This window comes from Stegodyphus dumicola, chromosome 10 (genome assembly GCF_044657685.1).
Source record: "Stegodyphus dumicola isolate Sdum_Otavi_A_Nest chromosome 10, ASM4465768v1".
Lineage (NCBI taxonomy): Eukaryota > Metazoa > Arthropoda > Arachnida > Araneae > Eresidae > Stegodyphus > Stegodyphus dumicola.
The window spans coordinates 102,955,427-103,095,331 of record NC_140777.1 but is presented as its reverse complement, the minus strand read 5'-3'; the positions used below and the strand labels follow the sequence as shown (position 1 = coordinate 103,095,331).

Sequence of the window (139,905 nt, the reverse complement as noted above, 5' to 3'; positions counted from 1 at the left end):
ATACCACTGACTTGCAACAAGGGGAAGAATTATATTATATAATAGTACTGGAAGAACAACAAAAGCTTATAGAAAAAGTTTTATATTTTCATAAAGTTATTAAGCGCCTATAGTTGTCTCCTAATTTGGTTTCATACAACGGAAACACGCCTCTCCTGTGCGCCTCATATAATGAAAATGAAGCGAGAAAAGTGTCACTATGTACTATCGCCCAGCTGCCATGTAAAGCGGTTGACTGCTCTTTATCAACAGTTTACCTGCTAAGGTTGGAAATTGACATATGACGTTTGAAATACATTTAGCTAATATTGCAATCTAAATTTTCTATGAAGTAAAACACTTTCAATCAGCTATTATCAGCCATTAATCTAAATATGCGTAAAAGAGGGGCTATAATAAGTATCTTATAATTCTAAAAGAAGACAATTGGGTGTGTGCAGGGCCTGATTGAGTAATTCTAGTGCTGTAGACGCAGCTTTTTTTTTTTTTTTTTTTTTTTTTTAATGGATTCGATGTTCTAACTTTATGAAGCAAAAACTTTCTCATTTTTATGAAGTAAAAATAGGAAAAAAAAATAGGGATCCAGTTCTTCCTAACACTTTCAAAATTCTATTAACCTAATTTTTCAATTTTCTTTAATATTTTCTGCCCACAAATGGCGCTACCTTGTTGTTCGCTTTACTCTTTTTGAGTATAAATACAACCGTAGCTTTCCCTTCGTCCCAGATTGCTTTACCCTCAATGAAGAGGGACATGTACACTGCTCAAAAAAAAAAAAAAAAAAAAAAAAAAAAAAAAAAAAAAGGGACAGTCCTATATCTCCCGATCTACTGGGCCGATTGACAAAATTCAAATTGCGTTCTTCATGTCTCGAAAGCGCGACTTAGGATATATATTAGATTTATATATAGCACTATTCTAACATAGGTATTTTGACACAAAATCGGACTTTTTCTGAAATAACATACCAATTTTTTTACATATTTTGATTCTACGACTCAAATTACGCCTAAATATGAAATTTTGTAAAATTTGGAGCGAAATTTACGGATAAATTCACAAATTTATGTTGGCACTTTTTTGTCAGTTTGCGCCAAGAATACTTTACTTGGCGAACTTCTTAATATATGGCAACCTAGTTTCCTTAGGAAAAAAAGTCACCATCGTTCCTTTTTTCCAAATAATATTCTTTATATTATATTTTTAATTATAACTTATTATTTTAAGTAATTTTTCTTTTCGAATTTCATTTTAATTGTTTAAGTTGCACGTTTTTTTTTTTTTTTTTTTTTTTTTTCCGAATAACTGTTTTAAAAATTTCTATTTACCTATTCGAACTGCGTAAATAAAGGTGCAGCGTTTATTTTTTTTATTTATTTTTTTTTCAAATAGTTTTCTTTATATATATTTTTCGTCATAGCTATTATTTTAGGTCATTTTTAAATTTTTATACTTTTATTTTAATTGTTTGTGTTGCATTGTCTCTTCAGATAATTGTTTTAAAATTTTCTATTTATTCCTTCGAACTGAGCATTTTAAATATATTTATTAATATCAATTTTCCAGAATTTGATTTTATTTATTTGAACTGCGTTTTTTTCGGAAGAATACTTTGTAACCCAGACTACGATGCGTTTGAAAACTGCATACTATATTAAAAGAGAAAATACAGTAAAGCACAGTTTTACACGCCTTTCAATGTTCCGTTCAGAAAAAAAATATATAAATAAGAGAGATGTATAACCGATATTTTAACTTAGGATGACTTGCATACACTGCTTTAAACAGTTTTATCATTGTGCCCATTGCTTTACACAATTTTATCATTTGGTTTCTTAAAATGTTATTCATATTTTAGTCAAATATTTTATTTTTGAAATCGCAAGAATCAAATATCATAAGATTGAAAAGTTTTAAATTTAAAAAAATACGAATACTAAATTTTACGAAAAAATTAATTTTTCTTCTCTGTTTCTTTAAGCATTCTGAAAGTATATTGAAAAGTATCCAACTTTTCGAAACATTTTGGTATTTCTGACAATCATTTTAAATAAAGTTATCGCCTTCCATTTCATAAAGGCCCACAAACGGCCGAGCGGTAAAGTTGCTGAACACTGGTAGTTCACTCCGGGGTTCGAACCCCGGTAAACGGGCTGGTTGCATGGGCGTTTTCGTGGATTTTCTCATGTGTACCGCGTATGACAGCTGGTTTCCCTTAGAAAGTTCTTCACGAAGTATTTCGTCAGAGCCTTTATCAGTCTTTAGAGGCTAAACATTTTGAAGCTATGAGATGAAAGGAAAGACTGGTTTCATCAAAAGGTTTTGGTTTATTTTATTATGACAAAGCACACTACGGCTATCTGCGTAAGGGGAGGGATGCCTTCCTGGAGGACTTTCTAAGGGAAACTGGCTCGCATACACGTTACACATGGGGAAAACCACGAAAACGCCCATGCAGCCAGCCCGTTCGCGGGATTCGAACCTCGGACCGAACTACCAGTGTTCAGCGACTTTACCGCTCGGCCGCTAGTTCATCAGGAAGGGAAAAAAACATCTTTAAGTGACATCCACATACATCACTGGATAAACTCCTGAATCTTCAAATAATTCGACTGAGGAAATCATGGGATTCACCATTTATGATACGATATGATGTTCTATAACGTAATTTACACAACCATATAGTTTAAAACCAGTCGCTCTTCACTTTAATCTGCAATGATATCGTTTTGTCTTTTCTGTTAACACAAGCTCAATTGATGGTATTTGCTGGTGTACTCGTCCAAGTGTTTTCTCTTTGAACACCTAAATTCTTTGAAGTATCTTGAAAGTATATTCGAAAGCGTCCAACTTTTTGGAACATCTTGGTACGTCTGACAGCCAAATTTCCCTGCAAATTTTTGCTTACTTTTCTCCCTAATTTTCTTCTTTCCTTCTACAGTTATTTTCAGTGCTCACACAAGAAAATTAAGATTTTTCGACTGCTAGACTTCCATACATTTTGCATTCTTGTCAATTTTTTAAAATATCAATTATATGAATTGCGTTTCAGCTAAAGACAGCTTTTCATTTTCTAGTCATTTTAGCTATAAATAAAGTTTAAAGCGAAGTCCAAAGGATAAATAATTTAATTAAAAGATGTTTGCTAAATGACAAAGAAATAAAACAGTCCAGCAGGATTTATTCTGTACCACAGAGTAACCCGATTCTTATATCGGCTGAAACAATCTAAATCTTATTAAAGATCATGTTTTTTATACAATCTATATATAACGCGAGAGAAAAAATTAGCTTCTTAAAACATGCTTTCTAAGAGAATTAATATAAAAATTTATATTTATATATATATTTTTTAAAGTTGGGACTTGAACCAAACTGTCAGACTTTTAAAGCTTATTTTACATGGTGATTATTATTGAAGTTCGACTTTGAAATGGTCATAAAAGGAAAACTACCGGACCAAATGTTATCAAACTTGGGAATCGTGTAAAGAAGGTTATGAGAATTTATTTTCGGCGGAAAAAAAAAAGAGTTCAAAAACTCACCATATCAGGAAAAAATGGCGCTGTATACAATATTGTTAAATGAAATAAGACACGAAAACATCTGTTTAAAATGTGTTTAATATTTTCCGAAACGTGTTACAAAGCATGTTCAATGTAGCGTCCAGCATTTTCCGAAAGCAAGTTAAATCATGTTACTGCATTCTCAACAGCAGCTCTTAGCATATCAGGTTTGGTTTTGGTTTGGTTTATTAGATTACGGCAAAGCACTCGAGGGCTATCTGCCTTAAGGGAGGGATGACTTCGTGGAGGACTTTTTAAGGGAAACTGGCTCGTATACACGTTACACATAGCATATCAGGAGGAATGTTATCAGTGTATCACATTTTTCATTTCTGCCAAATTGTTTAGATTATCACCATAAACAGTGCTTTTGAGATAACCTCATAGACAAAAGTCACAGAGGTTGAGGTCTGGTGGGAAGAGGGGAAGTGTTGGCCTATAAGACGTTCATTTGTGAAATGTTGCCTAAGTAACTATGCGACACTCTTGAGGTGGTGCCCAGCCCTGCAAAAAAATCGTAGTATCTAAAATGCCACGTTACTGCAGTTCATGTATCACGAAACATTTTAATATTGGCTCTAAGGAACTGCAATCGCAGTGGTCCAGCTGTCGACTGCTCTTCAGAAAAAAATGGTTCAGTTATAAAACTAGCTGTCATTCAACAGTAAACGGTGTGAAATGACTGTTATGCAATCGAATGCAGTAGGAGAATGCAATGGAACTAGATAGATAACATGAGAGATTTCTTTGGCCCAAATCGATTAAAAGCGTTTTGAATCAGTATCTTCATGTTTTAGTGCCGAATTCAGGCTTAAAAAATTACAAATTAGCGATCTGTAAGAAAACGATTTCCAGATTGTACGCACTTGTGAGAGTGATTTGCGATCTCACATTTTCTAATTGCTAATTCGTGGTTTTCACGGACGAAATTCTCACTTACAGGGATGGCGCACTCGACATTTATCGAATTTAACGTCTTTAAATAATAATTTGCCTACTTCAAAGTTTCTTAAGGGTATACAACATATTAAACCCGTTTAACAAAAGGTTAAGTTAGATTCCGACCCATATTTCGTTTAACAATATTGCATACAGCGCCATTTCCCTCCCTGGTGGTGAGGTTTCGAACTTCCTTTTTTTCGCGGAAAATAAATTCCCATGACCTCCTTTACACGATTTCCAAGTTTGATAACATTTGATCCAGTAGTTTTCCTTTTATGACCGTTTCAATGTGGAACTTTAATTATAACCACTCTGTATATTATTAAATTTTAATTTGAAGCTATGCGTTATATGTATACCATGCGTAAAATTTTCGCTTTTATGGAAAAATAAAAAATCGAAGCAAATATACTTAGTATAATGGACCAAAACTGAAAACGTTTCCCCTCACTCCGAAAATAAAATATTGAAATTTCGAACTTGAATTTACTGGGTTATCGAAATATTTAATTTGACTTATCTTCTAAGTCCTAGTTCCGACAACAATTCCGTCAAAAATTCCGAATTACTTAAGCTAAAGTTAAAGATTTAGTATATATTCACGGTATGTTAATAAAGTAATCAGAGTGTAATAAAAATAGATTATAGAATTTACGCTGATGTAACTTTTTGTCTAACTGCACAACATGTATTGGAAGAGAAGGTTTGTAGAGATCTGTTTTTCACATGCCTCTAAAAGTAGATGTCATATTAATTTTGTCTCTTCAATGTCAAAAAACTTTCCTTTGAGAGGCAACTTTAGTTTTTGAGAAAGAAAAAAAATCACAAGAAGACAAATTTGAAGAACATGCAGGACGATTGAATATACATACTTATTTTCCGAACACAAGCGGTTCTCCGACTGGTTATTGAATAATGAAAAGATGCATTGTCATGCAATACAAAACATTTGGATTACGTTTTCTGGCTGAATAACGTAAGATTAAAAGTCATCTGCTTAATTCACATTCATTTACAAGTCAACTACTCGGGCAGTTGCAGAATCGTTTTGATCCTGAGCTTGTAAGACAAACCTAATATCACTGGATTTAAACACTTCTTTAATCTTCCGAGAACGTTCCTCGTTTAGCTCATATTCCAAGAATATTAAGTGAATACAATTATTGCCAAAGAAATTGAATATTCATTTGCACTACGGCTTGGTAGTTTACTAACGAGTTAACAAAACTTAAATTCTGCTTTTTGTGTCAAAGAATACAACAATATTTTAAATATTTACAAATAAAATATTAAATTGGAGATTTAATTGGAGCCTCATCAGTTGCCTAGCATTTGAAAAAGAAAATATTGTTAAATACTAATTGTTTGCTGCTCAGTCTAACCCAGGCTACATGGTTGGTGTTCGTAGTTTTTTAGGTTCTCTTTACAAAGATTCTCCATGAAAGCATCTTAATCAAATAGCTCCCATGTTCTTTCTATGTTCAAATAACCAACTAACCTAGTTTAAGCGCGATTTCCAAGTGAAGTTACTAGTAAAATCCGAATACTCATTAAAAATCCTGTAGCTAGCCAATCGGGAGTAACATGAAAGATACGGAACCAATAATTGAAATGTTGTTACGGTACGCTGTTTCTTAACTTAGATGGTCATTCCTTAATTAAATAGCCCACCAACAGCCGAGCGGTAAAGACGCTGAACACTGGTAGTTCGGTTCGAGTTTCGAATCCCGCGAACGGGCTGGCCGCATGGGCGGTTTCGTGGTTTTCTCCATGTGTAACGTGTATACGAGCCAGTTTCCCTTAGAACGTCCTCCACGAAGGCATCCCTCCCTTTAGGCAGATAGCCCTCGTGTGCTTTGCCATAATTAAATAATCCAATTCAATCCTTAATTAAATATAATTACTAATTCAGAAGTCAAACAACAAAAATCAGCGTTATACCTACAAAATTTTCACAGGACTAGTTTCGATGGTTTTACCGAACCATCATCTTCAGCTGCAAAACCGCAAATGAACAAGATAGGAAATAATGATTAGATAAGATAAGAAAGCCTGGACAAGAATAAGCAAGTGGCGCCATCTGTTGGCGAAACCAGAACTAAAACATAATTTCTCTAAAAGCCGACGGCAAATTTGGTTTGGAATTAGGATCGTTAACTACAACAGAAAGATTTTTATGAATGTGAAATGCCTCTAGAAAATCCAGTTCTCCAATGGAAGATGTTTTTTGAATAATTTTGGCAGCAGAAAAATTGAAAGTGTGATTTTCGGACCAACAATGTTGAGCAACAGAAGACCTCTGTGTTTCCTTTTTTCTAACATATGCCTCATGTTCTTTGACGCGAAATTTTAAGGCTCTCCTAGTTTGGCCAATGTAAATTAAACCACACTGGCAAGGAATCCTATAAATACCCCAGGAATTCATATCCGGAATGGGGTCCTTGAGTATAGAAGTTGGAATTTTATTGATGGGAGAAAAAACAACCCGAAAGTTAAATTTCTGCAAAATATGTGCAACTTTATAGCTAATTGATGGAAAGAAGGGAATGACAACAGAATTTTTATAATCTCCTAAAATAAGAATGTGGCTTTTAGTGTGTTGAGATGAGAATTTTTTAACTGCTTGATTAATAATGTTGGGTGAAAAGCCCCTGTCAATAGCTATTGCTTTTAAATAATTTAGTTCTTCATCAAGGGCTAGTTTGGAGGAGCAAACTTGAAGAGCACGGAAAACATAGGAATAAAATGAAGCTAACTTTTGTTTAGTCGGATGACATGATTTAAAGTGTGGTGGAAGGCAAACCGATGAAGGTTTACGGTAAACTGTAGTACTGAAGTTGGATGTGTTACGTGTGACCAGAATGTCGAGAAACGGAAGAGAATTGCAAGTCTCAAGTTCAAAAGTGAACTGAATAGCAGGATCAATAGAATTCATTGTTAAAAGAACTTTATTTAAATCATCTTTATTACCTTCAAACAGGGTAAAAGTATCGTCTACGTAGCGGAACCATGCCGGGAAGTTTAAAGTTTCAAACAATTTTGATTCATAATAATGCATGTAGATATCAGCCAGGATGGGACTGAGGGGACTTCCCATGGCTAATCCCTCAGTTTGCTTGTAATATTTATTTTGGAAAACAAAATGTGTTTGTTTCAAACAGAGTTGAGTGAGAGAAATTAGCTCATCAATTTCGATGCAAGAGAAATGAAATTCGCGAAGTCTGGTTTCTAGACATCTTAATGCACCCTCCACTGGGACATTGGTGAATAATGATTTTACATCAAAAGAAACCATGAGTAAATTACTAGGAGAAATGTTTTTAATCTTTTGTACAAACTCTATTGAATTTTTTATGGTGTAAATGTTATTGTCTAATAGAGTGGAAAATCTAGAAACTAAACTTTAGTTTTAGTTAAATTTTAGGAAAAAAATGAGTTGATTTTTTATGTTTTAAAACTTTTTAATTCATTTAGTAAACATCGTATCCTCGTTGTTTATTGAATCCAGAATGTTGGTGTCGTTTATATAATTTTTCTTACTTGTCCACAGAATCTGCTGACTTATCCAGCCATTAAGTAGCTGCAGATCATTTCTACATAACCATTGAACTTCCATTAATTCAGTCTCTAGAGGGTTGTATGTTTATATCATAATTTGACTTTTATAAAAAATGATTATTCTAAATATTATGTTTCTATAAAAATATATTGTGCTTATATGGATAATAGTATCAGCCGCTCTTTCAGCCACTTCAAAAGCAACAGTTTGTTTAGAAATAAATTATGCAGTTAATGTCATAAAATTCAAATAAATATCAAACGAAAATTCTCAGTTTTAGACAATTCGATTTAAACGAAGTAAAGTAGCAGACGATAAAACGCCGAAGGTAAAAATTTACTCTTACAAAAACTTACTCTTAAATTTTTTAAAAAAGAAAAGATACGAGAGAAATTAAAAAAAAAATAGTTAAAAATTTGAATAATATCATCTATAATTTAAAAAAATAGCCTTTCATATAGTATTAATAAATATTTATTACGCATCATTGAGGGGAAAATGTCATATAATTAATTCTCCGTAAAATTTTACTTGAAGTTTAAGGTTAAAAATAGCTGTGGCAATTCAGTGTAACAAAAATCCATAGACCACATTTGGCGTTATTATCGCTCAAAAAAAAGGTGCCAAATTTCAAAACGCGAAATTATGTAAATTCGTGTATATCTTAGAAAATTTTGAGTAAAAAAGTCTAATTTTTTGCAGATATGCTTAAAAATACACCTACTTTAAGATGATGGTAAAAATTTTATAGGTTATAATTCAAAATTTTTTTCGAAAAATCTATAGAAATTATTTAAAAATAAAAATTTAAAAAATAAAACGCAAAAAATGGGTAAATTTTATTTGGAATGAACCAAAATTTCGAAATGTGAGAGAAAAAATCAAAAAAGTTTAATAAAAAAAGAGATATTAATAAATATTTGCCAAATTCAATTAACATTGAGGAGCTAAAATTTTGAGAGCTAATATTTTAAAAACTAATCATACGATTTTTACAAAACTTGGTATTCTGGCATAATTTGAGTCGTAGAATCGAAATATGTAAAAAAATTGGTATGTTATTTCAGAAAAAGTCCGATTTTGTGTCAAAATACCTATGTTAGAATAGTACTATATATAAATCTAATATATATCCTAAGTCGCGCTTTCGAGACATGAAAAACGTAGTTTGAATTTTGTCAATCGCCCCAGTAGAACGGGAGATATAGCACTGTCCCATTTTTTTTTTTTTTTTTTTTTTTTTTTTTAGCAGTGTACCTGTTTGCTTTCGAAATCGATAACGTCTGGACTAAAATCTAAGCCAAACACAAGATTTTAGCTTTGCTTAATTTTATGTTTTACTTTGATGCGTTTCTTTTCTATCTTGCAATAATATTATATTATTGACAAATGGTGCTGTAAATGAAATTATAATCCAATATGTGTACACCAAGCAAACAGTTACAAAGCAAAATAAAGGTTTCATTATTTCTAAGCAAAATAAATTTTAAAAGAATTATATGCATATGAAAGTTGATTTCACGAATTAAATTTGCAACTACAATCAATCACTTAAACATATTGTTACGGTTTTTGTATTTAGTTTGCTGTTTTTAGTAGAAGTGTCATTAAATTGTTTTATATTCCCGTGCAATGCAGCACGAGACTTATTTGAAGAGAAAGCTACGCCAGAAAAGTTAAAATACAGGAGCACGCGCATTTAACATTTAATAAATAGATATCTCGTAATTGTAGTTTTTTGCTTTCCAGAAACCTCGAGAAAAATAAAATTACCAGAATGTTCTCGTTCATAATTAGAAAGCTTTAAAAAGCCGAAGGAAAACGTCTCAATTCAGTTGTTTACTTAGTGATGTTATTGATTGTAGCGAATTCGCGGTGAGATCGGATAAGCTTTCTCTGTATTTTGAATTGAGTTCTATTTAACGTTTTAGTAGTTTAAGATATAACTACTGTGAGATATTGCGATATTGTACGAATATCTCTGAGGAAATTACAGCATTTCATTTTATTTCTTCGGATAAGAATAAATTTTATTAGCTTTTTATCGACTTGTGTATTCAATCCACTACGAAGCGTACGCACGCAACAATATATTAGTCAATGTATTATATTAAATGCTTTATACAAAAATACATGCATACATACATACATAATAAAAGTGGGCCGGAGAACAGAGTTATAGGTTACAAAGAAACACAGGAAAGAAGAAAAAAGTAGCCTGGACAGGTGGATACGATTGGACGTGAATGTATGCATATAACCACACCACATGATACGTACTCTACATTATCCAAATCGGTTTAGAGCTTAGTGTGGGCTGTGTCACTGTGAGTTGAGCCCTACAGAGGTGAAGATGGTACTTACAGTGCAGCAGAGGGTGTTCGTTATGGAGAATGACGTTACAAGAAAGTCGTGGGATCAATGTGGTCAGTTGTTTACTCATAAGTTTAATGGTGTTAAAGTACCGTGCAACGATTAGTCAGAAAATAGCTTCAGACAGGATCTGTTTTGAACAAGTCAAAACGCATTCCCAAACATGTCCGAACACCACAGAAATGTGGCTGCAGTTCAGCAGAAAAGGCTTCAGAGTCCTTCCAAATCAACCCGACAGTTGTCGCAAGAGACCGACATATCACGTCGATCATGCGAACGAATACTTCACCTGGACCCGAAAATGCAACCCACAGAGAGTCCATTAAAACCAGCAGATGCCTCCAGTTTTATGAGTGGCTGTCGACTGAGATAACAATGAATTGCTTACACTTGGATCTTTTCTTTATTTCTAATAAAGCCTGGTTTCACCTGAGTGGTTATGTCAACTTACAGAATCACAGATTCTGTGCAGCGGAGAATCCGCATACCTTCGAAACACTATTACATGATCCAGAAGGTTGGAATTTGGTGAGCAGTGTCTGCATGCCGCATTATTGGTCTCATCTTCTTTCATCAGACGCTGAATTTGGAGCATTACATTTCCACCATTTTTAATCCGTTTGTGGTAGCATTAACTGAGGAGGTTTGGTTTGGTTTATTAGATTAGGGCAAAGTACTCGAGGGCTATCTGCCTTAAAGGAGGGATGCCTTCGTGAAGGACTTTTTAAAGGAAACTGGCTCGTATACACATTACACATGGGAAAAACTACGAAAACATCCATGCAGCCAGCCCGTTCGCAAGATTCGAACCTCGGACCGAACTACCAGTGTTCAGCGACGTTACCGCTTGGCCGCTGGTGCGGCACTAACTGAGGAGGAAAAGACCTACAGTTACTTCCAATAGGATGGATGTCCTCACACAATCTTCACGCCTGACAGAGTTGTTAGGAGAGGTCAGTCTGATATCGGTACTAGCTAGCCACCGAGGTCACCTAATTTCTCAGTGTGCGATTACTTTTTCAGGGAAACCCTCAAGTTTAACCCTTTCAGGGGCGCAATGTTATGATTTTTTAAAAGTTATGAAAAAGTAAGCATAATGACATGCAATGGTCCTATAGACAACATAAATGAGTTTTAAAAATTGTTTTCGTCTCCCTTTATGGAAAGGGGACTGGTTTCGCCTTGAAACCAGCGCCCCTCTAGAGCATTTAAGACTAAACATTTGCTTATTAATCTTTACTTTGCTGAAAAGTATCTGAATGTAACCCAAATTGCAAATTATACTAGTAAATTACTGAACAACTAATGAAGTAAGTAATATTTGCATAAACACGCATTTTTAATTATAAATAAAAAATTTAAAACAGGAAACAAAAAAGTATTAGACAAAAAGTAACTAATAATGCACTAAATTACTTACATAAAACTATGAAATATTTTTAAAAATTATGTTAAAAACTAAGAAAATTATATGTAAAAATAAAATAAATTAAGATGCATACAATTATTTTACTATGAACTAGAAGCATGAGAAAAGCGACCGCTAAGAGAAGCAGAATAAAAACGCAACTGTGAGTGTTTTTCAGTGTGCTCTGTGTCTCTGTAAAAAATAAGAAATGTTTTCCCTCTCTCAAAAGCTCCATAAATCCTCATCTTTGAAGTCACTCAAATGAAGATATGATGCAACTGTTTACAGCAGTCATCCGAAAGCAATAAACACAACTGCAAAAAAATCTCCCGAGTGAGTTATCTGATCCTTTCTTCGATGTCTCAGAAGGGCGGTGGTTTCATACTGAAACCGCAATGAAAACATTCAAAATTAAAAGGGTTCCATTACTTTTTTTTTGTGAACTAAGGACATTTCATTACTCATTGATGTCTGCTTATAAAATATATTGTGGAAAAATTAAAAAATTTTGGGTTTTTTGTTTTTAAAATGGGTCAAAAAGAGTGGAAAAGCAGCTATTTTTGAATGATTCGTATCAATTAATGGATGCCCAGAAAGATTTGGTGCTGCCATCTGTTATCAGCTTTAAGTAGTAATTTAATTTTAGCAGCGGTTTTGAGGGGGGGGAATTCTGAATTTAAAAAAAAATGTTGAAAATGCGGTTTCGAGGCGAAACCACCGCCCCTGAAAGGGTTAAGGTGTATCGCAACAACCCTCATAGTCTTCAAGACTATAGTCTACCATAGTCACTAACCATTTTCCTGTCTGGGCGGCGAGAAAGTAGAAAATGAACCGAGTAAAATATAAATTAGCATCAACTCCTAACATAAACTAGCATCCAACTCCTAACAAACTTGGAGCGAATTATCACTTAGTTTGAAGTAGCAAAAGGTTATTTTTTAAAGCAATCTTTTTATTAAATCAGAACTCGAACATTGCACGTCTTGTGCTTACAAATCAACTATACAAATTGTGTCGATGAAACTTAAAGTAACAGTTAAATTCAAATTTAAATCTAAGTCTAGTAGTCAAAGATTACACAATTAATTCTACACATTTTAAATTTTATGTCCGCTCAGAACCTCTCGCCGACATAACAATTAAATATCGACAGCAATAACGCAAAGCTGAAGAATTACAATGCTATTAGAGCTGGTGAAAACTAGTAACGTGAGCTTGGGAGGCAGAAACACACACTGTCTTACAATCCAAAATCATCAAGTTTAATACTGTCAAACGGATTTGCATTCTGATGAGGAAATGGAAAGAAAACTTGATAGTAAAGGCTGAAATTATATAACTGGTTAATTAGAATAATAATAATAATCCTGCAGGCTTCTATGTTCAAGCGATACGAGAAGTTTTCTGAAAAAGTAAATAAATTTGCCGGAGAGGTAAAGAAGATGATCACCAGATAAGAGAAGATTAGGAAGATTAAGCTCCTGTCTGGAACTATTAAATTGGGAAAATTAGAATGTTGCAATCTAATTAACAAAGACTGCAGAAGTAATAGAATCACAACAACTTAACACCTCCATGACATATTCTTCCTTCGTTTTTGCCGTAATCCGCTGTGCTTAAATGTTTTTAAAATACGAATGGCCGGCTTTCCACAGGTGACAAGGTGGTCAAAACATTATTTCGTCGTATACCATATTTTCTGAAGAAAGATCCAAGATCCTTTAATCTAACATGAATTGCATAATCATTCTTTCTAATCCTCGCTTCACCCACTTAGTATAGAAAGTGCCATCACTTTCTTTCTATCCCTACTATAATGTCGCAATTATGCGAAGCTATACTGGAAATTATTCAACATCGAGTGTATCCATCTTGGCGATTGGATTACTTCACTGTCAATCTGCGAATTATGCTTAAAATAGATGATATGTGAAAGACACGACTGTTTGTAGTAGTCTTCAGCGTTCTAATGGGATCATATAAATCAAAAGTATATCAAAAATAAATACCATCATCATCAAATGATCATCAAAAATAAAGACTATAGTCCTTATTTTTGTCACTTATTAAGTTTTATCACAATAAGTTGGACAAGTATGTCCTGGAAAAACTAATAGTGGATTTCGACTGCGTCTCCATTGATAAATTTCACCATCTTTTTTGCATTACTTATATTCTATTATCACATATATACATATAATGTTGGTTGGAAAGCATAATAATGAATTTTTATTATTATATCTGAAAAGAAAAATTGTTTAGCAGAACTGAAATGCTAAATATAAACTAGGAGAAACTCACAAATGGAAAAGTTTTTTATGAAATAAATATTTTTACTACATTATCCTCAGAACGCAATAGAGAAGGAAATTATGTGTCACACCAATATGTATATTTGCCAGGGCTTAATTTTGTACTTTCAAGCTTCAATAGTCTAAAACCGTCTTAACGTATTTAGTTCAAATATCTTACAAGGTGTCATAATAAAGCTAACATGATTTTGGTTCCTGTCGCTGAAACACGTTGACTTTACAGTGTTTTCAAGGTTTTCTCCGTGAGTGAAATATTGTGCTGGTGAAACGTTGTCGTTTTTTACTTCCTTGTACGAAGTAAAAAGGAAGTATTGTAATTGGGAAAAATTTCGGGTACCATATTTTAAGGAAAATATCGATTTTTACCGCTATCCAATGCAATTTAATGATGTTTTTGCCAGATATCTGTACGTAAGGACAGAATAAAAGAATTCCCCCCCCCCAAAAAAAACTATAAAACTGCTTTAAAATGGATTCTGAGAATTTTTCTTGGTGTCCGTACGTACGTATCTCACATAACTCAAAAACGAGTAGTCTGAGAAGCTTGAAATTTTGTATATAGGACTATTGTGTGTTAATATAGGACTGCTATAACATGTAGATGTGCATCTCGTATTTTGGTTGCAATCGGCCGCACCAAACGTTTACAAATATATTTACATATATATCCATTCTATTACCCGGCGTAGTGATCTGTTTCTTTACCCTTATATGTTTGTAAATTGTGCATTTTTTGCTTTAAAAAGGATTGAATTATGCTGTTCTTATCTTCCGGTTAAGGTTTTTATGCCTTTAGGAAATCTGCAAGCAATATTTATAGAATTATCAACAATTTAAAACCTGTTTAAGTGCGGTTAAGCCTAATTTTTAAATAACATGGCGGACATATTTGTTTACATTTGAAACAGATTAGTAGCGGATTTGTTGCCAATCTAGAGAAACTTATCTTCGCAACAACAAAGATAACGCCTTCATTTGTTATTTAAATCATGCTTAATCCTTTCTGGAATTTTTTCGAGGAAATAAGCGTTTAAAATTTAATTCGTAATTTTTAATATAGATATTTTTAGTTTTTATGTATTTTTGCCTTGTCGCGAAGTGAGAGCTGAATTAATTGAATGAGGAATACTGAATCGTCTGTGAAAAACTGTTTCTTTTTTGTTTTGTTTGCTTAATTTGTTTTATCCTACGTTCTAGATTTTTTTTTTTTTTTTTTTTTTTTTTTTTTTGGGAATAGAACATGTGACAACGATTAGAGAATTCTTTAAATGATATAAATTTCTATGCATTCTGAGTTATAATATGGACGAAATATAACGCTGTTAAGTGAAGCTAGCGCCAGAGTGTCGCTATAGTAAACAAATATAGTGAATTTTAAAGAGTGCATTTATTCTATTGTGGTTCATGCGTTATCGACGAAGTAGATTTAATTCAATCCAATAAATTTAAATGAAATGAAAAAAAAATGCGTATAATTTAATATTCCGTGCAAAGAAGTCATGTGGTGTACACATCAGATTAAATAAAAATATTTTACGTGAATGACAATAAAAAAATATATACATTTAATTTGCAAGCTCTGCAGCGTCTGAGCTCTGTATTCATGAAGAAGTTTTTCAATTAATTACTAATAAATTTTTCAGCTTCTAGAATATAGTTTGTTACTAATATAAATTAATATCAGCTTTTCCATTTCTAAATCTTTTCAATCATTTCTCACAAATACTGACGCACACAACGATTTCTTCATAGATTTAAGGGGAACACAGGTGATCTGTTACGTTACCACAACTATCTTTTTAGATTAAAACAAAAAAGTGTACATTCACATAAAAGCATTTAATCGGTTTTTTATGTCGTTAATAAAACTAAAGTTACACTGTTAATTAAAGAGCCGAAGCTTTAAAAGCGCGATTAAGTCCTAAAATTTATAGAATTCTGCTAAAATAAATAAATAAATAATTTTTAGTAATGTCCACTTGTCTGCAAGCCGACGAACTTTTGTAAACAGCGAATAATTAAGACGGGACAATTTACCTTAGAGAAGCGTCAATTAGAATCCATTTCGAGAGCTTTAGAAAATCCATTAGAAGACTTTCGACCAAAATCCGTTAAGCGCTTTATCGTAATACATCGACATTGATTGTTGTCCTCTAGTAATTCCTGCTAGTCACTATTTGTTAGTGGATTGGTCAGTTTGAACACGGCAGAGCTCACGAAGGTTCTCGGCCCAGGGAAAGAAAGCCTTTTTGGAGGACACTTTAAGGCAAAAATGTCAAACTCACAGCCTTTGACTCAACTCACTGTAGCCCTCTGTCCGTCCTAGCAAATAACTATTAATAAAAATAAGAATTCCGCTCCATACCGAGGAATATACACCGTATTCAAAGTACGTATTTTGTACAAGTCCTTAACTCAGAGGCTATTTCCACAACCGTTGGTCGTGGACGTTTACTTCCCATACAAAAAGTGTTTTAAATACCTCAGAGATTCATATTTTGGTAATTTTAAATTTTAAAAAAGGAGTTATTAAGATAACGAAGTCTCAGATTTTAAACGTTCCTCCAGTCCTTATATTTATATTTATGAAAATTTTGTAATTTTACAAAAAATAAAACGCTTAAACGTTCGGCTCCCGTACGATAAAAATAGGCCTAGATATTTCATTTCAAAATTTGCAACATTTGACGCCATTTTCAATTTTCTTGAGTGGTCGGTTAATAAATAAATTTTAATAACTCCAGATGGAATTTTTTCGGCTTAAATACCATTCGGTGATATTATTTTATGATTTAATAGTGTCTTTATTTATAATTTTGTTACATTTGATGAGGAAACAATTTTCGTACAAGTAATTTATAAGTTCTCATAGTCTAAAAAATGTATTCTTAATAGTCTCATGAAGTTGTATTACCTTAAAATCATATTTTGGTAATCCAACAAAAAATTCACTAAAGTACAAACAATTTTCATTTTTAATTAATGCAAATAATATTACGAATTGTTTACATGCCAATACTGAAGCCTGTCAGTGTTTTCAACATTACGAATACTGTAAGGTTCTGTGAATAAAATCTAAATTTTAGAAAAAAAAATATTGTTACGAATTTTGTACATTGATAAATTTAGTGAAATTATGTGCGAAATTGTTGTATTTCTTATGTATAATGCAATATGAAAATCTAAAGAAGCGAAGCTTAGCGGAAAAGTAAGAATACAGGGGAATGTTATAAGTCTCAAGTGTTCAAGTGTATTGAGTATATGGCTATCTCGCTAATCTGACAATATATCACCAAGCTGGCAAGGGTTTGGGGACTCATATTTGTTTAAAAATCGCCAAAAATCACTAATCTTAACGATCATTTGGCGACTTTTTGGCCCGTTCCCCGTATCACTGTAATAGGCATAGTAGTTGAATAACTATAACTAATGTTTTGTCTAGCTGTAACCGTAATTCGGCCCTCATATGCCTTCCAATAATTTTGAGAAGCAGAAAGTACTAGAAATATCTCGAAGGCCGAGCGAAAAGCTATATAAGACCGGAGAGAGAACAATTAACGCAAATTATGAAAGTGAAATTTCAACATTAAATGAATTTGTTTAAAGGATTCAAGTACCTGTAGTTAAATTTCTGCAAATTTTGCCTTGAAGATGAATTTAATCTTAATTTCAGAAAAAACATTCCCATTAGCTTGTTCACATCTCGTGACTAAGAAATCGCACGTTTCAGCATTGTGTATATCTAAAAGTCCGTGTAAATAGTGTATATTTAAATTAGAGATTGAATTCAAAGACTTTAAGACCGCAGTGCTCAGTTCACTCGCTGACAAATAGTTTCTGAATTTACGAACTTAGCTTTGAACTTTTGACTTTGCCAAAGTAACAGCGTCGTCTCCGGATGTAAGCTGGGATTGCAACATAATTGAAAAAAAAATTACCATGATTTGCCTTAAAGCAATAAACTAAATCGACTAGTAAAAAGTCGTAGTAGTTAAAGCCAGTAGCAAAGTGATGCTCCGTATTTATGATCTGCCCTCACAAGTAAATCTTCTCTCCTTTGATACCGGTTTTCCGGAAACCCATATTTTTTCTGAAAGCTTATGTCACAAGTATAAAAACAGTGAAATCTTGGGGGCAGAGGGACAAGCATTTAGGACCTATAGGACCTACAATGTATCAATAAAGTGTTGGAAACATGACACACAAAGTCGCTAAAATGCTCGTTTCGAGTATTTACAAGAACTAATAATATGGTAAGAAGGTAAAGATCTTAATATAAAGGAAGAACCAACTCGTTGAAAAGAAACAATATACATTGAGATGATGAAAATGTGACTTATTGACTTCAAACAAAATCTATAACAAGAGACAATCAATGTGCAATTAATCAAATAAATAGTGAGACGGGCAGAAAGACAGTTCCCAATGGGCACATTTTACAAAAACGATATCCTCACACTTTGCACACTCATCATTTGTTAGTGAATCGAAGCAGTAATCCATTGGCGCAATCCACATTCCAATATTCGTCGTCCAAGTATCCCGCCCTTATCAAAAGCATACTTAATCAAGTTCTTAAAATGAGGAGAACTGAATTGACACAGGGAAAAGGACTGCAGGGCCAGGAAAGTATCACGATGCCAAACGTGCTCCTGCGTCTCGATAATAATTGTGTCCCTTATGTAACGAACAAAAGATTCATAGTGTCTGAAAAAAAATGAATATCCAGAGGCTGGATCTTTCCTGTACATCCTTCAGGTACCAGTTCCTTTTGTAGGACTTTACCATTAGGTACTTCGGAAGCAGGCAATGCAAGATCTTTGTTAAAACACAATGAATCCACTAAAAGCAGAATTTTCTTTCTGTCATGAGAAATACTTGAACCGCCACAATAGAATCGTTTGACGTCTGCTTTCGCCTGTTCGCTGTTTTTCCAGCATACGATCTTATACTCGGAGGATCTGCCGGCTTTGACTACGGGAATTTTTCAGATGGCTCGGATAGAAGCACATACGTTGGCCGCAGTATTTCGCCTTCCATTGAAAGCACAGGCATAATCATTAGACTGTGCTGTATTGCAGAGACTGATCCAACAACAGTACAACTGTTGTCCCTCTGTTTCGCAGGATTCGATGGACATATAACTCTTTGTCAAATCTGCTCTGGTCAGCATTGAAGACAGAAAGCTTTCTGTAACTATGTGCTTGCTAATCTTCGCAACAAAATCATTACATGCCTGTGGCAAATATGCCTCCTTATCCTGCCAATTCTTGCCGACTGTATGGGTTATTGCCCTGTCAACAATGTTTTTCCGCTTCTTGAAGCGATATATCGAGGAATGACATGTTGTAAGGATTATGTTAATTTTATTAACAGTTAAATTTTGAGTTAAACTTCCTTTCCTATCGCTTCTTAATTTCAACTTATCACTTCCGGCCAGAACGTAGTTTTAGAATCACATTTGAATGCAAATGAGAAAGAGAGGTATATAACCGCGAAGTTTTACTGTCTCAGTTAGAGAGATACCACATATTCTGGCTAGTACGCGTCCGCCGTTTTAGGCTACTCTCTCATAAGCTCTTAATACTCTCGGCCGTAGTTTAGGCCCTTGATAGCTTCGCTGTCAATTAGCGTTAAGGGGTCAACTCATTTAGAATCTTGATATCTTCGGCTATATCTCTTTAGTTAAGATTAGTTTTATTTAATTCTTAATCTCTTAAGTTCAAGCCCGAGTGTCGGCTTTATTGTACAACTACAAAACGGAGTTCTGTTAAATCGTATTTGAATAATAAAGGATCTTTTAACCCTTTCCAAGTTTATTTACTGTTTCACGAATTCAAGCGATTATTCGCTTACTAATTCTTAAGATTTTTCACATTCAACTGTAACTTAGAATTACACAGTGGGAATCCTACAATATTCTTAATGTTCTTGAACTGATTCATTACTGATGCATGTGACAGACGTTTTGTCCGAGATTCGCCTGTCGAAGTATCTGTGATCCAATACAATAAAACGCACTGCTTGTAAGCAGTTTAGTCCTCTTCTGTCATATCTACTGGACCATCATGCTTTCGCCTTTTAGGCGAAGGCACATACTTGAATGCCGATGAACTCGAAGTACAGGAAGGAGACTGTTACGATAAGCACTACTGTTTCTTATCGACATCATCATCTCTCAAGTCCATTTCCTTGTCCCATTCTTCTCAAACGCATCCAGCGAATCCTAATGTCTGGATCTCTTCCACAATCTCCATATAATTTTCCAGGAGAGTAGTTGTGTGTTTCATAGCTCTCCGATTGTATATTCGGAGACCAATTACGTGTTCTGAATCGGAAGACCAAGGCAGCCACAACGACTTGCAATGTAAGAAAAAGACATAAAATACGTTATACGTTAGTACTTGACAGCAACATACGGAAACATACAAGAAATAGAGACGTCATTACGGGAATATGTCCCTCTCTACATGCCGCTTTGCCCCTAAGACTTCTCAGTTTTTCTATTTGTGGCATAAGCTTTTAGAAAATATGTGGATTTCCGGCAAACTGGTATCAAAGGAGAGGAGATTTTAGAGTCATTAGGTTATTTCGAAGCAGGAGAGATGAAAAATGAGCAATGCTCTCGCCGGGACTGGAACCACGGATCTCTGGAATACGCGTCGAGCGTGCTGACTACTACACCACGAAAAAATGCTAAGAAGGTGGGAGAAATACCTTATAAGGTATACTTGTCAGTAGTTGTTTTTGCGAGTTATTAGTTCAGTATGAGATCGGAGTAGTGAGATAGCTTCAGGTTAACTTCCTCCTTAGACGCGCTTTGCATTGTGTTGTGTTTAACATCCTAAGTAGTTTGAAGTGTAACTATTGATTGTACTCTGCGATACTGTGAATAGCTGCACAGTTATTTCTATGGGAAGTTCTAGAACTCTGAAGTGTTTCTTTTGCTAAAATAAATTTTATCAATCTATCATCGGACTTGTGTGCATTCAATTTATTACGAATCCGTACGCACGCAACAATATATTGATCCAAATTTTTCACAAAAATATGCATAGAAATTCTCGTCATGTTATCTGTTAACATCAGAAACATTTTCCTGAATGATATTTTATTTTTATTTAAGTACAAATGCAAATACTTCGCTCTTCACTTTGTGTACAGTCCCTGAATATGTTTCTCTAATTTTAATGTCAAATATCTCAGTCAGGTTTTGATGTACGAAAATAAAACTTTTTCTGTTTCATTTTTTTTTGTAACCAGTTCAAAAGTTTTTAAAATTTGCCATATAAGCCTCATTACGAAGTCGATAACAAGGCACATAAATTAACATGGGAATGAACATGGGCATGAACAACTTAAGGGCAGGAACAATTTTAAACAAGCATATTGGGTGTTACATGTGACAAAAATATCATCAATTATGACAGAATTTTGTCTATAACCCTGAGATTGCGTCAAAGTAACTCATTCTGCAATTGATGTGCACTTCGTAATTCCAATGGGAATTACTTCGTATTAGTGCATTAACAGTTGTCGAATCATAATTATTAGATGATGCTGTACAACTTTGAGTAGGCCATTTTCTTCTTCTCGCTTTGTTGTAAAGTTACATTTGATAATTTTTCCAATTTCCAAGCAGAAAATCACTGAACCGTTTCAATTTAATTACCGACTTTTACAGTCTGATACTATTCATTCCGAAATAAAACAAACAATAAACAGACTCTAATAAGAAGTAAAGTAAAATGCTGCTCAGGTAACATAACTTGAAATTCAAATATGCAAATATCGGAATTTTCAAAATCAGCTTTAAATACAGGTTTTGTCAGTTTTATGCCGCAATGGGGCATTCTTTAAAATTATTTTACTTGAAGGCAATCCTGCTTGAATCTTTGGAAGTTCCTTCTGAAAGATTTAAAAAATTGTTCAGCTTTTACCAGCCAGTCAAATGGATTAAAATGTTGTTATTATAGCTTCCTCTTTCAAACAAAATAATGTTTTAAGTATGCTTTAACTCAAAAGAATTTTTAGAGAATAACTTACCCACACAATGACACTGTAAATTGCCAGACATCCTTTAAAACATACTGTTGGTATTACATTGTTTTCTGAATTCATAATTCAAAATAAATTACATTTTCTGAAAACCTACATATATACAATACTGCTGCCAACAATAAAGTTGTAATTTATCTTTTCTTTTCCTCTTTTATATTTTCTTATCGCAGTTGGCAGCTGAAGAGATGCATTTTTGAAACGTATGAATAAAATTCTGAATTTCTTTAAAGCTAAATTCAAAACATTTGCTTCAAACAACTTTGATCCTAGAGTTACACTCTATTCGTATATATAATAACTAGCAGCTTCGCTGCCAGCCTTCGTCTGGCTTTTAAATGTACCCGAAAAATGGCTGAAGGGAGTAAGTACCAAACGTTAAATTTAAAAACTGCGTAGAATTTTACTCTGCAGAACAAATTCATAAAAAAAAGTTATTACTTATAACACAATTACAGTGAAAATTTACTCAAGAACTCAAATGGTATAAAGGAGGTTTAGAACTTTGTTTCCTAAAAAAATCACTCAAAACTTTTCAATATCTTAAAAAAGTGAAATGAGCAATAAATAACATAAAAGAATACAAAAAACAAAAAATTCTGAAAAGCAAATTAATGATATTTTATCTTATATTTTCAAGAGAAAAAAATACAATGAAATAAGCTATATCCCTTAATACAAATATTAATTATCCTAATAAAAAATTAACCAACTTTCCGTTGAAGAAAAAAAAAATCATGCAAAACTTTTCAATATCTTACAAACAGTGAAATAAGCAAAAAATAACATGAAAGCAACTCAAAAAACAAAACATTCCGCGCAGAATTTTACTCTGCAGAACAACTTTATCAAAAAAAATCAATAAAAATGTATTATATATATATATAAATGACAATGAAATATGCCAATCTCTTAAAAACAGTGACATAAGACATTGTTGCCAAAACCATATTTCTAAAAGAATGAAACTATTCAAAACGATGCGATTTCATCATAAATCTATCAACAACAATAAGACAGGAAAATTGTTGCCAAAATCACATTTTTAAAGATGTGAGATGTGAGAAATGTACTCGGAAGCTTCATTTAATTTAAAAAAAAAAAAATACAAAATATTATCATTTTTCCAAATTTCGTTTTGAAAAAACAGTCGCAAGGATGAAAGTTTAACGTGTCCAAAAATCAAAGAAAAATAAACTGTACATTTTTAAAAATAAACCTTTTTAGAAAAAATCCCGTTGAAAAGGTGTTAAACTCCCTTTGTTAAATAAATTCGTATTTAATCGATTTATTGAAACACGAAATTTATTTTAGGTTCGTAAAATAGCTAAGTGCCTACGTTTCATGACGATGTGAAAATGGAGTGTGTAGAGTAAAATCTCGCATTCCTATAGCCCATTATGTCTCAAAATGACGCGATTTCGTCAAAAAAAATAAAATAAAAAAAAAATTCTAATTCTAATTTCGAAAAAATCGCTTCGAGGTGCACTGGCTCTTGTCTAGATGCACCTATGTGCCAAATTTCGTAGCCGTGGGTCTATTAGCTTACGCGCAACGCGAATGAAAGACACACACACACAGACAGACTCTTTCTTTTATTATATGTAGAGATAAATATTATAAATATATGCTGCTTTTGAAAGATATGGAACAATGGCTTAAAATAAAAAAATCTTATTATTCAATACTAAGAACATATTTATGTTTTCGTTCATTTTACGCAATTTACGGGATTATCTTTGCATAATCTGACACTTTTCCTTTTGCTTTGGATTTTAATGTAGAAGCATATGAATTAATTATTGTTCTGTATAAAGAAGCTTTTATTATTCTTCAGCATCTAAATAAAAGTTTGAAACTTTTTTTATCGTGCGAATTTTTCGCCCCGGTAAAGTAGAAATCATTGTTACATTACTTGCAAGAAATATTTATTGCAAGCCTCGGGAGTAAGCAATCCGGTGAAAATGTGCTCATCTACATCTTGAATAATCAATCTTTTCTAGTTAAATAAATGCAAAATTTTGCGCCACGTTAAGTTTTGTTAGAATAGTATCATAGAACATTTTTCAAATGCTGGTTTGCATTTCTGTTTTGAGCAAAACATTTTAAGCACTTCATTTTAGGTTCTGCGTCTTGAAATCATTGAACCCGTCGGCTTGTTGCAACTGTTTAATTTAAAACTGATTTAAATGTAAAATTTGAATACGGACATGAAAATCGATTGCATTTATTTTTAACTTTCATGAGTTTTAAATCAAACAAATAATATAAGAAAATTTTTTCAAGTCAATCCCTACTTAGGTCAACAAAGAAAAATCTTTTCTCAGTTACTTTTTATTAACATTATTAAAAATTTTTCGTTTCTAGTTTATGAAGCAGATGGTGGTCTATAATTTCTCATTCTATCCATCTCTTATAATGCTTCATTATTGCAAGGAACCTTTCCAGTGAGTTTCGAGCAGTTCAGTTCTTTAATTAATATTCCATGTAATGATTTCACACGACTCGAGGCAACATATGCTTGACCTGCTGGGAAGAAGTTTCGTCCTAGATATATTACTGCATAATCTACAGTGCTACCTTGCATCTTATGTATTGTTGTTGCCCATGATAGTATTAATGGTAGCATTCTTCGTTCAGCAGTACCGTAGCTGCGTTTGGCGGGGATTTGCACCGATATTGGCTCGATACTGTGAACACCATTATTGCCAAATTTCATAGTGACTGATGGAATGTCTTGTTCATGTATTTTCGCGCAGCGGAAATTAGGCCAATGAATTTCGGTGATGAAGCCAATCGCACCATTAACCAAACACTTCTTCACATCAATATTTGATCTTAACATCACTTTAGCTCTGACGAATATCTCTAATTCTGCAGGAAGACTACCAGTTTTATTGATGTCAGTTGGTATTATTTTACTCATATCTCATGCTTCGATATTACATGTGAGTGTGGCATCTAACAACTGGTCTTGCGCTTTGATTCTCGATATTGGAATTCCCTTTCTTCTGAAGTGCTGTAATACTGCATCATTATGGTCTGTTACTTGGTCGTTGGTCGGGTAGATTCGTAGTGCCTTTTCAATTCAGAACTCGCCATTTATATCATCATTGTTGCACACTTTATTCAATAGCACTCGCATATGTATTTGTTCCATCTCTCCGACTCTTAATGCATTTAATACTTCAACAAATGTATTATCGCCATGCTGTCGCATATTGTCTCGAAGCTCTACTAATGTCAACAGTTGCCATAGATGTATTGTTGGAGCCATGTACTGTGGTTGATTGAAGACTACAGATCCTCTGATTGGTGGTAGTTGCATCAAATCACCAAATACTATGAAATTGATACCACCGAATAACACGTTGTCTGTCTTCAAGTGCTGCAATCGATTTTCTATCATGCATAGCATCTCATATGAAAACATTGATATTTCATCAATGAAGAGGAATTCCATATCTTTCCATTGTTCACGCATAACTTTCAGATAATTTCCAATCAGCTTCTGCATTGGCACTATTCTTCCATCTTTCTGAACTGGTAATCTTAATGTGATGTGTAATGTTTGTCCTTCTACCAGGCGAGCTGCGACACCCGTTTAAACCCGTTTAAGCACACACCTTTGCAATATGTATTTTTTGAAAGCACACCTTTGCAATATTTATTTTTGAAAGCCCATCTTTGCTTGCCTTTAGCTTATAACTGATCTATTTGTTTCCTTAGAAGCTTAAAATAGGAATGTTTTGCCAGTTCCTGCGTTGCCTGACATGAAGAGGCTCAAGCGATCTTGATTACCATTTAGTTGTTCTTGCACATAGTGTGTTATATTAACAAATATCTCTTGTTGTATTACATTCATTGCTTGCTTTGCTCTTTCAAATTGTTCTTCATTCATTCGTTCTTCTTCAGAAATCTTCACAATATCATCATGATCTAACGGTTCAGGCTCTTGGTTCAGAAGTTCAAATGCATGTGCTCTATTAAGCGCCATTTCCAATAGTCGATCTTGTTCTCTATATATTTCCAACATTTTCCACTACTCTCTTAACAGGTCTTCTCATGCCTGAAAGGCTTCCTGTGCACTATTGAAGCCATTTAACAATTCATCTTCGGAACGGTAAGGCATCTATTGCAGGAGAAGGTTGTTGTAGTAACTCTCTGGATCATTGGCAGCTATGATATATAGAACAGTCACACATTCTAGTCTACTTCTGACTGCCATTTTCGTATTATTTTGAAGTACAATCAATTTTCTTTGCACTCTTGTTGGCTTTTCTTCGTAAGCGTCTTGATCAATATTGTTTTCTCTGTTTTCACTTTTTCTTGGATAGTATGGTTCAAGAAGCATTGCAAATGTCACCTAGTTCATTGCATTCAAATTGTATCTATGCGCTTCACCCAATGAACGAATTTCACAGAATTTCATTCTCAAATATATTCGCAGCGAATCCTTCTGCTTGGCCAACTTCATTGAACTTGATCATTCCATATCGCATTTCTGGCTTTCTTGTATTCAGGAATACATCCTTAAGTTGAGTAACTTTCACTTAAGACTTCCGATTGGTGTCCCAATCGGAAGACGCATTCACATGCTGAGACTTGCCGTTCCTTCAATATGCACATGCAAATTCGGAAGAGTTGTTGAGATATGTTTGACTCTTCGCGTCTAATTTCTCTAATGGCTTGTGCTGTGCTATTGGGGATACCTTCTGGTTCTGATTTTGATATGTACTTTGCAATGTGGTGAGCCAATTGTATCATTTGAGCCACATGGTTGAACATAACACTGTTCGCTGGTGCGCTTTAGATTCCATATTCTTCGGCCATTTGTGATGAAATCTCTTGAATCAAGATCAACCATATGTGTTTATGCACATGGATTTCGTGGATATCCAAATCGCTATCTTGAATTCGGACCTTTCTTTCTGCAAACGTATGAATGGCGATGTATTTGCACTTTTCTTACTAGATCATGTAATTCAGCATCTTGTACTGTCAATTTACATGAACTGACATTATCGATACATTGTAGTCCTTCAGGTGTATCTAATAACGGGTGATCTTTAATCCACACTCCCATATGCAAAGGAGGACTTCCGCGATCCTGGAATTCTATTCGCCACCAATAGTCCTCTACACTTCATCGTTATTCAACATAAATGTCATCAGCTCATTGACTCTAATCATGAAATGTCGGCTCACTACTACTGGATGCATTTCCACAAACGTTGTGTCGCATATATATACGATTCGTTAGGATCTTCATTCGGTGGTTCATCTGCTATCAATAGTGCTTTGCGCATGTCTCATCAATTGAGATCATTACAACTGAATGTTAGATAGTAATGAGGTGGTCCCAGGCATCTTATTTGTCCAATCAGTTCATTATGCGCTGTCTTCCAGTAGGCGGCTGACCCTCTTAAGTTCTTCAGGTAGAAATGTATATCGTCTACCATTCCATGTTCGCCTACAAGTTTTCGTCCACACGCTGTTATAGTTGATTTCACACGTAGGTACTCAAACATGGAGAGAGCATAGAAGACGTAGTCCTTTCTTTGAAATCGTGCGTCACTTCCCAGAATTCTGTATTGGAAGCAATCCAGTGGTGTTACTGGGATATCACTTTGTTCTCTTAATCCATTTTTGCCATATGGGAATAGGAAATACCATACATATTCTTCTGCCTTCAATTTGTGTGCCTCATTTACTATATTGTTCTTTGTTTTGCGTCTTATCTCATTATCATTATCATATATTTCAATATCATCTTCAACATTTGGCTCTGCGCAATCGATTGGAGCCATCACTGATGTTTGAATTAGTGGTACTGCTTCCCTTTGTGATGGTTCCAATCTTACAATCTCTTGAGTCGCTGCTTCTTGATCTATTCCTTAATTACGAACGATGTTATCTTTCACATGGATATCTATACAGTTCACCGTGTGTTGGACGTTTTTTTATCCTTTTGCTCTTTTGCATACTCGCAGAAGTTCATCAAAAATAATCACATTTTATTACGCGTGCTCTGCAGTTTGGTCCTTTTGCTTTACACCTACAGCCCCATATGAATGAGAGTCGATGTAGTAGTATTTATCAGCATTACGTATAACTCCATATGAATATCCTTCTGTTATTAATACACCAGCTTTATGATGATCAATGTTCAACATTGAGTACTTTCTAGTTTGTGTGCGAGTTTTCCATAATTTACAGAATCACTAAGACTGCCAACATATGGCGTATTATCCCTATATTCTATTTAGAAGGCATTGTTGAAATCATCCCGAAGTTACTGGCTAGGATCTGTACCTAGGCAGTCTTAGCCACGGGGTATAAAATTTAACAACTTGGTGATTCTGAAGGGAAAGGTCACTTATTGGCCGGGAAAAGGTCGCTTATTGGCCGGCTTCGGGGTATGGCACGTTCTAACTCGGCGTGGTTCTATTAGCCCGGGGGGGTTAGCGTCCCCGGGTTCGCTGGGTAATGTCCCGCTGCGACGGGCAGCCCGAGCAACTAGTAGGTAGCAAATTAACGACCAGTGCTGCCTGGAGAATTCCAGGTGGGGGCTGCCCTCCCGGAGGGGCAATAGCGGAGGTTGAACCTCTGCGACTTGTTCTGAAGAGGAGTAGACCTGTAGTGCGGTTAAGTTTTGCGGAACAGGGAAGCCTATAAGTTGTTGATGTTGAAATCATGCTTGATCACATTCATATAGAGTAATTCAAAATAACCTTCTTCTAAAGCAAGGCCGCCTCTACGTTCATTTTCTATAACGATTTGCTGATATATAACATTGCCTTCAATCATATGTTCACTGAGCATAGTAGGTGTACATCTATTCTGTTCAAGAATCGAAGCTCTCACAATATTTGCCAACACTATTCCTAAACTTTGAACACCTGAGCTACCTGATGCGAAAATTGTCTCATCTGCTTGATGCCATGGTGTTCGTATAATTCTTGATACATTTTTGACCGTACATGTAAATATTGTCTCGTTGATGAACTTCGATTTCACGTTCCTCTTATTCTCGTTCTTGAACAACTACTGTAGGTTGTACTCGAACATAATCTGATTCTTCCATGCGTGACTCTTGATCTATCACTACATCCTTATAGAGTTCATTTTCTGCAATGAAACATTTAAGAACCCTGTTCGCACGTGATCGATCAGTCGAGAATTCTCTAGGAATGCTGAGATTCTCCAGGGTGTCAGCGACGATAATAACATCTAAATTGGTAGTTGGTCTAGGCAGCATGTTGAAGCTTTTCTGTGACTTCATGTAGGTCCTGTGTGAAGAGTACTGCTTATGCGCGGATATCCATATTGATTAAGTACTCCATTGAACTTAATGGTTTTTATGAATGGTTTGATTCTCACCAGTAAGCGTATTTCAGCTTGAGTCAATTTTTGCAGCTTTCTTGGTATAGGGCCAAGATCCAAATTGTTCCAGCATGCCTTCGGCGAATGATCCTTATTGCTGTTGATGTGATTTTTACAGCGATGACATAGTAGAAGCATTGGCTTGTTTCTTAATTCACCCGGTAAACACGTCTTCGTGTCTGTCAAATAGCATTTTGCGACTTGATTGGTATAGCATCGTTTCGTACAGATTTCGCAAGTTCTGTCACAGAATATGATGACGGCTCTTTACAATGTAGCGTTTTGTGCATTTACTCTTCTCGGTGCTTGTAAATGCTGAATACGTTGTCTTTCTTGGCAAGCTTCGCGTTGTTCTTGAGCTTTATTTGCTATTATTAGTGCGTGTCTACAACTTAGATCTTGTAATCGTAATTTTCATTGTTCTTGAATTTCATTTTTTATTGATAGTGCATGTCTTTGACAATTAGCTAATAATCGAGTTTTGCTCTGCTCTTGAGACGCATCCTGTAATCTTTGATTTCGTTTATCTAAGCGTTGACGCTTTTCTTCTTTGGTTTCATTTGCAAGCTTCTCTTGGCGCTTATGTTTTTCTTTCTCTAATCGTCGCTTGCGCTGTGTTGTAGTTTCTTTTCGCATTCTCCGTTTGTGAAGCAAGGAACATTTTAAAGGGTTATATTTTAAACATGTATTATTATCACGTTCAAACAGAAATATGGGGAGAACTTTCGCTACATAATGAGACATTACATTCGCTTCGTCCAACTCTATAAAACTACAATTCTTTAATTCCATTCACTACGTGTGTATCTCTCATAACTCGAAAACGAGTAGCCTGAGAAGGTTGAAATTTTGTATATAGGACTGCTATAACATGTAGATGTCTACCTCATATTTTGGTTGCAATCGGCCGCACCAAATATATATATCCGCTCTATTACTCGGCTCAGTGAGTTCAGTTTCTTTATTCTTATAAGTTTGTAAATTGTGCATTTTTTGTTTTAAAAATGATTGAATGATGTTGTTCTGGTTAAGATTTTTATGCCTTCAGTTAACCTGCATGCAATAACTGTGAAATTTTCAACAATTTAAAAGTTTTTAAGTGCGGCTAAGCCTAATTTTTTATTACCATGGTAGCCAAGTTTTTTTACATTTGAAACTTAGCAGAATAGTGGATTTGTTGCCAGAAACTAAGATTGGCAAAAACAAAGATAACGACTTCTTTTATTATCGCGAATTAAATCATGCTTAATCGAATCTGGAATTTATTCGAGGAAATAAGTGTTTAATATTTACTTCGTAATGTTTAATATAGATATTTTGAGTTTTTATGTATTTTGCCCTTGTCGCGAAGTGAGAACTGAATTAATTGAATGAGAAATACTGAATCGTCTGTGAAAAACTGTTTTATTTATTTATTTTTTTATTTTGTTTGCTTAATGTCTTTTATACTTCACTTCAGATTTATTATAGTATTCGAATAGAAAATGTGGCAACGATTAGATAATTCTTCAAATGATATAAATTTTGTGCATTCTGAGTTATAAAATGAATGAAATGTCACGCTAAGGGAACCTAGCGCCAGAGTGTCGCTATGGTAAACTTAGTGAATTTTTGCATTTATTCTGTTGTGGTGTATGCGTTATCGATGAAGTAGATTTAATTCAATCCCAATATGTTTAAATGAAATGCAAGAAAAAATGTGTATTTTTGATTTTAATTTTTTGATTTGTTATAACAGCAATTTAGCGGCACATAATGTAATATCTAGGTTATGCATGGGACCATTAGAAACCGCGCGAATATTTATAGAATCTCTGTACAAATCTCTATAGAATATCTACACATAATCACTATGGGAATCTCTGTATATAACTGTACAGAAGTTATATTTAAAATTTACAGAATTCTATAGAAGATCTTTGACTTAATTCATAGAAAATTACGCTATAGCTTTGAAAGATTCTAAAGAAATTTAACATCGATATTTTTTTAATTCTATATTTAGACCGAAAGGGGTTATTAGTTTCGAAATGGGATTTTTTGTTGGTTAATTATAAACGGGGTATTACTTTTCAAATTGTTACCACCAAACATTATCCCCTTGTAATATTTTTAAAGAAATTAAATAATGAAGAATCTGTATGTTTGTTCCTGCCATGTATGTAGGTATGTATGTTCCTCGTATTATAAAAAAAAACGACGGTATTTAGAGACATCAAATTCTTAATAACGTAGTCCTTTACCCGAACATGTGCACCTGAAAGCCCGAATTTTGAATTTCGAATTTGTTTTATTATTTATTTCATATTTTGTAAAAAATTAATGAATTTTTGATTAACAAACTTAGTGATTTAAAAACGAGCAGTGGCAACACTCACATCATTTTTATCTCCAGTTTGCGAGGCTGTTGCCATCGAAAAAATGTAAGATATTTATCGTTCAATTTTAATTAACAAACTCTGCTCCGTGAAAGCAATGTGTTGTGATCATGCGGCAGCAACGTGTTGTTATTCAGTAAGCTGAGGCTTTTTCAAATGTAATGTGGAGATGCGGTTTCGAGTTTCTTGAGGTTGTTTTGGAATTCCCTGTTTGTGAAATTCAATGCTTTTGATACGGAGAAGTTTTTTTTTTTTTTTTTTTTTTTTTTTTTGGCGAGAAATTTATCTGTGTAATTCAATTAATCCGACTGTATTCTGTTTCCAGGAGAATTGTTTGGGATTATGCCTAGTGAACTTAAGCGTAAACCAGATAATGACATGGACAGTGGCAGCAATAAAGAGAGGAAAACAATTGGGAACTTTTATAACGCGGACACTATCGCTATTGACAATGTCAAAATAGCTTTTAAAAATGGCACAAAAGAGGTAAAAATTGTTTTGAAAGAAATTGAATCTGGTATCCCGGTTGGTAAGTTGTTTAAAATAGGTCCTATTCTAAACGAAATTGCTGATAAAGAAGATAATATTTATATCACGAGAGAGAAAAGAATCGTCATTTCCACGAAAAGAATCAAAACTATAGAAAAAGTCTGTAAATTAAAATCCTTGGAAGGTGTCGGAGTAAAGGCCTCAATAATTAAAGATACTTACACAATTAAACACGTAGTTAAGAATGTTGATACTCAACTTAGTTTAGAAGACATAGCAGCTGGCTTAGAAGAAAGTGAAATTAAATTCTAATGTATTATAAGATTCACTAAGCCAAGGTCGGACGAAAAGGTGCCAATAATTCTGGTTAAGGAACTTGGTTCTGGTAATCGGTCTTATATCAAAATAGGTCGAATAAATTTTGCGGTAAACAAATATATTGAAAATACCATAATATGCTACAAGTGCTGTAACTTGTGTGCCTTGTGTGGCACACAAGTCGAAACTCTGCAAAAGTAAAGCGAGATGTGGGAACTGTGGTAAAAATGACTGCAACGACCCATGTAAAAATAATACCAGTTGCTTTAGATGGAGAGGTGAGCATAATGCTTTAGACAAATCTTGCCCAAAAATAAATATAAAAAAGGGGGGAGGTGAACGGTCAGAAGGGTGAATCTTCATCGAAACAACCTCTCCAGACTTCCAGTTATTCTTCCTGGGCAGAAGCTGTCCAGAAAGAGGAAGAAAAAAACTCTACTAACACCCACACAAATATATGTACTAAAGGCTCGGTATCGGAGAAGCCAGGGGAAAATGTTTTAAGTAAGATAGTCGCAAGATTAGAAAATCTCGAATGGAAAATTGATTCTCTTTATGTAGATAATTTAAATCTTAAGAAAGTCAATAACAAACTTAAAACTGAAAATACACAACTTATGTAACAGCCTATATGAAAACTCCCTAAAACAGATCCAAAAATACAAGGAAGATCTTGAAAAGACCTGCCTTGCATATAAAAACCTTCAAACAGAACATCTAAATTTGAATACTATTCATCAGACTAGTCCTCTGATATCTTGGAATAATGAGCCAGACACGCTTCAAGAAGAGGAAATTCCTCGAATTGATGATGATACTTTCTAATTTCATGTGTTTCTAATTTCATGTCATTAGTTGGAATTGTCGAGGTTTCGAGGCGAACTTAAGTTTCTTGTCTTCTTTTGTTTCTTGGTTAAAACCTTCTGTTGTGTGTCTCCAGGAGACCTGGAGTAGGAACCTAGGGTTCCTTTCCTTTCTGGCTACAATAGTTTTTTAAAGGAAAGAATTTTCCCCAGTAAAGGCGGTGGCCTTGCCATTTTTGTGTTAAAAAATCTACCTGTTTCCAAACTTCCAGATACTGGAATTAAATCTGACATGGAAGTTCTAAGTATCAAAGTGCATGCTTACGGTAAAACATTTACCATTGGAAATTGCTATAAGCCTTCCGGAAGATATAGACTAGAAGACTCAATGATATTGAATTCCTTTAAGGATCCTTTCACAATCATAGTCGTAGACTTTAAAGCCCGCCATAGAAATTTTGGAGATCGCCCAGCGCTCAAAAGCTCATGAATTGGCTAATTGACTCTAATATGATCATTCTAAATAATAAGAAATCTACTCATATTTGTCGTGGCCAAGAAGGAGGAATCCTCGACCTTTGTATGGCAAATGTCAATATCGCGTCCAAGCTGTCGTTCCAGAGACTTGATGATATGGGTCAAAGGGATCATTTCCCTGTGTATCTTAATTTTAATCATAGCTTTAAGAAGAGACCTGGAAAAATTAAAAGCTATACAAATTGGAGAGATGTCAGTCTATTACTGTCACGCTTGCCTGTGAGCCACACTGGTAATATGGAAGATAAAGTTAACGCTTATACATCTGTAATTAACACCGCCATCAAGATACACTTCAGAGAAATGACCTACGAGGTCGATCCAAAAAACCCATGGTTCAGTATGAAATGCGCCAAATTCAAACATCATAGAGATAAGTTGAAAAGGAGGGCACTAAGATCACTCAATCCAAGCGAGTGGGTGGAGTATAAGGCTGCAAACGCTAAATAGAAAAGAGAGCTAATAAAAGCAAAACGTAAGTACTGGGAAAAGATTTCCTATGAATCCAGTTCTTGCAAGCAAGTCTTTAAAAATGTAAAAAACCTTAAAAAATATCTATTGGTCTCTTCCTTGGAGGTAAATTTTGTGATCACTCACTCTAACGCAGATGTATTAGACAAGGCTGCTCAGGCCAACACCTCCTTACAGAAGGACCTCCTTTTATAGGAGGTATTGCTCAGGCGGATATTTTCGCGGAATATTACAACGCCAATGACAATACTACCTAGTCGGCTCCTATCGACTTTCCTTCGGCTAAAATTGAGCCAATTTCAGCCAAAGAATTAATGTACGCACTAAGGAGTAGGAAAAACTCCTCCCCGGGTCCCGATGGAATTACTTACAAAGGTCTGAGGGTCGCTTCCAAATATACGCAGAAAGCCCTTCTTGAGATGTATAACGAATGTCAGCAATCGAGTAATATTCCAACAATCTGGCAAACATTCTGGGTTGTTCCGATTTTAAAACCGAATAAAAATGGGAGACAGCTTGCAGATTACAGGCCAATTTCTTTAACGTCTGTCATTGGGAAAACTCTTGAAAAAATAATCCTAAGCCACTTAGAGTGGTGGGCTAATACAGAAAATATTTTTCCTTCAAATATTTATGGCTTTAGAAAAGGCACTAGCGTAATTGACTGCCGTAGAGACATTTATGAGTCTATTTGGTCAAAATGAAGCAAAAATCTGGAAAATTACTTAATTTGCTTAGATATCAAAGGTGCATACGATAATGTGCAACATGAGATTTTGATTGAAAGGCTGGAAAAGATGGGCATGAACACTACCCTGGTGCGTTGGATCTACAATTTTATTACTAATCGTACTACTTTTGTAAAGTGGAGATCTATCCTATCAACAGAAAAGCTCATGTCTAAGGGCCTTCCACAAGAAGCCATTTTATCGCCATTCCTTTACAATTGTTTCATGTTGGATTTTTGTAAAGTGAATGATAGGAGTACCAAGCTTTTCATTTACGCTGATGATAGCTATGCGCATGTTACTGTTAAGAAGGACAGCCGAGATTCCTGCTTATAAGACACTCTCAAGAAGATCCTTATCTGGTCTGCTGAAAACAAGGTTGCTTTCTCCTTCGAGAAATCAACACTAATTGACTTCTCAAGAGGAAGAAAGAAATACCCTTCCCCCATCACCATAGGTGCTCTCAGTATTAGATGGAAAAAAGAGCATAAATTACTTTGCGTTATATTCGAACACAACCTCAGTTGGCGAGCTCACGAGGCTTATCTAGTTAAAAGATTAAATAACACTTTAAACTTGTTCAAAATCCTCTCCCACCCAACTCAAGGAATGAGAACAAAAAACTTACTAAAGATCATCCAGCAAATCATGATTCCCCAACTCATATACGGATGTGAAATCAGGTGGGGAGAATCTCTCTCCTCCTAAAATTAGTGCGATATGTATATCAATAAAGCGATTAGAAAAGCCTTAGGGGTAGGTCATTTTGCTCCCAACGACGTTATTAGGAGAATTGCAGCTATTCCGCATTACAATAAGATAAAAAATGGCAAAGAACATTATCCATCATTAATAAAAAATTTCGGGGAGCCGCTCACTTTTTCCCCGCCACTAGAGGCGGAAGGTTTAAGAAAGAAAGAAAGGATGAATCTAAATGGATTTTAGATAATAACGTTGTCCGCCAAAAGAAACGGGTTCCACCTTGGATAGACTTTAGTTAAATTTTGTACCACCGATTTAAAGAATCTTCACGATTTTGTCACTAATTACGCTCCTTTTATCAAAGATTTGACTGCAGATGTTAAAGAAGAAAACGTATGGGGCTCAAACGGTTCCAAAAACTTGGACGGAACCGGTTTTGGAATAACAGATCTACAAAATACCGTGAACAGAGCCATCAAGATTGTATGAAATGCTTCTATAAACACCGCGGAAGTTTCAGCAATTTGAAATATCTAGCTAACCTTTCCGAAGTGACGATAATTTTCACTGACAGCCTTGCGGCAGTAGAAGCTATTGTCTCCTTCGAAGATTCAAATAACAACATAATTAAGAATATTCGATATGAAATTTACAAAAACATGCCAAATAGTAAGATTATAATTTGTTGGATACCTGGTCACAAAGGCATCGAGATCAACGAAAAGGCAGATTTTTGGCTAAACAGGCGGTAAATTCACGCAATACTCCAATCCTCCGTACATATACTCGTACATGGCAGGATATCAAAAAAGAAATTAAGGAAGACAAGGAGGGGGAAATTGATACCATCTAGCAGAATACCAAGTATTATTGTCATTTTAAAAATGTTTTAAATACAGTCAAAAGTCGTTAATCCGGACTCGTCGGGACTTCGGCGATACCGGATTATAGGTCATCAGTTTAAATCTGGTAAGATGGCATGCAGAAATTATAAAATTAAAAATATGAAATCGTAATTTATGAAATAAAGAACAATTATGATCTAAAAGGTATCAAAATTTACCAAAAAAAAAAAAAAAAAAAGAGCTTAATATTTATTTGTTTACTTTATTAAACATTTCTTTCAATGTAAGTTGTTTAACTTGCTTCGTTTTAGGTGATAATACTTTCTCTTTAATTCTATATACAGACATAATTTCTTCTTCAGTTACAAAGTTCCGCTGTTCAAGTCCTATAATTGCTGTGTCGAGAATAGCTACTAATTTGTCAATCGAAATTTTTTCGTTTTCAATAACCTTTGTGTCACTTTCTTCACTATCGGAAGCGAATTATAATGACGAAGCATTTGATTTAAATCATATCAAAGACGGAGTACGTCGAAATGAAATACTACATTTAGTAAGGAATTATAAGCCAAATAAAATAAAAACATCTGCCCTGAAGATAAGGATAGTGCTGACAGATCAACTTCCAATTCATTGTGCGCAGCGGCGTTTCCCCTTCCCGCCGCAGAGCAGCGTAAAATTGATAAACAGATTTCGGAATGGTTTGAGAAACGAAGGATATGCCTTTATCCATTTTTTGCAGCAATTACACTTTTTGTTTAATGGACTTCGAAACATACTTTCGCTTTGTAGATCCTTTACATATTAGTAAATATATATCGGAAATTCTATTTGACATAATCGAAAGTTCAAGCTTACTTTTATAAAACTGCTCTAACAGTCTGCAAAAAATAATAAGCCGGATCCAATTCGAAGATTAAGGAACAACGCAATCTGCAACATTAACTGAATTACATAATTTTAGCTTAGCTTATACTGTCCGTTATACATTAAACGTGCATGCGTAAACGTATTATGCGCATGCGCACACGCATATTCGCAGCCGTAAAGGTCTTACGCGCATGTGTCAACGCGACGCATGCGCAGAAAGTTTGTAGCTTTGAGGTCCGCATTATAGATCATTCTGGATTATGGGTGTCCGAATTAACTACTTTTGACCATACCAAATACTTGAATATTAATTGGCCCGACTCAAGGAAAATGGAATGTAAAATTAACAAAATCCTCACTCAAAGATCCTCACGAACTACCTTAAATTCAAGTTAAAACTTTCAAGCACTCCTTTATGCGTAAATTGCAAAGTACGAGATGATTTTGAGCACAGACTGAATGAGTGTCAAAAATACAATCATATAAGGAACTATATCGCCAAATTCTGCGATAAAGAAGAAATTCAATACTTCCTTCCTGCAGAATTTTACACTCACGTTTGTGAAAATTGCAACACCAAGAAGGAATCGTCATAATTGAATGCAATTTAATACACAGTTGAGTGGTAGTGGTACAAATAAATGATTAAATGTTCAAAGCAAACAAACAAGAACAAGAGATCAGAATCAGTATTTTGTGTGGCCATCACGCGCCGCAATAAGTGCTGCTACACGACGTGGCATGGAGTCAAACAAAGTTTGAATGTCTGACTGAGGAAGAGCATTCCATATCGTTTGTACGCGTACCCAAAGTTCGTCTGCAGACGCAACAGGACGAGGATCACGAGCAAGACGCCGACCAATGACATCCCACACATGTTCAATTGGCGACATATCCGGGGAACACGCAGACCAAGGAAGAAGCTGTACTTGCTGCGCTGCAAAGAAGGATTTAACAATCCGAGCAGTATGAGGGCGGGCATTGTCCTGTTGAAATACAGCGCCTGGCAAGCTTTGAAGGAAGGGAACAGCTTCGGGCTGTAGAACTTCACGGATATACCGGTTGCTGTTCAGATTGCCCACAATTCGTAGCAATTGAGATCGTCTATGATATGCTATGGCGCCCCAGACCATAACTCCGGGTGTTCGTCCACTGTGGCGTTCGATAATGCACTCCGGAAGGTGGCGTTCACCGGCATAGCGTCTGACACGAATGCGGCCATCATGGTACCACAAATTAAAGCGGGATTCGTCAGAAAACACGACATGCTGCCAATCAGCACGCCAGTCTCTATGCTGATTGGCCCATTGTAGCCGCAGGCGGCGATGGTCGTGCGTTAGGGGGATCCTGTATAAAGGAGTCCGTGCGCGCAGTCCACACTGCAGCAGACGTCTACGAATTGATGAAGCACACAATGAAACACCTGTAGCTATTGACCACAGTGCTGCCAATTGTCTAGAGGAAGCTGTACGGTCCGTCCGCGCCATGCGGACCAGGTGTCTATCATCGCGAGCTGACGTCACATTTCGGGGTCCACTCCCGGATTTCCGAGTTGTCCGACACTCCTCCGTCCACTGCTTCCAAACGCGCATCACTGTGCTGCTGTTACGCTGCACACGAGAGGCTACTGCACGATACGACAATCCAGCTTCACGAAGGCCGATGATTCTCCCTCGTTCAAACTCTGTAAGTTGTTCAAATCTCGCTCTCTTTCGTCGACGAGGCATAAGTACAGATTGAGTTAACGTTTACCACTAGCAGATAACCACCGATAACCATACACGCCTCGCTACAGCCGTCTATTTATTCGGATCCATCAGCCGTTCAGAGGGCGCTGCTCAGCATACGCATGCGCTACGGATTTGCAATTCTAATCATTTGCATATCATGCGCTACTTTGCATTTCCTGAAAATTTCAGCTCACTCGCGTAAGTCCTTCATGGTGTTGCAATTTTCACAAACGTGAGTGTAGTTAACAATTCCAATCTAAGAATTCCGAAGTTGAGTCGTTTACTCGCCAACTTCTCCTAACTTACCGAGCCTCACGGACTGGAGGAAACGGCGTTCGCCAAAGTCCTCACCTCCTTTCTTCTTGCTCAAAAGCAAGATTGCTACAGATTGCTCAGAAATGTAATGCGGAAGGTTACTGAGCAATAAACTAAGCGATTATTTAAAAGCAATTAACAAAGTCTTTATGAATATTTTCCCTTCTTTTTAATATGATTGATTTAAACAAACATGATTTAAAATAATGAGAATTTTAATTACAAATATTTAATATTTTTATGGAATTTCACTAGCTGAGCGCCGCCTGAGATAACCACTGACCTGACTTTGTTGTAAAAGTCTTACAGTGTTAATAGTCATCCTGGCAGAAGGGAATATTTCCTCCGTGTAAAAATATAAATATTACATGGGCATACAAGGCATAGATATGTTAATTTCAAACATTGTCTTGTACAAGTACATGTGATAGTTACATAGAGTCATGGCAGTTATGTGTACATTTAAACATTATCTGAATTCATATTTACAATACTTTTACTGAGATAATCAAAGTAAACTTGTAATTCATTTACACATTGACTGGATTTTCAATATCATTTAAACTGCTTTACAATATTATTTTTATCAAGTATATACAAACTGGATAGTAATATGCTAACATTACAATAGTTTTGCTCTTACAGTCCTGTTACTATTCTACGGTGCGATCTATTTCTCTAGTGTTGATTTTCAGCTGTTGTAGTATTTTGAATTGCTATTAAAATTATGCTGCGAAGATACAATTCTCAAGGGAGGGGGAGAATTTCTTAGTACCTTGCTGAGCATAGCCTGATCAGCTCCTCTATTTTAGTTTTCGTCTGCTTGTTGTCGCAGGTATTTTCCGCCCATTGCGGCCAATATTCACTGCTTGGTATTTTTAAATGCAGTTTATCGGTTTGTGGGCAGTTGAAGAGGAAGTGATCTGCATCACCTACCGCACCATATTCACACAATTCTGATGCTCGTTTGTCGAATCTCTTAAGATAATGTGGGAAGGGACCATGGCCAGTATAGAATTGAATTTGTGCTCCGCTGTATGTGTTAAATGAGCATGTAACTTTCGGCAAGAACTTGTAGGTTCTCCTCCCTGTGCTTTCCCCTTCCCATCTTTTCTGCCATTCTTGTAAAAGGCTATTGAGCGTGATTTTTTTAAATAGGACTGCGGGACACTTACTGCGTTTTCTAGTCTACTGGAGTCATTGGCGGCAGATTTCGCAAGCACGTCCGCCGCTTCGTTGTCAGAAATACCCACATGAGCTGGAACCCAGATCAGGATAGGTCTGTCATCTGGTGCGATACTTAGAAGAATTTTCTGAATATCTTGCACCAAAGGACTCCTTGTCTTGTGCCCTCGGATGGACTCCAAACTTGAGACAGAGTCGCTATATATGCTGACCTTTATTCCTAATTGATGGCTGCTTTTAATGCAAAAAACTCTGCCTGAAAGACGGTATTTGTCTGCCAGTCGTCTTTCCCACGTTTTAACCACTTCTCCTTCTTGGAGTACGTAGTAGGCGCAGGCTGTGCCTTTTTCCGTCTTTGAGCCATCTGTATAAATAGCTAATGCTTTCTCATTTGGCGGGGTGTGTTGCATGTATATTGTGTGCGATAAATGCGTATCTGCAGGGTGTCCAAGCATTATCGGCTTGCGCTTCTCATAGTCTGTATGGTAGAATGTCTTATGCCACAGGAGAGACGTTATTTTCCAGGCGCAATGTCCTTACTAATAGTGATTCTCTCTCCACTAGAAGGTCGAGTGGAGGGATACCCGCCAGCACTAGCAGTGCCGCAGTTGGGAATGTTCTATAACCTTTGCATATGATCAAAAGTTGAATTCTTTGTATAGTGAGAAGCTGCCTCCTCATATAGGCAGTAAGCTTCCTTCCCCGTATGGCAGCCCCATATAATATGATATTTTCTGAGATTGTTCTGTACTAGCGAATTTCACTAGGAGTCATTAAAATCATTATACACTTTTTCGTTTTTATTATAACAATTTTAGACAGCTGGCTGTGCAAGGAGTTAGTTTTTATAGAAACAATATAGTGAATATAAAAACATATATGGCAGCCTCTAACATTCTATCAGAAATTATGAAGATATGCTGTTTTTAAATATTTTACGATTTTGCCATTGAATTGAATTTGAATTTATAATAATTTGAAGTGGCAAGAGCGTTCTATTAAATAAATAAAGTTAACACTACACAGCTAACATAAAAAGACAACAAAATGTTTTGTTAGTAATTTACTATAAGAATACAGAATTTTGATATGATGAACTGAGAAAAGAATGGAAAAAATTATAAAAACGTATGCTAACAATTAACTATTCAATCGGAAATTCTAAATATATGCTGCTACAACTTTCAAACTATTTTGTGATTTTGTTGTTGAGCAGTATGTGGAACTGTATGTAAGTGCGAAGGAAACGATGCTGAATAATAATTAAAAAGCTTTAAAAAAAAGTTAGCAGAGGGAGTGCAAGAGTAGATTGGGAGACTGCGTGTTCAGCGAAAAAAGTAAAACAGCCTTAACGAAACTTTTTGGTTTGGTGACCGTTAAAATCTGAAATCTTTCAGACATTTTTCTTTTAAATTTTTTCCGTTTTCGTACTTTTTTTAGAACGATTCGAAGTCTTTTATAATGGTTTGGTCTAACGTCGCTGCTGTATGCGCGTATCTATATGATGCTCTCGATTAGGACATGGACAAATCGGTTGCAATAATGAGGCACTCTTTACGGACAAGAATATGTAAGCTCATCAAGCTTACATGTTCACATAAGCTGCTGAAGGAAGAAAAGCCAACATGTGTTAGATGCAAATCTGATCATCTGGGTTTCTTTTAAAGGTTTCTGAATGTATCCCAACTTCCGAAGAAGTCGATTTCCTCCAGTAAAATGGCAGATGAGCCAGCCGCTAGCGAATATCCAAAGATGGATCCATTTGTTCATGCACCAGATGAAATGACCATAGATAAGTCCGGTAACTGATTCTGAATTCAATAACCATCATTCATATTACTAATAAAAACGACAGGACCCATCTTCACTAGAGAAGCTGAAAATTGTACTTTTCCTGGCCGAAATTGTCAAAAAAAAAAAAAAAAAAAAAAAAAAAAAAATGAATTAATTTTCTCAAATTTGTTTCAGAGCTGAAAGATGATCTGTGAGGAGATCTCTCGTGATTAGCCTTTTTCTCACCCATTTCATAATTTTCTCCTTCGCCTAAACATTTCGCACTTCAGATTCCTCAGCGCCATCGCAGAGGCAAGGTGTTTTACTTCTGTTCACGTGTCATTTTTTCTTACCAAAGGAACATTACGTTTAGATTTTTCATTTGCCAGGCTTACATAGGATTACGTAGGGAATCTGCCGAGTAGGGAAAGAAATTATTTTGATGAGCATTAGAATAACAACATCGAAATACCCTGTATTCATGGATTCCAGCTTTGTTTCCATTATCCCCTTAAATGATTCAAAAGTTTCATATCAAGGGACCGCAGAACGGATTATGTGGCAAGTCAGTGGGATATTTCTTCATCTATCTCCTGGCAACCAATTTCTAGTAACACATTATGTTATCTTTCTGCGTCTCCTTGTCCATAATGGTGACTGAAAATGAAGCAGAATTTGATTTTGATTTTCTTGATTACGGCAAATCCCTTGATCTGCTCAAGGGGAGGGATGCATTTGTTGAGGGCATTTTAAGGAAAACTGGCTCGTATGCTTTGCACATGCAGAAAACCACGAAAATGCCCATGCAATCTGCCTGTTCGCAGGATTCGAACCTTGGACCGAACTACCAGTGTTCGGCGACTATACCGCTCGAAAGCTGGTGGGTCAAAATTAAGAAAAGAGCGGGCGCTTGTAGAGAGAATATCCATAGGCAGCTAATCTCTAGGTGATTGCTTCACGCAAATGAGAATGATAAGAAGTTCGAAAGAGGCAAATTTTATTTTCGGTCCCATTTCACATATTGTGCTCTTTGCCATAAATGTTAACACCTGAAAACGAGTGGATGTTTGACTGCTAAATCCGAATGAGAACGGATAATAGCGGAAGTTTCTTTCAGAAATATTTGATATTTGGTTGAATGAACAACTTGAAATGAAAGTCGGGTTTTGCGGATCATTTCTTTGTTTGACATTCAGACTATCGTTTACGCGTATAGCAAGCTATAATTACATTTGATTGCTATTCTCGTGCTTTTTAGTCCGTCGTTGCAGACTATTCTTGTAATATTACACAATTGAAATTCAGACTCGTATGCGGGCTTTAATAATAACTGACAAGAAAAAAAAAAGAGCAGAATGCTGCACTCACAGATTTCGCAAAAATTCCGCGTAATAAATAAAAGACATCAGAATTAATATATTCATAAATGTCTAATGCTAATCCTTGAAATAAGGAAGAAAAGTCAAAGTAAAAATTCTAAGCAAGCAAGACAATATTCTAAAATTAGTTAACAATTCGTTCTTAGGCGAGATGCAAATAGAGGCAAATTTCTTAGTAGACGCAGTTATCATACATGCAAGATCGTAGGAAGGAATTCAAGGACAACTAATATCGCCCAGAAAATAAAGACCACATTCATTTGTATTGTTGCTTGCGTACGACAGGTTCCTAAAGATTAATGCATACAGCTCCGGTGATAGGCTGATAAAATTTCTTTTATGAAATGGAACACTTCAGAGCTCTGGAACTTCCACAAAAATGATCGTACAACTCTTCACAATATCACAGAGTACAATCAGTAGTTCAAACTACTAAGAACGTTAAACACAACGCAATGCAAAGCTTATGTAAAGAGCGCAGTGAACCCGGAGATATCTGAGTATTCCGTTTCACGCTGAGGTAACAACTCGCAACAAAAACAACTGAAGGCAGATGCTCTCTCAAAGCCTTATATAGTTTTCACCCGGCCGCCGACATTTTTCTAGTTCTTTCGGTTTTTCGAAATTACTGAAAGGCATACTAGAGCCTGATACGGTTACAGCTAATATAGTGACCAATTATATTTTATTCAAATGTAGTACCTATTACGAAAATACGGGGACCAGACCAAAATGTCGCCAAATTTCGCGCCTTTTGACGATTTCTAGTCAAATTAGGCGACAAAAATTAGTCGCAAAACCACTACCAGCTTGGCGATATAGCCAATTAGCAAGATAGCCATTTCCTGAATGTTTAATAGATTTGCTCCTGGATTCTTACTTTTTTGGCAAACGTCGCTTCTTTAGATTTCCATATTACATTATACAAAAGAAATACAGCAATTTCGCATATAATTTCACTAAAATTGTCCGTTTATGTACAAAATTCGTAACAGTATTGAACAAAAATTGTAATAGGAATTGAATCAAAATTGTGAAGTAAACCAATGCTCACAATTCTTATAAGTTGATCCAAAAAGTGTGTGATCCAAAAAACTATATGTGAAATAGAAAATTCTTCACTCACCTTTACTTGAATCTTCTCGATTGAACAATACCGAACAAATTTACATGATGGTATTTTCACATGATCTCCGCATTTTGCCATCATTGTCCAAACATTTTTTAAACCTGTTCCATGTAGCCTGCAAAGCACGGGTGCACATGCCTGGTGATATAATGTCTAGGGTATTGCATTTCTTTCATGCATATCTGAGCATTTAATTTCGTTGCATAAACACACTTTTTGGCCATTCTACATAACCAAAAATGACATGATGTGAGGTTAGGCGAACGGAGTGTCCTTTCAGGGGACTTTTTTATCCGATTCGGCTTCGCTGAAAATTTTCAATGAGCCAGGTACGGAAATCCCCAGCAAAGTGCGTAGAAGTTTTACGTTAGAAGGTATGTAGAGGTATTAAAAACACATATATTACAAAACCCATATTTACTTATATTGTCATACACTAAACACACTGTATAATACATTACAACATATATAAAATGATATTATCGCAACAAAATATTGTGTTTTAACCCAATGCGGATGACCACTGCCAATTCGCATCGGACAGGAACTCGCTAAATAGGACGGCTGCCGCGAATGCATAAATCTTTTACGTTAAAAAATATGCACTTTTCCACGTAGAGCGTTTGTGTGCCAATAACACCAAGCATTCCTCGCCCATTACATATATTTTTTAGTTTCCTGATTTTTGAAATACAGGGTGATTCCAAATTCATGAAACAACTTGGAAGGGAGGTACAGAACAAAGATACGAATAATATTCAAATAGGAAACACAGGTCGCAATCCATTTATTTAGTCATAAATACAAGGTGGTCTCACTTCAACTGAAACATGATATTTACAAGAACTGTTCAAAATTCCCATCACCAAAGGTGACACATGCTTTACAGCGTCAGTGGAGAGACTGACGTACACTGGCCAAAATTCCAGGTATTTCACATACATATGGAGCAGCTACTGATATTCGAGCAACGAGATTTTCAGCTGAGGCAACTGGAGTCGCATAAATAATAACGAGATTTTCAGCAACTGGATTCAGATGTTTTCAGAAAAGTAATCGCGGCTCGATAAATCGGGAAATCGGGGTGGCCAAGTGATTGGTCGACTATGGCCTATCCATCAGTCTCTAAAAACGGCATTCAGGTAAGTGTTAACATCAGTTCTGAAATGGGCTGGCGCGCCATCATGCTGGAACCACATTCGTTTACGAATGGACATCCGAATATCTTGCAACAGCTCTGAAATTAAGAAAATTCAGATAACGCTGACGACTGAGTCGCTACGGCAGTAGGTATGGGCTAATTGAAAACTCGTGGACTATACTCACCCATACATTCTCACTGAGTCTTTGCTGAGATGCATGCAGTCTCGTTGTGTTTGAATTCTCAGTTGCCCACACATGAGAACTGTACGCATTAAATACACCCTCCCGGAAGGGCTGTAAGCAGTTTTCGTTTAACACACTCCAAATGTTGACTTGAGTCTATCAGCCACAATGTTCAAGAAGCTTTCTTCAAACCTTTGGATTGCTTGCAGTTCGTCGTCGACTGCCATCCTATCTGGTGACGTGGAAAGAACCTGTTTCACAAAGTTGACGATGTAACCGCTGAAACATTCTGAGATTCGGCAGTCGTATACCCGGAAACCATGTGTGATACATTCGTAAAGCAGCTCCAGCGTTACTGTTTGCACGGCCGTACATGTAGATGCATGTCTGCTTTTTCGGCATTCATAAAAGCCTCCCATCACTGATGACAGCACAGTAATGAATTGCGTCTTCCCCTACTGAGATGCGCACCTACTGCCCTCTACCGGCAACATTGTTTTTTATGCATATTACTAATATGCAAATGTGTTTCTTGACGTAGAGTGAAGCAAGATCGTTTTAAATGAGGGATAAAATTTTCGGTGGGTGCTGGTCTTTGTATGAAGCTATTCATATGAGATGTTATGTGATCTCAATCTCATTTTAAAGTTTTCAAATTATAAATATATTTTAAGTTGTACTGATGGCTAAATAAATGGATTGCGATCTGAGTTTCCCATATGACTATTATTCGTGGCTTTGTTCTGTACCTACCCTCTAAGTTTGTACCATTAATTTGGAATCACTCTGTATGATTTATTCACTTCATTTTACTTTTTTAAAATTATTTTTATTTTTCCTTCTTTCTTTCTTTCTCTCTCTTTCTTAATTTTTTTTAAATCAAAATGTTTCTAAATGCAAACAATAATTTTCCTCTCTTTTCCAAATTGCTGTGGTTAGACCTTCTGTCTGGGACATGTGTTAGTTTTCTTCGATTTATTTATTATTATTATTACTTACATTTTTTTCTTTCGTTATTTTTGAGAAAATATTTTTCCCTTATAGTAAAGAATGTTAAATATTGAATTAGATATATGATAAATATGAAAAATCGTGGACTTTATTTTTGAATGAAATGGCAAAGTAAATGAAGATTACTCTACAGTTAACAACTTCAGTGAAGGCCGATCGCCAGTTATAAAAGATGTCTTTCATCAGCCCTTGGCTTAGAGCTTCAGGATTAAATTCTTGCATTACATCATGTGAGTTAAGTTTCATATGCTAATATATAATACTGACATTAAATAAATGCATTTCAGTTTTCACAAGCATTGTTAAAACCGCTGAATATCGCATGTGTTATACTGCAGAATTATCGTGAGCGAGAAGGACACTTTATCTTCTGTAACGAGTTTCGGTTCAAGTTTTAGACCTTTTAAATTAAGAAAAAAAAAAAAAAAAAAACTAGAGGGGGAAAAAGGAATGTTACGCGAAAGAGGATAAATATGTACTCAACTTTAATACTAATTTTGTAACTTGTTATTAATGTTAAACATATCGGTACTACTTGATTTTCACGGTCTCTTTTATCAAAACAGCGCCAAGATTATCGCAAGTTTAATTTACTCACATATAGTTTGTAGCTGCTATATCACAGAGATTGCTTTTAATATAGTATCAAAAGGCATATCTTTCCCAGAGGATTTCTGCTTCATGAATTCTGAAGGATACGTCTCTAGATAATGCCGAACAGTACCTTTTTGCTTTTTGTTTCGTCATTTAACAAGGTGCCTACAGTCTTTCCATATTTTATTGCGATCTTCCGTTGTTAGATCAACAAAATTAAACACATAAACTTGCTGCAACCAGCCTTTTCTAACTCGTCTGTTTTAAAGGCTCGCCAACAATCTGGATATATTGTCGATCCTTCCACTAAGTGATCTTCAATCGCTGATGCTTTGTTTCCCGATTTGAAACCTGAATTAAAATACTTGCCACTTTCACGGCATTAACCCGTCGAATATTCCCTGTTGTGGAAGTACCCTGCCAGCGGTGCTTTTTCGTCACACGAACAAATGCTTTTCAATCTCAATTACTTTTCTAGGCCCACCTGTTCGTCCTTTAGGTTGTCTAAGCAAATCTAGTGAACAAACTTCTCTCATAAAATTGCTGCACTCAACCGTTGTATTTTGACACAGATCTGTTTATCGCACCACTTAAGAGACGTTAGTTCCTTTTTCCAACAGTAGATGAAACGCAGCACTGTGAGGAATGGCATTCTGGAACCAATAAACCAGTTGCCGGATCAAATGCCCTTGTTGTTGTTGTTATTGTCGTTATTGTTTACAACTTTTCACGTTGCACCTCCACATACTTCCCTCTAAATATCATTTCATTTCGTGGTCATTTATGCGTATTCAATTGCGAGGTAATATATTGTTGCGTGCGTATGGGTTCGTTACAGATTGAATGCACAGAGATCCAATGATAGGCTGATAAAGTTTATTTTAACAAAAGAAGCACTTCAGAGATCTGGAACTTTAAACAAAAATACTCCTATAAATCTTCACAGCATCACACAGTACGATCAGTAGTCACACTTCAAACTACTAAGAATGCTAAACGCAAGCAATGCAAAGTGCAACTAAAGAGCGAAGCTAAACCGGAGAAGTACTTGAAACTCAATGCTGAGCTGACAGCTAACAACAGCTGAAAGCAGAAGCTCTTTCCGGTTTTATATAGTTTTCACTCGGCCGCTGAGATATTTCTAGTGATTTCTGCTCCTCGAAATTACTGGAAAGCAATATGAGGGTCGAATTAAGGTTACAGTTAATATAGTGATCAATTACATTTATTCAACTACAATACTTATTACAGTGATACAGGGACCGGATAAAAATGTCGCCAAATAGTCGCTGAGTTGGGCGACTTGCCCCTACATTCTTACTTTCCGGCAAAGCTTGTCCCTCTAGATTTTTCATGTTACAGTACACGGAAAAATACAACAATTTCACATATATCTGCTTTAAAATCATCTATCTATGTATAGAATTCGTAACAATATCTTTTTTCTGCGAAAACGATACGGCATTTTCCTCACTCCCCGGTTAATTAAAAATTGTTAGGAATTTTTTAGTGTTTAAATTGGAAAAAAAAAAAAAAAAAAAAAAAGACTACTACGATATTATGTTGTTCCTCATCGGTAAACAGAAGTGGAAAGTGAAAGTACCGTTTTTTTGATAACTGAAAAAAGACTAACAATGTCACGCGTTTCGAAAGGATATCACGACAGATAAATGATATCAAGCAGTTTAAAACGAAATTGCCGATTTTTGCGTAAATGCTTAAACTGAAGAAAGACTATTACGATTTCACGCGACTTATATAATTTTGCGGTTTATTGAAAATCAATACAACATAGTGTTCGTCTTCGTGGCCTTTACATTTTGTGGATTACTTGTTTTTGAACATCTAATTCAATATATTTGCGATACTCTGACCCCAGGAAGAAAAGGTAGGCTCAATTTTGATACTTCTTATAAAATAAAAATACCTTTCCTTTAAAGAAATGAAAAATTAATAATTTATTAACAACAATTATTAATTTTCTGAAATCATTCAACTTCAAAAATAAGAATAAGGAAAACTTTATGCTCACAATAAATCAGTCAGTCCTAAACAAAGTAAATATCATTCAACATTTCCAAACCGTGATTTCTTAGGGCTTTGTATAAATTGAGCGGCAAAATTACGCAATCCTTAAGCAAACTGTTTTCTATATAGTGTTAACAATTTTTTCAATCTTCTTGTGTTTTAACTTCTGCATGATTATAAAATTAAATGACGTTGCCGCTAGTCTTTAAGAACTGGAAGTACATCTGCACTGAAATTTGGATCGAGAAAGAGCTCTTTGTTTTCCTCAGACGAGACTTATTATCGGTTCTCCAAATCTTTTTGTAATTCCTTATAAATAAGATTATAAGGAAATCAATCTGAATTTTTTTCCAATTTCATCGACAATGAAAATAGGCATTTTGTGTCCCTGAAAGGACGCTGTATTTAGGATCACAGAATATTTTAAACGTTAAATGTTTAGTGTTGTTGGAAACTCCTTATAACTGCCAAGAATATTATTTATTCCTTTTTTGTTTGTTGTTACTCGCTGTTCATCCGATTCAACGTTTTCCATCCCGTTTCATCGTAATTGGGATTTCAGAATGTTTGGCTTCTTTTCCAGAGTGAAAATATTTTTAATTTGTTTTGCTGGCATACATGTTTGTCTTCTGAAAGTCAACATCAAAATGAAAGAAGCTACTTAGATATTCAAATAATGGCGCAGAAATTGGTCAATAAGTACAGAGAGTGAAGTCAATTAAATGCCGTCACATATCAGCATTTCGCTTCACAATAACTTCACCTGTATTCTTTCACTGCTAAATTTTTCGGGATGGTATAGGTAAAAGTTTTTCTGTTTCTCTTCAAAAGCTCTTTAATAATATAGAGAGACTGAGAGTCATGAAATCAATATCCTAAGTGAACTTCCACAAGACAAAAACAGGAGGCGCGAACGGGATGAACGTTAATCACGTCGGAAAAACAAACCCAAAAAGTGTTTTATGACGTAAGCATGTGAAGATCATGGACCTTAAGAAATAGACTTAAACCAAACGGGTTTTCTCCCTCGTCTGAGGCGTTGCCGGCTGTCACCTTGATCACATCCTGAGGAGTAGGGACGAATTGCAGAAATTTAACAGTGGTTGCTCATTGCAGCGTGTATAATTGTCAAGAAAAGCTGGTTGTAGCGCCTCATTTCACAAATTAGAATTTCTACGTATTTTTATTTTTGAAATTGAGATTGATTTTTAAAAATTTAGCATATTTATCAAGCATAATTAACGTTCCAAATAATTATAAAGCTATTGCATGCTTTCAGGGCTGGATATTTTTTTAGCTTTTCCTATGCTGTAAGAAAATTTGTAACTACTTCTTTTAGAAAATTAAATTTTAAATCTGAACTAACAGAAAATTTCAAAAAACAATTTTCTCTTGCAATTTTTATGCTTTTTATTGGTGTAAATAAGTAAAAAATACTAAAATATTTAAAAACGAATTTTTGAAAGTTTTGTTTAAAATTCTATGAGTAGTATAGCACAATTTCTATAAAGGAATATTATTTTAATTATATTTCCTAATATATCATAGTGATAAGCACGTTTGAAATCTTAATTTTTATACATTTATATTTAATAGTAAAATTGTATTTAGCCGTAATAATTAATTTTGCTTATTGTATTTATAGTGATTATTTTATTAATTTATTTTTAGTTCTTCATAAGATTTTTTTAATTTAATTTATTAACCCAAAGCGGCGGTAGCCTAGAAAAGCTGTTAATTTCGAAGCGGCATTTTGCGCTTTTTACTATAAGTGTCCGTGTTCCTTGCAAATTGTTGTTACCAAATATGATCGCCCTGTATTATATGTAAAGAAATTAAATAATGTAGAATCTGCATGAATACATGTATGTTTCTTGCACTGTGACAAAAACGACGGTATCTAGAGCCACCAAATTTTGAATAATGTAATCCTCCACCTGAACATGGGCATCTGGACGCCCGAATTTCGAATTTTTTTTAATCTATTTCATATTTTGTAAAACGAATTTTTAATCAACAAACTCAACGATTTCAAAGCGAGCAATGGTAACACTGTACGGAAAATGACATTTTTATCTCCAGTGCGGAAATTCTAAAGATATTCTGTTTTCAAATATATGTGGTTTACGGGCGAAGAGCATGATATTCAGTAAATATAGGTAACACCCAAAACTTTAGTTCCTTTTGGGCGTAATATAAAATCTGAGTGCTTCTAGATTTTATTTTATCTTTTTTTTTCCCCCTTCATTACGCTCAGAAAATTTTATGCTCCGAATTTTATGAATTATTAAAATAACTAACCCACTTTAATGTTAATAATCATGTAATAAAATAAATATGATCGTTTTCTAATGTTATTATAGTTTGGAAAATCACTGCCTGAAAATGTTCATTAAATTAAAAAAAAAATTTTATCAGATCTTGTTTAATTTTACCTTATTTATTTCAAAGCATCAAGTACTATCAATATTATTTAATTTTACTTAATTTTTACGCAAAATTACGTTAATAAATTTTGTGCTTAGAGTTTTTAGCGTTTTACCAAAGTAAAGATGTTTGTGTACAAGAACTACGCGTGAAAAAAAATGCGCTAAATGCAGTAAAAAGTGCTTTAATGAGATATATTAAATTCTATTTGGAAAAAACTGTGGCTTTCATAATCTCATCATTATACAACGTATCACATTTAATAATTAAAAAGAGTTATGTGATACAAACGCCTTATGTTTCAGTGTTAAAGTAAACCTGATCGTCCCTACGTTTTCTTGCCGACATGTTGGTGACACGCGCCCCGCCCACTGGGTTAGTCTATCTCTTATAAGGTCCATGGTGAAGATCACAAATTGTACCTTAGGGACAGAATAAGTGGCGTAGCCTTTTACTGACGTAGAAATTGCGAAAGAATACTTTATAAATGCTTCTAATGTATTATTTGATAAATTTAGTAATAAAAACCAAGTAATTGCGCAAACTAAAAGTAGGCAACTTTGAGGATTTGCAGCATTAAGGGCATTAAAAATATTGCAAAAAAACATTTCTGATCATATTTTAGATTTAAAAATTTACATATTTTAGTTTGGCTTTTGATTCATCATCTACATTTCAACAAATCACAGTGCTCCGTTTTGTTAAATTCTGTAGTGATGTTAGGTAGACAATGTATTTTATTTCATTTTGTTGTAGACAATGTATTTCATTTCATTTTGTTTTCAATGTATTAGCTTATTTCGTGGCCGTGTTATACACAAATTTTTATATACCCCATTTTTAGCCATATTGCTTTCCACAGGTTCGAGTATAGAAGACAACGCATTTTTATTTCGAAGTTCACGTTCCCTCAGATACCTTTCCTTTTCAGCGCAAGCACTTAGTCTTGTTAAATTCTGTAGCGAGGAGAATTAAATTCACGAAGATTTTTTAAAATTTCTTCCTATGAAGAATCAAACTAGAAACTATGATTATTAGTATATTTGTAGAAGACAATTGTATAATATATATATAGAAATTAGCTTGTGATCCCAAACAATACCCGAAAATGGATTTGTTTCCTTAAAAATATGATTTCACAAATCCCTTACCGTTTCATAGTATCATTCACCAAGAAAAATTGGCAACACGTTTCTTTCATCCAGAATTAACGCCGTGGCGAAAACTGCAATTAATGCAACGAATTTTCTTCATTCACGCGAATTGAATAATGAGAAATTTAAAAACGTGTTGCAAAAAATAGCGGTTTAAAATAGCAAAAAATTATAGCAGTGTACTTTTGCATACCCTGATAGGATGATTAAACAAAGGAAAAGTTGCGGAGCTTTTTTGTTTATGCCAAGAAATTATTTCATGTTTTAGATGAAACATTAAAATTTATAGCGAACTTTAAAATTATGAATGATGTCTTTCTGTGCGACATCACAGAAAATCTTAATGTTCTTATTCACAGGGTGAAAACATAAAGGTATTTTCTCGTCATCCCCAGGTTTCAACTTTCCGTAAAATTGATGTGTTTTTGGCATATTTTCGAGTATATGTAGAACAATAGCTAGCTACGAATGCGCTGCCCACAACCTTATTTGAATACATGCTGATTTACAGTCTTTATTTTTAACCTAACGGTAGCCACCTGCTGTAAAAATGTAAATATTAACCTTAAAATTTCTTTCTAATAAACTAGTTCTATTTTTTCTTATATTACTTATGATCACAATACTACCTACCAGCCTCAGTCTATATATGCATATATTAGTCTATATATACTATATACTAATATACGCGAACAGCTTCTATAGAAATCAGTTTGATGTATTAACAGTAGCATATAGCGATAATAAACAATTTTTTTTTTTTTTTTAAATAGTACAGGTTTGTCCCAATGTGAAAAATCACATTAACTTTTAAATAAAGATTTGGAAACACGAAGGTTCATTTTTTATTTTTATACTAACCTATGAGATATTTTATATCATATCACATCCCACATAATATACTGAATATATGCATAATGACTCAAAATAAAAAAAGACTTAGATGGTCATATTAAAAAGATGTAAGAATGCTACAAATTTGTATGCCAACACAAGAAAAAGCACTTCCTTATTAAAGTAGCCACTGCACTTTTTCATCAAAATTAACAAATTTAAATAACCAACCTTGTAATGCGTAAGTTTCATACATCATACATGTGGGGCCGTTTTAGGTTGAAAAATTATCCGAAAAAATTTTTAAATGTAAGAGATACTAATTCACAGTCGAAATTATTATTTGATTCGCAAATAGTAAGATATGTTATGCTCCCCTCCCATCAATTTTTAAAAAAGGGTCAGTTTGTGAACTCCCTTTACAACTTTTCCATGATTTTTAATATTTTACTGCTTTAACCCGAACCTTCTAGTTTTAATAACATTCGTATTAACATATCATAAGCAACAAGTCAAACTACAAATTTTAATTACAAATGTATGTTTAAATGTTGGGTATTTAAGAAGTAATTGGATTATGATTTTTACGTAATTATTCTAGATGCCCTATCAGTATGGTAATCAATGAAAGTAGTTCCGACATTGAAAAGCTAGATTTTTAATTCCATCTATGGTATAGGTGTTTATGTTTATAGGGTTTATGCAAAATAAATACTTAAAATCCACCAATTCGAAAGCTTTTTAAAAAGGTTTTTACTGGGGACACAGGACATTCTTGGTCAAAAGTGAAAAAAAAGCTAGGCTAGATTGCACTGTCACCTCAGTTGTTCAAGGTGCCAATACACTTTACACTGTGATAATACTGTACAATACATCTTACACACTGGTATAGATGCAATCCATCCATTACTAATTATAAAGCTTATCCCTTTTTTTAACCACTGGATCTCAATATAAGCAATAATAGCATCAACAACATAATTATTATGTTATATGAATCTCCAGGAATATACATCTCTTGTTTGATGTATGTAAAATATTGCAAAAGCACCCAAAATATTGCATTTAGGAGAAGAAAATGAAAGGAATGTAGATTCATGGTTTTAGTATAGTGATAACACTATATTTAAAATTCAAACAAATACCTGCTTTTGAAGACGTTTATTCTAGCCATATATATCACTGTCACACATATTTGGGAGAAAACTGAGAATTGCTTATCTGCATTTCATCAAAGTCATACATAGCAATATACGCACCACTAATTTAAACATCACAATAATATATAATATCATATAGTTTTTAAATATCAAATACAAAATTTTCCATTTATGTGATGGATCAAATATTGCTTTCATTCATTCTCAGAATCAGTAAGCACTCAAAATAAACATATAACAAGCATGAACTTAAAAAACATACAGTCAATAATAATCAAAGAATATTACTTGTTCCATAGCTCTATCTATCATAAAATTAAATATCTTTATATTTCTATATATATACACACATTAACAGATGAAAAAAAAAAACGTGATAAATAACATGCATGTATCTTAGAAGTTGTTTTTGACATAAATATAATAATTTTTATATGATACATTAAATCAACAATGAACAATGTGTCTAATAACAGCATGTTTTGCTATTTACATCATGAGAAAAATATTAACCCATTATCATAATTGCATTTTTCAGCAGATAATAAAATATGCGATAAGGTATACAAAATTGAGCCATAAACCTTGAAATTTGCTGAGAAAGATGAACAAAAACATTATTAAAACTGGAATACATTAATATGAAAATTAAGTTATAAATTTAAAAAGAGAAAAAGGAGAGAAAAGACAATGGATTGTAAAATTTTGGTTGCTTTACACCAGGGCATCTTAAACTTTCTGAGTCGCGACCCCTTTTTATTATTGAGATTTTTTTTGCGGCCCCCAGGACCCCATAATATTTACAAAAATTTTGTAGGACCTCATAAGCATTGCGCAAATCCAACACACGCGTGAGTGAAACTGTCAATTTTTTTTCACTTGTACTGTTATATATTGCAGTTTCAGGTAATTAACTTTAATATTTAATTTTAAAACATAAAACAATGAGAAAATTCTAAATAAGTAAATGACAGCATCATGTACAAAGCAAGTAAAATGAACATTTATATTATGAAAAGAACGTATCGAAACATTGTCGTTTGTTCTTTGTTTGTATTGTCTTATCTTTATCTAGTTTCAGATACACTGTGTAAAAATATTTGGTAATTGTAAAATTATTATAATAAGTTAAAGAAATATCAAAACTGCTAAAAGTTTTGGCAACCCCCTGCTGCAGATGGGGTTCATGACCTACAGTTTAAGAAACTCTGCTTTACACAAAGTTATATGATGATCTTGACAGTTTTCATACATTGCTTCGATTAAATACATTTGAAGACAATGTACTTTCAAAATGGAGTCTAGAAAACAAAATTAGCCTAAAAGTATGTATGTTTTTAAAATCACATTAGGACTTTCGAATCTGAAATACTGCTAGATATATTATATATATACATATTTTTTTTACAGAAATAAAAAAAGTATTTTTAGATAATTTTTTAACTGCATATCATAGGGCTCATTTTTTCAGAAACATTTGCAAAAATGTATCTAGTTCTTAATTTAATACAATTTAAATGTTTTGAAACGTCAGAATAATATTCTGCTCTTTAAACGTTTTTTATATCACAAATTTTCTTGTAATTAATACATTAATATTTCTTCATTTAGAGAGGTAAAAATAGTTAACTGTGAATTAAATGGATATTTGGTACTAACTAGAAAAGGGGAGAACTATCCCAAGAAAAAAATTATTAAAAGTTTCTATATCCCTAAACTAAAAACAAATTTAAATGTTTAGTGGAAAAGTCATGATCAATAAAACTACACATTTTTAAGCACAGACACTTTACATGAATTTGATAATTATAAAATATTACTTGTTTACACACATCTTCAGAATTATTCAAAAACACCTTTAAAAAATTTAAAGTTTCAAATACTTTTAGAAATGGGATCACATGGGAATTTTATTTATTTTGCTAGCTTTTCTAAAGTAAACTAACCAACTAAATAAAAGACGGGAAATTTTTACAGTAAGTTTAGTTTGAGTTAATCATTGCAGATGTATTTTTGGAGCTCAAATGTCATGATTCAGTATTTTACACTCAAAATTGCATACACATGATTCAATTATTATGCTAGTTCATGAAAGTTCAGAACTACTCACAAATAATAATTTTAAACTCTCATTAAAACATATTTATGGTAGGATGGTAAAATTAATAATTTCCAATATTTCTATAGAATCTTGCAGTATTTCTAGTAAATCTTTGGTTACTTTAAAAACTTAAATAAAATAATAAGCTCTGAAGTACTGGTTCTCCCTCTTAAAGAAAAAATATAACACTGTATCAAGATGATAAAGATAAAACTACATAATTTTTCATATAAACAGATAATTCTTAAATACAGGTATATGTATATATTTAACAAACCAATACCGATGCATACCAGACTAGTTTTGCAAATATCAGTGTCATGGACAATTAATCTCTATATGTTGATGGCAATCATTTACATTTATAATAAATAGCATTTATTTAGGTTCAGATACAAACAAAAATTAAATCCCAGCATTAAGACATACAGTACATGAATAAAACACACACACCACATTTAATCTATAATAAATTAAAAAAAATATATAGTACAAAGATAATCTACAGTTGATAAATAGGCCTTAAATATATTTGTTGTTATTTATATCACAGATATTTTACAAATTACTGAACAAAAAAATACTTATAGATGATATATAATGACAAAAAAATTCAATTAATCTCATTTGTTAAAAAAAGCATTTTTTTTTAAAGGCAGCAAAGCATTTTCATCTACTATGAATAATTGTTAAAATTACACTTAATGTACTAGTTTTACTATACACACATTTTTATATACACTTATCGTGGAAAACTTTCTTAATTGAAATGAGAAAAAAAATATATACATAATATGTATAAGATGACAGGGAGGAGTTTAATTTCTTAATTCTAAATATGAGAGCCTAAGAAAATGAATTTAATCTAATTTTGTTAATTTTAACGCATTTAAAAGCATAATAATATGTAACTCTTTTCTTATTTTTCAGAACTTTAAAAAAATAACCTAAGCAAATACAATTATTAAAAAGAAATCTGTTATACATTTTGTTTTAAAACTTGGCAAAACTCAATCTTAAAATGAACCAAACTTTGCCAATTTAAATTTTTCGTGAAATCAGATCATGTCAGGATATTTTTATTGTCTAATTAAATAAATAAATAAAATTCATACAAATTTTTATTAATTCGTGTGAATTTAATTAATTTTTATTAATTAATTCATGTGAAGTTGAAATATTACTTTGGATTATAAACTGAACTTCACTCAAGAAGACACAGAAGGCGAAACATGATCAGATTTCAATAATTGTTGGTGATTTTATCAAAGAAGGGCTAAATACCCTTTGAAAAGTCAGTCTTTTTCCATGGAATCAACAATAATAATTATCTTTTAAGTATAATAATATCTTTAAAAGAACAATATATCAACAATAATAATAATCTTTAAAAAGCTTTCATACTTAATCTTTAACTAACACTTCTATCTTACAAAAGTATTTTAACTGTAATAGTTTTTTTTTTCCTTCATTTTCTGAAGGGATAGTTTCTCTGTTAATAATCTAATTAATCTTAGATACATTAGTGCTAGAATTTATCTTTGAAAGTCTATTTTTTCATTTTTTACTTCAAGTGTTTTGTATATCTATATATCATACAATTGTACACTGCAAGCAACAATCCGATATTGATATTTCTTTCTTCGTCAAGGGTCAACATTTTACACGATGTATGATGGTTACATTTTAAATGCATACACATGAGCGACATTTCAGCAGACACATTTTATGACACAGGAGATACAAACAAAAGGTTTCAATGAAATATAATTCAACTGAAGAAAATTTGAGAAAATGTAATATTTCTACACAATTGGCATTCCTAAAAATGTTCAGCTACTGCTTCTCATTTGCACAACATTTAAACAATTAAAATGAATGCTTCCCGTTGCAAGTAAAACTGTCCAAAATTATGATATTCTGAAAATGTGGGACTAAATCTTTCCTTAGACACAGCAATAACATTTATATTAAAGATATGAAACAATCAGAACATTCAAAAGAATACTGCTTCCTTAAAAAAAGCTCATATCAGTCCATCTCTTGAAATACATTACACTATGTTCTAGCATGCTAACTGCCACAGTAATATAGGTACATGAAATTTCATCAGAAGCCATTCTAATACAAAGAAAGATCTTCAGAAATTACATTTCCTAGCATGACGAATTCTTGCTATGTTGAAATTTCTCATTAGCTTCTTGCAATTATCTGAATATTCAGAATCATCTGTGTGAGGGACATATTCTTCTTTGTTTAAAAAACTGGATTTATTTAGACACATGTCTGATAAATATTTTGAAAGTTTTTTTTTTCCCCATCTGGTAATGGTTTTCTTGTGCCCTTATCTTGCTTGTTTAGGATGGGAAGACCCTGGTAAATTGTCATTTAAACTACTCATAGCATGGTGAAATTTTGGGAAAACAAATGAAAAAAATGTAAAACCAAAAACAAAAAAGTTATATTTACAGCATTTACTGTCACGCCTATAACAATTATACACATAGAACCCACAATATCAACCAACATAAAAATAACATATTAACATATACCTCAATGCATATAATTGGCAGTGAACATGCTTCAATAAATGTCAAGCACAGGTGGAATTTCTTCAAATTTTTAAATTAAGCACGCTTATTTTACATCTATCACTTCCAATTACCTCAGCCTTTTCTTTAATACCTTACTTTACCTATAACATACTATATGATAATCTCCTATTGATCAAGTCTGTACAATATAAATTTTACAAATTAGTCATATAATAGTCATAAATAAATAATTTTGTTTTTCTAAAATTAATGTTCCTAATGTAAAAAAATGAAGGGGGGAGACACTTTTGAGCAGTTGAAAATTATTTTTAGAAACAAAAGGTTAATCAATTTAATATATTTCTAACAACAGAATCTAAATTCTTTCTAAAAGAGAATTTTCTTAATTTCAATAACTGGTTTTAATATATTTTTGATATTTTTATTTAGAAAAGCAGCAATAAATAAAATCAGAATATCAAATATGTAAAATTACAATTTTTTTTTTTTTTTAAATTTTTTTTTAAGATTTGCCAAATATGAAACTCTGATTTATTCCTGACAACAATATTATACTAATAATACAATATCTAAAATTGTAAATTATACATTTAAATGATACTACTCAATATTTACAAAAAGATATCACAAGTACTAAAAATAAAATTAAAAATAACACAATATTCAAGTTATTATTTAACTCAATGTAGCCAATTTCTGTATGCTTGATAGCCAGTTTAAACTATTATCTTAGAGCCACAAGCCATGCAGTATGTTATATTTAGAAAACATTTTGAATATATCTTTGATTAATATAATTCAAAACTCTTATAATTTTAATTCCAAACAATCTTTGAATGAAAATAATAAGATAGCAGAAACAATAATAATAAACTTTGCTAATTTTGTTACAGATCTCATGTGTCTTGCAGACCACCAGTTGATTATCACTGATCTAACTCAATTATTTTGTAAGAATAATACAGCAGGAGAGTAATAATATAACAGTTTTAATATTTCCTTACAAATACATGCATTTTCATTCAATATCACACATCTTTATTACATAGTAAAATGCATTTTAATGTACTTATTTTGTGACTATACAGATACTACATGAAAATGCATGTTTGTCAGATATTGGAATATACAGAATTCAAAATGACTTCATTTGTGACTTTCAAAATAATGAAGAAAATGATAATTTGCTCACTCAAACTATAAAAACATATACTAGTTAACTAAGTATAACTTAACAGTTATATGGCACATAACTAGGAACTTATGAAATGCAGACTCAAAGAAGTCTGCATTTGTATAACATGAAATAGTACAAGAGGACTATGTTACAAATTCCCATATTTTTCATTTTGGCAAAAATGGCATATAAACGTGAAATTCCATGATTTAAGAATACTCCTAAAAGAGTATACTGTACATTTTGTTTAATATCAGTACTTCATCATAAAAAAAAGTTATATAATTTTAAAATTGAGCTTAGAAATACTTACATAAAATGTTTCACATGAAAAATAAAACTCAAACACTTAAAGTAGAAAACAAAAATCTTTCTGAAATGCTAACATATAACAGGAAAATTTTACCTGACTCTATGGACATTTTCAAACCGTTGAAAAACTGAACTTTTACATGAACTTTAACAATTTATATTAATGTAATGGTGACACTTCTTGCTACTTGACAATTTTTATAAATTAATGGTAACACTTCTTGCTAACCTGCTAGTTATTTGATTTTACCTTGTCAGCAGGTTTACAATAAAAGAGAACAAAACTTTTGAGTACTGATATGGGTTCTGCCTTTGCAGAAATAAGTTGATCATATACAATTTTTTCCAATAAACCAAGCTCTGGGATGTGAAAAAAAAACTTTTCTAAAATAGGAATTTTTTGTATGTTTATCAAAATTAATTATAATATTCAAACTAAGCTTAGTAGCTTCTAACACCTTTAAATGATGTGGCTAATAAAATCGAAGCTGGATTAACTATTAAGCAAAATAAGCATGTTCTTAGGGCATCAATGAAACGGGTCACCATAGAAAGGTGTTTAGGGATTCAGGATTTACCACAAAAATTTCACACTAGCAGTTTTACAATGGAATGTATGGTGCAGCTAAACCAAGATCAAAAGAGAAGGAATGTGGCAAAATTAGTGTAAATATGAGTGGAGGCATGAAAATCTTCTAAGACTTTAACCTGGCCCTGACTACACTCAGTATTTCGTAATGCTTGCCAGGTTTTTCGGGTGTTCGAATCTTTTTGTAGTTTAATGGAATTTATTCCTTATCTTCTGTAATTTTTAAAAGAGGTCAAAACTGTCATAGTTGTTTTCATTGTAAATTCTTCCCAAATTATGAGAAAATCAGCACAAAATACTAATATTCTTATTAAAAGTATTTTAAATTGTGCTCAGGCCTCACCTCGACTTTTTTCCTAAGCAGCAAAAAATTACAAATCACATAACACACTAAAACAATCTGTTAATACTTCTGGAACAAGAAAAGCTTTTTAAGAAATGAAGAAGCCATTAATTAAAGGCAAATGGATATCCAATACATAGAACATCTGAAAACCTTAAAAAAGTGCAAATGATAAGTAGATTAAAATAACACAACTCAAAGAATGGATAAGTATCACATCAATAATTAATGAGTATCACATAAAGAAACTAAACAATAAATAGAAAAATAAAACTCACTAAAAATCAGTAATCAAACTGATATATAACAGAATGAATTAATCATATCTTAAAAGTTCAGAATTTTTCACTATTTCCAAATGTCCATATAAGTAGGTAGATTCTGGAACAGATTTTTACCTTATTTAGTATTATCAAAGTATTTAAATACTTATTTTAGTTCAAATCTAATCACAGCAAATAATAATACAACTAATACAAAAAAAAAAAAAAAAAAAAAAAAACGAATTAAAATTTGATATCTTAAAATTTATAATAACAATATTTAAACAAGGTAACAAACATTATATCAATTACATTGAGATGATTGCACATGATCATCTTCCCAGTGCAAATGATAAATATGTTATGAGGGAAAATGTCATGGGTTTTTAAAAAAAATCATATAAAATACCTTATTTTATTAAATACTTAGATATTTCATTTTCATTAAAATACAAAAAATATATAATATTTAATACACAATATGTCAAAGAAAATTAAAAAGAAATTGTGTGAAATACCTAATACTATTACTTTTTTTTTTTTTTTTTTTCCAATTATCAACTACTGAGTATAAAATAATGGTCAACAAAATACTTATTTAAAGGAAAAAAGCCTCCTTTAACCCTAAGAATGTTTATCTGAAATATCATTTAAAAGCAATAACTTCAACAATTTTGCACTGAAAATCTTTTTGAGAACATAAAGGATTATTATCAAAGGTATCACAACGATCAGTTCTCCCATGCAATAGCTGATCATCAAGCAGAAGTCCTTGGCCATTCCTAAAAGTATATTTAAACAACATAAAATGTAATGTTTGTAGTTTGAAAAAACATTACATTTTTTATAGAAAACTTAATACACAAACATTTCTAATTATAAAAATAAAAAAACAATTTATATTTTTAAGAAACCTTTAAGAAAAAAAAAAAAAAAAAAGAAAAAAGAAAGAATGATAAAAATTATGTAGCATATTCTGCAAATGTAGTGAGCACAAATTCAGATCAAATTTTACAAAAACCGTTCCCTAAAATCTACTAATGATAGCACATAGCAAACCCTTTGTAGTAATTCAATGAAAATGGTATTTTACATTGGATCTTTTAGTTTTGATTTTGAAAGAAACGTTGTTTACTTATTCTTTAACTCTCTCAGTGCTAGGGATGGAAAATTCCATATAGAAGGGTGACTTTCGTATTCATTACACATGAAAATTTCTACCAGCTTTTAATGTATCCAATTCTGAGTTGGATGTAGACTGGAAGAAAAGGAATCAAGGTCCGAAGTGAGAGAGTCGTTTCTTAATTATAGTCAAGAAAATACCATTTATTCATGACATTTTCAGGAATTTTAAAATTTCAGGGACAAAACCTGTAATGCTTGGAGCATTAAAAACTTATCTTTGACCTGCATAAAATGGATAAACAGAAAAAGTTTATTTCAGTCATTCAATCCAGATATTTAAAAAATCTCGTTTGTTTATAATTTAAAAAAAAAATATCTTAGACATGGAATAAGTGGCAAACAAGAATGGCTTTATTTCAATCACTCAACCCAGGTATTTAAAATCTTCTAGTAACTTTAAATGAAGTTCACTCTATTTGACATTTAGAATTCAGCATTAAGTTTATTTCCTTTAGTTAACATATCAAAATTAAAATTATTTTGTGTGCTTGTACAACTGAGCTAAAGCTTAATTTTTATTCTATTCAATTAATTTTGAAAGTGCAAACTAGTTCCCCCCTATACCCACTGCAGGATAAGAAAAATCAATTGCATAAGCATGTAAAGTACTATAGTCCAGATCTAAGCAGTATCTGCCATGATGTTCTTCAAATGCATGATTAAATTACATGCTACTTTCTAAAAAAGTATAAAAATTAACATTTTGTGCATATGTAAATGAAAAAAAGCTAAAAAATCATTAATTTAAGGCAAAGGAATAGTTATTTAAATAAATGGGAACAAAGGTTGCTGTACTGCATGTGATATATTAGGACCAAAATGCCATAAAGATTAAATTCAAGAAACACTGAAAACTAATTAAAATTTGATATTTTAAAATATAAATTGGCAACCATAATTAGCATAAAATGCAATCCTGCAGTCATGCTACAAATGTCTTAAAAACGGGCATGCCAGACCTATGTGTCAATTCCCAAGCAGCAATAATTCAATTTAATATGAGATAGCCAGAGCAGAAAGCATGTGCTGAATGCACCATCAGCATGATGAAATGTGTTAGTGGGAATAAAGGGGAACAAAAGGTTGCTGTACTGCATGCGATATATTAGACCAAAATGCCATAAAGATAAAATTCAAGAAACACTGAAAACTAATTAAAATTTGATATTTTAAAACGTATAGTAACAATACCTTAACAAGGTGTAAGCACATTATCAGTTACACTGAGATGATGATATACGCTGATCTTCTCAGTGAAAATGATAAATACTATGAGGGAACATGTCACAGGTTTAAAAAGGAATCAAGGTACAAAGAGAACTTGTTTGTTGCAATCCGCAAGACAATCCGTTGTTGTGTGAGAGCCGAATGTGCATTGATAGACTGTGGAATCATTACCAAAGGGGTCAAAACCCCAGGTAGAAGACATGGGACTAGACGCTGGATGATTACCTCAATGGCAGATGATTGCTTCCTGTTGTTATGTGCAAGACGTCATAGATCATGATGGCTGGAATCACAACAATAAAGCATTTCTCTGCCACTAAAAGACAGCCCATATCTTGCAAACTGTGTTGCATCAACTGCATGAAGGTGGACTGTATGCCCAACAAACTATGGTTGTGTTCCTTTGCCCCCACTGTCAAAGCATTGTTGAATTGGAACCATGATTATTACAGCTGGATACCAGGACAGATGTAATCATTGATTTCCAAGTTTGCTTGTATACTGTTATACACAGAGTCTAGTGATAGGTAGACGTTCCTACAGGAATCATTATTTGATTCATTCTTCTTTCTGAAATTCTTCATGTCTTCTGTCATGAATGCTGGCTAAATTCAAGATGGCTAAGCATCTTTGACTACCTTACAAAATAAGTGGTAGCTTTCGACCCACCTCTTCATAAATGCTTGTATGCATTGAATATGAATGCCTGAAGAATAGTCAATCTTTTCTTTCTTGAAAAATGTACATATCACATAAAATTCGAATAATGCAAACAAGGCTTCCAACTGATCACAACATACAATATGAGTTTATACAGGCTATGCTAAATACAATTGAAAATAGTGAAAATTGTCTCAGTACTCATATCACAACTGTCAAATATGGGGCACTGAACCACTATGTGCTTCGTTTGAACGCGATTTTTCAACAGTTTAAGTACAGTGATTGTCCTTTCTTTGATGCCAAGTACATATCACCATAATGGTGACATCTACTTGGACACATTAAAAATTTTTGCTACATCCTAAATCAAAAAACATGATGTCATTTTTGACATGATGGCATCCTCCATGATGTGTGCATGCAATTGCCTACATTAGCATTTTCCCAGCAAATGAACTAGTCATGGAGGTCCCATGCTTATTCATGTATCTTTCAACCAACACCATTATCTCCACTGCTCACTGAAGAGATTCGGAGAATTTTTAAAGCAGCTACATCTCTGCCTGACAGCCTCTGCCCCATGAAATTACTGCATTTTAGCTTTCCTGGTGCTGCCCAGACAGTAAAGTGGTCAGGGGAGCCCACTGCAATAACAAAGGGTACAGGCTCGAATTTCAGAGAAGTCATGGACGTAAATTGTCTGTCCCTTCATAGGAGGCTACGGTTGCCACCTATTATGTACCTTCATAATAAAATGACTATAGCACTTGGTAATCATTTTATTATGGTAGCTACTGCTCAGAAGAGGCAAAAGCCTGAAAATATCAGTGTTCATTGTTAAAAAGAATTACCGGGTTTGGTTTCACAAGAGCTCTCTTCTGGTCTTGGTTCAGGTGACAGTTCCTGAGAAAATGTCTTTCCAGGCTGCAATTTCATCACTTGATTGTTTTCTTTTCAGTGTTGCTTGAATTTGACCTTCTTAATGCCTCACGAATCTCTCTTATTTCTTCTCTCAGTTTTGCGACATCAAAATTTGAGTCTTGACAAATCTTTTGAGTCACTTGCTGAGCAGTGAAAAGAATGACAAATGAGCTGAGAAAAGGATGACAATCTTTCGAGTCGCTTGCTGAGCCGACTTAAATAAATGGTGTAGATCAAGCATTTCAGGTCTTTCAGATCGGCCCATCTGAGAGTCTTCTGAATTTCAGGATCCTAGACTGCACAACAAAATGAAGCGGGGCCAGATTTTTCATAGGCATCAGGTGGGCAGTCCAGATATGCTTGATGCACCAACCTGTTAATGTCAGCCGTCAGTTCTTGAAGTCTTTCTGTGATTTTCTGCTTGTAAATTTTCAATTGCAGGTATACAGTCCTATACACATTTCCTCTGAACTCAATTCCAGCACATTCAAGAGGGTGTTGAAGTTTGAAATCTGGTCTTCTGAGATAGGACTCCTAAGATGTCTTCAGCATCGCCTTGGAGAGATGCAGCTAACTCTGAGGCCTCCACATGGGAGTTCCACTTGTTAGTTTTTGCCATGATTGAAAACAGGGTCTTATATACACTCCATGATGATTTTCCATTGTATGTGCTTGGTTTGATTACCATGTGAGAAGAAACTGGTAGAATCTTAAAGTCTTCAGGTTCGTTCTTGGGCTCAGCCCAGTTTTCTTTCAAAATGTTGAGATATTTCTAATTGCATTCTTACTGGTTAAAAGGAAGTATAGCTTTCTGTCACGTCCGATATATTCATTAGCTTTCATTCAGGTCCGAATTATTCTGAAACTGAATCCCATTCTTTGTTATTTTTGATTGGTTATTTATTGTGTCTTGTTTATGATTTTTTAAACCATGATCTGTTGTAAAGTTATATATACAATCTCTGTAACCGCTTATCCCTGCTTGTATTATTCTGCTTGTATTACTCTGCTTGTACATATCTCTGCATATCTCAGTAATAAATATATTTGTTTTGCGAACCATGGCATTTTCTATGTTTAACAGCAGAGCATGGTTCAATAAAATTAGAATACACTGATAGTTTTCTAACTGAACCTTCTATTACAGTGTAATAACTTATCATTTGCGTGATTTTGTTTTGGTGTTTCATGAATGATGGCTTTTTCCGGAAGTCAAAAGGAAGCTTTTGGTGTTGCACCATTTGATGGTGTTAATAACTTTACTGTTTGGTGTCGAAGAGTTCAAGCCGTATTTACTGCAAGGGAATTGGATACATTTTTGGAAACAGAAGCAATTGCGGATAGAGTTGCAGATGTTTTGAAATCAAAAAAGGCTTATTCCTTAATACTTGCGCTTCTAAGTGATAATGTTATTGCTTCTTTTCAACGTGAAGACATGGCATGTAAAATATGGAAGAAACTACAAGCTACGTATAGCGCTAAAGGTGCAGTGAGTCAAATTTTTATGCGTAAACGTCTAGCTACCATAAGGAAATCCAAGGATGTGTCAATGAGACAACATATCGACAGTATAATGAATTTGGTGAGTAGTCTACACGTCTCTGGCTAAGCGACTTTGATATTATTATTTACGTTTTAATGTCTTTGCCAAAGGAATATGAAAATATTAAGGCATCTCTAGAAAATCAACCAAGTGATAATTTGAGTTTGGATTTTGTTACAAGCAGACTTATTGATTGTGAATCTCTTATGTTTGATTATAAAAGTGAAAATAAGTATTCTAAACCAAATACGGATAACTCTGTTTTTATTAGTGCTCGTAAAGAATTGTCATGTACTTATTGTAAAAGAAAAGGACATTCTGTTAAATTCTGTAGGAAAAAGAACTGCGTCTGTCATAACTGTGGGAAATCTGGTCATTTCAAAAGTGCATGTTTTGATAATTCTAAAAAGCAGGCAAATTCAAATAGTAATAAGTATGCATCCCCTGCAATAGCTTTTATGGCTGGAAATCTTGTGCATGATCAATTTATTATTGATTCTGGTGCAACTTCTCATATGTCTTCTCACAAGAAATGGTTTACCTCAATTAAGCCTAAGACTGGAACTGTTAAGTGCACGTCTAAGTCGGCGGTTTTAGAAGCGGAAGTAATTGGTGATATTTGCAGTAAAACTAAGAATGGTGTTGAAATAATGTTAAAACATGTTCTTTACATTCCAAAATTAAATGGACAATTAATTTCTGTTAAAAATATTGAAGCAGCAGGTTTGAGCGTAATTTTTAAAAATGAAATAGTTTACATTGAACACAAAAACAAGTGTTTTTGTTTTGGATATTTGGACAAATGCGGACAATATTTTAGTAATTTTTCACCAAACCTATTTACAGCTTTAGCAGTAAAGAATGATGATTTATGGCACAGAAGATTAGGACACTACTGTGATCAAAAATTAAAACTAATGAATTTTCCTGCAAAAGAATCCTTTTGTGAAGTATGTGTTCATGCCAATCAAAGTGCTTTGCCTATAGGAAAGGGTCCTCACATAAAAGAATCCAAACTGCTTATAACTATACACACTGATATATGTGGTCCAATAGAACCTCAAACATTCCACGGGAAAAAGTATTTCATGACTATAATTGATGACTACTCGAGATTTATGGAAATCAGACTGTTCAAAAGAAAAAGTGATATTGCTGATGAACTCAAGCTATTCTTTAAATTGAATCCAACTGTTACAAAACTGCACTGTGACAATGCCAAAGAACATGTCAGTGGAGAATTGCATGATGTTGCTAAAAGAACAGGTGTAAAAATAGATCATGCACCTCCCTATACACCTTTTCTAAATGGTGTTGCTGAACGAGCAAATAGAACTGTACTGGAAAAAGATACAGCAATGATACTTGAGGCAAAATTACCAAAATTCCTTTGGGGTGAAGCAGTACGTACGGCTGGTTACATAAATAATCGACTCCCAAATAGTTCAATTGACAATCGTGTTCCTTAATTTCTGAAGTATGGTGAAAATCCTGATTTAACAAACATGTGTGTATTTGGCTGTCATGTTTATACTCTTGTGCCACCATCGCAAAGAAAAAAACTAGATGAAAAATCTGTTAGAATGATATTTGTAGGTTATTCCACAATGGGATATTGTTTAATGATTCCGGAAACAAGATGCATCATTGTTTCCAGAAATGTTAAATTTAATGAAGAAAAGAAGAAAGTAGAAAATCAAAAATATATTTCCGATAGTTCTGATTTGAGTGAAAATGACAATGATGACATTAAAAATGAAGACAAATCAATTTTAGACACTGATAACGGCGAATTAAATGCTGCAAATAAGAAGGAGGAACAAAGAAAATCTTCAAGAGAAAAGAAACAGCTAGTTAGGTATCCCAATCCTGAGATTTACAAAGTAATGTTTGCACAACAAGACACTCTGACATTTGAAGATATTGTAAATCTACCACAAGTAGAACAAGAACTATGGAAAAGAGCTATGGACGAGGAAATGAAATCTATGGAAGATAACGAAGCCTGGGACCTACAAAGTTTACCCCCTGATAAAAGACCTATTTCTTGCAAATGGGTTTTACGTAAAAAACAAGATGAAACTTACAAAGCCAGGCTTGTTGCTCATGGCTTTATGCAAAAGGAAGGCATAGATTATACAGACACATTATCTCCAGTGATTAGTATGTGCTCTTTACATTTAATCCTGGTAATTATCAATAATGACGGTTTGCAAACTTTTACTTTAGATGTCAAGACAGCTTTCTTGAACGGTAAGTTAGATGAAATCATCTACATGGACCAGCCAAGAGGATATGATGATATGAGTGGTAAGAAATGTAAACTTAAAAAGAGTTTATATGGTCTTAAACAGTCTCCTTGACAATGGTATCAGAAATTTCTTAATTTTGTTATTAAATTAGATTTTAAGCAATTGGACTCTGAACCATGTATTTTCATCAGAAATTTAAATTGTAAGAAAGTAATTATGGCTCTTTATGTAGATGACTTATTAATTGCAGGTTCAGATGTAAAAGAAACAAATATTATAATATCATTGTTGTCTAGTGAATTTCAAATGTCAAAATCTGAAAGGGTCTCAGAATTTTTAGGTATTAGACTGAAATTTGAGTCTGGTTGTTTATATTTAGATCAGAAACCATATATTGAAAAATTACTTGTTAAATTTAAAATGTCTGATTGTAAAACAGCCCAAACTCCCATTGAACCAAAATCTACAGCAGCTGATTTTCAGAAAGGAAATGCATTTCATGGCCCATACAAAGGATTAATTAGATCTTTACTTTACTTAGCATATATCACAAAGCCAAATATTTTACTTGCTGTAAATTGCTTAAGCCAACTGCAGGAGCATCCTACTGATGTTGCCTGGTGTGCTCTAAAAAGAATTCTTAGGTACTTGAAAAAACCTTAAATTTAAACTCGATATACAAAAAGGATGATTTGGAAAGGGCAAACTTATGTTTGTATGTAGATGCAGATTGGGGGGGGGGAGATACTCAAGATGGGAAATCAATTACTGGTTATTATATAATGTTTTTAAACTGTCCTGTTATGTGGTGCTGTAACAAGCAAAAGTGTATTGCACTTTCATCAACAGAAGCTGAAATAATTGCTTTATGTAAAGGTATTCAAGATGTTTTATGGATAAAAAATGTAGTAAATGAAATTTCCAGTGTTAAAAATGTTTATATTTTTGAAGATAACCAGTCATGTATCAAAAGTATTGTTAATGAAAACTTTTCAGGTAGGTTGAAACATATAGATATAAAATTAAAGTTCACTTGTAAGACTGTTAAGGAAAATACTATTAGAATTGAATATGTACAATCAGGTTTACAAATTGCAGATATGTTAACTAAGGCTTTGTCCAAAACAAAATTCTATGAACTGTTATCATTGAGCTGTTTAAAAATTGTGTAATTCTTTTAAGTTTTGTATAATGTGCTATTAAGGGGTGTTGAGATATTTCTAATCACATTCTTACTGGTTAAAAGGAAGTATAGCTTTCTGTCACGTCTGATACATTCATTAGCTTTCGGTCAGGTCCGAATTATTCTGAAACTGAATCCCATTCTTTGTTATTTTTGATTGGTTATTTATTGTGTCTTGTTTATGATTTTTAAACCATGATCTGTTGTAAAGTTATATATACGACCTCTGTAACCGCTTATCCCTGCTTGTATTACTCTGCTTGCTTGTATTTCTGCATGTATCTCTGCATATCTCAGTAATAAATATATATTTGTTTTGCGAACCACGACATTTTTTATGTTTAACACAAAACATCTACTTTTTTCTTCAATCTTTCTTTCACATCTGCTATTTTGGCTTCAGTTTTCTCTGACTCTTCCTACATGTTCTTTTTTATGTCTTTTAATTTAACATCGTTTCCTGTCTAAGTTCCACGATGCCACTTCTGATCTTGTTTTGCTCCACTTCCATCTATTGATGTTGCCCTTGAAGCTTTTCTTGTTTAGCATTTATTTCTTTTTGATCAGATTTTATTTTGCTCTCTTAATCTTCTTGTCCCACCTTGATCCCAGCCTTCATCTCTTCCTGTCCACCTTTCATCTCTTTTCATCCAGCTTTTACAACTGCCAATAAGTCCATCAAAGCATTCATTTCCTCTGCCATGGCTTTTTCCTGTAGGTGAGTGAGTCACTGGCATTTATGCACAAATCCCACTTCTAACACCAATTGTTGCATTCTATGGGTTCGTGGATTTGGAGTAATTGATGGCAACACTTGATGAAGAATTAAAACACTAAGCACTATTACACAGGACAGTTCCAAAGGCACGCTTACACTAGTACAAAAAACTACCACAAACATGCTGAAACAATCAGCAACAAATCCTTCAAGCGACATTCAAGGGACATACTGCTTTGCCATGAAGACAGCTTCATGACAAAGCACTCCTGACCGAGTCGCTCACTCTCAAGCTAATCGCTGAACTCAAAACACTACTTTCTCCCCATACAGGCAGGGTATATATAGCTTTCACCTACTTTCGAGAATATTCCTGAGAAAACTGCTAAAAGTTTGTTCTAGAATCTCGGTCCATCTATGACATGTTGCCAAACATTACCAAATGGGGGAGATCGTGCCAAATCTGCCATCTCTGCCTTTGCTTGCCACTTTCTGGCAAATCCAAGTTCTCCAATGACTCATGCTGTTCACCTGCCAGACTTCTTCCTACACTTCGCTGTAGGAGCTGCATTTTTGACCCACTTTGCAGGGAAGCTATTCCACCACACACCAACTGGGCATTTTGCAACACATTGTTAGTTAGTAAAAGCATTTTACATGTCTTCTCTAGTTTTCTTTCTTTTTTTGTGACATATTTTTTTTTTTGGGGGGGGGGGGGGTCCTATGATTCTAGGACAACTTTTCATATCAAGAACTAAAATATATTAGCACAGCTCTGAGTAACTGTACTGATTTTAATTTAAATTAAAGAAGTAATAACATACAACTAATTTTTTCAGTTAAAAGAGTTGGTACATAAAAATATCTAAAAATATTTCAAACTTCCCCGATTTAAATTATTTCACAACAAAAGCACTTACCCAGCCCCAACATTAATCATGTGATTATCTGCTGCCATAAACAGTTTTGCTGAATGAGGTACATCTGCATCAGTATTATAACCAACCCATGGATATTTTCTTGCCTCAGGTATTAGAGTGAAAAGGAATGTTTCGCCAGTCCCAAAATAAGAGAATTTTTTGTTTTGGGAATCACTTGTGTTTCTCAAATTCCAAGAAGATGAACAATAAGCCCCAAAAATCTGAAAATATAAAACAAAACTTTATATATATATATTTAAAAAAAAAAAAAAATAAACATGATATTACTATTTTGAAATTAAACAAGAATTCTGATAAATATAATGTAATATTATTGCACAAATACACCAGGCTTTCTCGTTCTATGATGATTATCTTAAAACTGAGATGCAACTTGCAATGAATGGTAAATAAAAGTTTTTAAAAAAAGAAAAAAAATTATTTCATAATAAAACTTGATATTTAGGGAAACTTTATTATGAGATACATACATAATAGAATTTTCTGTAGGGTATTATAAAGCAATTAAAAGCAGCCACATACTTCAGAGTAAAGCTAGGTTGTAAAATGTTAGTGCAAATGTATCATCTATCCATTGCACAGCTATCATTCCAAATACAGAATGCATTTTCCAGTTTCTATTTTTGTAACATGAGACAATCCCCTTCTAACAAACAATTCAAAGAAACTTCTAATAATATAAATTATTAAATGTTAACAATTGTTAATAAGTAAATGGTAAAAGTAATTTAAACTGAAAAATTCTTTCAAATGGTAAGTTTTTATTGTACATTACAGAACCAGAAAAGAATGAAATTATAAGCCTCATTATTTAATTGCAACAAATTAAATGAAAATATCTCATTTGCTCATGCATTTCCCTCCTTAACTTTCATAATGGGTTAGAGTTTTGATTCAAAGAAGAAGTGGACAAGATATGGATGAATAACAATTTTTATTATGGAAATAAATTAACAGCATCGGAATACTTCTTTGAAATATATAACATGGTCATATTAGCACAATACAAAGTTCAAAATCCAATTACCTAACAACCAGAATGATTTACACTAGTGTGCAAAACTTAAGCAACAAATTCTTCTTTCAATGTACAACTATAAAGCTGTTGAATGTTTTTTTTTCCCCCCTCCTTTCCTGTGATCAGTACAGTGAAAAGCCAACTCGGTAGAAAGGTGATGCATATGCAAATATTAGCATCATGACATCAGAGGGTACATCAGGGCACTGAAAACACGAGGAGTCAACATGTGCAGTGCAAGGCAATTTAAAAAGAGAAAGGAAAGTTCATTTCTAGTCATTCTTCTGCAAGTGAAATTGAATTGTATACACAGTATGGCTACAAGAAAATATAGAGATGCCTTTACATGTAGTATGATTTGCAAGCTTGAGACGGAGCTAATTTGATATCTGTTGCTCAAGATTAAAAATATAGTAGAAGTAATAGTAACGGAGGACGTGGGCACCATCCCTCTACCATTACGGTTAATCGGCTCTGCCCACGTCCACCCTTATCTAGTATTTATTAATAAATCCAATTTTACATTGTAACAAGTAATAGTAAACATTGTAATAGTTTTTACATTGCCATATAAAAAAATAAATAAAAATAAAAATCTTAAAGTAGTACTTTATAATAGTCCTTCATGAAGTGTATCTTTGTAAGTAATTCTTCATAAAATGTCGAAATTTGTCCGTAGTAAAAAACGTATGAAACTTATTCCCTCGTTCTTCTTCAAGAAGTTCTCTTTCTTTCTTCTTCTTTTCTTCGTTCTTCTCTTTCCTTTAATCTTCGTTTAATCTTCCTTTCTTCTATCTTAATTTCTTTCCTATATTTTACATGTATTTTCTTCCTATATATCCTTTATCTAATTACTTAATAAAGCGAATAAGAAATCCATCTTTATGAAATATTTGTTAACATATTCTTTCCATCTTCTACAGAAAAATTTCCTTTTTCTTTTTAAAGCCTTTATTTGTAATTTTATACCATTTCCCTTTAAATCTTTTTCCTTTGAAACCGCCTTTTTCTGCCTTTCCTTTGAAACCTTTATGTGCAATTTTATACCTTTTCTCTTTAAAATCTTTTTCCTTTGAAACCTTTATTTGCAATTTTATACCTTTTCCCTTTAAAATCTTTTTCCTTTGAAGCCTCCTTCTTCTGACTTACCATAAATGATTAAGTAGTCCTTCATTAGCTATATCATCTTGAATACTACTCCCTATTTCCTAAATTTTTAATTATCCTTATACTATGGAGTAAATTCATCTATATCTCAAATCCTTAAACTTCTACTCAGCAGCTTCTTCTTCTCTTCCTGTAACTTCCGTTATGTTCCCTTCATTCTTCATATAAAGGACAAATATGAAATCCATCATTATGAATTATTTCTTCTTAAATTCTCACTTCCCTTTTCATTAATTTAATCCTCTTCTTGTCCTCATGGTTTCTTCATAAATAACTTTAAAAAATCTTATTCTCTATTTTTTTAATAAAACATCTTCCTGTAAAATTTATTCTTATTTAATGAAAAATGTCTTAACTAGTAAATAGACAGTAGATTTTACTGGTTAGCAAATACAAAGAGGTACATTTATTATAATTGTAATGTGACATTAGTTCTTTTTCTTATTCCTTTTTATGGCTGAATCATGTAGAGCCTTCCCCTTCTTCCTTTATTGAACAGATAAGAAAATCATTCTTGTTATTTACTTTTTCTTTGGTTCCTCTTTCCTTCTTCATAAATTACTTGTCCTTTACCTTTTAACTTCCTCTTAAAAAAGTTAAAAAATTTTCTCTTTCTTCTTTGTAAAATCTTCCTGTAAGAATTAAATGCTCCATTTTCATAGGTAGTCTCCATATTCTTCTTTAAAGGAACAGTTGAAAGATCTGCACTTTAGATTTACTTTTACCCTTAAATCGTAATGTTTCTTTATAAATTTCTTCTTCCAATGCCAATTTTAAAATTCAATGTCCTTATGAATGTATGGTATTTCCCTGAATAAATAAATTTATTGTTGTTTTTTATTTGACATATCTTAATATCACGATTTATTACATATGTTCCATATATATATTTAGAGGTAATTTTGAAAGTAGAATCCTTTAAATGATACTTATTTTTTAGCATTTGAATAAATTATAGAACTTGACATAGGTCTGTTCCTAGTCTTCCTAGTATTTGAATTGTTTTCGTGATTTTTTGTACTATATACTTTTGTTTAACTAAGAATTTTTTAAACGCTTCAATATTTGTAGAAGGCATGTTTATATGAACATCTTTGGTTAATGGATAGTTCGTAATATAGTGTTAAGGCGTTCCTGTTTAACCTGTTTGACCAAATAAAAATATAATGGAACAGATAAAAGTATTATTCCATGAATTTTGAAAGCCTTTCAAATGAAATATACAGTTATTAGAAAGGTTGATGGTGGTCAGCCAAGGAAAAAACGGTGACTGTTGACCAATATATTCCCCTGCAGATGAAAAAAGATTGCTTTATGAGCTTCGAAAGCCCTCCAAATGAAATGTACAGTTGTAAGAAAGGTTGATGGTGGTCAGCCAAGGAAAAAAGCAGTGACTGTTAACCGATATGTTACCTTGCAGGTGAAAAGAGATTGAAATCCAAAATCCACAGCACTGCTCAACAATTGTACATGGCAACCAGATGACAGGTGCCCTTGTTTACTGTGGCAAGACACTTCTTAAAGGTAGCCTATTCGCCCACCATCCTGAATGCTGAATATCACTGACAGCAGTCAATCAGCAGCAGAAATTAACAGTTATTTACATAACACAAAGACTGGACAAATCATTGGATTTATGCCCTCTTTACTGATGAGAGTTGTTTCAGTCTCACATATGATTCTTGGTGTCAGTGTGTATGAAAAGATTTCGAGACATGCTTTCATCCCACTAGCATCAGGGAAGGAGACCAATGGGGTGGTTCCAACATGCTTGTATGAGGAGGCACTATGATGAACGGATTAACAGAGCTCCACATTTTGAACAGAGATTGTTATGAAGATTGTTACTGTGATGAAGTTATCCTACCCCATATGCATCTTTTCTGGGGTGCCACTGGGTCTGACTTTGTTTTATGAATGACTATACTACTTCTGGAAAGTGAAGAAATCCACAGAACAGATTGGAAAATGCTCTCCTAATTTAAATCCCACTGAACATGTGTAGGATACTTTAGGGTGACGTTGGCAGCACAATCTCACCCTCAGGAAAACACCAGACAGATGAAACATATGTTTCTAGAAGAATGGGTACTCTTACCCCCAAAACAGTTAGATAATCTGGTGTTGAGTATCAACAGACATTGCAAAGCAACCATTGCAATTAGTGGAGGTCATATTCCTTACTAAGCCTCTTTGGTTTGTTATTCTCCATCTTGGCCAGACAGTTTTTTGTACCAGTGCTAGCCTGTGAATAAAGACTTTTGCTCTTTGCTCTGTACTGTATGTTTTCTATTCATTTATTTATTTATTTTTTTACTTATATATTTTTCTCATCCTTATTATATTATGCCTCTTTACTATGAATTTCACATTTCCGAATTGATATTTTGTGGAATTACGGCCAAAATCAGAAAGGCTGCTTAACTTTGCACACTTTTTTACCTCAGATTATCCATAATAATATTGAATTATCCAACATATTGTTTTGACTTTAAACATCAGCTAACTAGCAAACCACATTTTCATTCTGGTCCTTGACTAGTTGGTGGTAGGGAAGGGGTCAGCATTAAATTACCTTACAAACCCTGCATACAAGAAGTGAAGCCTGAAGTCTCATGTTTGCTTGGAGTAAAATGTTTGGAGATCCTGGTCCTCTTTTGTTAGCACAGCAGTGAAGAAGGAAGAAAGAATTAGACTTCAATGAATTTAAGCTTCTAACACATTTATTCTTAGCTTATGTTCTTTCTTAATTCTAACTTCAAGCAACCTATTTTTTTTTTTTTTTTTTTTTTTTTTTGTTCTGTGTATTATTATTGATCTAATGAAAACTACAATTTTAGTAAATAATATCTTGATTTTATTTTTTACATTAAACTCCACATCCTTCAATCAGCCAATAGATACTGAAATTGTGAGTACACTGGCATGCAGATCAGCTTTGTCCCTCGTAGATTTTCCCCAAATAACTGGCTTTCATGTAAGTCAATCAAATCAGATATCCTGAAAATGAAAACTGCTTCTTTCAATGCACTGTTGAGGGTAGTTAGTAGATATGATACCGTGTAGCAAGAAACATTAAAGCTAATGGTTTTTATATAGAAAGCGTATTAAATATTTAGAACAGAAAATATAAATGTGAACTAATAAAAAGTTTAGTTTCCCTTGATCCCAAATATAAATACAGGCTATATTTGTAAAAATAAATAAATAAATATTCATAAAGGAAGAGTGCAGCTAATTGTATGATTTATTGAATGAAATGAAAGTGAAAATTATTTTCTCTTTTAGAATTCTGTAAAAGAAGTTTCGTGTATCACTTCCACGGTTTAGAACAACATTTGATTTGTCATAAAAGAAATTACAAAAAATTACAGAAAATGACAATTTACTTCAAAAGAAAAGTTAACATTAATTTTGAATATATTTTCAATTCAACTTGATAAAAACTCTGAATTATCAAAAATCAAGATAAAATTTTGATAACTCTTAACTCTGAATTTTCAGCAGTAGCGTAGCTAGGGTTTTCAGTGCCCGGGGACAACTGAAGATTTTGCGCCCCTTTCTCTGTGCCAAGAATGGAAAACATTTCATTCTAAAATTTTGTAACATTAATTTGGCGCCCCCTGAATGCTGCGCCCAGGGACAATTGTCCCCCCTTGCCCCACCCTAGCTACCCCACTGATTTTCAGTAAGTCAAACTAAACATAATTTTTGGTAAACTGACCTAAATATTATTTTATATATTAAGAAAATAACTATCCAAATTTTAGTCTTATTTTATGTGCATTATAATTTCCCTTAATTGCATCTAATACTCATATTCACTTCATCAGTCTTTCAGCATGTCCTGCATCACTAACAAGAGATGAAAGAAGGTAAGAGAATAATAGAAACGGCAGAAACAGAGTGGTTTTTTAGTATCTCTAAGGTTATGGGCAATAGTATATATGTTACGGTGAAACATCAAAATCTGGAGAATGTCGACTTTCACCGGTGAATGTCAACATTCACATAGTCGCTTGGAGTATGTCTGAAATATTTTCCAAACACTTATTTCGGACTTACACCGGTAAATGTCGACATTCACCATGTACTAATATTGAACATATACGAATATTATATTTTCTTCTGTAATTCAGTTGCGAAAAAACGCACTTGAGACTTAAAATAAGAACTTAAGAACATAAGAACTTAAAACACACAGTACATTCAAAATGAGAAAGGAAAATAATAGAAGTTAAAAACTTACTTAATTATACAGTACGTTCTAAATGAGAAAATAAAATAATAGTTATAAAAAATTACTAAATTATGTGATTCAAATCTTATTCATTGCAACAACTTAAACTATTATGGCCCTTGCTTTTACAACTGCATTTATTTGTGGCACACTTCCTTTTGCAATGACAGCATGTATAGCCTTGCACACTGCTTCTCTCAGCGACATTTCTTGAAAATAAATCTCATCCATGGAAAGTAGCTTTTCTTTACAAATTACGAAATGATTACGTGTGTAAAGCTGGTTGAGGGTACCATTTTCGTTTGCAAGTTTATAGAAGTCGGAGTTTTCTATTCCAACAACAACCAGTAATACATTTTGGTTATCTGTATGACCATGGTCGACATCAGAGACTTGTATTCGTACAGTCGCAGCTGCTCTTTTTATAGAAATTAACTCATTTTTTTTTCAGTTAGAACTTGATGTGAAGACGTGGTAGATTGCAAGTCCTCTTCAATATGTTTCTTTGGAATATGGTTTTCGGTATGACCACTGCTCAAATTTTTTTCAGAAGTATGATAAGTTTCTTCAAGCTGTTCTTCGGTTTCAAAAGTATTGGCAATTTCTTCAAGTTGTTCTTCGGTTTCGATATTTGCGATTTGTTCGCTAAGCAAAAACGATAATGCTATGCCTCTTTTTGCTTTAACGCCAAAAATGGCTTCATAAGGACTTTGGCGTATTCCTTCATGGTATGTAGTGTTCTTGGCAAATTAAACAAAGGGTAAACCTTCTGTCCATTTATTTGTATCGTTATTATTCATCCATGCAGTTAGCATATTCTGTATATCCTGACAGGCCCTTTCAACTGAATCTTGTGTTTGACTGTGGCAAGGCTTCCCATGAACTATCTTAACACCTTTCCACATAGCGCATATTTCAGATATGAGTTGATTACTGAATTCTCTACCATTATCTGATTGAAATATTGCTGGAGCACCAAGAGTTAAAAATATTGCAAGAACGTGATATGGTACTTCTTCAGCTCTCTTAGTTTTCAAAGGTCGTAGCTGGACAAACTTAATAAATGATCTGGATACACTATTATGAACTTAAACTCATTATCTCTGCTTGACTGCAGATCTATCAGATCAACCTGACATTTTGAGTTTAACTCAGAACTAATCATTGGTTTCACATCAATACTTTTCTTAGGTGCACTGTGTTTCATTTGACATTGTTTGTATACATTTAAATACAACATTACAACTTCATATGTAATATTTTTGTGTTTAATTTGCAACTCTTTAAGCATATGTGTTCTTCCTCCATGGCCTGTTCTGGTGTGAGTTTCATTAGTATACTGAACAATTCCTCATTGGTAACATAATACCATATATTCGTTTCTCCTGGTTTTACTGGTACAATTAACTTCTTTTCATCATTAATTTTTAAAACATCAAAGCATTTTAATCATCTTTAATCCAAAGGTGTGTTGCACTTAGTTTTAGTAGTAACCACATCAGAAAGTATTTTAGAATACTTTTGAGAAAAATAAAAACAATTGTCTTCTTGTTTACCTGCAATTAATGCATTTAACTTTTCAAGAAAAAGTTCACGATTCACTGCAGTATCCATTCAGTATAAATTAAAGTATCTGAAAAAAATAATTAAGAAAATGTTGCTTGCACCATCATACCTTGCATAAGACTAGCAAAGCTGACTGACTCCCATCAGAAAAAAGGATTTGGCGGGAAACAGCCAGTTGTCTCTTTGTCTGCTCCTCTCTTTTCGACTACACCAGAGCATATCTGCGATTGTCAACATACACCGGTGAGGGTCTGAATGTACATGAATGTAATGCAATATTCAATCTTTCAACGATGTATTTGGTGAATGCTGACATTCTCCTATTTCGGTCTTTCACGGTAACATATACGCAACATCTTTAATGTGCACAGAAGCAAGAGTCATGGCATAAGATAAAGTAACTTAGCATCAACTTATACGTTATTTTACATGGTCCATTGCCCTTAACCCCTTCGAGCCAGGTAGCGAAAAGGCGCGCTTATCGCTGAGGCCGGCAGTGTCTTACGCGAGCGTCTCTCCAGGGCCGGGGGCTTTTTTGCTACTAAGCCTAAATCCATGAAATTTCCGAAGTATCAACGCATTGTTTAATAATGCTCTATAGAGTATTTAAACGGCTTATGCTTTATAAATATTTTTATATATATACTTTAATTACCTTATTTCTTGTTTAAATGCATATTTTACACATTTTATTTAAATTACTCACCATTTTATGAATTTTAACATTATACATCTGAAAACTAAATATATTACTTAAAATTCTCCTTTCGTATGAAAAATTTGAAAACAGGGATCTACACACAGTCCTACGTTACATTCCTTGCACTCGTAATAACTCATTTGCCGTTTTGGAGGATTTTTCCGGGAATGTGAACAAACGAAGCATCGTCGTCTCATTTTCTTATCAGTCTCTTCTGAACAAAGTTTTGGAAAATGTTTTTCAGGTAATCTTTCAGAATCAATATCAGAATATCAGAATTTCAGAATCAATATCTGAAATATTTTGCATCATTTCTGCTATTTCATGCTCTGTTAAACATTTTCGATGCTTCGACATTGCAACGGTAAAAACAAAGAATTCACGTCTAACAAGGTCTAATTATTTTCTAAAAACTGAACTGCAAACCGAAATACCCAACACTTTAGAGCAAATAAAACTTCTCTACTTACAGTAAACAACTACCACGTGCGAATAAAGTGCAATTTAAAGAGACGTCATAAATCACGCCATTCGGAAACATTTATTTCCCCGTTTGTTTATATAATCAAAAACATGTGTATGTGAGTCATGCTTCTCTCATTTCGAGTAGAAGGTCTAATTTACATGTATCTGAAACCATATGGACATACAGTGCCATCTTGTGGCAGAAATTATAGTTTGAAAAACGTTCCAAAGTACTGGCACAAATACGTGACAGTCGGTAGAGAATGGAACAATCCTCTGGCACGCCTGCGTGTCGGCCGGTAGGTAAGTGCGTTCGTTGCTGGCACGTATAAGTGACAGTCGGCGCGAAGGGGTTAAATTAGTATGCTGAAGTACTTCTCTAAGAAAAATACAAATCTCTAAATGACAATGTGGTTGCATCTATTTTGATGGAAGTCATGCAATTTTTTTCAGTTAGCAAAATAATAGATATGCAGAATACATACAGGAGTAATCAGTAACAATGTTTTCATAAAAAGATGGAAGCAACTAAGAACTCAAGAGATGTCATACAAGATATTAACTTTATATAAGCTATAAATGACATGTAGTTTTGTTTAGGAAAGTAGACTTCCCATGCTTGATATATAAAGGTTGAAATAGTCTGTACACCGACTTGTAGAAAAAGTTGCTAAACATCAGAAATAAAGGAATATTATCATAATCACACTCTGTTGTAAGATGCTAAATGTTCAGTTTTTTTTTTTTTTTTTTTTTTTTTTTTTTTAATCTGTTGCCTAACTAAACAGTCTGCAACTGTATAGCTTCCTCATTGAGCATTCTCTCCAGATGGAGCAGTTAATTATTCAGCATGCACATTCGACTGCAATGAGCTGTTGGTGAGCTCAGGGTATGCATGAAAGTGACCGATTCTTTTAACATTGTTCTCAGATGCACATTATAACTTAGCACTCTTGCATTGTTTCCTGGAGACCACAGAAATTCTGAGTATCAAATGAATCAGTTCAATTACTTCAAAGAAATTCATGTACATACAAATTCATTTACACTCATTCATTTATTAGCATCTGCAAATTTTCATCTAAAAAACTACAATGCATAAAAAACATGTTATTTTTTCGCAAACTGCCTGTAATTGAGCTTACAGACAACATACTTCATCTAAATGCTAGATTAAAAAAAAAAATTATGTAAAACCAAATTATCATAGAGCTGACATGTATGGAATTAAGCTCATATCAAATCAGATTAATCATAATGAATGTAATTTGCATGTAATTAGAGATGAGCAATCATTTATCACCTCATCATAGTATTTGTATCACATGAACACTTAAAAATCAACTTGTTTTTATCAAAATAAACCCAAGCTATAAGCACAAATATTCAAAATTTCATTCACATGCCATCTGTAGATTAATTATAATTACAGGTTTTTGAATTATGGAAAAATTTATGTTATGAAACACACTAATACTACATAACAATGTCAGGTATAAATGACAAACTTAGCATAAAAAATAAACACATTAGATTATTACTCAGGTTACAGTCTATAATTCAGTCTCACTCAGTCTATAATTAGTCAAGTTTGAATTCAGTCAAAATTGTGACAAATCATGCTTAATACTGAAATGCAAAATTTGATATTAATGTTAATTCTTTTCAACAATATATAAATTTCTGATTACTTGAATTTTCTTTCTATATTCTCAGTTTTGTTGCACTGAAATTTATTTGTAGGGTCTTACATTGATTGGAATATAGTTATAGCACATTACCATAAGAATGGAAATTTATGTTAGTATAACTATTCCCCCACTCCTCCAGTACAGTTTTATTATTACTATACCATCTAAAAATTTCCACATCATTTTACACAAGAATTTAATAATTAAAAATGATGGCAGCCTTATTATTATAGCATTATTACTATTATTATTAGTCCAAAGGGATTTGAATCCCGAAGGACTATTAGTTTCGTTTTGGCATTTTGCGTCGGACTCATAAATGTCGGTTCACTTTTCAAACTGTTGCCACAAAATGTTAGAGTCCTGCATTATATTTGAAGAAATTAAATAATGAAAAATCTGCATAAATGTATGTATATTTCTCGTATTGTGATAAAACAACGGTACATAGAGTCATCGAATTTTGAATAACGTAATCCTCCAACGAATATGAGCATGTGGAAGACCAAATTTGAAATTTGAAATTTGTTTTATGATCGATTTCCTATTTTTTAAAACTTTGACGAATTTTTGATTAACAAACTCAAGGATTTCAAAGCGAGCAATGGCAACGTTGTGCAGAAAAAACATTTTTATCTCCAGCGCGTGAGTCTCTGTATCGGAAATTCTAAAGATATGCTCGTTTTAAAACTATTTTGCGATATTGCTGTTGCACTGGATCTTATGGTTTAAGTGCAAGGAACATGATATTTAATAAAGAAAGGTAACACACAAAATGTTAAAAAACGCCCCTTTGGACGTAATTTAAAATCTGAAACATTTCAGTTTTTTTTTTTTTTTTTTTTTTTTTTTTTTTTTTTTTTTTATTTATTTATTTTTTATTTTACAGTTAATTACAGTTAAGATAGTTAAGATAGATTTTGATGACTTTTCTTTTTCTCTGGCTCAAGTTCTAGATGCAAAATATTTTTCTATTTCTGATTAGGATTATGTAAAATATGATGAAGTATTCAAGGCTATTTGCCTAAGAGGGATGATTTCATCTTCAATTTCTGAAGAATAAAGTGAAAGTGAAAAAGAAGATCCACAAAAATCAGTAAATACAAATAATAATAATAATAATAATAAAATAAACTCTGAAAGCTATCTGATTTTACATTACACACAAAGGGACCTTTTTTTAAAACATTTTGTATGTTATCTTTATTTAATTAAATATCATGTTCTTCATGCTTAAACCATAAAATTCAATTTAACAGCAATATCCCAAAATAATTTTAAAATGAGCATACATTTAGAATTTCTGATACACAGTCTCTGGTAGTGAAGATAATAACTTTTTTTTTTTTTTTTTCCTTGCACAGTGTTGCCATTGCTTGCTTTGAAATCACTGAGTTTGTTAATCAAAAATTCATTAAAAGGTTATAAAGTATGAAATCGATAATAAAACAAATTCCAAATTAGGGCTTCTAGATACCCATATTCATTGGAAGATTATGTTATTCAAAATTTTATGGCTCTAGGTACTATTGTTTTATCACAATGCAAGAAACATACAAGCATTTATGCAGATTCTTCATTATTTAATTTCTTTAAATATAATGCAGGGTCTAATATTTGGTGGCAATAATTTGAAAAAAGAACTAACATCAATGCAAAATGCCAAAGCGTAAAATGCCAAAACGAAATTAATAGCCCTTCTGGGTAGAAAAGGAAAAAAAAAAAAAAAAAAAACTTTAGAAAGATGATATGTATCAAAAGTTTGTATTTTGTCTATGCATGACGCAATATATTATAATAATGATATACTGAATATATTTTTTTAAAAAAAGTAGATCTATAATTCAACATATGATCAAATTTTCAACTGACAGATAGTTATAGTTAAGTGAAAATGATAAAGCATTTTCTTTTTTTAAATTAAAATTTTAATTTAATGAGAAAAATCTTAAAAATCATTTTAAATAGATTTCCTGTTCCATACATAACTTTTTTAAGAAATCTCAGCTATTGAGGTTTGGCTACATAATGTTTACAATGGTTAATATTTCTTTACAGTAAAAATTTTTTTTAACTAATTGCTAACTTTAAGAAGCACAGCAGTAGTTAATCATAAAAACTTAATTTTCATCTATCTGAAATTCAGTTGGGGGGAGGGAATATGCAAAACAGGGAGAAAGAGCAAAATTAGAAAAACTTTTCGCTAGTTAAGTTTTTTTTAGAAAAAAAGGAAAATCTTCAAAATATTAAAGAAAAAATCATGATACATATTTACCTCATCATTCATTGCTTTAATTACAATAACAGTAGGTTCAAATGAACCAACAGTCATGTAAAATGCCGTTAAACAAACTCCATGCACATTTGAAGAATAAATTACTTCTGGTTGTAACATTGACATCCTCAGTGGAAGCCATGCCCAGATGATACTCATCTAATAAGTGAATATCAAATTTACATCAATATCAGACTTCATTTTAAATTTATACAAACAAGAAATTTTAGGAAACAAAGAAACTCTATTTAGACAGTAAAATTAAAAGAAATTATAATAAGAACATGATCAATTCCTTCATCCTCAGTAGCATGTCACATTTCAAATTTATAATTAAGACTCTCACTAAAAGTGAGGGAAGGTAGATGATGGAAGGCTAACAAATACGAGGGCCATCCAGGAAGTAGATTACGTTTCCATCTGTGTCCGCTAGGGGCGGGGCTAGCGCGGCCATCTTGGGGTCAGAGCGTTGCGCAGCTCAGTCTGCATCTAGCCGTGCTAGTGAGAGGTTCGTGCTGTGCTCCGTTCAGATACTGTGATGGTTTGAAATGTCTGCGTTAATTGAAAATCCCGCGAGCTGCGAGGTGCGCTCAGTAATAAGGTTTCTGACTGCAAAAAACTGTAAACCGATAGAAATCTATCGGCAGCTTCGTGAAGTGTATGGGGACAACATTATCACTGAAGGTGGAGTGCGTCAGTGGGTCATAAGATTTCAAAATGGCCGAACCAATGTTCACGACGAAGATCGAAGTGGGAGACCCAGCATAGTGACCGCCGAACTTCTCGAAAAAGTCGATGCTAAAGTCCGTGAAAATCGAAATTTCACAATAACGGAACTTTCTTTGAGTTTTCCACAAATTTCGCGAAGTTTGTTGCACGAAATCATCAGCGAAAAGCTTGGTTACCACAAGTTTTGTGCAAGATGGAAGGCAAGAAGAGGTAACGAAGTGGTTGAAGGCGCAGGCGGCCGAATTTTTCGACGAAGGAATTTCCAAGCTCGTACATCGCTACGATAAATGCCTTAATTTGTATGGTGACTATGTAGAAAAGTAGTATTTGAGTGTGGCTTTCATCTGTATATAATAAAATTTGTTTCCTATACTTTGTTTATTTTTTTATTCCAAAACGTAATCTACTTTCTGGATAGCCCTCGTAAATGCAGTCTTTGATGGCGAATTTTTTTTTTATATAATCACAAAGGGAAATAGAATAGTCACTTAAAAAGATATTTTTTCACAAACTCTTATATATTTTTTACCTAGATACAGATTGGAGGGTAAAAATGTTTTACCATGATGTCAATAATTTGATATTTCTGGCTGTGGTACTTCCGTTATGAGTGATTATTATTCCATAATTAAGATGTAATTATTCGGTAAGTATTTTTTCTTCAATACAGTACAAAGTCCATAATCCGGACTCATTGGGACTTCGGCGATTCCGGATTATAGATCATTAATTTAAATCTGGTAAGATGGCATGCAGAAATTATACAATTAAAAATATGAAACCGTAATTTATGAAATAAAGAGCAATTATGATCTAAAGGGTATCAAATTTTACCAAAAAAAAAGCTTTATATTTATTTGTTTACTTTATTAAGAATTTCTTTCAGCGCACACATGCGTAATGTATGCGCATTCTCTATGCACATGCGTAAAGTTTGTGGCTTCGAGTTCCGGATTATAGATCATTTCGGATAATGGACGTCCGGATTACAGACATTGTACTGTATTTCGTTCTGTATGTTGCGAGTTCTGAAACCTTTAAATTGAATGTTTATATTTTGAGAGGCAATGCGGATTCAGGAGTTGGCGGATTTTTCAGTATTTGACTGTATTATTAGAAATTATACATATGCTTATGATATGCATCAGACAATACTTCATTGTCCTGAAATTTAAAAAGCAAATACTATTTTAAAATAATACATTTACATTAATACACATAAAACTAAAATCTGTATGCAGTAAATTTAAATAAAGAAATTTTACAGTACAATTATCATTTGTAGCTTGATATTTTACAATTAAATTTTAAAGAACCTGAAATATTTTTTAGGATTTTATACAAAAATTATTTTAATAACATATGCAAAGGTTACACAAAAAAAGATACAAATAGAAAGCTATAATATGATTTATCTACAGGCATTTTCTACTCTGTTTTATTTTCATATTTTAATCCAAAAATTATTGATGTAAGGAAGAGTATTGTCACTTCAACACTCAGAGGAGAGGTATTCATTATAACCAAAATGTGAACTGTTGAGGGTGGGGGAGGGGACTAAAAGTTTATTAGAAGGGGTGCTGAGTTTCATTTTAATAGCAAATTTAACATACAGTATTAACTGCTAATATTACTAAAAATGCATTTAAATATAATACATTTACATTAATATACTCGAAACTAAAAACTGTAAGCAGTAAATTTAAATTAAGAAATTTTACAACACAATGTTAGCAGTTTGACAGTGTAGAATGAAATTTTAAAGAACATGGATTCCTAGGATTCCTTCCTAGGATTTTATACAAAAATTATTTTAATAACATAAGCGAAGGTTACACAAAAAAAGATATAAAAAGAAAGCTATAATTTTATTTCTCTATGGACATATTATTTTCATGTTTGATTAGTGGCGGCTCGTAATAGGCACTGTGGAACTGCAGCACCCCCTATGTCCACTTATTATTATTTTGAATATTTAATATAGTGTGCCCTTTAGTCTTTAATTCTTTTTTTTATACTTTTACAATACACAATCCTTAAGCTTAATGTCAGTAGCCATCCCCCAGTTTGTGAAAAAGGTACAAAAGTCTTTGTTTGGAACTGTGCGTTCCACAGTTCCAGCATTTGGCTGTTCTGCGCATGCGCACACAGGAAGCAGCACGCGAGCCGAGAAAAGAGAAGAGCATTGTCATTCTTGCAGTGCCGAAATTCTGGCATGTTGTTGAAAACGTGATTTCTTTTTACTACGCACATGTGGTATTCCTCCACAAAGTGGAACTTTATCATACGGACCATAAACAGAGTTCATGAAAATTTGCAACTTTTTTAAAAAATGCCTTACTGAAATTCAGTCAACATCAAATGCAGATCAAACTATTGCAGAAGCAACAGAAATTTTAAAATATCTAAATAATAATAATTTCAAATTTTGGTTAGAGCTTTTTTATCAGATGCCTCATGTTGAAATAATATACAACTAAATGCAATCCAGAGAAATTAGTGTGTTTAAAGTTAATGAATATATAACAAATTTAAAAACTGCAAAGAGACTCAAAGTACTGTGAGAATTTTTCAGACACTGATGGCAGAAGCTAAGGAAATATGTGACTTTATAAACTATGTATTGATAAATTTTCTTTTTATACATGTTTGTTTCCTTTTACACAATTTTAAAACAAAGGTTAAATTTTTTTGGAACAGCACCTCCACTAATTTTAGCCACGAGCCGCCACTGTGTTCGAATTTAAAAAATTAATGAAATAAGGGAAAGTTATGTCACGTCAGTACTCAGAGGAGAGGTAATGATTATAACCAAAATGGGAATTACTGAAGAGGGGAGATTAAAAGTTTATTAGGAGAGGAGTTCCATTTTATTCACAAATTTAACATATAATATTAACTGCTTATATTACTCAAAATACATTATAGTCTTAAAAATGTTAAACTATGATTAACATAAAACATTTAAATTTTTATTATGATTCTGTGATGTAGTAGTTCAGCCCTTGCCAGCTTTAAGCTTTTATTTCACTATACAACAAACACTAAATTTGAAATATTTTTGTGCAGCTTTTTACTGAAAATATATGCTGTTCAGTTAACAATAACAGATAATCAATTTGTTTTTTCTGGGGGGGAGGGCAGTATATTTAAAAAAATAGTATTCTAGAGGCACAATAAAGACACAGCAAAATAACAACTTGACTATTATTGAAAATATTACTAACAGCTACATATACAAAAACAATACAGAATTGATGTTATTTTTAATGATGACAAAATGAGCAGAGACACTAAATTAGCTTTAAAATACTCTGTTGGCTCTTCATCGATAGCTTCTTACCCAATGCAAAATTCATGATCAAATTTACGAAGAGAGAAATCTAAGTTGTTGTTTCATGTTGGTGTCCATTGAAAAGTCCATTCACCATTTTTACTTCTTTGTATAAAGTATTGCAGTCTACAAATTTTGGGTATCATACTTCAATGGAAATATCCATTTTCACCATTCTCAAATCCATTCTTTTGTATGATATCTGTATGTACAGACAGAATAAAGGACTTTCTTTTAATGGATTGTAAAATGGATTAAAAGGATTTTTTTGTGATGTGCATACAGACACATATATGTATCTTGGATAACTCAAAAATGATTAGCCATAGAATTTTGAAATTTTGTATAAATTTAATTGTGCACCTCTTTTTTTTATTGCAATCAGCAGTACCAAACATAAAACAATAAACATATACATATATGTAATATTTTCGCTGGTGGGCACCGGAATAACAAAACTTGACAATATAACTACATCATAGTCCAGGCATTGTTGTGGCTGAGTGAAAGGCTGCGAAATGACAACAAAGAAGTCTTTAACTTTTTAGATTCCACATCTTTATTCAATTCTCCAAATTACATATACGATAGTGATTTAAACTAAGTAAGATTTAATTTAGACTTTCTATGTCATAACTGCTCTAACAAATGGAAGACAGATGGGAAGAGCAGCATTAGAAGAAAGCAATCTGATGAAAATGGCACGTACTCTGTATTTATAGTAGTGGTTATATAACATGCCAGAATGTTCTCAAAAGTACTGGTCTAGGGGAAGATCCTAAAATTGCAGAGAGTTAACTAAAGGTTGCCTGTTCGCATAGAGCAAAGCCATTGTATTTTTTATACTTTACACATATATACATAATTTTTTAAAATTTAAAAACATACACACATACATATATATATACACCTACCCCCCATACCTGGCATAAAAGTCCTTAACCAGGACAAAAAATTAAATCTAACTTTTAATGTGATCTCCCAATAGCCATATTTATACTTGGGAAAGCTCTATATTCATTATGAAAAAAAAATTATAAGAAGTTTAACTCCCATACAATACAAATAAATGGCAATACTTACTGAACACACTATAATTTCAAAATTTGCAATTTATCATGTCATATTCAACTTACCTCAAAGAATTGGTTAATTAAGTTGGAATAATTCGTGGAAGTAAGTTTAAATGAAGTGCAGCAAAAGACTATGTATAATTTAATAGACTGCACAAGGAAGTCATGTGGTGTCCATGTCAGATTTTTTATTCATGTTAAAAAATGGCAAAAGCATTCCTGAGCCTTTGAGGAAACTATAGTAAAATTTGAAATTATAAATATTTACAGTTAATTATTTGTTGAAATATCCTGGACTCTGCAAAAGCTTTAGTAAGCAATGAATTTAAGATAAATGGATTACGATACTGAAATTTACTGTAATTATGATCATAAATATTAAGACTACAAAAGAACTGCTTGAATTATCCTAAGCATGTGACTTCTTAACGTGTTAGGTGAATTTTATTGTATTTTATTTTGTGTAGGACCTTAACAATACCTTATATACTTGCAATTTTTTATTTTATGCAAAGGTGCATGAAAAAAATTTTCTTTTGAATTACTTTATATTTCCAATTCTTTTAAGAACTTATTGCAACAATGTCATATGATACATACATGTTAAGGTAAATTAGTCCATATCAACTGAATTAAATAACATAAAACATTACGATATTTTATATGAAAATGTTTTTTTATTCGACTTTATAAAATAAAATTGTGCAGATGTGATCACATATTTGCAAATTTAATTGCTATATTCCATTAATATGCTACTTCAAAAAAAAAAAAAAGTAATACATCATATAAACAGATTGCATAAAATCTTAGGGTTATAAAATTTTAATTAAAATAATAATAACCTGTTCAGCAGAGATAATATCAGATTTGAAGTTACCCAGTGCCACAACACCTACAGATCTTGTTCTTGATGTAGCTTCCATTCTTAACTACATTAACAGAGAAAATATCATAAAATTAATTCAGAGAAGTATGCAATTAACATAAAGTGAGTATCAAAAAGTTGAACTGCTGCAAAAAAATCATATGAAAAATAGAACAAAAATAAAGGCATCAACTTAAATACATAATAAATTATTTTTCAGTAAAAGATAAAGAGAAATGAATTTTTTACATATACTATACTTTTCTAAAATCAAAATAAAATCCTGTAATAATTATAATGGAAAGCAAGAATCAGAAACAAAACAGAAATTGTATTCTTTGATATTCTTATATTTAAGCTTATTTAAATATTTATAATATATATAAAAACATAATATATTTATATATAAAATTTTTAAAAACTGCCATTTGAAAACTTCATATTACAATCTAACATCTTAAAAAGTTTATAAGTGATGCTTCAAAAAGTTTTTTTTTTTTTTAAATTTAATTAAAATATATAAATTAAAGACTAAAAAGGAATGATCTTGGACTTCAGATTAAAATTTAATATCTGAAAAAATTTTAAGCTAAATAGTTATGACATGCCTACAAGTTTACACGTTGAATGTCACATCCAGACTTGAACCTCTGAATTATCATTATTATATACCTACAAGAAAATAAAAACTCTGTGCATAACAAATAAAGGGCACAAATAGTAAGATTCAGAACTAAAACTTTTTATTGTGTAGTATTAAAAACAAATCTCCTAATATAATTCTTTTTTCAAGTTATTCTCACGCATGCACATGCCATGTTCATAAATTTGATAGCTGCGGCAAATAAACATTTCTATAAACAATTTATTTTTTTTATATTTTTTTATTGCATAATGGATTTCCACTAATCAAATTACAGAGTTTAGTTTAAATCGTCAGCGTTTTTATGAAGCATTTTTTACTTCCCTTTATTCTTTGAATAATTTCACAATTGTAGGCTTTAGAGATTAGGTAAATCTTGTAAACCTTTTACTGTATTCCATACTCTGTTCTAACCATATGATGGAAGCGCGAAGTGTTTTGTATGTTAAACGTAATTTTTCCATCACAATAACAGTGTAATTATGTTACTATACACAAGTACATAAGTCTTTCTTTTTATAGTGTTAGAACATTATAGCTAAAAATGCATGCATATGATATAGCAAACATTCATAAGTAGCACAAACTTCCTTACCTCTTTTACCACTGGCTGAGCAGCTGAATTTACTTCAACATGGTATACAGGATCTGATGCTGATAAGTGATCAAGAGAATGTGAGCGTTCATTGAGATTTGACTGGCTTTTCAATATCATCTGAACTTTAAGGAGATGCTGATTTATAATTTTTTCACTGAAACCTCGTATTCCATAGGCAATCTGAGGGGGGTGGAAAGAATTAAATAAAAATACTTTTTAAAAGGAAACTCTGTATAAGTTTTAGAAATAATGCAGTCAAACATTCCCCACAAGTGAAATAAAATTAAAATTTTTTCAGTAAATTTTTAAATGCTAAAATGAAAATTACAATGAGCACAAACTAGATTTATCTTTTTTTTTTTTTTTTTTTTTTTTTTAATGTGAAATTGTATGATTCTATCAATGATTTATACTTATTCAGTAGGTTAGAGATTGCACTATTATCCAAAGCCACCATGATGGAAAGCTAACCTTTTCACCCCGCAAATGCATTTTGGTAACTAGAAAATGTTTATTAAGCGTTATATATTCTGAATAAAATGAAAAGCTAAATAACACATTTTATAAATACAAAACTATAATAAAATTAGCAAAAGCTTGTCTTGGTAACTAAAATTGGTAACTAAAAATTGGCAAAAAATGACAAAAGAGCAGATTATGCAAAAAAATTTTGGATTCTATGGCTGAAACATTGGATTGTTGATATTAACAAATACTTGAACTGTTTTACCATTCAATACATCAGTGGTTCTCAACCTTTTTTCCCTATGCATCCCTCACACTAATGCTAAAAGGTCATTCCCTCCCTCTCCTTTCCAAACTTGAAAAATACATATATACATTTATTTAGATTTAGATTATTTTTAATGTGTTTTATAAATTAACAACCAAAAGTGTAGAAAATGTTGGTAAATACCTAAATTTGAATAAAAGTAGTTTTTATTATTCATAAACTAACCCCCCCCCTGAAACTATGAAATTCTCCCAGGGTGGAATTCTCATCTGGTTCAGGACCTCTGCAATACATTAAAAAATAATTGAGCTATCTGATATTGATATTTATTATTTCTGACTAGCAGCTTCGCTGCCAGCCTTCGTCTGGCTTTTAAATGTATTGGGAAAATGGATAAAGGGAACACCAAACGTTAAATTTAAAAACTGCGTAGAATTTTACTTTGCAGAAGAACTTCATAAAAAAAAGTTATTATGTATAACAAAATTACAATGAAATAAGCAATATCCCTTAATACAAATATTAATTATCCTAATAAATAAATTAACCAACTTCCCTTTGCAAAATCTTAAGAAATCAAATGGTATAAAGGAGGTTAAGAACTTTGTTTCCTAAAAAAAATCACTCAAAACTTTTCAATATCTTAAAAACAGTGAAATGAGCAATAAATAACACAAACAAAAAATTCTGAAAAGCAAAGTATAATTAATGATATTTTATCTTATATTTTCAAGAGAAAAAAATTAGGTGCTACTTTGGTAGATGGTTGCACGGATTTTTGGCGATTTACATTGCTGCAATTGTTGGCGCGGTTTTTACAGTCATCAGCCATCTTGAAAAATGCTGTTTTTACGTATTTTATGCATATAGTAAAGTATTTGAAACTTTAAAAAAATAAATATCGTTAAAAATAATGGATTAATTTTTTGTTGAAAACGTTGTTTTTTAAGATGGCTGGCAAATGTAAATAAATACATTTACTAAGAGTATAAAATGCTAAAGTAAGGTTAAATTATTACTTTCATATAATAGAATAAAAACACTGCTATAAAAACATTGCGCCAACATTTAATTGGATTAAAATATTACTTAAATTGAATATTGAATTAAAAACATCATACTAACGTTTAAAAGAATTAAAATATTACTTAAATACTTTAAAATAAGTTTTACAAGAATTAATTATTTAACATTAAAACATATGTGGCAATAAATATCTCAGGAATTTTTGAAAACATTGCATTAATTTTTTAATAAAAGTTGAATTATACAATTATAAAGTGAAAGAAAATTATGTAATTACATTTTTTAAAGTATTTTACCTGTCATATATTGATAAATACCACAAAAACAAATAAAAAAAAAGAGGGGGTCTTCTAACGATCTTCATCTGTGATCCCCATCTCTCGCACTTCATTGAAGAAGCAATTAGCGAGGTTTTCTCCAAAAATTTAAAATAAATTTCCTCTGATGCTATTAACAATTTATAAATAAATATTTGATTAGAAAAGCCAGGTTGGCCAAAATAAGGTATCAAAGGTCAATTTTTTTATTCCGATACCACTAATTCTTGGTAATTACCAATAACAACATTCATCTTCAAAACGGGCATATCCATTTGAAATCTGATGAATTCGAAGAGATGAATAATAAAATTTTTAAATGGCGCGGTAATGCACAAATATTCAGTAACCAATCAAGGAGCTGATTACATCACGCATAGAATTTAAATTATTTAAATAATCATTCATAATAAAATCATTTTAAAAATAAAAGCAAAATTAAATTGTATTTTAATACTTAACAGTCATAAATAATGTTTAAAACATTAGATTAAATTTATAGATATTAATAAAACCAATTACTTTTTAAGTAAGGTGACGTCATTGATTACATCATCCACAACATAAAATTATAGAAAATATTATAAACAACAAAATTTTTATTTCAAATAAAAATGCAAAATTAAATTGATTTTTAATATTTAGAAGCCATAAATAATATTTAAAACACTAAATTTATGCATAATAAAACGCATTATTTTTAAAATAAAATGACAACAAAGTATTGGTTACCATAAATAACTTATCCAGCAATGGGTTTACCATAAGTCGTATTACTTGCCAAACGAAAAATCGGCAAAATCCATGCAACCGTCTACCAAAAAAAAATGACAATAAAAAATAATAATGAAATGAAATAATAATAAAATGAAATATGCCAATCTCTTAAAAACAGTGACATAAATACGATGAAAAATTGTTGCCAAACCCATATTTCTAAAAGAATGAAACTATTCAAAATAATGCGATTTCATCAAAAATATATCAACAACAATAAGAAAAATTGTTGCCAAAATCACATTTTTAAAGATGTGAGATGTGAAAAGTGTACTCGGAAGCTTCATTTAAATTTTTTTTTTAAAATACAAAATATTATCATTTTTTCAAAATTCTTTTTGTAAAAGCAGTCCCAAGGATGAAAATTTAACGTGTCCAAAAATCAAAGAAAAATAAACCGTACATTTTTAAATATAAACTTTTTTAGAAAAAAATCCCACTGAAAAGGTGTTAAGCTCACTTTGTTAAATAAATTCGTATTTAATCGATTTATTGAAACACGAAATTTATTTTAAGTTCGTAAAATAGCTAAGTGCCTACGTTTCATGACGATGTGAAAATGGAGTGCCTAGAGTAAAATCTCGCTTTCCTATAGCCCATTATGTCTCAAAATGATGCGATTTTGTCACAAAACATAAAATAAAAAAAAAATTCAAATTCAAATTTCGAAAAAAATCGCTTCAAGGTGCACTGGCTCTTGTCTAGATGCACCTATGTACCAAATTTCGTAGCTGTGGGTCTATTAGCTTACGCACAGCGCGAACGAAAGACACACACAGACTCTTTGTTTTATTATATGTAGAGATACATAGTATACATAGCTTTGATTAAATTAAATTTTTTTAATCAAGACTATTTTTATAGGTACTTTGTAAAAAATAGTCTTGATAGTCTCTTGTAGAAGATATGGGTTTTCTTCAAAGCTAAGACATATGAAAATCAGCTATGCCCTCAGAGGAATTCAGTCTGCTGATCTTACTATTATCTGAATGTGTTATGAAATTTATAACTAGAGTACACATGGGATAATGCAATAATTTTTTATATTCTTCAACACTTAAAAAGAATGATTGAGGAGAGATGTACGACTTAGTCGACCATATCCAAGTGGTAATTAATTTTCGTTCATTATATTTTAGTATATCATTAATTATATCAGGCACAACTAGAACAGACAGTAATTTTTTTTTCAAAATCAGGAAATATGAAAAATCTACTATGCTTTTATCAGGAATTGAAGCACTGATCTTCCAACAACTACAGTCTGTTATTTTAAATAAGGAACTGCAATGTTATTTTACATCATTCAATTTGACTCATAACCATGGGAACAACAGCTGTACAGAAAAAGTCAAGTTGTTTCATTCCCTACCCCCTCACACCATTTCTGTTTAGCACACTTCACATCATGAAAAGCAAACCAACCTTCACATCATGAAGGTTGACTTGAGCCAGAGTCTCAAATGATGTGGAGAAAATAAATACTGCATGGTGATAGACACAAGTTAAAATAGGCTAGGAATGGCCCATTTTAAAGAACAGCTGGACTATAGCTGGACATGTACCACTCACACTATAAGAGGACACTCTGCAGAACTCAATAATTCTTTATAACTTGAGTCATCATTTTGAAGATATTTGATCTCAAAATGCAATAGATGATAATGCAGAGTGATAACAATATAATCATAGTACATACACTTTTTACGAGAAGTAACATGGTTTGACAATTATTAAGCACAGCCTTAAACTGAATACTGAAAATTAAGAAAACTCTTAATATAATTGCTGATTCTGAAAGTACTTGAATTTTTAAAAAACTAGATGTTAATGATCGTTATAAGCAAACTATGTGTTAAGATTTGCAATTTTGAGAGAGTTAAGAAGGATTTATTATAGCAGTGGTCTCAAACTGCTATCCCTCCCGAAGCAATTTTGTGCAGCTGTGAAGACATTTCATTTATGAATTTGTTGCAAATACATTGTTACAAAGATTTCAAGATTTTAATTATTTACCAAGTTTATCTGTATGTACAACATTTTCATTATCCTTAGAAAATAACAATAATGCACCTGAAATTTACAACCTGATTTACAAACTAATTTACAACGTGATATAAATCTGTATGAAAGATTTGAAGGAACAGATGTTACTAACTTTTATTCATACTTGCCAAATTTAAATCAGTTATGAATTTTTGCACTAAGAATAATCGCTTTGAAGGAATACAGTTATATGTGAATAGCTTTTTTTCCCACAGTTCAAAATTAATAAGAAAAACTCCAACTGAGTGATGAGTATCTACAGCTCGTGATAAGACAATATCTAGTAATTTCTCTCTAAAGCTACAAACTTTATTCATTAGTGAGTATCTACAATTTGTGATGAACGTAATTTCTAGTAATTTCTCTCTAAAGCTACAAACTTTATCACAGTGTCAAAATGACATCAAGTGTCAAGCTATAACATGAAATAACAAAAGTTTTTCATAATTTCTTTCAATTTAAATTAAATTATTTAATGATTAATTGATCACATTAGAAATATTTTAAATAAATGTCAGTCTGAAAATTTAATAGTTAGAGGTCAGTATATTTGTATTACAAAGTGTAACCACCAAAAATGTCTTGCAAGTACCAAACTTTAGATTTTGGATACAAAATAAATATTATAAGTTTGATTTTTTTTTCCTTTGTATACTGTTTCCTTATGTTTTGAAACACACTTAGCAAGCAAAATTTAAGATTTATTTAAAATATTTTTTAATTTTGTTAATAAAAAATGTTAATTTTGTTTATTTTTTTTATTTTATTTATTTATTTTATTTTATTTTATTTTATTGGCCTGTCAACTGTTTTCTAACACGCATAAGGCTCGCGGGCACTTTGAATTTCAGACCATTGTATTATAGGATACAATCATTAAACAGATTTAAATTCTGTGAGGTAAATAAGGTAACATTTTAAAACTGTAATGACTATTAAATTACAGTTTTAGAGAAAAGAACAAAAGAGTATGCCTTTATAACTTCACTTGCGAATATCTTAAAGACTGTAAAAGAATTACTTATGTACATAGATAATGCTTCACAGTCTAATTAAAAGAAAGGACAGCAAAATTCAAATGTTAAACAAATATGCGTTAAAATTAATGAAGGCTGATCTTTTTTATTATAATACAGCATAGTGTCAAAATTTTTCTGTAAATAAGTAATGTGTCTCATAGGTTAGGTTTTTCAATGAACAATGAAAAAAACTATAATAATATGCTTAAAAAATTTTTTTGACAAACTTACTTACAAAACAAGAACATTGTTATAAAAAATGTGAACAAAAAATAATAACAGATTTTTATTTGTTTATTAGAAATATCTATGTGGCATCTATAAACATTAAAGCTCTTGAAAAACTTGCTAACTGCCATAAAAATAATCATCATTACTACTGTTCTATATTAATACACCTTTTCCAAAGACATTATCCTCTTTGAAAAAAGAAATATATATTCAAAAAATATTTTAATGACGATGTCATCATTAACCCTTTGACGGTTATGGAAATGAGCAGTTTCCGTTTACTTCGCGCAGCATTAGGAGTAAACAGTAGTCGAAAGTGGCAGCTGTTTTCCCCCGCCGTTCTTCCGAAAATGTCACCTTTCTCTGGCGATGCCGTAGATAGCTCACCTCACGAGTTTTAAAAATTTCTATTTGTAGTAAAAGTATTTGTAGTACATAAATAACAGTTACGTACTTTAAAATAATTATTAAACAATAAATTATAAATGATTATAACCAATTATATAAATAATAATAGTTAATTATAAATATAAGACAAATATTAAATTGAAAGGACTAAATAAATACAACTAATGTAAAACTTTATGAAGCACAGTATAAATACAGTAATTACCTAAAAATCTTTTTGTATGTGATATACTTTAAAACATGGAATTGCACATAATGGGGCATTATGCAAAAATTTTGGTTTCCGTAACAATATGATTTATAATCTCATCAGTAAAAAACAGCTCAAAATACTCTAGTGGATCAGAAATATTTGTCACGCAAGCTTTCATGCCTACATCACCAGTAAAACTAAATCGGCTAGGAGCGTGAGAACTTGAATCAATTATACACCACTGTCGAACACTCGAAAAATCTTCCTCATCGCTTGAATCGTCTTCTGAGCTTGAAATACTGTGAACAAAGTCTTCATCAGATTCAAAACTTGATAAGCTTTCTGTATCACAATCATAACTATCTAACTTTCGCTTTTGAGCCATTTTACTGTACAAACACCCTAAAAACTGCGCCAAAATACGTATAAAATGAACAAGGTAAAAAAAAAAATCCACCTTCATTATGCAAAGAAATTCATGGAACTCGTACTGCCATCTGTAGACAGTAAAACTAACTAAATTTCGCGAGTAGCATTCGTTTGAAACACAATCAGTGCAGAATAATAATGGCGAACGAAGTCAGCTCGTCAGCGCGCATTGGGGAAAAATTTCACTACGCGAGTAGTGCTCGTTACTAACCATTTTGGTCAAAATCTTGCTCCCGAGCGGAACTCGTTTGCACGCATTATGAAGCACGATTCGATTGCGAGCTGAACTCGTTCATAACCATCAAAGGGTTAATAAACTATATATTATTCCAATGATGTCATCACTAATAAACAATAATCAATAATAATTTAAATGTCATCACTAACAAACTAAATATCATTCCATAGTAAAAAATAAAACTATTACTATTCCTCATTAATAATATTTTTAGCATTTGAAACATTTTACATTTATTAAATAGTCAACTGAAGGCAAAATTTTGAAATTTATACTGCAGCTTTATACTTCATATCATTTCATATGACATGACTGTAGGAACGCATCAAAAAAATATAAGATCATTAGTCAACACTTTTTAAGATAAATTCGGATATAACTTCCAAAAAATGCTTATACTGAGGCAGTGAATCTGTAGATACATCACACTGCTTAATCTCTCACACTTTAATTAAGATAAAATGATTTTCTAAGTAAAACTTTAAAAATATAAATATATTTAATTCTTACTTTAAATATCTTTTCTACAGGCACTGTTAAATTCTGAAAAAAATCCAGAAGCTTTTGCATAATCCCTAGATTTTCATCAACAGTTTTATCTGAAATTATTAAAAATTTCTCATATAAAAAAAAGCTTTATAAAATTCCTACTTTGAAAGATATTTTTAACAATGCAATTTTGCTACATCATATACTTATATTCACTTAAAAATGCCAAAATTTACAGCTGATTAACAAAATTTCCCTTACATGAATATTAAATTTATCAAATGAAAAAGTAATCTCGTCTACCTTGTTCATGAAAAACATAATGAAGAAAACTAATTTGTATTACTTAACTTACTACAACATGTTATTTTATATAATTTTATAACTTCAATATGGAATAACAACATCAGCTACTATATAATAAAACTACATGATATACTGCAGTACCATAAAAACACTAACCCTTTTAGACTACATGTTCACTGGAATATACATGACTTTCAGAAGATGCTATTTTATTACTAATAATATTTTATACTTCTGAGACCAGTCATTCCCTTTCAAGGGACATCTTTAATTCCAGATATTCAGTTTGTTTTATTTTGAAGTGACACTCAGCTCATAATTTTGAACAGTAATCGTTTCATACCTAGGAAAAATTCAGGTCTAAAAAGTTGCTAATATTTGAATTATCAATTAAATCTCATCTTTTCCTTTCTTTCCCAATATTCACTACTCTAGTACAGAAAAATTAATTTCAAAGCAAACACAGCCAAATTACGCAAAATGTACCCATTCTAATAGTGCAAAATGGAAGCAAACCTTCAGAGATATATAAACTGAATTCTAAATCTGCTACCAAATTGTATAACACCATTTTATCTGGTCTTACGGTACGCACTGGGACTATCCATATTTGTTGAGTACAGCACATATTAGGATTTTAAAAACATTAGAGAAAATTATATAATTTGAGTCTTTTAATTGATTAGATCTGTTGTTTTCAGCACTCTGTGGTAACTGGATATGTTGCTGCAAGCAGGTAGCAGCACACAATATCTATTTCCAACTAGATTTAAAAAAAAGGTGGAGCCTGCTGATGATTTAAAACACCACAGAATTTTATTTGCATGCATTTACCCATTATATTTTCCATTAACTGAGGCTCAATTTTATTCTAATTTTCAGAATAACAGATATATGTTTAGCCACATATATATTTAAATTAATAATTGCTTGCAAATAATTAAAGTCTGGCATCACTGCTAATGTCAGCCTAAAAGTCACAACTAGCTACGATTCATTTAGTTTTAGATTATGAGCAGAACAATGTATTTAAATTTTAAATATCATAACTTCTAACTGTACATATTTACTTTGAAACATTCTATTAATTTTAACCATTTAACAAATATGAGTGCAGCAAAATTCACTGGCAACTTATGACTATTACAGAATGTGTAATTAAATAGGTTAAATCTATTTTTATTTTAAATGTTTGCATTTTAGAAAATTGCTGAAATGCATGAGCAATACATTTAAATGTGTAGAAGAATTTTGATAATATATGACTGTTTAATCTGCAAATGTCAGTAATCTACAGTTACTTTCAAATACATACAAACAAAATTCTGAATAGTAATTTTTCTGTTATATAAATTTTCAAATTAATTTTTAATACAAATACACTAATTTGTAGCACATTTTGATTAAGGAAGTGTTCCCCCCTTAAGTTCACCCCATTTTTTTCACAAGTGTCAGCACTTTCCTTTCTTAACAAATATGGATTATAAATCTTTGCAAGTGTTTTTTCATTTTATATATATTACTAGCAGCTTCGCTGCCAGCCTTCGTCTGGCTTTTAAATGTACCAGAAAAATTGCTGAAGGGAACACCAAACGTTAAATTCAAAAACTGCGCAGAATTTTACTCTGCAGAACAACTTCATAAAAAAAAATTATTACGTATAACAAAATTACAATGAAATAAGCAATATCCCTTAATAAAAATAGTAATTACCCTAATAAATAAATTAACCAACTTCCCTTTGCAAAATCTTAAGAACTCAAATGGTATAAAGGAGGTTAAGAACTTTGTTTCCTAAAAAAATCACTCAAAACTTTGCAATACCTTAAAAACAGTGAAATGAGCAATAAATAACATAAAAGAATACAAAAAACAAAAAATTCTGAAAAGCAAAGTATAATTAATGATATTTTATCTTATATTTTCAAGAGAAAAAAATTACAATGAAATAAGCTATATCCCTTAATACAAATATTAATTATCCTAATAAAAAAATTGACCTACTTTTTGTTGAAGGAAAAAAAATCATGAAAACTTTTCGATATCTTACGAACAGAACATGAAAGAAACTCAATAATGCCAATCTCTTAAAAACAGTGAAATAAGAAATACGATGAAAAATTGTTGCCAAACCCATATTTCTAAAAGAATGAAACTATTCAAAATGATGGGATTTCATCAAAAATCTATCAACAATAAGAAAGGAAAATTGTTGCCAAAATCATATTTTTAAAGATGTGAGAAGTGTACTCGGAAGCTTCATTTAAAATTTTTTTTAAAAATACAAAATATTATGATTTTTTTGAAATTCTTTTTGCAAAAGCAGTCGCAAGAATAAAAGTTTAAGGTGTCCAAAAATCAAAGAAAAATAAACTGTACATTTTTTAAAATAAACTTTTTTAGAAAAAAATCCTGTTGAAAAGGTGTTAAGCTCCTTTTGTTAAACAAATTCGTATTTAATCGATTTATTGAAACACAAAATTTATTTTAAGTTTGTAAAATAGATAAGTGCCTACGTTTCATGACGATGTGAAAATGGAGTGTGTAGAGTAAAATCTCGCTTTCCTATAGCCCATTATGTCTCAAAATGATGCAATTTCTTCACAAAACATAAAATAAAAAAAATTCTAATTCAAATTTCGAAAAAATCGCTTCGAGGTGCACTGGATTTGTCTAGATGTACCTATGTACCAAATTTTGTAGCCGTGGGTCTATTAGCTTAAGCACAATGCGAATGAAAGACACAAACACAGACAGACTCTTTGTTTTATTATATGTAGAGATTACTTTTAAGTTCATACTCTTTCCTTTTAAAAATAATTTTGAATTAACATGTAGAAAAATACACTTATTCAAACTTTTCAGATGCTTAGTTTCAATTTAAATGCACTTTGTAGCTAGTTGGTTTACACTACATGAAATGAACAGCAAAGTTGTATAACATTGGTGACAAATAGTCATACAGTTTCAGATAAAGCACCTGTAGAGAATTTTATTGCATTAAAATAGTAATAAGGGACTAAAGAACTGATAAATTTTTTCCCAGCGCATTTAAAATTTATATTCTAACATATTTTGTATGCTGTAGTAGCATAATTACATAGCAAAAACAAATACATATGCACGCAGCATAAGAGCTAAATTAGAGTAGGAAAGCTATTTAGGGAAAACTATATTGTAGAGTTTTTAAAAATATACAGTCAAAAGTCGTTAATCCGGACTCGTCGGGACTTCAGCGATTCCGGATTATCGATTTTTCCGGATTATAGATCATCAGTTTAAATCTGGTAAGATGGCATGCAGAAATTATAAAATTAAAAATATGAAATTGTAATTTATGAAATAAAGAACAATTATGATGTAAAGGGTATTGAAATTTACAAAAAAAAAGCTTAATATTTATTTGTTTACTTTATTAAACATTTCTTTCAATGTAAGTTGTTTAAATTGCTTCGTTTTTTATGTGATAATACATTCTCTTTAGTTCTATAAACTGACATAATTTCTTGTTCAGTTACAAAGTTCCGCTGTTCAAGTCCTATAATTGCTGTGCCGAGAATACCGACTAATTTGTCAATTGAAATTTTTTCGTTTTCAATAACCTCTGTTACTTTATTCGCTATTGGAAGCGAATTATAATGATGAGGAATTTGATTTAAATTATATCAAAGACGGAGTACATCAAGATGAAATACTACATTTAGTAAGGAATTATAAGCCAAATCAAATAAAAACATCTGCCCTGAAGATAAGGATAGTGCTGACAGATCAACTTCCAATTCATTGCGCGCCGCAGCGTTTAAGATAAACAAAGGATATGCCTTTATCCATTTTTTGCAGCAATTCCACTTTTTGTTTAATGGACTTCGAAACATACTTTCGCTTTGTAGGTCCTTTACATATTAGTAAATATATATCAGAAATTCTATTTGACATAATCGAAAGTTCAAGCTTACTTTTATAAATTGCTCCAACAGTCTGCAAAAAATAATAAGCCGAATCCAATTCCAAGATTAAGGAACAATGCAATCTGCAACATTAACTGAATTAGATAATTTTAGCTTAGCTTATATCGTCAGTTATACATTAAACGCACATTCGTAAACGTATTTTGCGCATGCGTCAACGCGACGCAGGCACAGAAAGTTTGTAGCTTTGAGGTCTGGATTATAGATCATTCCGGATTATGGGTGTCCGAATTAACGACTTTTGACTGTATTTGTTTACTTTTTCTTTCATTTAAGAGTTCAAATTATTATGAAAAATAATTTAGGTGTTGATATACACTTCTTTATATAAAATAATTTGGTGCATTTTTTAAAAATGAACTCTTTAGTTCTTCAAAAAACTTTATGTTTTTTCTCCTTCTTAAGTTTTACTATTGTGCTGACTTCCCTTTACATTAATAATTGTAGTTGACAGTATTTTCTTTGTATAGAAATATACTAAAATATAATGGTTTAGCATTCAATAAATCTTGATTAAACAGTTCTTAAAATATGAAGGTATTTTGGTAAGTTATTTATGGACAAATAATTCAAATTTAATGTAAACAACAGAAAGGGGGAAATGTAAACAAAGCTAGGGAAGGCATAATTTACAATCTGAAAAATGTAATCTACCTAATCCTTGGTCCCAAGATATGCAGATTATCAGAATTTTACTGTATTATAATTTAGAAATCAATGAATGTTTGCTAATAAAAATACAAAACAAATCAATTCAAAGGTTCTGTTCTGTTCAAAATCTGTTCCAGAGAAAATACCATTTATTCTTAAATTTTGCATCATGTTATACAACAGGCATGGCCAAACTGCAGCTATCAAGCTACTTGCGATTCTTTGGCTTTTAAATGTGCTTGCAATAGACAATAGCTTAATTTTCAAAATATAACTGGATATTAAAAAAATCAAACAATGACACTTGACTAATCACAAATTTAATTCCTCAAATTACATTACGTATGTAATCATTTCATTGATTTCAAACTGTCCCTGCACACTTATTGGCACAGTAACAAATAAAATTGCAAATAATTCCATTTCTCCCAATTACTATCATGGCCATACTACTTTTAAAGCAGATAATAGATATCAGAATAACACAAAGTAAATACACAAATATGAAGGTGTTTTAAAAAAAAATGCTCCCTAATAATTTTCTCTCAGAGTAATTTTATTTCAGACAGTTTCTGCTTATTTTCTTTCTGTACAATCCCTTATATATTACAACAGTCGTGATCCAATCAATGTCTTGGAAGATATGCATTTCCTTATTCAAGAACTGAATAAGTGTACTACAACACTTATTCAGTTCTTGAATTGCTTAAGTAACTACTCTTCAAAAGAGGAAAATTATTTCCCTATAGGGGCTTTTCCAGATTGAGAAAGAATTTGAGGATTTTATGGAGAGGCAAACCTTCCTCTCGTATAAGGTCAGAAGACTTATCACAACTTTCTCATGTATTCCATCTTTCAAAATTAATTCCCCATCCCTAAAGATGTCATTTTTGTGCAATTCTGTCACAATTTTTACGATCACTGACAGTAATACGCTACAGTTACCACTTTTCCACATAACACTATCTTTCATAATAATTTTTTAGTAATCCTAAGCAGAGATCATCATTTATTTCACCAGTGATTATGCATCTTGAAATTTTTGGGGTCATGCAGTGAATGGGCTTCTCCACTAAATTGACAATTTCTATTCTGGTCAAAATCTTTAATTTGCATTTTGTTCATTGTTATTATTCAAGATGTAAATGCTTCTCCTTTATTGTAAAGTACTACTTGTAAAGAAGTTTAACTCAATGTTCTTTAGACTCTATATAAATTGTTAAGTGAGCTATTGATCCAGCTGAATTCTGATGAAAAGAATTTGGCTGGGATAAGTAACCTTTTTATTGAACTTTTTAAATTAACAGAAGGCACTACTTGTGCCATAAATGAACCTCACCTACTTGCAGGTTACATAGTGAATTAGTTTAATTGAATTAAAAACAGATATATCTTTATATGCAAATGAATGTAATAAAATTTTGAAAATTTCAATACATTAATGGTCACTAACTGAAAAGTGTTTATACTCATTTTAAACCTTTCAAAGAAGCAACTAAATCTATAAGTTCATCAAAACAGTAAGTTCAGAAGTTGTTCCAATACAAATTATGCTAAAATAATGCTTAGCATCAAAATTCTGTGAATTATTTGGCAACATTTTGTTTCATAAAAGATGGAAAAAAGGGAAACATAAATAAATGTTTCCAAATTACTGAAATGGAAAAAATATCTTTTCCCAATAACAGGGGTTGTACACATTTCTGCACATGAAAAATTAAGTATTTTTAAGAACCTTCAAGGACGCATCAGTAAATGGGACTTGCTGATGGGAAAGATATTAACTATGTCTACTTTACTTTTGTAATACATTCTAAGAATAAAATAGATCCATACATAGATATTATTAAACATAATTATAAAATAAATTTGAGAATAAAATCAGCTTTGTAAAGTTTATCAAGCACCATTAAACATTTTAAACTTAACAATAGTTGGACACATTTTAAAAAAGATTAGTGGCATTTTATTTATATTTTACTAGCAGTTAGCTTTATGTTGATTTGTTCTTTTATGTCTCATTTCATCACATACTTGCTCAGTTTAAAGGTTTAGTAAATAATAGGCAGATTTATATCAAATGGCAAAGGTTAAAATAAAAAGTAAAATCCCAGTCAGCAAGATGCGTAAGAGAAGAGTGGCTGTTGCCATCGCTGCTGCTTGCCTAAAGATATACCTTCTGATCAGAAGAGACTTGAACGCTTGATGTTGGCATGGTTAGCAAGTTCTGAATATGCTCTGTCTGATGCAGTTAGTGTCATATCCATGTGTGTAGAGTAGTTGTAACCAAGTTAAAATAATTTAAGGTCAATAAGCTGCTAAAGAGCTAGAGGTGATAAGTTGTTTTATATTATTAAAAGTCTGAATAGTTGTAAGGAATAAGTTTTACATTTTTATGTTGTATTTTGTGACCACAGTAAAGATTAATTAAAGACAATAACTTGCTTTAACATGCAGATATAACTTTTAAGGATAAACAATTAGTTACCAATAGTTAAATTAGGTAGTTAGATATTTTTAGTCATTATAAATTTACATGGCCACTATTAGCATTTATTTATTTTTTAAAAATATTTGATAAAAAATCTGATGTGTATACCACATGACTTTTCTGTATGGAATATTAAATTATAAGCAAGTTAGCTACATTTCATTTAAACTTATTTTCTCGAATTTCATTACAAATACATTTCTCATTCAATTAATTCAGTTCTCCTCTCACAACAAGGTAAAAATAAATAAAACCTCAAAATATATTTATTAAAAATTTAAAAATATAAAAAGAAAAAAATTTAAAAGTTTTCAGATTTTATATTACACCCAAAGAGGCCTTTTTTTTTTTTTTTTTTTAATGTTTTGTGTGTTTTATTTATTTATTAAACATCATGTTCTTTCCACTTAAACCATAAAATTCAATTGAACAGCAATATCACAAAAAAATAATATTATATCACACTACAGAATAAACGTGATTCTCGCATGAAGACCATGTTGTCCAAGTTTTTCTTATTTTTACTAACAACACATCTCATACATAACCATGTTAGACTGAAATATAATCCAAATATAATTAATAAGGTAATCCAAGAAAAATAATAAAGAATAAACTAACTAATAATAGTAAGAAAAAAACATCTGTTACTTTCCGAATTCTAAATATTTGTTTGCATAAACATTTATCACAAGGCCTGCCGGGAAACAGATATCAGACAGTTGCTGCAAAAGCACGATCCCCAGAGATCACATGATCATTTTATTTTCGCCAATTTCAAATGTGAATTGACACAAAATGAAATTAATAGCTCTTCTGGGCACATTGCCTCTTTGGGCTAATGCAAAAAATGAAATTAGGCCAGTGGAAAGAAGACAGATTTTCGGTACATAAAACTAAAAGTTTCCTTTTGGTCCCACTTGGCAAAAAGACATTGAAGATGCAGAACGACTAAATTCACTATTCTGCTAAGTTTCAAATGTGAAATATGCCTGCTATAGTATAAAAAAATTAGGCTTAGCAGCACTTAAACAACTTTTAAATTGTTGATAAGTCTATAATTATTGCATGCAGATTAACTAAAGGCATAAAAACCTTAGCCCGAGATAAGAACAACATAATTCAATTATTTTTAATGCAAAAAATTCACAATTTACCAACATATAAGAATAAAAAAAAAACTGAACTCACTGAACTGAGTAACAAAGTGAGAATTTATTTATATATATAAATTTATATACTTTTGGTGCTACCGACTGCAATCGAAAAGGGAGGTGCACAACTACATATTATAGAAGTTCCATATACAAAATTTCAATGTTCTGAGGCTACTTGTTTTTGAGTTATGCAAAATACATACATATATACTAATGTGCATACATACAGATGCCATGAAAAAAATTTCTTTTGAATGCATTTTAAATCAGATTTATAATTCATTTGGGGTAAAACAGTCCATTATTCTGTCCATACATACACATGTCACACAAAAACACTGTTAAATTGCATTCGATAGCGGTCAAAATGGATATTTTCTTTGAAATATGGTACCTGGAATTTTTTGTGATTACAATACTTCCTTTATTTCGTACAAGGAAGTAAAAAGCACTATTCAAATTACAATCCAAAAACATTTACAAATTGTAAACATTATACACTAAAAGCTACACATTAAAGCAACAACACGCAATAAAATTTTTATGCGTCTTTTTAATTTGAAACTTTCAAAGATATTTTGGCTAATTTATATCAATTTCCTTTTCTTTAAGCCTCTTTTCTAACAATAAGAAATTATTGAAATCAACTACAACTCGTGGTGATGTAACTAAACAGGGACAGTCAAATTCAAACTAAAAATGTGGACTAGTAGTCAAAGACTATACAATTTAATTTTAATCTAAGCTGCCTTAGTAACTATCCTTGTAACAAATTCAAATGTTGGCAGTAATAATGCAAAGAAGAATAATTACAAATTATCAGAGCTAGCAGGAACTAATCCAGCATGCAAGTGGAGGTCAGAAACATGCTCTGTCTTACAATCCAAAAACCTCAATTTAAATACTATTTAACTGATTTGCATTCTGGTAAGAAAATGGAAAGGAGAAACTATAGCAAAGGCTGAAATTATAAATAACTGGTTAATTTACATAATAATAATTGTACATATCTTTGAACAACAATTTTTCTTCAATACGTTTTGTCTTCATTCTAGACATTTTGGATTTGATTAAAGATTTCTGTTATTCTAAAAAACCATATCACTTAGACTACTTTAACATATAGAAGAAGATGCTAATTTTATTTCTTTCGTAACATTAACATTCAGAATAAATATGAAACTTTAAATAATATCAATCTTTATATTAATATAATAATTTATAATCTCAATAATATAATCTTTGAATAATAATTTTCTTTCTCTTTATGTATTCAGTTTCTTTTCTCAATAAGTTTCCTCTTTTAGAATTTTTGGGTTTAATTAAAGATTTCTCTTATTCTAAAAACTACAGGTATTTAGAATCTATAAAAGAAGCTGCAAATTTTATTTCTTTAGTAATGTTACAAATTTTTGTATTTAGTTACATATTTTAATTATAATTAAAATTGCTTTATTTCCCCATGCAGTGCAGCACATGACAAATTTTAAGAGAAAGCCATGCCATAAAAATAAAAATACAGGAGCACATGCATTTAAAATTGAATAAAAGTTTATCTCATTAATTTATATTTAATCTGAATAAATGTAATTGACTACTATGTTAGCTGTAACCATAATCCTAAACTTTTGCTTTCCAGAAATCTCGAGAAGCAGAAATTATTAGAATCTCTCACGAACGATTTAAAGCACATTATTCAAAGATTATATCATTGAGATTATAAATTATTATAAAAGCCAGACAGAGAACATCTCATCTCAATTATTGTTTACTTAGTTGCTGTTGTTATTTTTGATTGGATTAGCTTTCTCTGCGCTTGCATTCTATTTAGCATTTTAATAGTTTGAATTATAATTACTGATTATTACTATGTGATATTTTGAACACTTGTTCGGATATATCTGAGGAAAATTCCAATATTCTGTTATATTTCTTTTGATAAGAATAAATTTTATTAACATTTTATCAGATTTGTACATTCAATTGATTACGAATCCGTTCTTACACAACAATAATATGAATTCCGAGAGTAAACATGAAAGGTTGTATGGTCAGGGTCAGTTACAGGGTACGTGGTAGAATTCTTAGAATTTAGGGATTCATCAAGCAACAAAATCTAGAAATGACAAAACGTTTAGCATTTAAGTCAGCCACTGGGAGTAGAATTTATGAAAACACTAGGCAGCAGAATTTACAACCTACAGATTGCATCAGATGGGAAAATGCCCAGCCCCAGCCCTGTTTATCATGCTTTGAGACATACAAGATGAATCTTTTAAATTGTTAGGTTTCAATTTCTTTATTAAAAGAAAAATTCTTTTCTATAGATACCTGTCCATGTGACAAGATTAGAAGCATTTTTTATATTTGCCATGCTTGTGTCTAGTGAAAAGAAAAGAAAATAAAGGCAAAATAATCATGTTAAGAAAAAGGCTTCTAGGATCAGAAGTAAATCATTCAAATATTACATTTTCATTGTGCTTCCAAAAATTCTCCCAGTAAAAAATTCATCACAAACTTTCTGTAAAATACATCAATTACAAGTTAATACCATGAAAACACTTTTCTTTTTGTCACATTTTTCTGGAATCTTCTAAAATCATAGGTCTATAAATCTTGCTTTCAAATCCTTCTAAACTGTCAAGATGCAATGTCTAAAATTCAAAAGAAAAATCACCCCTACCAATTTTGTAACAGCAAAAAGGCAGAAATATTCAGGGGGAAAAAATCATACGAAAAAATATTTGTTTAATGAATTTTATAGAGAGAACTGATGCACATTCTGAAAATCCTGAATATTCCAAGACAATTATATCAGGAAAAATTCTTGCCATGAAAAAATAAGAAAAAGGACATTTAACAATAATTACATAGCTATTTTGCTTTACAGCATTTAGTACCTTGTTTATTTTTCAGATTCAAAATTTAGTAATAAGTCACCAAAATGGAAAGTAAATTTACTTTATAATATGATAAGGAAAAATAAAAATGCTTTATTTTAAAGATATTTCATAAATATAATTTCAGTATATTACCACTGTTTTGATGAAATTCGTTAATGTTAAAATGTTCTAAAAAAATTGTCGAAAAATTCACAGATCTTCACATTAAAAATTTTATATACAAATTGATCTTAAAATCGGCAAAATGTTGATAAATCGCCAAATTTGGAACCATTTAACGAGTTCACATCTTCAAAGGAAAAAACTGTTTAAGTTCCCTTCATCAGAAAAAAAGAAAATTTTCGAAATATGTATGTTTCATTTCTTGCCTAGAAACTCTTATACCACAACATTTATATTAGAAAGGGGAATAAATTCAAACAACTATATTTGTCAGTGAATCGCCAAAAATATTCCTCCAAAATGCTAATGTACACTCAAAATGGCAATCGTAAAAACGAACTGAAATTTCAGATGATTAAAATTAAGGACATTCCACTAATTTTGGATAAAATTAAAGAATCTTAAGGACCATACAAACACTGAATGAGGATCAATGTTTCAAGGAATTGGTTAAAAATATTTTACTCTCTTAATGAAAAAGAAATCGCTATACAAAATTCTCTCAAAAAACATGCAAAATCATTAAGAACAGGAGTAAAATCTCAAAATAATGTAAATAAAAATTTTGATAATGTTAATATTATCAATTAATTTTTATTCAAGAATGCAATATTTTTCTTTGTAAGCCAGTCACTATTATTACCACTTAAAATAAAAGATTTTTTTTAGACCTCAAAAGAGGTGTACTGTTTTCAATTATAAAGTGAATTCCCTTCTTGGCAAAATAAATAAACAATATCATGCTTTGGAAAGCAATTTATGTCAGAAATGGAGAGATGAAGTTTTTGGTAAGTGCTACCACTACATGGAATATACAGTCTTTGATTTATCTTCAATATGTACTTGTACTGCCTTTCTCAGAATGCCGTCGTCTCTAGCAACGCATAAAATTTTTTATTTATCTTTTAGATTAAGACATCTGTTTTTTAGACATCCGATTTTGATTAACAAAATGAGGAATTTAAAAGCAATAAATGAGCTTCCTAACTGCTCATTTTATTTTTTATTTTTTTAATTTATATTTAAATTTTGTATTTTATTTTCTTACATAACAAACTGAAACATTTATTATACATTTAATTCAAAAATTTTTAATATAGGTAGTTCTTTTATAAGTTATAAAAGATGTATTATATGCATATGCACACATTTGTATAAAATGACTGAAGTTCAGTGACATATGAAAAGGAAACCTGACTTTTGCAAAAATAAAGTAGCAATCAAATATTAATTTGATAAGGCATTTTCCAACTCTTAGCAAATAACCTAACTAAAATATTCAGAATTTTGTTTAAACTCCCTTTTTAAAGAAAGAATTAATGCAATTTAATACATACCTGAGTTTTTGCTATATAAAATGAGCATTGCAAGAACCCAACGATATAAGCATTTCTTTTTTTCAATTAAAAAGCAATCAATAATTCGTACCTAAAAATATAACATTGATATTAAAGACAAAAAACTGAAAAGAAAAAAGACAAAAAACTGAAAAGTAAAAAGACAGAAAACTGAAAAGGTACTTGAAATCAATCACTAAGAATTTAAGAATTAGAGAATGAGTAGTAAATCTAAATGATATATACAGAAATACAATTATTCACTTATTAAGAAGTTTATTTTTGCAGATGCCATAGCTAAAAATTTTTATCAGACTGCTGAAAGTAGTTATTTGGTGACACTTCACGGATAGCATTCACCTAAAGAATGAATTAATTTATTTATTAACCCAAAGAACACTAGCCCGGAAGGGCTATTAATTTCGTTTTGACATTTTGCATCAATTCACTATAAATGGCGAATCACTTTTCAGATTGTTGCCACCAAATATTATCACCTCACCTTGTGTATATTTAAAGAAATTTAATAATAAAGAATCTACATAAATGTATGCATGTTTTTCGCATTGTGATAGAACAATGGCACCTAGAGTCAGCAGATTTTGAATAACGTAATCTTCCCCCGCATTGTGCATCTGGAAGCCCTAGTTTGCAATTTGTTTTATTATCGATTTCATATTCCATAACACTTTAACGAACATTTGATTAACAAAGTCAACAATTTCAAACCGAGCAACGACAACACTGTATGGGGGGGGGGAATTATCTTCAGCGTGTGAGACTGCATATCGGAAATTCTAAAGATATGTCCATTTTAAAATTATTTTGTGATATTACTGTTGAATTGAATTTTATGGTTTAAAGGCAAAGAACATGATATTTAATAAATAAAGGTAACACACAAAACATTAAAAAAAAGTCCCTTTAGGCATAATGTAAAATCTGAAGGCTTTCAGATTTTTTTTAGTTATATTTTCTCTGCTAATAATCCTGCACTAAAAATATTCATTAAAAAAGTAATTTAAATAGTTTATTTTAGATGGAATTAAACTTTTTAAATAATTTGTTACAGCAAAATAATAAGACATTATTATTCAGTTTTTTGAGGCACTTCTGATTTCTCTTTCATTCACTGGTAAGGTAGACCAGTAAAGTAAAATTAATTCAAAATTTCTTACTTACACTGCAAAAATAACTCACTGACATTGATTTATGAACTTACAATAGAAATAAATTCATAAGCAATGTCAGGATACATGAATTAGATGCGGATCATTCAATATGCACGAGCTATACCTGGATATTTCAAAATGGGAACAACAAAAAATATAGAGAGAATGTTCTCCTACATGACTATTTCAGAATAAAAAAAAAAAAAAAAGCAAAATTGAAAAAGAACCTGAGTTTGAAGAAAAGTTTTCACGTTAAATGATACTTTGAGCAATTCAAAACTTTCATTGTGAAAATTATTATAATTTTTGGCACTCTTCTGTTATCACAACCGGATGCAGAAGAGTGTGTATGTGCATAAATATGTACATATACACACATATAGGTATGTATATATATATGCATACATGAACCCATACATATGTGCATAAATATGTACATATACACACATATAGGTATGTATATATACACATGCATACATGAACCCATACATACATTTCTGAATCCGTTCCCGATAACAGAAGAGTACCTAATTCTTTCCCCTACTAACTAAATAATGTTTCTAGCTTTATATTTTTCAAAGAAAAGGCAAACTTTTCTCACCCTTAATATTTTAATAATTATATTAAAAATATATTATCTCTTATTAAAGCAGCTTTTTAAAAATGTATTTAATTCCTTTTTTCTCATGATTAATTTTTAATAAATTTATAACCATAACATAAAAATAAAATAAAATTTTTAAATAAGCAAATATTCAAGTTCACTTATTTATTTGCATACTAGAACATTTACAAATTCAAAAGAAAGTCACAAAAATACTTTCAATACAAAACACATAAGAAATATCCTGTTGAATGGAAATATATATATATCATATCAGAGAATTAGTCCAGGAATCTGTGAAAACTATGATACGTTCATTGATGATAAATGAACTCTGCATTTCAAATAGTTGAATAAATTTTCAGCAGTTGTTAGTTGATTTTAATATTTTAATGTGCAATCACACAGCACAGTAAACCATTCAGTTAAATATTGTAACAATTCAGTTTGCTACTCAACAGGATAATCTCAGTAAACATACAATACATATTTTCTTTTTTAACAAAAAAACCAAAATAATAATAATATGAATATTAAAAGTGCTCTTAAAGAAAACGCAGATTATGTATTATACATATTTTAAAAGTTTACAAGAGATCGTAAAATAATTCTAATAGCATTATCTCCAAAATGTTTTTGGACAATACAAAAAATATAATGAAAATTACCAAATAAGGAAATGGCAAGTCTTTAAATATCCATGATAGCCAGTTTTGGAACATACTTTCTAAATCTTCATGTTCTTTAAGTTCCTTCTCAAGCTGAGAATAAGCACTTTTCTAGAAAATAGTTCCAAATATAATATACCACTCCTAATATATACAATCATAAAATTATTAAAATTTTGATGAAATATACATATATGTGTGTGTATAAGTTAAGAGAAAATTAAAGTATTTAATTTAATCAATTTCTTCCATCTAGAGCAACTCGATCGAAAGATAGTTTGTCCAAATGTTAATAAAAATAGCAGCGAGGCACATCACTGCAGCTTAATGTACTTTAAAGTCATACTTAATATTAAAGTTTAATTTTTCTTTTCTGAAGCCCTGTGAGAAATATAAATATATTTAAATCATGGACGTTTGCTCATTAGCCCCTTGAAGTTAAGAACAAGTATTATTCATTATAAATTAAGAAAACAATACAGAATTGATAAAGTTAAACTCAGTAATTCCATACAGCTTTCTTAATTTATAAATAACATGATTATTACAAAAATAATTAAAAGTTTAATACTAAATTATAAAATTTAGTTATAAAACTTCATTTTACTCATCTTACAAACTTTAACATGTCTATACATAGCAAAATTCACTACCATATAGGTATTATACTCCAAGAATATTTACTCAATAAAGCAAACTTTTTATTAATTTTGATAACTTATCACTTTACTAGAATATAATGAACATATTTTTGTAGCACGATTGAAAAACTTTGATACTACATATTAATGCTAAAAGGTAAATTCAAAGTTTAGTTGCAATTTGTCTAATAATTCAAACATTTGTAAATAATTCTAATTAAACTTTTACTTTTTAATTACTTAAGTTTTAACTGGCAGTTTGAAACATTTTAATACATTTGTGAATTTTTCTGATGTAATTTAGGAATCAAATTCAAAGTTTCCATTACCAAACAACTTTGTTGCAATTACTTATTATGCTTGATAACTTAAACTGCTACTAGTTCATATTTATCATAATATATAAGCTCACAGAAATGTATTGATTACTTCTCACTACATCAGATTTATCAATCATAATATAAAATTCATTTAAAATATATTTTCAACTGAATATTACATATTTATTTATTTTTAGAATGCAAACAAAGAAAAGAATATTTTATAACATAATGCAAAACATAATCCTAACTAAATTATATCAGCTAGCACATAAAATTCTACCATCATAAAGGTTCATAAAATGCTTTATTTATTTTTTATATTCTTGTTTGTTATCTGAACATATCCCATAAATCAGAGCACATTCTCCTATTCTATTGAGAATGCTTTCTGTTTTATTTTGCCTTCACCACAGTTTGATCAAATGATCGTTTTCAAGCTTCTTATATATGAGTCATCAATAAAAAACAGGAAATCTAAAAAAATATAAATAATTCTACATATTGCAAAGCTAATTACTTCTAAATACAAACTACTTTAAATTTACAACTTTTAAATTTTTTTTTTTAAATCAGATATTTAAGATATATTTTTGTTAATCTTTGAATTAAGTACATTTCATAAGGATGCATTTTGTAATATAATAGAATATTTTCAAGCATTTTAGCAGAAAAATAAGCAGCTTGAGAAGTTATTATGGCAGACCATATAAAGATCATCTGAAGAGAGTACTTTAACAAAAAAGTCCCATCTCAAAAAAATGAATCTGAAAGAAATGCATGGACAAATTACAAAATACGGATAAGTATTCAATCATGATGAAGTAGATGAATAGTTAATTCATTTATTGGTAGGTGCTCTACAGGAAAAAAGTCAACTGTTAGAAATACTTCTTACTATATGTAATGATAATTGTTTGTAATTGCAAATTTAAATACAGAAGTACTTACAGCATATTTTTTAGTAAGTCTGCAAACTAAATAAGCAGAAGAAGCATGATCAGATTTTGTTTGAGAAATATAGTTTTGCCTATCAGCCAACAACTTTAAAGCACATGAAAATGCCATTCCTTCTGACATATAGTGCAAAAAGAGGCTAATTAATGGGTATAAAATTGGACAGTAAGTGATATCAGGCTTTATGTGAAGAATGACATGAAGAATTTTTTCAACACTTTTTTTTCCCTCTGCATTCAGATAATAGCGAGCACAGTATGCAGGATCGACAAAAGATGGCAAACTGGTAGGAAGATAGGCTTCCCCTACAAAAATAAGAAAGCATATATTTGCTTCACATTCATCATAATATAAATAAAACTCAAAATAATCTTCATAATACAATTTTTAATTAACATGATAAATGTTTAGAGTTAAATAATAAATTACCGAACAAATCTTTCTCGATTTCGTAATAAAAATCCACATGATTATCAGAGGAGATATATTTACACAAGCAATCCCATAATTCTTGCCGTATGGGATGATCAATAGGCCAATGATTATTTCGGACAATTTCTTTTACCTAAAAGAATAATAATACAGCTAATAAATTTAAATGATGTCCCTGTATGGTGAGATTCTGAGGTCAAATTTAGATACATAAATGCATGCTTTAACAAGTTTGTTTAATATATAAAACAAAGGTTAGAATAGATTGAAGGGTGTCCCTTGTATTATCGCTAAGTTGTTTTTTCATTTATGGTAACCTGAGTAGTTGAATGTTATGAAAACCTTATTATGACGTAATCAATTGCATGATTGCGTTGAATTTGAATGATGGGAAAAGATTGTAAGGGCTTGTGGTGCATGTTGATTAGGAACTACATTGCTTGTTTTGTGGTTTAGACAGTAAAATGGCTGATCGTGGTAAGATTAATTTAAAGTTTCTGTATGATTTGGAACAAAAGGGGAAAAGAGCATTAATTGACTGGTGTGTAAATGAAGGTTTACATAGTAGCCATTATAAGTGTCCTGTTTGCAGGTAGGAAATACATATGGTCCAATGTAAAGATCGTTCAGATGGCTATGAATGGGTCTGTTGGAAAAAAGGTTCAAATGCTCACCATATAAAGCATTTGATCAGAAAGGGAACATGGTTTGATAAAGGTCATTTAAGTATGACTGAGACTTTGATTCTTACATGGATGTGGGTCTATGAAGGAAACTTGAAAATCATCAAGACTGAATTTAATATCAACAACAATAAGACTGTAACTGATTGGAAGAATTTTTGCAGAAATATGTGTGTGGATATTTGTATTCAAAAAGATGAAAGGATTTGTGGTGCAGGAGTGGTTGTTGAAATAGATGAAAGTAAGTTTGTAAAGTGAAAAATAATAGAAGTTAATGAGTGGTGGAAAAGTGGATGTTTGGTGGAATAGAATGACGGATGGGAATTTTTTTTTTTTTTTTTTTTTTTTTTTTTTTTTTAAGTGGTTGAGGTCAGAAGAAAAGGAACATTGTCAGATGTAATTGAATGAAATACTTTACAGGGTACAACGATTATATCTGATTGTTGGAAGTCCTAGAATTGTTTACCTGATAATGGGTTCGTTCACCTTTCAGTAAATCACACACTGACATTTAAGGATCCAGAAACCAGAGCTCATTTTAACAATACTGAAGGTATGCTGAGTGTCGTAAAAAGTATTTCGCAAGAAATGCCACTGACAGTCCGGTACTATGGAGGATATTTTTTACTCTTATTTTTGTGAATTTATGTGGCAAAGCTGATATATGGATTCTAGTTCAGATAATTTTAGGAGGTTTTTGGATGCAGTTAAAGAATTTTGTGTGCCACAGACCGAAGACGTGGAAATTTCTAAATAAGGTAACAAGGATATTTGCTTTGTGTAGTGTTTAGATGTATAAGATGAATTTCCTTTTTTATGCTATTTTATTTTTCATTTAAAATGTAGTTTATTGAGATTATGTATTTTTTGTTTGGCTCTAACGCAGAATTGGGTGCTTCTTTGACTTTTTAAGTGAAAAATAGATCAATGTGTACATGGATAAAGTCAAGGAAATGCACAATGCCAAGTTTGTGCAATTCTCTGATGTTTTTCCATGTGAAAATAGGTCGAGGGGTACATGGATACCGAGTTAGTGCAATTCGTTGACTTATTATTTTGGCTTTGTGTAGCAGCGAATTTTTGGCACAAAAATCGCCGCTACACAAAACCAAAATAAAAAGTCAAAGAATTGCACAAATTCTGTGTCCATGTACCAGCAAAATTTCCCAAGGGGCACCCATAAATATATTTTTGCCGCAATGAATTCAATTTATACACATAATAGCACTTTTCTAGACAAATAAGATTTCTATGAAAGCTATCTGTTTTTGGATTTATTAAGAAACAGACGATAAACTCCCTATCATTTACATAACACTAAATAAAAAATATACCAAAAAAATTTGGACACGTATTTAAAAGTTAAATTTGTGTAAATTCTACTCTAGTTTGACTTCCAACTTAAATATGATAAAACTTTAAAAGACATACATGAAATTGAAGAAATTAATGAATTATTAAACATATGAATATTAAATAAATAAACATAATACACACAGCAATTTCTTAAAGATGTATATGCATAAAAGCAGCAGTTTGAAACAATATGTTCAGGAAAACATATAGTCACATGTATGTGCAAAAAACAACAGAAGCTTCTATTGGAACATATATTAAAATTCTATAGAAAAATATTTGAAAGGTATATCAGTGTCTTAAGATGAAGAATTATGGATAATTATTCTTAACATGTTTCCCAAAAAAATAAAAATATTTCTTTCAAATCTTTTTTCATATTTTAAAACATGGATTTAACAGTTTAAATTAGAATGCAAATAAAATTACAATTTTTCAACCTCAGACTAACTATACGGAACAAAACTAGTACTCAGAAAATTGAATTTGTAAAACCAATATTAAATATTTATATTTTAGGCATAAATTTATTAACATTTAGGTTTGGACACATTTATTTTATAACTATCAAATATATGTTGTAAGCATACAGTTAGAACAACAGAAAGATCAGGTATTTATCTTTCCCTAGTTCAAATACTTTAATATTTGTATTAGACATAATACACACAGTAATTTCTTAAAGATATATATGCATAAAAGCAGTAGTTTGAAACAATATGTTCAGAAAAACATAGTCACATGTATGTGCAAAAACCAACAGAAGCTTCTATTGCAACATATATTAAAAGTCTATAGAGAAATATTTGAAAGGTATATCAATGTATTAAGATGAAGAATTATGGATAATTATCCTTAACACTTTTCCCAAAAAAATAAAAATATTTCTTTCAAATCATTTTTCATATTTCAAAACATGGATTTAACAGGTTAAATTAGAATGCAAATAAAATTACAATTTTTCATCCTCAGACTAACTATATGGAACAAAACTAGTACTCAGAAAATTGAATTTGTAAAACTAATATTAAATATTTGGCTAATCTTTGGAATATGGTAACAGGCAGTTTGGCGACATTTTGGTAAGCGATAAAGGTTACTACCTAGGACTTTGGTAATAATGTGAGAAGTTCCCAGTTCCAATTATGCATTATTTTGTGTGAGAGAAATGAGAGATCATGAGATATGTCATGTGACATTTATGGACGAATCACAGTTCTTTAATCGGAAAAGGGGGAAAATTTGGAAAAATATCTGCAGTACTTTTAAATATTTTGTATTTAGCTTCATTGTGTGTTTTGTGAAAAAGTGTTGCTTAATTTTTGGATCCCATGGCCCTATGTAAACTGAATTCGAAATTTTTATTGCGTTTAGCATTTTGTATTTAGTTTTATTGTGTGCTGTGTGGGAATGAAATGAGATTGTGTGAAAGAAAGGATATTACAGATAAGTTTGAATGGCGGTGCAAGAAATCTGGTGAAAATGGACATTTTGTCATCCGCCATGCACTCAAGATTCTGTAGAAGATTAGGTAAGTTAGTATTTTTAATCATTTGAGGATATTATTTTTATGCAGTGTTTCTAAATATAACGAATAAATATGCTATTATTGGAAAATTTATATTAGCAATGAATTAGTTTACAGTAATTAAGATTTTAAGCTAATTTTTATTAATTTAATATATGTATTTATTTATATTTTAAGCAGTGTTTTTTAATTTAATTATATTTTAATTAAATTATAGTTATTTTGTGAATTATATAATTGTAGCATTTTGGAATTTGTTTCAGTAGAAGTAAAGTAGAAGTAAACATGCATGGAAATAATTTAAATATTTGACACTAAGTATTTGCAACCTTTTTAATGTTTGCGTTATAAATTCGCAGGTGACGTTTATAATAGATAATTTAGAGGGAAAAGTTTTTGGATATTTTATTTATTTTATATGTGCAAATGTTCATCCTTAGAAAGGGTATATACTTTTTTGCGATCAGGTAATTTCATATATGTCATTTTTATCAACTTTAAAGATTCACAAAATTTTCCTGCATTTTCGTGCAAATTTTTCTAATTTATGAGAAAAAAGCAGTGTACATGAATAAAGTTAAGAGTGTGTGCAATGCCATTTTTGTGCCATTCTGGGATGTTTTTTAAAGTAAAAATAGGTCGATGTGCACATGTGTATGTGTCATTCTGAAAAACGTGGCAAGGAGTTTGCGATTCTGCACTTTCTCCCAGTTTTGCAGTTAATATTCGTCATGATTAAGCACTTTTGTTCCATAAAATTTCTAGCATGAGCGTAATTCAACTAGCAGATTGTTGGAAAAAATGTTGAGTAAGTAAAAAGAAAAGAAACCTGTCTTTACTTTGTGAAGACAAAATGGCAGCGAAAAAAAAAAAGTAGAATGTTGCTGTAGCAGGGTTGGTTGCCAAATTTTCGCCAAAAATCGCAGAGTTACCATATTCCAAAGATTAACCTAAATATTTATATTTTAGGCATAAATTTATTAACATTTAGGTTTGGAAACATTTATTTTATAACTATCAAATATATGCTGTAAGCATACAGTTAGAACAACAGAAAGATCAGGCATTTATCTTTCGCTAGTTCAAATAATTTAATATTTGTATTAGTAGTTTATTTACAGATATAAACTATAAAACATATTTCCAAAGCTCAGTCTCATAACTATGTGTAACAAAATTATGCAAGGCTTAAGAAAAATTGCAATGCTTTGTTACAATATGCATTATAATGTTTATTTTTAAGATAACAAAATGCTTAATTACTTTAACACAAATTTTTAAAAAATGTACAATTAATACAAAAAAAAAAAAAAAAAAAAAAAAAGCTAAACATGACATTTTAAATAGCCTAAACCATTTTTGTTAGACTTAACAATTACCTATCCAGTTACTGTAGCATATCTGTGAAATATTTTCCCATACTTAATGTAAATGCAGTAAAATAATCATGCCAATTGAAAACTTAAAACATAACTATTTACATGAATATTAAATCTTACAGTTCTATTATAACACCAAACAAAATTCTAGCACTGATTATCTATACCACAAGTTGCATCCTATTTGCAGGGGTGTTTGTGGGACCCCAAAAAATCCCCTGAAACTTTTATGGACTTACTACCGACATTTTGGAGTTTCGAGAAGGGGGGAGAGAAATGAAAAATTACAATTATGAAGTATTGAATGACCTAACTATAAAAGTTCAATGAATTACTTTTTTTGCAAAATTAATAACCATAAATTTTCAAACACATAAACTACTACATTTTATATAAATATTTTAAATTACCTGAATTAATTCTTAAAAAAAAAAAAAAAAAATAATCTAATTTTTGCTGCTTTTTTTTTATTTTCTAATGTTTGTGGGCTTGTCTTTCTTTTGTGGTGAACTTCATAATTGCAGGAAGGTTGACTTTTATTTTCCTCATTTACTGTTGAAGAAATTTCCTCGAGAACTGCACATGCAGAGGTAGAAGCAGTTTGCTTTTCTGCTAATGTAGAAGGTTTTTCAGAGACTTTTATAGGTGACTCATCTGAAATACATGTTTTTAAGTCCTCTTGATATGTTTTCCAACTTCTGTTCATATTCAGTAAGAGATCTTTGTGAATTGGATCAGTCATTGGATTTTTTTAGCCATATTTTTCACATGAGGTTTCTTTAGAAGCCATTAAATCATATTTAATAGTCTGCACTGCATCTAGGGAATCAATCTTAAGAGAGGTTCTATAGTCAGTGACAAATGTATCCATTAAGTTGGATGCATTTTCCACTAATGGGCCATGGAAGCAGCTAAGGCAGGCTTTGACCAATTTAGCCAATGTAGGATACTTATAATCATTTGTGAAATCATCTTTTAAATTAAAAACTTTAGACCAATATTTATCAATTGTACACTTGACTTGATTTCCACTTTCATCAGATGTGTAGAGCATTTCTTTGGTGATATCAATATCACTCTGGTATAACCTTATTTCAGCTTCTACTTTTGACTTTTCATTATCACTAAAAAATATGGGACATAAAAGATGATAATTTTTCAAAAGCTAATATTGTACTGGTTTTACCTCTTAGCTCTGGATCTAATGCTGTAAAACTAATTAGATATGAATTTTTAAGGGGTAATTTCTGTTTCATATGCTGTGCTGTATTAGTATAAGCTTTCATCAGAGAAATTTGGAATTCTTTTGCTATTGGATGATTTTTTGATAATTTCTTCAGGAGAGTGGAAGCTTCTGCACCAGTAAATATTACTTTGCTAGGTAGATGGAATTCTGGATTTGTGACATCAACCTTTAATAAATCATTATAAGATGTGCACTCTATATTTTCTGGCTTCATAAAAAAAAAAAGAACTTTGCCATCAATTTATAAATACTGGAATGTATTAAATGAAGCATTGGTTTTTTTTTTGTTTCAAATAACTTAATATATGTGTTGAACTCTGGTAATACTGCTGAATATAATGCCATATGCAATAAAGTTTTGTTTTGCATAACAAATAACCCATTTAGTATTCTTTTTTTCCGAGCTAAAGCATCCTTTGTGAGTTGTTGGGAATGCAAGCAAGAATACACCCCTTCAACAATTTTTTTCTGAGCTGCAGAAATATTTCTTTTATTGTACACAGTTTCAACATAAGAAAAATAATCCCTTTATCAGTTTTATCCAAGTAGTGAAAATAAAATGCAATAAGAGCATCCCACAGATCTTTGATTCTTTCTAAAACACATAAAATGTACACCCACCTATGGTCTTTTTTCGTCTTTCTGGTCTCTTCAAGGGCTTAAGTTTTTTAATGGCAAGGGATTCACAGATTTTGAAAAAATTTTCTCTTTTACTGCAGCTTTTCATATCAAAATAGATGTCATCAAACAAATCTTCTAAGTATCTATCAAAACATGAAGCAAATTTTTTTGCACAGTTACTAGCTGTGTGACATGTGTCCCCATCAATATCTAATAAGTGGGATGCTTTGTTTGATCGTAGTCTGATTTCAACACCCTTTTTTTTTCCACGCATGGTGTTATACGAGTCCATTAATACACTAATTAAGTTTGCCCATGGAATATTATTATCTTCAATAGTATTAACAACTGCTTTAAAAACAGCTTCTGAATTGCAAGATTCCATCTTTAGAGATGCAAAATGATGAACTACAACTTCATTTTGATTGTTGTCATAAAACTACACCAATATTGCCAGTATACTTTCTTGAGCATTGCTAGTACTTTCATCCAAATTTAGAGAAAATGGAGTCTCCTTTAAAGTTTTAATGATATTTTCCTTAATAGTTTTTGCGAGCCCATATTTCATCTTATAACATGCAGTAGTCCTGGACATTTCCAACGAGTTTAGTGCCGTCTGATCGCGGCTCAACTGTTTGCAGAGTTCAATTAAATTGGGAGCTACATTGAAAGAAAGAGAATTCTCGGCGATAAACGAAGTTATTAATACCTCTTGGCGTGCTTTTCTTGTCACTATATCCAATGGCCGAGCATCAGTCTCCAGTAAGTCATCAGTATTTTTTGAATTAGCATAATTACTTAAAGTCATTGAATGTCTAATGCACTTTGAATATTTTATGTGCGTCACAGTTTTAGAATGATTTGTGAAAGCCTTGAATCCTTCCCCACCATACTTCAGCAGTGAGTTACAAAAAACACAATATGCTTGTCCAGCAACATTTATTTTCTTGCACCATGTGCCGATGGTATCCCCATTACCATCTCTCCGTTCAATCCAATTCCACCTAAATGCATTCCGGACACCTTCTTCTAATTGTATAATATCACTATTTATATCGAGAAATTTCATAGTGAAATTCTCTTGCGTACATAAATAAAAAAATATTTCAATAAACGAAACGAAAAATTTACACGTGAATCAATAAATGAAACAAAAATTTTACACAGCGGAGAAAAAAAAGTTGAGAAGCGATCAATGACAAATAGCTAATACGGCGAAAAATCCCCCTTCTCTACTTATTGGCGCCACGCCAGGAGAGATAAGACCTTTGAACCCAGAGTCACGTGATCGCACATCTGGTCGAACGAAGTCTCTCCCGTTTTTTTCTGCAGCGCCTACTTGCTGAAAAGAATCCAGAAGAGAATGTCCGAGAACCAGGGGAATGAGTCATAACTAGCAATAAGGAAAAAAACAAAAAAGAAGTTTTTCCCCATTTTCAAGCATTATCACTGCCTTTGGAGAAAGAAAGGAAAAGTTTTCACCACACACACTGACCTTGCATTTTCTGCTTTCAAAGCAAACAAAATTACCCAGATCAAAATAAATAATTCATTATTATTCCTACTTCCTTTTGAACGACGATTCCCGGAATTTCCGGGTATCAAAGTTCAAAATCCCCGGAATTCTGGGGTTTCCCCGGAGCACAAACACCCCTGTATTTGTAAGATAGAATCACAAATAAAACTTCTGTAAATTATTATTAAAAACAAAGAATTTCATTAAACCAGAATATCATAGAAATAACTAGAAGTGAAACTTGTTATCTGGAATTTTAGGCAAAAACTAAAGACTTTGTAAATGAGGAAGAAGAATCTGCCAAATAATAAATTATTCTGCAGAGTACCTTTCCTGTTTGAAGAAGAGCTTATATTAAACATTCTCAAATGCACAGAGTTCCTGAATATAAGCAATGTTAATCTGATGATGAATTTTACATAAATTTAAAGCCTATCTTCAAGTATGCATGCTGTCAGAATCTAAATTTTTATAATTATACAATTATTTGGCACAATTTAGATTTAAAATCAAAATTAGTCACATGAATTCAGCTGTAGCATTAAACGTACACCGTCATTACCTAATTTAATTATTTTATCTGATATATTAGTTTGGGTACTATGTATTAGCATAACTACTTTGGTTCTGTTTGATGACTTTTTACTATCAAAATAATAAATAAATAAATAAATACTCATTACATATGTACATATTTTATATTTTAATTAAGTGTTTATTTTGAACATCAATCAATAAGCTTACCAACAGGTTTTTGTTAGAAATTTGATGGTGATCACTTTGAGAATAGTTTAAAGTACTTGAACACATATGAAGCTGGCAATGTTTTTGTTAAAACTCACAATTTATGCACTTGATTGCCACAGTTCAGCAAATTTTAAAAATTTGATAACTTCTAGTAATATACTTTCATTAATGCAAAATTACCTTAGTTTGTTGTAGAGGCCTTGGCTCTTTTATACGCCCTAAGATCACCAAATGTGGTGATATGTGTTCTGTGCTGGCGTTTGGCACAATTTCGTGCTGTGGGATGGTTTGGTGGATGATGCTGTTTGTATGGCAAACCTTTTGATGTTGAAACTTAACTCTTTTGCTGCAGTGGCTTAATTGCTCGTTGGTTCGTGTCATGCGTGTTTTGAATGTTGCAACAAGAGACGTGCTGGCAAGATTTCGGTCGCATATTTTAGATTGTGCGCAAAGTAAATTTAGTATTAGAAGGTACGATGTTAGAGTTGTTAACGAGTCTTTTGTTCACGGGTGTGTTTATGTGGATAGAAGTATATTTTTGGAATTTCTGTGGGAGTCAGGACTTTTAAAATGAAGTTTGGCGTGTCCAAAATGCGGAGCTGATATGAGAACTCGGATGAAGAATGGTATTTATGATAGACTTGTGTGGGTTTGCAGTCAAATGGTTGCTGGTAAAGTATGTGGCTGTCAGTAGAGTTTAAGATTTGGATCATGGTTTTCATGTATTAAGTTAACTTTGAAGGAAGTTTTTATTGTTACTTTCGAAATTTTTAATCGCAGAAAGACATGTGATATAGCAAAATCGTGGCACTTTTATTCACAGACGTTGTGTGATTGGTGAAATTTTATTCACATATGTATTATGGTAAGTGCATCTTATTTTATTGTTTTCATTTTATAGAATATTATGTTCATTGTTTTTTTACTAGGAATTTCTGCCGTTATTTGAATTGTTTGTAATTTATTTTAGTTTATTTTGTTGATTTGTGCGCAATGCTTAGATTGTGCAATTCGTAGATGTTTCTTTGAGTTTAAAAAGAATGCTGTGTACATGGTATTCTTTGAAATTTATTGTTGTTATGTTAATTTATTAAAGTGAGGTGTACGTAGTTCATAGATTCTTTCGCTGCCTAGATTGTGCAATTCGTAGATTTTTTTTTTTTTTTAAGTTGAAACATATCGCCGTGTACATGGATTCTTGTCAAATATCTTTTGGTTAAAAACTTTACGTTTTTGCCATCTAAAGTTTTTGTTTTGGATTTTTAGCTTAATTTCTGTGTTCAAAACGTGGTTTTTGCATGTGCGAAAACCGTGTTTTTGGAGACATTTTAGGCTTAAAGTTTGAAATGTAGACAAAAATTTAGATAGTAATAGTTTGTGGAGTTTCTCGCCAAAAATATTTGGCGACCTGAGGGCATATATAAGAGTAGTTCCAAGGCCTTAAATGAAATTAACTTCTAAAAATGTATAAACAATAAATTATTTTAATTACACTAGTTGTTTACTATAACTGATTGGCAAATTCATCAGGCCAAATTTCATGTATGAAATACAATATCATGCACACTCATTGTTAAATGCATATGTTTAATTTTTTTCATAATAAAATAAAATGTTGCTCTGTTGTAAGTAGATAATATAGACATCTGTATCATTTTGTAAATCCTAAATATACAAGTATGAATAATCACATTTCATATCAGAAAGAAATTAATTTACATATATAATAGATTATTTTTAAAAAATCACATTCGTTCTCAACTCAAATTGAACTTCTATTATTTTAGCATTAATTTAAGGAACCAATTCCTAAAGGAGCAAAAGTACCCTATTATTTATACAGATTTCTGAACTAAAAGTATAATTTAAATTTAAAAAATTAAATTTTAATAAATCACAGATCACTTTCTTCATGCTATAACATTAATGATATTACATTAAAACTATTTTTCACATATTCTTTCAAAAGATTCACAACTTCTTCCAGTGATATAAAATTCTAAATACTCCAAGAACTGAATAAAAATTTAAAAAAAAAGAGAGAGAGAAAGAAAAAGTGCTCTATATTATGAATTATAAAACAGTCAAAAACAAATAAATGTAGTCAGTGATAAAGACTGAAAAAATGCATAAAAAATTATATTTAGACAGATGTGCCACACAATAACTAAGAAACTATAATGTGAAATACTTAAATATTTCTCAACTTTTCTTTATGGTAATATTGCTACATTTTCAGCAGCTAATACACATCTTAAAACCTTACATGGGTACTGTTCTGGTACAGAAATGTATGCATGTATGGATGGATGTATTCATGTGTGTATGTACATATGTATCTGTGTATATACACACATCATGTACATATATACATACACACATTATGTACATATATAACATGCACACATGTGCATATATACATATATTTCTGAATCTGATCCTAATAACAGAAAAGTACCACTACATTTTTTGAGAGATTTATTTAAAAATATTACATGAAATGTGCATGCATAAGCTGATACCTTATTAAGCATTAATTATATTCAAAACTAACATGATGTGTACATGTCTTAATACTGCATGTTTTAGGACATAAGTTTTAATGATAAAGTATTCCATGTTAAGGGGTTTTTTTTAATTTTTATTTTGGTTAGTCAGAGGAAACTAGCATATTCTTATATTTTTCTTTTTAAAAATTTCTACTTCAGACTTTTATTAATTTAGAATTAAAAGTCAATTTAAAAACATAGTTATAGAAATATGATTCATAAAAAATTTTATTACGTTACATAAAAATATAATGAAACTAATATATAATACATAGCAATTATGATGTAATGCTTAAAAATTATTTTCAGCACAGAACATACCTGTTTTAAATCACCACTGCCAGTAACACTAGAGACATCATCGACATTATGTATATTTGAGTCGGAAACTGAAGACTGAAGTCGCTCAAGAATTTTAAGATCTATAAATTTGGGATTCAGTCCATGAGATGACATTTCAAGTCACTTCAAAATGTTTTTCCCATCTGAATAAAAAAAAAATATGGATTGTATTAATTTTCCTAACCATTGTAAATGATTTCCCTTACTCATATATTCTGTAATACACTCACTTCCAAAAGTTAAGCATGAAGATGTAAAATACAAAAAAATCAACAAATACTGCTTTGAATTGACACAAAATTTGGCAGGAAAGTAGCATATATATTTATGTATAAAACAAAATGAATAATTATATACAGGAATGAAAACAATATTAAATTTTTGTAAGTTATCAGATAATGACATACTGGAGACTTAAACAGAATTATGTATAAAGTGAAAATAAACAGCATAAAATGAAAAAAAAGGACATTAATAGGGTATGTGATCTCCCCTCATTTGTATACAAAGTTTACACCTTGTGACCATGCTTTCAATAAGGTGGTCAACCACAGCAGAATTAAGCAATCGCCATTCTTCTTGTAGAGCACTTCCCAGCTCAATAAGAGTGGCTGGAGGTGGGAAATGTGAAGATACAGCACGGCCGAGAGCCTCCCGGCTAATCTTTGGAATATGGTAACAAGTAGTTTGGCGACATTATGGTAAGGCGATAAAGGTTACTAGCTAGAACTTTAGTGGTGTACATGGATAAAGTCAAGAGTGTGCGCAATGCCATTTTTGTGCAATTCTGGGATGTTTTTTTAAGTGAAAATAGATCAACATGTACATGGATATCGTGAATGTACAATTCTTAAAAACGCGGGAAGCAGCTTGCGATTCTGCACTTTCTCCCAATTTCGCACCTAATCTTCGTCATGTTTAAGCACTTTTTGTTCCATAAAAGTTCTAGTATAAACGTAATTTGGCTAGCAGATTGTTGGAAAAAATGTTGAGGAAAAAAAAAACATGCCTTTACTTCGTGAAAACAAAATGGCGTGCAAAACAAAACTAGCAGGTTGCTGTAGCAGGGTTAGTCGCCAAAAAATCGCCAAGTTACCATAATCCAAAGATTAATCAGCCTCCCAAATATTTTCAATGAGATTAAGGTCGGGTGAATATGCTGGCCACGCCATACGCGCAATCCCTCACTTCAAGGTAGTCATCGATTATGTCAGCTCTATGGGACGTGCATTATTGTCCATTAAAACAAAAGTAGGGCCAACTGCAGCGTACAATCTCACAATGGGTTCTAGGACTTCATCTTGATACCAGACAGCCATCAAAGAACCCTGTTTAAAGATGTGCAGGTCAATGCGGTATCCTAATAAAATCCCTGCCCACACCATAATGTTAAACATGAACATCATGCCTTGGAATGCGTGATGTTTGGGGACTGACTGCGTGTTCATTGTTCACGCCATATCATCTGGCTCCACAACAAATGTGATCAGATGCTTGTCATCTGCTCCACAGCAAATCTTGACTCATCAGTAAACATGACATCGCCCCAACGAGACACATTCCAATTGACATGTTCCCGGCACCACTGTAATCGTGCCCCTCTTGATAGGATGGATAGAGGAACACAAACTCGAGGTAACCACGCATACAGTCCACTCATATGTAATCTTTAGCATACAGTAGCTGCAGATATCGCCTTACCAATGGATGCTGTAACCATAGATGTGACATGTGTGGAGGTCACAATTTCGCTTGGCTACAATAGCAATACATAGATCTTCCGCGGGAGTTGTAACCCTTGGGCAACCGGCTACGGGCCTTCGGATAACTGTCTGTGTGGTTTGGAATTGTTTCCATACACGTGAAATTACAGAATGATGAACCCTGAAGAAAAGAGCAGCATCTGTGATCAACTGTCCTGCTTCAATGCACCCCACGGCATGCCAGCGCTCAGAATCTTCCATTCGTCTTCTGGAAGTCATAGAAACACGTATGTCTTGAAAAGAAATTGTACAAAAGTTTTAAACACCTTCTATCAGCCCTTACAATCAACTTCTGTAACCCTTCATAAAGTTGGCTTCTTATAAGACTGCCTTTTTTGCATATTTCTTGACATGAAAGTGTGATTAGCTGTTACCTAACATATTTGCATACTTCCATCTACCTCTGCAGCGAATTGCATCCATTTCAATTCTGAATGGCTTCTGGAAATTAGCATTTTCCTCTCCGTTCATAACTTTTCAAAGTGAGTATATATCTTTCTCAAATTGTAATCCCTTGCATTAAAAAACAAATAACTGCCCTTCATGTCTTTTAACTTTTGCACATTATGCTATTAATATGCCTATAAATCATTTCCAGATAACTAATTTTTCAATTGATTGACTGTAATGTTTCAGTGTAATTGAATTCTTTCTTTAAATTTTATACACTGTACTAAATCAAAGAAATATTTAAGAATACATAAATTTTTCAAATCCCTTAATTTTTTTAATAAAGCATTAATCTACTTATATCTCAATGAAAGTTTGTTCTTTATATATTTGAAACTTCATCCTTTTCTAATTATTAACTGCATTTTTACGAGTAAAATACTGTTATTATAAAACGACCTTTTAATAACTTTATTACAAATGACCAAATATAAAAATCCAAATGAAGGTTCTTGAAAAATCCTATAAACTGATAAGATTTTGAATACTTGAGGGTATTTATCAGATGAGAGACTTTGATATTATTCAAAACTCGAAAGATCTTCAATCTGTCGTCATTTTTATCTGATTTTGAAGTATAAAAATGTAAAATTTTATATTCTTAACTTTTAAATGCATTTGCCTTCTATATCTGAAAAAAATATGTGTGAAAAATGGGAAAAGACACCTTCATGGAGGACTGTATAAGAGAAACTGGTTCATATGTACAATACATGTGGAAAAAATCAGAAAAACCAAACATGCAGCCAGTCCATTCACCCGAATTTATAACCAGGTCAAATTACCAGTACTTAGCCATTTTAACTATTTGCCACTAGTGAGGCATGCGAGTAATTGAATAAAGATTCTTATATCAGAATTTATATCACTATCTCTATTTTTTCCTACCAAAACAAGTAATACAAATATCATCATTGGATATTACTGATCCTGCTCTAGTTGGGAAAAATTACAGAACAGTTTCACTGAATAATTTGCTTTCAGAATTAGAATTTCAATACTAATGATTTGAATTGTTACATATGGATAAATACTTAAATCATGTGTACACGACACATTAAAATTATTCATATCAAAAGAAAGAAATATCAGATAATATTAAATTATTCCATGGATTTCTGGTTTAAAATCAAATTTTCAAACAAATACTACCTAATTTACTAAAGCACATGCACTACCTATTTTTATGAATTAAATGCACAGAACTACATTTTATTTATAAAAAATCTAATGAAAAATCGAAAAATATACTATTAGATTAGGCAGTTTTTAAAAGTATGCAATGGAATTGGTCATTAATGAAAATTCGATCTCATAAGCTCAGTATAAATCGTAAATGTAACTACGAAATTTTATTCAATATTTTAAATCATTCATAAAATTATTCATTTTAGTATGGAACTAAAAGCATATATAATTCATATCATACTTTTATCTCTTATTAAAATCATAAATACGATTAAAGAAAAGGGCTCAGCGAACAAAGTATTTATCTAGGGAATCTATGTTAATGAAATCAAATTTATTTTGTAAGAGAAATCGGTTTAAATGCAATTAAAACGTTGAACTTTTCAATGATTATTTAAATAAAAACTCTGAAAATTTTAAAGAGGTCCATGTCCTCAAATCAGTCCGTTTGTTTATTAATCTATCCAAATGAAGATTGATGCTGATAACTCTATCAGGACTTAGTCAAGCTATACCCTCAAATTATTATAAGTGACCACTCACTCAAGATACAAAACTGCATGGAATTTCAAAGTAATTTTATAAATTCTTACATATATTAAATAAATAATATATCATGGTAATACTCCGATTAGGCACTTCTAATACTTCAACATCTCCAACAACAATTCTCCCTTGTTATTTGTTTACATTCAAAACAAGACTCTGATACAGAAGTTATTCACTATATGTTGCCAAATAGATCAAAATGTTTCGCGTATAAAAGTGATTTGGCAAGGTTTGATAAATACAAAAGCATTCTTTATATAACTTTTCAGCAAGCAGATGTTAAATGAATATAAATTTTTCTGACAACACTCAATTTTTTTCTTCTTCCATTACTATTGATATTCATTTCCATTTCCGTTCATCAACTAAAAGAATGAAATAATTTCACGCCTAAAAGAAGAGGAACACGTTACTAGGTTACGCAATTTCCCAAAGTTTACGGAAATGAGCGTCTGTCATGTGAGCCGCGGCAGCGCTAGGAGACATGGAGGTTAGGCTATTCTAACTTCCATGCTAGGAGGTTTTGCGCCAAAACTGAATAATGAAGCCAATTGTACGTACATGGTAGCTATGTACGTAGTATTAACGCTGATACTGTGTTAAACATTTTATTTTTTATAGTTACGTCTTTGTCTAAAAAGATGAAAATACTCGTAATTGAGTATTCTATGATTAGATATTTGTATGTGAATTTACTTGATTATGAAGTTCATTTTCGTTATTTTCCAGAGGCTAAAGACCTCATTGAATTGAAACACCGATGATCGTTGAAATGATGATCGCTACATCCAACATTAACGGTCATTTTTGAAAACGATTAATTTTTCCTATTCAAAGGCCTCATTCAATTGAAACACCGATGATCACTCAGATATTGATCGTTACATCCAGCATTAGTGATCACTTTTGAAAACGAGTGTTTTTTCATAGTCAATTGAAACACTTCCCTGCCAGTCAAAATAAGGCCAACTAGATATATCTAGTTGGCTCTGGGTAATGCGCAGCTGGGAAAGATCTTTGTAAACGAAATCGGGAGAATTTTGACTGTTCTGTCTGTACACCTTTTTGTTCTTCCCCTCCGGTAAAATTCTAGTAACATGACTCATTTACTGCTCATCATAAACACCACATTTACTGATCATCATAATGTCGCTAAATCCCGTGTGTGCTATAAAGTATAGAACTGTTCATGTACCGTATACTAGGATTAATACTTTATATCTCTAGCCTACTTTTTTCCTTTAGTAAAGATACTTTAATAGTCACATTAAAATATTCTGGCACTTTCATGAAAAGCAGAATTCAGCAGAATTGCTAGATTTCATTTTAACATCAACAAGAGCTCTTAATGCTATCAAAAACAGCAATATATATGGATACATACAAATAAGTAAGTAATTTTTTCCCATCCGTAGGTTTTTTCCCCATCATATTATAGAAGGATTATTTTAGATTAAATAATCAAAAATATACATAGTGAAAAAAGCCACATTTCATTGCCACCAGTCACATGACACCGCTAACTTCCGTAAATGGTCAGCATCTGTTGTTGCAGTGACCCAAGGTACGTAGAAAGAACCTTCTTTCTACCTACCTTGGGGTAGGAGGATAAGGCTCCTATAAACCAGGCTGAATCATCAGGCATTCGCGCTCCCAAGTGGGAGATTTAACGGCGGCTGAGTGGTTAAGGTGCAACAATTTTTTGTGTTTTTTTTTTTTTTTTTTTTTTTTTTTTTTTTTTGTGTAAAATGGGCGGATGTACAGCTATTAATTGTTCAAATCATTCACGGAAAGGTCATACATTGGTAAAATTTCCTAAAAATGAAGAAAGAAGAAAAATATGGGTAAATAATTGCCGAAGAGACAATTGGAAACCTGGTCCAGGCGCTGAACTTTGCTTAGTAAGTATAATGTTAATTACGCCTTCATTTAGAGTTTATATCTTCTCTGATGTTTATAATGTGCAAGTAAAGTGAAATTCTTGTGTACAATAACCTGAGTATCTGCTAATTTCTGTAATAATAGCTATAATTAAATTAGTCTAGGGTTAATGTACCCGTCGTCAAACATCGCCAATGTAGATGTTTTGAATATGGAAAAGAAATTTCTCTTCTAATATAAAGCGCGGATTTTGTTTTCCTGTGCTAATTGTGGAATTTATACTAATGTAACATGAAAATCATTAGCATATTGAAATTTATTAAAAAATAAATAATAATTTGGAAAGTCAAGATAAAATCTGAATGTTTGCTAAAGATATATGTAACATTATACTATAGTTGCAATATCGTTGGAATGATATATAATTTTTTCTTTATTTTATAATCACTATTGTTAAAAAGTTAGATGAGTTGTTTATGCACGGTGCCCACTACTGTTTCTTGGTTAAAATAACTTCCAGAATTTTGACATTGACATCTGAAGTCAATAGAATAAATTGAATAGTGTGAGACAAAATATATATAATCTGACTTCAATAATTGCAAGGATTGTGCAAGTTTATTTATAATCACAGTATTATACAATTTGGCAATGGAGTAAAGATTTAGAAATGAATGCAGAACATTCAAATTAGTATTTTCTTGTTTCTAATTATAGAAATATAGTCTATTTTCCAGTATAAAAGTTTTACTTAAAAGTATGGGAAAGCAGATTTGTTTCATGCATGATCTTTATAATACTGGTATGAAATGAATGAATTTTAATCTGTAAACAATTTTTTGTTAATATTGAAATGCGTTTCTTTGGGTACATTTTTAGGCACTTGTGGATCATGTCAGACAACATGCAATAGAAAAAAGATGTCCGTGTGCATAAATTTTCCCATTGTGTTACTTCATTTTATCTAAATTTCAAGGATAATTCTTTTCATTTTTATATGGCATGTTATCAGTATAAAGGCTAGTGAAAATAAATTGGTATGTGTATCTGTTTTTGAAGTGTAATGCTTAAATAAAAAGATGGTGTGTGTTTCTTCATTTAAACAAAATTTCAAGGATAGTATTTTTCAGTGTTGTACGGTTTGTTATTTCTCAATGTAAAGTGTAACAAGGGGAAAAAAAACTGGTATGGTATATCTGTTTTTTAAGCATGATAATTTTATTTATTTCTTTAGTGATGCATATATATAGAGAGAAGGTGTTTGGTCCAACTGAAGTTATAATAAATCTAATTTTACTAGATCTCTCCCTCCCCTCAGGTGTAGAAAATTTTCAAGTGCAGAAAGTTTATTTGCAGAATTAATTCATTTCTGATAAACTTATTATCATTAATTTTTTATATAACATGTTATTAAGTTACACATTTGACTACTGTGTAATAAAATTGTATTTAGGGCAAAAAATTAACTATAATTTTGCATCTGGTGACTAATATCATATGCTTCTAAGAATATTACTTTAACTTTTTCCATAATTTTTGTATTTCAGGAACATGAAACTGTTATTTTGATATACTTAAATAATAAAAGTGTGTATCTGAATCAATTAATGGATACAAATATTTTACAGTTATTTTTAGAAGATATTTGCCATATCGCTTCTAATAATTCATAAAGTATGTTAAAATATAGGTAAATAATTTGGTGCAGAATTCAAATTTAGGGTTTAAAATATAGTGAATCATAAGACTAAATGATTTTTATTGTCATGATTTGCCTGGGCTTAAGAATGTACTTTTCGCCCGGTGGAAATTGTCATCAAAGTGTCCTGAACAGGCTTTTTGTTGATAATAACTTCCAGGCTTATCAGTACCTCCTTTTGAGTGGAGGGTATGCAAATATAGTACCCAATTTAAATTACATTGTGATTGTAATAATATTGTGGTATGAAATAAGTGATTATAATTACAATTTAGGTAATTGCATTGTAATTATATTACATTGTATCTGTGAACTCTTAATTTCATTACTTTATGCAATTATGTTGTAAGTGCATAATCTAATTGCAATAATATAATCTATTCGCAATTACAAAATAATTATAAATGCAGTTACATCTTAAATAGAGGCCATTTTAATACTTTTAAATTTTCGCAAGATAACTTCCCATTAAGGTTCATTTGGAGGAAACTATGCAAATATTAAAAAAGAAGTTATGCTAAATTTACATATTTTGTACAGTACTTTCTTGTTATAATGCTGTTAAATATATCTTCAATACTTTTGTAAATTTAACGACATTCT

General features: G+C 31.8%; 1 protein-coding gene across 2 annotated transcripts; it reads right to left on the bottom strand.

Moving 5' to 3' along the window:
* Positions 1–55,776: 55,776 nt before the first annotated feature.
* Positions 55,777–136,112, bottom strand: sky (GTPase-activating protein skywalker). 2 transcript variants are annotated; one of them, XM_035374439.2, is made up of 12 exons: positions 135,767–136,107; positions 131,752–131,915; positions 119,803–119,938; positions 119,368–119,678; positions 117,456–117,566; positions 115,012–115,102; positions 102,058–102,146; positions 94,128–94,310; positions 92,867–92,953; positions 86,886–87,044; positions 73,743–73,963; positions 55,777–63,912 (listed from the first exon to the last, which is right to left on the bottom strand). In XM_035374439.2, the coding sequence occupies exons 2-12, from the start codon at positions 131,884–131,886 to the stop codon at positions 63,777–63,779; spliced, it is 1,659 nt and encodes a 552-aa protein (XP_035230330.1). In that variant the 5' UTR covers positions 131,887–131,915; positions 135,767–136,107; the 3' UTR covers positions 55,777–63,776. The 2 variants fall into 2 exon arrangements, with proteins under 2 accessions (XP_035230330.1, XP_085681470.1); XM_085825344.1 differs by lacking the exons at positions 55,777–63,912; positions 73,743–73,963 and adding an exon at positions 78,783–78,961 and having other exon boundaries at positions 135,767–136,112.
* Between the last annotated feature and the right edge of the window lie 3,793 nt (positions 136,113–139,905).

What these genes read in the sequence shown, in the direction of transcription:
- sky (XM_035374439.2), bottom strand. Translation starts at nt 131,886, where the DNA reads ATGTCATCTCATGGACTGAATCCCAAATTTATAGATCTTAAAATTCTT. An exon ending in CTCAGCCAGTGGTAAAAGAG is followed by an intron (nt 92,954 to 94,127) that starts GTAAGGAAGTTT and finishes CTGTTAATGTAG; the next exon opens with TTAAGAATGGAAGCTACATC. An exon ending in ATGATTAATGTTGGGGCTGG is followed by an intron (nt 63,913 to 73,742) that starts GTAAGTGCTTTT and finishes ATATACTTTTAG; the next exon opens with GAATGGCCAAGGACTTCTGC.